This window comes from Rhinoraja longicauda, chromosome 14 (genome assembly GCF_053455715.1).
Source record: "Rhinoraja longicauda isolate Sanriku21f chromosome 14, sRhiLon1.1, whole genome shotgun sequence".
In the NCBI taxonomy this organism is placed as follows: Eukaryota; Metazoa; Chordata; class Chondrichthyes; order Rajiformes; family Arhynchobatidae; genus Rhinoraja; species Rhinoraja longicauda.
In genome coordinates this window covers 45,678,901-45,823,079 of record NC_135966.1, presented here as the reverse complement: position 1 = coordinate 45,823,079, position 144,179 = coordinate 45,678,901, and the positions used below count along the sequence as shown (strand labels likewise).

General features: G+C 42.4%; 2 protein-coding genes across 5 annotated transcripts; one reads left to right on the top strand and one right to left on the bottom strand.

Annotated features, from left to right (window-relative positions):
• The first annotated feature begins 39,721 nt into the window (after positions 1-39,721).
• Positions 39,722-120,407, top strand: LOC144600246 (transcription elongation regulator 1-like). Of its 4 annotated transcripts, none has more exons than XM_078411804.1 (22): positions 39,722-39,842; positions 46,477-46,705; positions 51,479-51,628; positions 59,227-59,467; positions 65,237-65,575; positions 81,965-81,994; positions 82,555-82,617; positions 85,261-85,455; positions 86,910-87,022; positions 88,053-88,141; positions 90,049-90,209; positions 90,780-90,846; positions 91,417-91,552; positions 99,063-99,152; positions 100,883-101,001; positions 105,759-105,909; positions 110,377-110,541; positions 112,862-113,044; positions 114,011-114,190; positions 118,205-118,288; positions 118,376-118,476; positions 119,747-120,407. In XM_078411804.1, the coding sequence occupies exons 1-22, from the start codon at positions 39,727-39,729 to the stop codon at positions 119,946-119,948; spliced, it is 3,204 nt and encodes a 1,067-aa protein (XP_078267930.1). In that variant the 5' UTR covers positions 39,722-39,726; the 3' UTR covers positions 119,949-120,407. The 4 variants fall into 4 exon arrangements, with proteins under 4 accessions (XP_078267930.1, XP_078267928.1, XP_078267929.1 ...); XM_078411802.1 differs by having other exon boundaries at positions 39,722-39,875; XM_078411803.1 differs by lacking the exon at positions 81,965-81,994 and having other exon boundaries at positions 39,722-39,875.
• Positions 120,408-123,482: 3,075 nt separating this feature from the next.
• gpr151 (G protein-coupled receptor 151) lies at positions 123,483-124,901 on the bottom strand. Its single transcript, XM_078411228.1, has one exon. It carries the CDS (start codon positions 124,899-124,901, stop codon positions 123,627-123,629), a length of 1,275 nt encoding a protein of 424 aa, XP_078267354.1. The 3' UTR covers positions 123,483-123,626.
• Between the last annotated feature and the right edge of the window lie 19,278 nt (positions 124,902-144,179).

Genomic DNA, 144,179 nt, shown 5'->3' with positions numbered 1-144,179 from the left:
AATGGGACCATAAATTATGAGGAGGTTGCAAAGGTGATGTGGATGTGGGCAAATAAATGACCATGTGGTATTGTATGAATACGTGAAGTTATCTACTTCAGTATGAAAAAAGAGGGCAGAGTATTATTTAAACAGTGATAAACTGGAAAAGGTTGATGAACAAAGAGATCTGCGTGTCCTTGTGCATAAGTTACTGAAGATAAGATAAACATGCGGTTGTAAAAGTAAATGCCATACTGGACTCCTCTGAAATGTGATTTGACTATTGCAGCAAATACATTTTAGTATAATTATAAAAAGTTGTGGTGTGACCATATTTAGATTATAGCATGCAGTTTTTATCTCCTTGGAAAGGATAGATTTGTGAAAGAGAGTGTGCAATGAATGTTCAGGGCAACAGGTCAGCTAGCATTTGTGGAAAGAGAAACCAAATTAACATTTCAGGTCAAAGGCTGCATTAAAACTTGGACTGAAGGGAAGCAAGTTAGTTTTAAGTTGCAGAGAGGACTGGGAAGGGAAGGAAAGTAATTTAGTGATAGAGTGGAGCAAGTATTATGATGATGATTAACTGTTGATGAATTTATAAAGGGACGTCAGGAAGTTAATGTAGAAGAGAAAATCTGACTGAAGATCCATCTTAGTGGATTCTTTCTTTGCTCTCAACTTTGCCCTTCGTGAGGATATTTGGTCACCACCTAATTTAATGTGGAACCTTTACAGTCTGTCTTATCTCATTTAGTGTTGCAATGTCATTATTGTTCGCAAGCCATATTATGCTGATATCTCAACCTTCGTGCTCCACCTACGTGCACAACATTGTGGATATTCTCTGCTCCCAGGCAGAGCTTTATTTCATTATCCTTTCATGGCCAGTCCCATGGTGCTTTGCAAGCTGCAGTAATCAAAGCAGATACTTGTTTTGGGTCTGACAATATTTAGGAAACTCCTTCATGTGCCCTCCAATGAAAAGAAAAACAACATGGTGGATATATGGAACAAGTTGCCAGAGGAGGTAGTTGAAGCATTAATCCCAGCATTTAGGAAGCATTTAGACAGGCACATGGATAGGACAGGTTTGGAGGGATATGGACCAGATGCTGGCAGGTGGGACTAGTGTAGCTGGGACATGTTGGCCGGGTGGGCAAGTTGGGGTAAAGGGCCTGTTTCCCCACTGTATCACTCTATGACTCTATAACATTATCTAGAAATGGTTGTTCGGTCACCTGGAATACGAACAACCTTCTCTATTGCCCAAGAGATTTAAAAAAAAGATTGATCATTGCCCTAGGATCACTTATGGGTAGGGTTGTGACCATTGCTGCCAGCCTTTACCTCTGCTTGCGAGAGGGCCGGATAACTGACACCTGATGTAAAAAGAAACCTGTGCAGGAAAGTTTCTTTAAAGAGGGAAAGCTATTGAACGTGGGCAGTGACACTCTGAACCATGCCAAGAGACAATAGACAATAGACAATAGGTGCAAGTGTAGGCTATTCATAGAAAACATAGAAAATAGGTGCAGGAGTAGGCCATTCGGCCATTCAATATGATCATGGCTGATCATCCAACTCAGTATCCCATACCTGCCTTCTCTCCATACCCCCTGATCCCTTTAGCCACAAGGGCCACATCTAACTCCCTCTTAAATATAGCCAATGAACTGGCCTCAACTACCTTCTGTGGCAGAGAATTCCACAGATTCACCACTCTCTGTGTGAAAAAAAACTTTCTCATCTCGGTCCTAAAAGACTTCCCCCTTATCCTCAAACTGTGACCCCTTGTTCTGGACTTCCCCAACATCGGGAACAATCTTCCTGTATCTAGCCTGTCCAACCCCTTAAGAATTTTGTAAGTTTCTATAAGATCCCCCCTCAATCTTCTAAATTCCAGCGAGTACAAGCCGAGTCTATCCAGTCTTTCTTCATATGAAAGTCCTGCCATCCCAGGAATCAATCTGGTGAACCTTCTCTGTACTCCCTCTGTGGCAAGAATGTCTTTCCTCAGATTAGGAGACCAAAACTGTACGCAATACTCCAGGTTTGGTCTCACCAATGCCCTGTACAACTGCAGCAGAACCTCCCTGCTCCTATACTCAAATCCCCTCGCTATGAATGCCAACATACCATTCGCTTTCTTCACTGCCTGCTGCACTTCGGCCCTTCGAACCCTAGTTCAAGCAGCGCAAGGAACCATAATAGCAGGAAGTGTAGGAAGGAACTGCAGATGCTGGTTTACGCTGAAAATAGACCCATAATGCTGGAGTAACTCAGCAGGACAGGCAGCATCTCTGGGGAGAAGGAATGGTTGATGTTTCGATCAAGACATTGATTAGCACGGGTGTCAGGGGTTATGAGGAGAAGGCAGGAGAATAGGGTTAGGAGGAAGAGGTATATCAGCCATGATTGAATGGCGGAGTAGACTTGATGGACTGAATGCCCTAATTCTCCTCCTATCACTTATGACTTTCGGACCTCATGAAACCCTTCTTCAGAGAGCAGGAGTTTTCCTTCACTTTACTGGGTGACCATAACTTTTCTGGTGTCTTGTCATGCTCTCTATACATCGTACTACTGAAAGGCCACGAATTAAGTTGATTCTTCTATCCAGTCTGCCTGCACAGTTTCAGTTGCAAGGCAGTTTCCTGACTTCACCCCTTGTAGAACACCTAATTGACAATTCTCAGCTTCCTTAACCTGCTGATCGAATTGGTTTCCTTCCGATGTGGCTCGTGAGGATGTAAATTGCTTCTTGCAGCCACAGATGTCAACTATACACGGAGAACAGTCTGAAGAAAGGTCTCGACCTGAAACATCACCCATTCCTTCTCTCCAGAAATGCTGCCTGTCCCGCTGAGTTACTCCAGCATTTTGTGTCTATCTTCTTTTTGAGAACAAATCATGTGTCATTCCAAGAGTGCATTCTCCCTCAGACGTGCTGCCCTTGATTTCTACTCAAAACACCCAATGCAGTGTGGGAATGATGAATGAATATAAAACTGACATCAGCTATGTTGGTACACATACTCAAGAAACTAAGGAGTGACTTGTTTAACGGGCTCGTAAATGAAGAAAGGTCAAGTTCCAAAGACCAGCTGGTTTCACAGAATCATAACCCAGCATGCCAATGATTTCAGAATAAAAATGAAAATGAAAGAGTCAAAACAACTCGTATATGAGCAGGTCCAAATAATTAAATGAGGACCAATATTGAAATAGGCTCACCTGCTCCTCAAAATAAGTTTACAGTCAGTTAAAACCCCATATAAATTCACAGTGAAACATGCGAATAAAAGGCTTGCAGTTGGATGGCACCTTTTCATGTTCCTTGAAAAAGCTTCACAGCTTCAGGTGAATTAGAATGAAGATTTTTTTTTACTTAAGGTTATCAATAATACTTCTTGAATCGAGCATAATATTGACCTGGTTCAGCAACTCAAATGCCCAGAAGGATGGAGATTACAAAGAATGGTGGACATTACTCGTCCATCACGGGTACTGTCCACCCCACCATCGAAGGGACCTGTTGGAGGCACTGCTTCAAAAAGGCAGCCAGCATCTTCAAGGACCTTCACCACCCTGGCCACACTCTCACTTCATTCCTGCCATCAGCAAGAAGGTATAGAAGATTGAAAACCTTAACCTTTATGTTCAGAAACAGCTTATTCCCAACAACCACCAGGCTATTGAACATTGCAAACACAAACTAAACTTCAAACTACGAACTATCTTGACTGCACTAGGCACTTCGGACTTTTGTTTTGTTTTGCACTAAATTGTTTTTTAAAAATTTATTGGAGTTTTTTGTTGTTTGTTTATTAATGTTATCTATTGAGTACTTTGTTAACAAACCTGTTGCGCTGCTGCAAGTAGAATGTTCTTGCAACATTTTGGTACATATGACAATTGAACACCCTTGACTATCTATCAAAGTTCACAGATGAATCCTAAAGTGACTCTACAATTGATCTTAAGAAACAGTTCCATGCACAGAGTCTGGAGACTTTCCATCTGGCTACCAGTTAGGGTTTCTTTCTATTTCCTTCCTTTATGTTCTCTTTTCTGGTTTGAAGCAAGGCATTTTACTTCAAATCATGCTTCCATTTGTTGGAAGTTTCAGAACCATGCAATCAGTTGGTAGCCAGTTTCTTGGAATGTCTACAGTTTTCTTTTGTCAGTGAACCTCAGCTGTCTTTAGGTCTTTGAGTGCTGTCAGCCTTCAGGATTGCTCCATAAACTGTCAACAAAGCAAAATCTTGAAACCTGAAATCGGGTCACGTAGCACTGTTGATGATTGATTTGTGATGAAATTCCAAGGTTTTTGAAAGTAACTTACAAACCGTAAGCCAATCTGTGAAAATTATAATTGGTGCAGGCAAGTTTGGACGCTGGATGTGATTTAAGTAGCCTCTTTAAGTTACAGTGTAGAAAAATAACTGCAGATGCTGGTACAAATCGAAGGTATCACAAAATGCTGGAGTAACTCAGCAGGTCAGGCAGCATCTAGGAGAGAGGGAATGGGTGACGTTTCGGGTCGAGACCCTTCTTCAGTCACCCAGTCCCTCTCTCCTAGATGCTGCCTGACCTGCTGAGTTACTCCAGCATTTTGTGATACCTTCTTTAAGTTACAGCGTGGAAACAGGCCCTCCGACCTAACTTGTCCACACCAGCCAACATTTCCCAGTTACACTAGTCCCACCTACTTACCTTTGGCCCATATCCCTCCAAACCTGTCCTATCTATGTACCTGTCTAACTGCTCCTTAAATGTTGGGATAATCCCTGCCTCAACTACTTTCTCTGGCAGCTTGTTCCGTACACCCACCACTCCTTGTGTGAAGATGTCCTTTGTGTTAAATATTTTAGATGAGGTGTGCTGCGATTTCCCCAGATTACCATTGATCCTCTGTGATGATTGTTTTGGGTATGCGGGAAAGCTGGAGCATGGACTCTAGAGGCAGGGCATATGAACTCAGACATTCTAATGGAGAGGATGTGGCTGAGAACACATTTATAACCCCTATCCCTCAACTGTGTGCTGGAATAATATAAAGGAGGATAGCAAATGTTTTTTTAGGTACGTGAAGAGGAAAAAAATAGTCAAGGCAAATGTGGGTCCCTTGAAGACAGAAGCAGGGGAATTTATTATGGGGAACAAAGAAATGGCAGACGAGTTAAACCGTTACTTTGGATCTGTCTTCACTGAGGAAGATACACACAATCTCCCAAATGTTCTAGGGGCCGGAGAACCTAGGGTGATGGAGGAACTGAAGGAAATCCACATTAGGCAGGAAATGGTTTTGGGTAGACTGATGGGACTGAAGGCTGATAAATCCCCAGGGCCTGATGGTCTGCATCCCAGAGTACTTAAGGAGGTGGCTCTAGAAATAGTGGAAGCATTGGAGATCATTTTTCAATGTTCTATAGATTCAGGATCAGTTCCTGTGGATTGGAGGATAGCAAATGTTATCCCACTTTTTAAGAAAGGAGGGAGAGAGAAAACGGGTAATTATAGACCAGTTAGTCTGACATCAGTGGTGGGGAAGATGCTGGAGTCAATTATAAAAGACGAAATTGCTGAGCATTTGGATAGCAGTAACGGGATCATTCCGAGTCAGCATGGATTTACGAAGGGGAAATCATGCTTGACAAATCTACTGGAATTTTTTGAGGATGTAACTAGGAAAATTGACAAGGGAGAGTCAGTGGATGTGGTGTACCTCGACTTTCAGAAAGCCTTCGACAAGGTCCCACATAGGAGATTAGTGGGCAAAATTAGGGCACATGGTATTGGGGGTAGGGTACTGACATGGATAGAAAATTGGTTGACAGACAGAAAGCAAAGAGTGGGGATAAATGGGTCCCTTTCGGAATGGCAGGCAGTGACCAGTGGGGTACCGCAAGGTTCGGTGCTTGGACCCCAGCTATTTACGATATACATTAATGACTTAGACGAAGGGATTAAAAGTACCATTAGCAAATTTGCAGATGATACTAAGTTGGGGGGTAGTGTGAATTGTGAGGAAGATGCAATAAGGCTGCAGGGTGACTTGGACAGGTTGTGTGAGTGGGCGGATACATGGCAGATGCAGTTTAATGTAGATAAGTGTGAGGTTATTCACTTTGGAAGCAAGAATAGAAAGGCAGATTATTATCTGAATGGTGTCAAGTTAGGAGGAGGGGGAGTTCAACGAGATCTGGGTGTCCTAGTGCATCAGTCAATGAAAGGAAGCATGCAGGTACAGCAGGCAGTGAAGAAAGCCAATGGAATGTTGGCCTTCGTAACAAGAGGAGTTGAGTATAGGAGCAAAGAGGTCCTTCTACAGTTGTACCGGGCCCTGGTGAGACCGCACCTGGAGTACTGTGTGCAGTTTTGGTCTCCAAATGTGAGGAAGGATATTCTTGCTATGGAGGGCGTGCAGCGTAGGTTAACTAGGTTAATTCCCGGAATGGCGGGACTGTCGTATGTTGAAAGGCTGGAGCGATTGGGCTTGTATACACTGGAATTTAGAAGGATGAGGGGGGATCTTATTGAAACATATAAGATAATTAGGGGATTGGACACATTAGAGGCAGATAACATGTTCCCAATGTTGGGGGAGTCCAGAACAAGGGGCCACAGTTTAAGAATAAGGGGTAGGCCATTTAGAACGGAGATGAGGAAGAACTTTTTCAGTCAGAGGGTGGTGAAAGTGTGGAATTCTCTGCCTCAGAAGGCAGTGGAGGCCAGTTCGTTGGATGCTTTCAAGAGAGAGCTGGATAGAGCTCTTAAGGATAGCGGAGTTAGGGGGTATGGGGAGAAGGCAGGAACGGGGTACTGATTGAGAGTGATCAGCCATGATCGCATTGAATGGCGGTGCTGGCTCGAAGGGCTGAATGGCCTACTCCTGCACCTATTGTCTATTGTCTATTGTCTATAAGACATGCTCTAATCTTCAGCACTCTGAACTGAAAATTATAAGGTTTTTTTAAGTCAATGATGAAATAAATTTCTGCTCTTCTTCAGGAAGAGTTATAGCCATGCGTCTGTGCCTTGACATCTCCAAAAACAGAAGATATTATCACAAGTTGCATGCTTTTGTGAAACAAAGGTAAGTCGGAGAAGAATTTCTGTGAGTGTAATCAGAGCAATATGTTCCACAATCCCCCCCCCCCCTTATTGGTAAAGTTAAAGGCTTTAGTGAGGTTGAAGAAATCCATGTAAAATGGATGATTCTGCTGGCTGCAATTTTAATGTTATCATGAAGTAAAGATCATATCATAGAAACATAGAAAAAAATAGGTGCAGGAGTAGGCCATTCGAGCCAGCACTGCCATTCAATATGATCATGGCTGATGATCCAGAATCAATATCCTGTTCCTGCTTTCTCCCCATATCCCTTGATTCCATGAACCCTAAGAGCTATATCTAACTCTCTCTTGAAAACATCCAGTGAATTGGCCTCCACTGTCTTCTGTGGCAGAGAATTCCACAGATTCACAACTCTCTCGCTGAAAAAGTTTTTCCTCATCTCAGTCCGAAATGGCCTATCCCTTATTCTTAAACTGTGACCCCTGGTTCTGGACTCTCCCAACATAGGGAACAATTTACCTGCATCTAGCCTGTCCAATCCCTTAAAAATATCGACTGTGCTTCTGTATGGACAGAACCTACACCATGGTTCAGGGAGCAGCAACTCTTTGAGGTGAGGTTATTGAGGAAGTCCCTTCTGTAGTTACCACAGTCAAACCTTCTCACAAGGCTATATTATTGTCTCTCACTTCTCTCAAAGTTGCAGAGCAAGTTATTCAGGAATGTGCTCCAAACTTTCTTGAAGAAGTGCAACATCCCCATTGTCTCCTGGGAATCTCAGTTCCATCTTCATGAAAAGTAGGGAAGTGGATTTAACAGGGTATTGGGAACCATGAGTCTGTCTGTAAGCAGCATATTGAAGCCCAGGATAAACAGGTGAAGGAGAACACCCCCATGCAAACCTTCCACACCACTCCATCACCCTACCCTCAATGCCAGCTTCCTTCTGCTCCATCACTGGAAGAATCTGTGGCTTCCATATTGGCCACATTAGCCATTCAGAACTCACAAAGGTAGAGTGGAAGGAGGCCATTCTTTGTCCCGAGCGACTGCCTAAGAGGAAGTAAGGAGACCTCTGTATCATTCCAGGCGACAGCATCTACTCTGTGCCATATTTCTCAGTGTGCTGCCCCCATAATATTCGATTGGTCAGTAGTGTCCTTTGTCAAGGGAAAAGAACAGCATGGGCATGTTTATCTGGTGAGGATTAGCATTGCTCAGTGAATGATAGCCTACATTCATGGTGTTTTAAGCTTCCTTTCCAAACCTAGAGCTCTGTATGAACAGCAAGAGCAATCTCTTCCTAGAATTACAACGCAGCCATGGACCTTGCCAGCCATATTTCTGCTCCACATGGAGGGTTGGACAATAAAGGCCACCCCACCTTCCTTGATTTCTGACTCCTGTCTATGCACCAGCTAGTGTGGTTGACTGCCATTTTTAGAATTCCACTGGATCTACCAAGAACCTTGAAGGGAATGCATCTCACAAAGAATTACCATTGCTTTACCACTTTGGAATCTGCAAGGGGTTTAGAAATGGGGATGAGATGGATCATTCTCACATTACTGGCCTGGGTATTCAATTAGCAATGTCCACACTGATAGCTTACTGTCTAACTTACATTCTGTAATTCCTTTGCAATAGAAGCTTATCTAGTCACTCCTGAAAACCATCACCTTACCGGCAGAGTAACTATCAATAAACTTACAGAAAACTGAAAGTACAAAATGGTATTGGTATTGGTTTTATTCTTGATGCATCTATTGAGATGTCACGAAAAACTTTGTTTTCGTGCTATCCTGTCAAATCAAACTATACATGAGCACTATAAAATTATACACATGTACAACAAGTAGAGCAAAGAGATAAACACTGGAATGCAGAATATAATGTTACAACATTATAGCGTTACAGCTACAGAGAACAAGATTTTTTTTAAATGCAAGGGCCGCAATGAGGTAGGTTGGGAGATTGGAGCTAAACCTTTAGCTTATCAGAGGACCATTCATTGACTAGCCTTTACTTCAGAACACCAATGCATCCCTTGGATTGTCTCAGCAGCAGTGATTGAGTGAGCTGCAGGCAATTAAAAAATCACTGCTTTTAATAGCAAGTCCTTAAGTTTAAGTTATCTTTCTAGTGGCTGACATTAACCAGAGATCATAATTGTTGATGAAATTATCCAAAATAATTCATTCAATCCAATTAACTATTTTCATTAAGGGTCTATACAAATAAATCACCTGATTTATGTCTTTGCACCCAAAATAGAAATTTAGCATTCAAAATTAGTCAGGCCTCCTGTGACTCCCTTGGCAAATTAGTCAAGCCTCCTGTGACTCCCTTGGCAAATTAGTCAAGCCTCCTGTGACTCCCTTGGCAAATATGGCTATGTTGCTATATTATTTGACCAGCTACTCAGTGCAGCACGGAGTCCAGACCAATCTCTTATCTGAGAGATGTGAGTTTTGACATTTTGTGCTAATGATTGACCTTGGAAAATCAATATTGTTACATAGAGCACTATTTAGGAAGGATTGTCCTAGACAGAACAGTTGAGTATAGGAGCAAAGAGGTCCTTCTGCAGTTGTACAGGACCCTAGTGAGACCGCACCTGGAATACTGTGTGCAGTTTTGGTCTCCAAATTTGAGGAAGGATATTCTTGCTATTGAGGGCGTGCAGCGTAGGTTTACTAGGTTAATTCCCGGAATGGCGGGACTTTCATATGTTGAAAGACTGGAGCGACTAGGCTTGTATACACTGGAATTTAGAAGAGGAGATCTTTTCGAAACGTATAAGATTATTAAGGGGTTGGACACGTTAGAGGCAGGAAGCATGCTCCCAATGTTGGGGGAGTCCAGAACCAGGGGCCACAGTTTAAGAATAAGGGTTAGGCCATTTAGAACTGAGATGAGGAAAAACTTTTTCAGTCAGAGAGTTGTGAATCTGTGGAATTCTCTGCCTCAGAAGGCAGTGGAGGCCAATTCTCTGAATGCATTCAAGAGAGAGCTAGATAGAGCTCTTAAGGATAGCGGAGTCAGGGGGTATGGGGAGAAGGCAGGAACGGGGTACTGATTGAGAATGATCAGCCATGAACACATTGAATGGCGGTGCTGGCTCGAAGGGCCGAATGGCCTCCTCCTGCACCTATTGTCTATTATCTATTGTCTCAAGGCTGTGTGCTCAGCCCCCTGCTCCACTCACTCTATACTTACGACTGTAGCCGGACACAGTGCCAACTCTATCTTCACGTTCGCCAACGACACCACCATTGTTGGACGAATTACAGATGATAATGTGTCAGGGTATAGAAGTGAGATTGACCAACTGATCAAATGGTGCCAGCACACCAACCTGGCTCTCAATGTCAGTAAGACCAAGGAACTGATTGTGGATTTTGGAAGAGGAAGGATGAGGACCTTCAAACTTGTCTATATCGACAGGACAATGGTGGAGAGAGTCAAAAGATTCAAATTCTTGGGCGTGCCTATTTCTGAAGATCTTTCCTGGATACAGCACACTGATGCAATTATAAAGAACGCCTCTACTTCCTGAGAAGATTACGGAGGTTTGTTATGTCAGAGAGGATTCTCTTGAATTTCTACAGGTGTACAGTAGAGAGCATATTGACAGGTTGCGTCACGGCCTGGTTCTGCAACTTGAATGCTCTGGAGCGAAGAAGACTGCAAAAAGTGGTGAACACTGCCCAGTCCATCACGGGCTCTGACCTCCCCACCATCAAAGGGATTTACAGGAGTCGCTGCCTCAAAAAGGCAGCCAGCACCATCAGAGAACCTACACCACCCTGGCCACACACTCATTTCACCCCTGCCATCAGGGAGAAGATATAGGAGCCTGAAAACTGTAACGTCCAGGTTCAGGAACAGCTTCTTCCCTGCAGCCATCAGGCTATTAAACACGACAACCTCCAAATAAGCTCTGAGCTACATAGACTTGGGGGCATTGGTCTTGACCTTTTGTACTATTATTGTATATATGTATATTCTGTTGTGCTGCTGCAGGTAAGAATTTCATTGTTCCATTTGGGGCATATGATACTAAAACACTCTTGACTCTTGAGAGAACTGAACACGACATCTGGACCCATTGGCACGAATAATCATAGATTAATTGTGCAACCCAAAGTATAAAACTACCATGATAGACACAAAATGCCAGAGTAACACGACAGGTCAGGCAGAATAGACAATAGACAATAGGCAATAGGTGCGGAAATAGGCCATTCGACCCTTTGAGCCAGCACCGCCATTCGCTGTGATAATGGCTGATCATCCACAATCAATACCCCGTTCCTGACTTCTCCCCATATCCCTTGACTCTGCAGCCTTTAAGAGCACTGTCAACAGTGCATTCAGAAAGTGTTCAGACCCCTTCACCTTTTCCACATTTTGCTACGTTACAGCCTTATTTTAAAATGGATTAAATTCATTTTTTTATCATCAATCAACACACAATACCCCATAATAAAAAAAGCGAAAACAGGTGTTTAGAAACTTTTGCAAAGTAATTGAAAAGAAATAACTGAAATATCACATTTACGTAAGTATTCAGACCCTTTACTCAGTACTTTGTTGAGGCACCTTTGGCAGCGATTACAGCCTCAAGTCTTCTTGGGTATGATGCTACAAGCTTGGCACACCTGTGTTTGGGTAATTTCCTCCCATTCTTCTCTGCAGATCCTCTCAAGCTCTGTCAGGTTGGATGGGGAGCGTCGATGCACAGCTATTTTCAGGTCCCTCCAGAGATGTTCGATCGGGTTGAAGTCCAGGCTCTGGCTGGGCCACTCAAGGACATTCACAGACTTGTCACGAAGCCACTCCTGTGATATCTTGGCTGTGTGCTTAAGGTCATTGTCCTGTTGGAAGGTAAACCTCCGCCCCAGTCTGAGGTCTGGAACAGGTTTTCATCAAGGATCTCTCTGTACTTTGCTCCGTTCATCTTTCCCTCGATCCAGACTAGTCTCCCAGTCCCTGCCACTGAAAATCATCCCCACAGCATGATGCTGCCACCACCATGCTTCACCATAGGTATGGTATTGGCCAGGTGATGAGAGGTGCTGCATGGCATTCAGGCCAAAGATTTCAATCTTGGTTTCATCAGACCAGAGAATCTTGTTTCTCATGGTCTGAGAGTCCTTTAGGTGCCTTTTGGCAAACTCCAAGCGGGCTGTCATGTGCCTTTTACTGAGGAGTGGCTTCCTTCTGGCCACTCTACCATAAAGGCCTGATTGGTGGAGTGCTGCAGATATAGTTGTCCTTCTGGAAGGTTCTCCCATCTTCACAGAGGAACTCTCAAGCTCTGTCAGAGTGACCATTGGGTTCTTGGTCACCTCCCTGACCAAGGCCCTTCTCCCCGATTGCTCAGTTTGGCCGGGCGGTCAGCTCTATGAAGAGTCTTGGTGGTTCCAAAGTTCTTCCATTTAAGAATGACAGAGGCCACTGTGCTCTTCGTGACCTGCAATGCTGCAGAAATTGTTTTATACCCTTCCTCAGATCAGTGTCTCGACACAATCCTGTCTTGGAGGTCTACGGACAATTCCTTCGTCTTCATGGCTTGGTTTTTGCTCTGACATGCACTGTCAACTGTGGGACCTTATATAGACAGGCGTGTGCCTTTTCAAACCATGTCCAATCAATTTAATTTACTACTGGTGGACTCCAATCAAGTTGTAGAAACATCTCAAGGATAATCAATGGAAACAGGATGAATATAAACTCAATTTTGAGTGTCATAGCACAGGGTCTGAATACTCATGTAAATGTGATATTTCAGTTATTTCTTTTTAATTACTTTACAAAAAAATTCTAAACACCTGTTTTTGCTTTTTTATTATGGGGTATTGTGTGTAGATTGATGATTAAATTTTTTTTTTTTAATCCATTTTAAAATAAGGTTGCAAAATGTGGGAAAAATGAAGGGGCCTGAATACTTTCTGAATGCACTGTAACTCTCTCTTGAAAGCATCCAGAGAATCGGCCTCCACTGCCTTCTGAGGCAGAGAATTCCACAGATTCACAAATTCCTGGGTGAAAACGTTTTTCCTCATCTCCTTGCTAAATAGCCTACCCCTTATTCTTAAACTGTGGCCCCTGGTTCTGGACTCCCCCAACATCGGGAACATGTTTCCTGCCTCGTGTCCAATCCCTTAATAATCTTATATGTTTCAATAAGATCCCCTCTCGTTCTTCTAAATTCCAGTGTATACAAGCCCAGTCGCTCCATTCTTTCAACATATGACAGTCCCGCCATCCCGGGAATTAACCTGGTGAACCTACGCTGCACTCCCTCAACAGCAAGAATGTCGTTCCTCAAATTTGGAGACCAAAATTGCACACAATACCTCAGGTGCGGTCTCACCGAAGCCTTGGAGAAAAGGAATAGTTGACGTTTCGGGTCGAGACCCTCCTTCAGACTGAGAATCGGGGGAGAGGGAAACTAGAGGTATGAAAAAGTACAAAGAACAAATGAATGAAAAGTATGAAAAGGACAAATCAAAGCCAGCAGTGATGATCAAGGAAAGGCGGAGCCCTCTATGGCCCATAGTTGACTGTGGAGAAGGTGATAACAAGTGGACACAAACAGTGAAACTAAACAGGGTGACAGTGAAACTAGTACGATGACTAGGGTGGGGAGGGAGAGAAAGGGAATGCAAGCGTACTTGAAGTTGGTGAAATCAATATTCATACCGCTGGGTTGTAAGCTGCCCAAGTGAAATATGAGGTGCTGTTGATGAGCCCATGTATAATCCTCTTTCCATTCAAGTAATTACCAAACCTCCCTCTTTCTCCTTCACTTACTTTAAGTCATTGGCTTATGTAGGGGGTTTGCCCTCGGCTACCATGCCGAAGTGTGCATTCTTTGTAAATGATGCTATATGGAATTAGACAGCAAAGAAGAAGTGCTTCTTTTGGTTCACAGCAAAACTCAAATGGAACTTATCTCTGACAAGTGTGACTTTGATTTGTCAAACCAGGGCAAGATTTATACAGTAAATCATCCAGCCCTAGAGCATGTTGCAGAATGGAGAGATCTGAGAAAATAGATCATGATTTGCAAAGGGTGGTCGTTCAGGTGGACAGGGTGGTGAAGGTGCTTGGCATGTTTGCTTTCATTGGGAATCATATTGAATACAAAAGTTGGCACAACATGACATCGTTGCACAAATCATTGGTAAGACCACATGGAATACTCAAAGGTTTCAAAGGTCTTTTATTGTCAAGTGTGCTAATTAAGGTACAGTAATATGCGAATTACCATACAGCCATACTAAAAAACCAATAAGACACACAACTACATTAAATTTAACATAAACATCCACCACAGCGGATTCCCCACATTCCTCACTGTGATGGTAGGCAATAAAGTCTAATCTTCTTCCCTCATTTTTCTCCCACGGTCGGGGCAGACGAATCATGCGTTGGGGCCATCGAAGCTCCTGCAGCCGGTGATCGAAGCTCCCGCGTCAGAGCGGTCGAAGCTCCTGCGGCTTGGAGTTCCCGAAGTCGGTCACTAACCAGAGATCGCAAGCTCCACGATATTAAAGTCTGCAGGCCCCCGCGGTGAAGCTCAGAGGTCAATCCCTGGCAAAGGGATTGCGGGCTCCGCGATGTTAAGTCCTGCAGGCACCCGCGGTGGAGCTCTCGAAGTTGGTCTCCAGCAAAGGCCGCCAACTCCTTGATGTTGGGCTGCAGTGCGGACGGAGATACGATACAAAAAAAAGCGCATCTCCAACGAGGTAAGAGATTAGAAAAAGTTTCCCCCAACCCCCTCCCCACCCCCCACATAAAACAAGCTAAATAAACTAAAAACATACATTTAACATACTAAAAAAACAACGAAGGAGAAAGGAACTGACTGTTGGCGAGGCAACCATTGCTGGTGCCACCCGGTGGTCAGAATACTGTGTGCAGTTCGGGTTTCTTAGCTACAGGAAAGGTGTCATTATGTTGGAAAAGATGATCATTCACTCAGATATCTGAAGAAGGCTCTCAACCCGAAACGTCTCCCATTCCTTCCCTCCAGAGATGCTGCCTGTTACTCCAGGTTTTTGTGTCTATCTTCACTCGGATGTTACTTGGTTTGAGTTATCGGGAAAGGATGGATAGGGTGGGACTTCTTTCTTTGGAGCATAAGAGACCATATTGGAGCATAAGTAACCATATTACTTACTTACTGCCCATTATGCTTCCTGGCATGTAGGGCAACAACGGAGGTCCTCCACTCCTGGCCCAGTAGTGTTGATTCCTTCAGTTGTTGTTTCCGTAACATGTTCGTTTTACGAGGCGGGGTTGTTAGCCCTGTGCTCAACCCCCAAACCTGGAGGACCAGTGGATCGCTCTTCGTCTCGTCTCTACCCTTCGACCTGTCCAGCATGGGAAACCCTAACAGGAGACGAATCTCCCACTGGCATAGGTATAGGGGTCACTGAGACACACAAGCTCCCCGACCACGACAAAGTTGCAATCCAACGGGGAGAAGTAACCATATTGGACTGTACAAAATCTTGAGGGGCATGGATAAGGTCAACGCTTGAAGTCTTTGTCCCAAGATGGAGGATTTAAAACTTGAGGGCATAGGCTTAAGGTGCAAAGGGAGAGATTCAAGAGGAACATCAGGGGCAACCTTTTCACTCAGAGGGTATTATACATTTGGAAGGAACTGCCAGAGCAGAGACAATTACGACTTTTAAAAGAGAGTTGGAAAGATATATGGATAGGAAGGGTTTAGAACAATATGGGCCAAATCCAGGCAAATGGGACTAGATGAGTATGCCAATTTGGTCAGCGTGGACTGAGGCAGTTTCTTTCCACTTCCATTTCGAGTAAATATCCATACATCCTTTGTTTTGTTTTCACACAGAGGGTGATGGTTTGTGGGAATGAGCTCAGATGAGGTTCTGCCGGCAGGAACAATTGCAAGGTTTCAAAGACATTTGGACAGGTTCTTGGATACGAAAAATGTAGAGTGATCCAAGCTTAATGCAGGCTATTGGGATTAATACAGATGGGCATCATTGTCAGCGTGGATAAGGTGTGCTGAAATGGCCCATATCTAGTCTGAAGAAGGGTCTCGACCCAAAACATCACACATTCCTTCTCTCCTGAGATGCTGCCTGACCCGCTGAGTTACTCCAGCATTTTGTGTCTACCTTCGATTTAAACCAGCATCTACCGTTTTTTCCCCTACACAACTGCCCCATATCTATGCTCTATAAATTCCAAATATGTTTTTACCACCCTTTAAAATAATGCGTTGAAGATTATAATAACGCACTGTGCAAAGATTATTTTCTCATGTCTTCCTGATTTGTTTTTTTGTTGCTAATTGGTTGTATCACGGCCTGGTTTGGCTTGAATGACCAAAAGCAAAGGAGATTACAAAAAAGGTGGACAACTACCCAGTCCATCACAGATACTGACCTCGCCAACATCAAAGGGACTTATTATAGGAGGTACTGCCCAAAAAGGCAGCAAGCATCAACAAGGGCCTAATGACCCTCAACTTTCACTTCTGCCATTGGGAAGAAGGTATAAGGTATAGGAGTCTAAAAAGTGTGATCTCCAGTTTCAGGAACAGTTTCTTCCCAGGCTCTTGAACACGAGAAACACCAATTAAACTTTAAACTATAAACTGTCTTGATTGCACTACGGACTTTTGTTTTGCACTAAGTTGTTTTAAAATATGTATTGAACTTTCTTTTGTTTATTCTGTTAGCTTTGAGTACTGTGTTTACAGACCTGTTCTGCCGCTGCAAGTAAGAATTTCATTGTTCCATTTTCGGTACCTCTGATAATTAAACACTCTTGATTCTCTTGACTCGTCTTCAATTTGAGTATTCTGATTACCAACCATTGGCTAGTTCTAAACTGTTTCACCCTATCTGCATTAAACATTACATACAATTTTCAATATCTCCATATCACCACTTTATTTCTTTTTTTTCTTCTCATATTTCATATTTCATATTTCAGATACAGCACGGAAACAGGCCTTTTCGGCCCACCAAGTCCGCGCCGCCCAGCGATCCCCGCACACTAACACTATCCTACACCCACTAGGCGCAATTTTTACATTTACCCAGTCAATTAACCTACATACCTATCAGTTATTATTTATCTATCAGTTGTTCATTTCATCAACAATCGCAGAATTATATGAGGTATTGCCAGCTTGTTTGATATGAATGAATGAATGAATGAATAAGTTTATTGGCCAAGTATGCATATACAAGGAATGTGCCTTGGTGCTCCGCTCACAAATGACAACACAAACATACAGTTAACAATTAAGAATAAAGCATAAACACATCAAAACAATCAGGATACACCATTACGGTCTAAACATGTGGGTGAAAATAAACCCAGAGCAAAAATGAGACACTACAGACTTTGGTTATTGAGAACTATCACTCATGGAGAAAAGCTGTTTTTATGTCTGGCTGAGGCTGCTTTGACAGTCTGGAGTCGCCTTCTCGAGGGAAGTGCTTCAAAGAGTTTATGGCCAGGGTGAGAGGGATCAGAGATGATCTTGCCCGCTCGCTTCCTGGCCCTTGCAGTGTACAGTTCATCAAGGGGGGGAAGGTTGCAACCAACAACCTTCTCAGCTGTGCGAATGATCCATTGCAGCCTCCGGATGTCGTGCTTGATGGCTGAGCCAAACCAGACCATGATGGAGAAGGAGAGGACGGACTCAATGATAGCAGTATAGAATTGGACCATCATTGCCTGTGGCAGATTGTGTTTCCTCAGTTGCCGCAGGAAGTACATCCTCTATTGGGCCTTTTTGACTGTGGAGTCGATGGTGGCCTCCCATTTAAGGTCCCTGGAGATGATGGTTCCAAGGAACTTAAATGACTCCACAGATGTGACTATGGTGTTGTTGATGGTGAGTGGGGGGAGGGGAGGGGGATCTCTTCGAAAGTCTACAATTAGTTCCACTGTCTTGAGAGCATTGAGCGCCAGGTTGTTGCGATGGCACCAGGACGCCAGCTGTGTCACTTCCCATCTGTAGGCAGATTCCTCCCCATCCTGGATCAGCCCAATCAGGGTTGTGTCATCCGCAAACTTGAGGAGCTTGACAGAGGAGTCTGTGGAGGTGCAGTCATTGGTGTAGAGTAAAGGAGAGGGGAGAGTACACAGCCTCGAGGTGCTCCTATGCTGAGGATCTGCGGGTCCGAGATGCGCTTTCCCGAGATATGCTGTAATATATATTCCTTTATTTGTCCCACACGGGGGAAATTTGCAGTGTTACAGCAGCAAAGTGGATAGCAAGAGACATTCATAATGAATAAATAAAAATTATGGAGAAGATTGAAACTGTACTTCATTAATAATCTGGATAAGACTAACCAAAGAACAATGGAGTGGCAGTAACGTTGAGGTCAAGCGCATGGGGAAATTCTTTAAGATTTTGCAAAATGGTTTCATCTGGTATTGTAATTCACTCAATCAAAATCAAATTGGGGCAGCACAGTTGCTCAGCGGTAGAGTTGCTGCATTACAGCACTAAAGAACCGGGTTCAATCCTGACTTTGGGTGCTGTCTTTATGACGTTCATACATTCTCCCCGTGACCTGCGTGGGTTTTCTCCAGGAACTACCGGTTTCCTCCCACACTCCAAAGACGTACAGATTTGCAGGTTGATTGGCTTCTGTAAAATTGTAAATTGTCCCGAGTGTGTGTATTTTTAGATTTTTTTTAGATTTAGAGATACAGTGCAGAAACAGGCCCTTTGGCCCACCAGGTCCGTGCCGCCCAGCGATCCCCGCACATTAACACTATCCTACACACACTAGGGACAATTTTTACATTTGCCCAGCCAATTAACCTACAAACCTGTACGTCTTTGGAGTGTGGGAGGAAACTGAAGATCTCGGAGAAAACCCACGCATGTCACGGGGAGAACGTACAAACTCCGTACAGATGGTGCCAGTAGTCAGGATCGAACCTGAGTCTCCGGCGCTGCATTCGCTGTAAGGCAGCAACTCTACCGCTGCACCACCGTGTGGTCGTGTTAGTGTGCGGGGATTGCTGGTCGGCACGGACACGGTGGGCGATGGGCCTGTTTCCAGGTTGTATCTCTAAACCAAGCTAAACATGTCCCCGACTGCAAATAGGAAAACAAAATCAGGTCACCATGTATTCTAATCATGCATATAAATTGATGGCATCACACTCAGCTGCTGAAATTCTATTTGATTGATTTTTCGGAAATGTGAAATGAAGCATGGGCTATATTACCAAAGGAACATCTACGTTATTATCAATGAATACCAGGGCCAAAATGGTTACATTTTCGGGATGGCTTTCATAGACTATGAGTGATTTCCCCTAAATGTAGCAGATTAAGGAAATTATGTGATTAAGATTTTTTTTAATAATGAAAGGAGTCGATGGTGTAAACAGAAATAAACTACTTCCTCTTTTGAACACTCAATTGCAAATTCCTTGTCATACAAAAATATGGTTTCTATTCTTTTGAAAGACATGGGAAAGACATGAAAGACATGGCTATCATCACCAATTTTGTTTCTAAATATCATATCTCTCCAAATTGAGCATTTTCCAACAATAATTCTTCACCTGGTGATCAAAATCCTGGTGCTCCTGACTTGAAGATAAAGATATCAGCAGAACAGTCTGAAGAAGGGTCTCGACCCGAAACGTCACCCATTCCCTCTCTCCTAGATGCTGCCTGACCTGCTGAGTTACTCCAGCATTTTGTGATACCTTCAAGATATCAGCAGAATATCATTATTCCACATACTGCAGAGTTTCAAGAAGAAAGAGATCTGCTACTTTCTCACACACAGTTGAGGATACTGAGTAGAATTATATACACAGTAATTTTGGCTGAAGAATCGATTAGGATTTGAATCCTTCCAGCAATACACGTTAACTTTATAATTTATTGGCATCATTAAAACAATGCACAGGAGACCATTAGATAATTTAATGTTCATTGTTATGTGTTTTCTTTTTGAAAATGTTAATTATTGGGTGGAATACCTTTTAATTTCTGGTAACTGGAGAAATCAGTCGTAGCACTTATTCTCAGTTCTAACAATTTTCACCAGCAGATGGAGATCAAGAAGCAGCAGGGTTTGGGTGTATGATTCATCAGTGTCCAATACTGAGGTGTTATTATACCTGCTTGGAAAGCAGAAAGATCGAAGAATGTATTTGCTTTCTAACTAATGTGCATGAAAGATTTTACATAGGGTGTGAACAAATTTTTTATGTGAAAAGGTACGAGCCAGAGCATGAAATTGGAAAATTAACTTTAACAATTTCAATACGGATTTCCATTTTGACATCATTCTCAGTTTCTTCTTTCAGCTCTACCAATTTGCATTTGTGCACCACCTTTAATATTGTGAAAAGAGAGTTATTCAAATGACAGAATATGTTAACCAATTGTGGGAACTGTCAAAGAGATAAAGTTTGGTATCGTCATAAATGAGTGGGGAGATTGACAACATGACTTAGACTAATATCCTTAAGGGACAATTTAAAGTTAAAGAGGAAGTGTTGAGAAGTGGAATCTTAGACGCCTCCACATGAGAAGTATGGAGTTGGAAAGATGAAGTCTTGCATAAGATGGGGCAGGTATGTTTGGAGCCAATGGATTTAAGAGAGAGTTAGATAGAGCTCTAGGGGCTAGTGGAATCAAGGGATATGGGGAGAAGGCAGGCACGGGGTATTGATTGGGGACGTTCAGTCATGATCACAATGAATGGTGGTGCTGGCTCGAAGGGCCGAATGGCCTCCTCCTGCACCTATATTCTATGTTTCTATGTTTCTAATCAAGTACTCCAGAAACGGAGAAATGATGACAGAGGAGAAATGGAGTGTTGAGTTTCATTGTGGTGTCATGGACTAAACAGTAACTAAAATTTAAAAAGGAACAGTTCGGGTGGCATGAACTGATGTGAAATCAGATTTAGGAAACTTGGCGAGGAAAAGAAGATTAAAGATAGCAAGGTATTTCTTGAGAATAAAATATTCAAATGAACAAAAGAGGAATGTAATAATGATGAAATTTTGTAAAAGAAACCTTTCCTTGAAAGCATTTCTCACAATGTTGAAATAAAAATAGGTTCAATTCACCAAAAAACTAAATTGCAACCATATCCTGCATTCTAATATCTGGATTATGTTTGCACTAGAAACATGGTTCTGGGTAAATAATGCCCACAATAGTTCAAAATCCAATTTACATCTCATTGCAAGGCCAGATCTTGTCTGCCCACAGAACAAATGTTTTTTATAAAAACACCTTATTCTGAAACAAAACCTCAGGGCTTAATCTACACACCCACATGCATCTTCAACAGCATTGCTATACTCTAGACTGAAGTCCAATGGTGTCTCGCTTGCTTGGATGGCATGCAAAAGGACCACAGGCAGGAAAGGACTCATCGCCTAACAGCCGATGCACTAAGAATATCACTAAAATGGTTCTACTTGAAATCTGAACCGTCTTGTTACTTCAAATGGTTTCTTTAAGTGCCTGGTTTACTTTGCCAATTGAGGCCAAGGTTAATCCATGGCACTGCTGTGAATCCATACTTCATCCCAATTTAATGCTCACTGGGGCATGAGTGATAGAATTCAAGCTCCACACTCAAAGACACATTTAGGTGACCAAAGCTACCAGAAGAGAATATGGGATTTATTACTATTTCAAAATTCCTCAAAGTCTGGGCATTTGTCGAGTGAACTCGCACTCACATTGTATTGCACAATGAATATACTTCCTCTGGGTAATGTTGTCCATCAGCCAAGTCTCTCTCCATGATGCTGGGAACATTGTCCCTCTCCATTCCTCTTCTCTCCAATCTAATTATATTGTTGTAGCAACTATTCCAGCTATTCTTGAAGCAGCAGAACGTTTCAGAGGTTGGAACTGTGCAGCTTGGATTCTGCTTGTGTCTATTTAAGGGGAGCTCTCAATATTTTAGCCGTGAAGTTAGTTGTCAGCAGCTGTGTGATATTGCAATAGACCAAATCAACCGTGTGCTGCAATTGACACAGTGAATTGTTCAAGTGGGAAATTATCGTCTTTTTGGGGGGAACATTACAATATAAGTTTTTAATGAAACTTTTAAAATCATTGTTAGCTTAACAAGCAAAGCAATTTACCCTCAAGTAAAAACGTCAGTAATAAATTTCTGGAATTTATAACTCTACAGAGGTATAATTGCTCAGCACTGACCTCCTCTGGTAGTTTACAGGTATATCCACCTATTCACTCTTAAAGACTGGAGAGTAGAGTACAGATGTTGGTTTATCAAAAAAGACACAAATACTGAAGTGTGATCCGCTTAGTTACTGCACCACTTTGTGTCACCCATGATGACTGACTGGGATGGTTAAAACACAATTTATTTACTTCCATAGAAGAAAGCCATTCAGTCTTTCACGTCCATACAAGCTCCAAACAGTCACATTTTCCCTTTCCTGTTGCAACCTTTCTTTTGTATGCCCATCAGCTCATCTGTTTAGTTATTTTGCCAGTTAGTCACATCCAGGGATAACTGGTATCCATTTAATCTACTAGCATGTCTTTACAATGTAACAGCCAGGAGGAAACTCACAAAGTCATGGAGAGAATGTATCACCTGCATACATTCAGCATGTGAGGTCAGGATGTGAACCAATGCCCCTGGAGCTGTGAGTCAGCAGCACGAAAAGTTGTGCCACCAAACTTAACTGAAGCCACTAAGTATCACTTTCTGGTCAAAGATCAGAACTACCAAACCCATTCACGTTCATGAATTTAAGACTGGAGTGATTTCAATGTCCTAGATCATGATGGATTACAATTGGAAGTCATGTCTTGAGCTGCCTATACCCTGAACTAAAGAATACTTTTCCTAAACCTCCCTGGATCTCCCTTCCTCTTTCTGCCTTCAAAGTGTTTCCTAAAAACAACTCTTTACCTGACCATATGTTTACACATATTAATATATTATTTTGTGGTTTGATGTTAAACCTTTTTATGATAATACTTCTTTTGACTTTCAACTTTAGAGGTAAAGCGCAAAAACACCCACCGAGTCTGCGCCAACCACCGATCACCGCATCCACAAAAACACTATCCCACACACGAGGGACAAGTTGACAATGTTTATTGAAGCCAATTAACCTACAAATCTGTACGCCTTTGGAATGTGGGAGGAAACCTGAGCACTGAGAGAAAACCCACGAGGTCACGGGGAGAAAGTACAAACTACATGCAGACAGCGCCCATAGTCAGGATCAAACCCAGGTCTCTGGCACTGCAAGGCAGCAACTCTACTGATGCCAACTCTACTGATGCACCTGTGACCTCGTGGGTTTCCACCCTGTGAAATACTTGGGATATTTTACAACATTAAAGTTGCTACATAAATGCAAGTTCTTTTATTTTGCTGCAGACTATGTGACTGAAAGGCACAGCTACAAAATCATTCTTTGATTATGCAGTTATATTGTAATTTTCCTCACATGATTCATGTGAGGGCACATTGACAATTAGTGGCAGAGTGTGGGTTTAGAGTCATAGAGTCTTACAGCGTGAGAACAGGCCCTTCAGCCTAACTTGCCCATACCAGCAAACATGTCCCATCTACACTAGTGCCACCTACCTGCACTTGGCCCATATCCCTCTAAACCTGTCCTATTCATCTACCTTGTAGGAAGGAACTGCAGATGCTGGTTTAAACCAAAGATAGACACAAAATGCTAGAGTAACTCAGCGGGACAGGCAGCATCTCTGGAGAGTAGGAGTGGGTGACATTTCAGACTGAAGAAGGGTTTCGATCCAAAACATCACCCATTCCTTCTCGCCAGAGATACTGCCTGTCCTGCTGAGTTACTCCAGCATTTTGTGTCTATCCCTGCACCTGTCTAAATTTTTCATAAATGTTGCGATAGTCCCTGCCTCAACTATGTCCTCTGGCAGCTTGTTCCATACACCCACCATCCTTAGTGTGAGAAAGTTACCCCTCAGATTCTGATTAAATCTTCCCTTCCTCACCTTAAACATATGTCCTCTGGTTCTCGATTTCCCTACTCTGGGCAAGAGACTCGGTACGTCCACCCAATCTATTCCTCTCATGGTTTTATACACCTGCATATGATCACCCCTCATCCATGGTGTGGAGTTTGGGTTTGCCATAAATGGTGGTGTAATGGGGCTGAAATCCGAGAGAAATCAAGTATGTAATGGTACTTCCTAGTTATGGTTACAAGGACAAAGGAACAACAAAAGGCATTTTCAACGGAGATTCCAATGACACAAAAATGCACATCGTTGTTAACTTGAATCAGCCATTAGAGATTTTCTAAACAACAAAGTAAAGTCATTTTAATTTCTCACAAGGGATATAATGGAATTGGCTGATGTACCCAGTTCCTAATTAGTGAGTTAGACAACCTCAGCTCCAGTATGTTAGCAGATATAATTAAAAGAGGACTTTTTAATAGAGCTATTAGTCCTGTACATTTTGGTCTCATTCCATCTGAAAGTGCTTGCCATGTAAATAGTAATTGGCAACGATGACTTGAAAATGTGTAGGTGAACTGCAGATGCTGGTTTACACCTAAGATAGACACAAAATGCTGGAGTAACTCAGGAGGACAGGCAGCATCTCTGTTTAGAAGGAATGGGTGGCATTTCGGGTGGAGACCCTTCAGACTGAGAGTCGGGGAGAGGGAGACAGAAATATGGTGTGAAAATGAGAGATCAAAGGGGACGAAGTTCAAGGAAAATGGTCCTCTCTTAAGAAAGATGAAGAAGCCATCAGGCACAGCATCATGCATCCACAGTGGAGCTGACCATGGCCCCTATATTCTGTTATTCTATCTGTGACATATGACAATTAAACACTCTTGACCATTTACATTTCCTTGATTATCGCCTGCTTTGATCAGTCGTTTTCACACCTTACCTTTACATATCTCACATCCTCTCCTCTGACTCTCAGTCTGAAGAAGGGTCTTAACTCAAAACTTCACCCATTCCTTCTTTCCAGAGATGCTGCCTGTCCCGCTGAGTTACTCCAGCATTTTGTGCCTATCTCCGATGACTTGATAATGTTATTTATGTCAGGAGCTTGCTGTGAGGTAAATGCAAGACTAAATCTGACCATCAACATTCCTTAGTGCTGGCTGAACAAAAAATTAAACTGTGATCAACAAGCCTACCAACAGATTTGCCTATCTGACAATCCCTTCTTTTATTTCTACATGATCCTTACAACTGAAGGGGGCAGCACATTGACGTAGCAACCCTGGTTCAACCCTAATCTCTGTTTGTTTTCTGAGGATGGGTTGTAGATTCTATGGAAATGTTAACTCAGTTTCTCTTTCCACAGATGCAGCCTGACGTGTTGAGTATTTCCAGCATTTTCTATTTTTATTTTAGGTTTCCAGCAACTGCAATTTTTTTCTGATTTGCCCTTGTGTTGAACAATGACAGTTTTATTCATTCATGTTGTGAAGTTGTGCACTGCAGCCCCTTGTCCCACTTGCCACATTTAGAATGTCCTGCAAAATGGGCACAATACATATTATGAACCTGCATCTATCACCTGCTGAAGATAGACACAAAATGATGGAGTAACTCAGCGGAACAGGCAGCATCTCTGACGACGCCAATTTTCTATCCATTCAGCTATCTCTCCTTGGATCCCTGTAGATTTCTGTGGAGAGAAATGGACAGGCAACAGTTTGGGTCAGGATGCTACTACAGACTGATCATACGTTTCTGGTATTTGCAGTTTATTGCGCCTTTATTATCTCTTAACTTTACTGTTATGACATTCAGTTAGCAAACACCAGGTTCCAAGGCATGCAGAAAGTGGTTTGAATGGTTATTTGATAACACGCAACACAAGTAACTTTTTCTGAAAGGATCACACCATCTCATGTCTAATGACTTTATGCCAAAATTGTATGTAAGAGACACACCACTTATAATTGGTAAAAGATATGCTTAGCTTCATTCAACACCTTAATTGCAAAGACAATATACAAGCACAGTGTGATACTCATCAATATACAAGATGATCAGTTTTGGTCAGATGTATGGCTTTCCTTTTTCCTTGATTCTCAGACTCAGCCACATGGACCTGGAGTTTCTCTGAGGCCTCAGGTATTTATGGTGCCCTAGAAATGTCGACATACCCCGTGACACCATCGAGACCCCAACAGGAACCGGGACCAGGAAGAGAGTGTGGTTTGGGACCAAGCTCCCAAACGTTAGACATGGACTCCCAGAGCCCTCTCCTGGAGGGAGAGTCGATGGAAGAGGAAGTTGGGGGAGATGCTGGTGAAGAGGAAAAAGCCACAGAAGACACCACCAAAAAGTCAAAGAGCTGATAAGAATAATGGCACTGGCAAGTAAAGAATCATGCCACAGTCCATCAGGGGATGAACCCAACTTGAGAAGCCAATGACTTAGGCAGAGAAAGAGTACAAACACAGAGGTTAATAAGGAGAGACACAAAAAGCTGGAGTAACTCAGCGGGACAGGCAGCATCTCCGGAGAGAAGGAATGAGTGATGTTTCGGGCGCAGACCCTTCATCAGACTGGTTAGGGATAAGGGAAATAAGAGATATAGATGATGATGGAGAGAGATAAAGAACAATGAATGAAAGATATGCAAAAAAGTGACGATGATAAAGGAAACAGGCCATTGTTAGCTGTTTGTGGGGTGAAAATGAGAAGCTGGGGCGACTTTGGGTGGGGGAGGGATAGAGAAAGAGGGAATGCCGGGGTTACTTGAAGTTAGAGAAATCGATATTCATATCACTGGGCTGCAAGCTGCCCAAACGGAATATGAGATGCTGTTCCTCCAATTTGCGTTTCACCTCACTGGCAATGGAAGAGACCTAGGACAGAAAGGTCAGCGTGGGAATGGGAAGGAGAATTAAAGTGTTTAGCAACTGGACGATCAGGTAGCTTCAGGCAGGCTGAGCGAAGGTGTTCAGTGAAACGATCCCCCAGTCTATGTTTGGTCTCGCCGATGTATAAGAGTCCACATCTTGAACAATGGATACAGTAGATGAAGTTGGAGGAGGGGCAAGTGAACCTCTGCCTAACCTGAAAGGATTGTCGGGGTCCCTGGACAGAGTCGAGGGAGGAGGTACAGAGACAGGTGTTGCATCTTCTGCGGTTGCAGGGGAAGGTACCTGGGGAGGGGGCAGTTTGGGTGGGAAGGGATGACTTAACCTGGGAGTTGTGGAGGGAATGGTCTCTGCAGAAGGCGGAAAGGGGTGGAGATGGGAAGATGTGACTAGCGTTGGGATCCAGTTGGAGGTGGCGAAAATTTCAGAGGATGTTGTGTTGTGTGCGACGACTGATGGGGTGAAAGTTAAGGACTAGGGGGACTCTTTCTCTGTTGTGACTAGGGGGTGGGGGAGTAAGGGAGAAAGTTGCAGGGTACTGAGGAGATACGAGTGAGGGTCTCATCTTTGATGGAAGAGGGGAACCCCCATTGCCTAAAGAATGAGGACATCTCATACAGGTCCATTAGCAGATTGGCAGCCAACACACAGGCATGTGCGAGGGGACATTTCTGCCTGTCACACCCCAGCTTCGGGAGACCGGGAACTGCGAAGTGCCCAACACACCTCAGATGGAGATGGAGGGTACAGAGCTTTTGAAGGAGAAAGGATCAAGGAGCGATCTTCCCCAACACCACCAGCATTGACAGAAAAGACTCTTCTCCCTGAAGGAGACAACACCCAGTACCTAAGCCTGGAAATGGTACTACAGTTCACCTTTGGGCATGAGGGCTCAAGACAAAAGACTGTGAACACTAAAACAACAATGGAGATATAACTGGCAACATTGAACGTGCACAGTGTAAAAATCATTGAGTGATAGGTTAACACCTTGCAGTACCATGCCAATGTCAAAGCAGATGTGACTCTTACACACCTCCATGACACGAGGGTGGCCCCACAGACTGTCAGTATGGTTGAGGGGCAATCACTCTTGCACATCTGTCCTGGGGATTCAGTGGTTGAGAGTCAACTTCTTAATCGCTGAAGTTGGGGAGGTGGTTGGGGGCCTTCTCCTCGTGGTGGATGTAATGTACCATAAGTCCCTGCCCCAACTAGCCAATGTGTGTGGCTTGCTCATGCATAGCCAGTGGCTGGTTGTTCTAGCCGGTGACTTGAACTGCATCACCAATGTGTCTGGATGATCTGGCCATGCTGACAGCGGACTGGACAGAGACAGCGACTGGACAGCGAACTTGGTCAAGATTAGGCAGCTCAGCCCAGTCCTGGATAAACTTCCTCTACACATCGAAAGCCAACACGGTTAGACAGGGCAATGTCATACCGGTGTTTTTCTCTGAACGCTGCCTCCTTCAGGCTTCCTTGCACCCACAGGAGGACCAGAAGGCAGGCAGGGGATATGAAATTTAAACTTAAAACTGCTGACCCGAGTATGTCAAGGAACTAATGAGGACTACACAGACTGGAGATCCGCAAAGCCCCTCATTGACTCCGTGATATACTGGTGGGAAACAACCAAGGACAACATTGAGAGGTTCTTCATCCTTAAAGGTATTTAAAAAACAAGAGAGCGTTGGAGAGAACAGTGTCATCTCTAGCCTGACTTGCAGCAGCTCCACCTGCAGTCAACGGGGGCGAATGTGAGGAAGGAACTCCGAGAGGTGCAGAACCGGCAAGATCACCTTCCAATCCAGAATCTGCTTCATGGGGCAAGATGAGACATGCTCACACCTCTTCTTCCAAAAGGTTCACAGGAGGAGCTCTGTGATCCACAGCCTCAAGGTGGGGAATGGCTCTATAACATCCTCCCAGATGGACCTATTGAGGATCTGCAGATCCTCCTATTCCAGTTGAAATGACAGAAATGCCCAAAGACAACACAACCTCCCAGTACTTCCTATCCTCCCTATCACAGAGGTCACAGAGGATAGCAAGCGAGAAAGTCTGGACCAACCAATGACCCTGGAGGAACTAACTGGTTCCATCTATGCCTTTGAGTCGAATGAAATTCCTGAAAGTAATGGCATAGTTGTATGAGTTGTATGCGGCTCGGTGGGACGGGGTAGGCCCAGACTTGCTGAAAGTGCACAGCTCTATACCGATGCAAGCTAGCCTTGGGACTGCTGCTACGGAAAGGGGATGTTTGCCCACATCCTTTGCAGATTTGGATTTGCAAAGAGAGTCTGGAGATTGAGGCAAGGCTCCTTGTCGTGCTTCATTGCAAGCAGCTCTGTAACAGAGGACTTTGAGTTATGGACTGTTCCCACGGTGACTTTTGGAGATGGACATCAAGTGGTGCTGGAAGATCATCAACTAGGTGAAAGACACTCTTTAGTTTGCCCGAAACTTATTGGCCTCCCAGCACAGCGAGATGTCCATCAGGGGATTTTGTAGGCTGGTTCCTTCCAGCCTGCAGGAGTGCATGCCGAGGGACTCACTGAAACCATTCTCATAATTTATCATGCCTCCCTACTGGGAGAACTGGCTGCCAAGACACGAAAAGTGTTTCACATTTTCCAATCCCACACACCAATGTAGATCGATTTTGTTGGGTTTGAGGATTGGCCAGGAGTAGGCGAGTGGTGAATTAAAAAAACCCAATAGCTTTGCCAATGACTGGCTGTTTTAGAACTCTTCCTTCACCATAAACCTGTGGTGGGAGCTGCTTTACGTCCTCGTCATCCACCCTGGGTAGTTCTACACAACTGGGAAAATTTGCAGCAAACCTCAGCCACGGTACTCTGAAGCACCAATTGCACTTTTGATTGTTGTAGTTGACATACGAAAGAACCATAAACTTTATAGAAACCAGAATGCACAACATCAATAACAAGTATTGATATTGGTTTATGATTGTCACATGCAGAGATACAGTGAAAAACATAATTTTGCAAACTTTCCAGGCAAATCATATCATTCATGTGTACATCAGGCTGTGCAAAGTGGAAAGCAAACAGAATATATGTTAGGAGCAGATTAAAAAAGTGTAAGGGCTGCAGTGAATTAGACTGGAAAATCGGAAATTCACCCTTAGCACACAAGGTTGACTCAGGAGTGGGGAAAAAGCAGTTCTTGCATCTGGTGGTAGGAGCTTTCAAGCTTTTGTATCTTTGGCCCAATGAATGGGAGAGGGGAGAAGAGAGAATGAGCAGGGTGTGAATAGTCCATGATTATGTTGGCTGTTTTCCCAAGGCAGCAGGAAGTCTAGATTGAATTAATGGTGGGGGAGGATGGTTTGTGTGAGAGAAGAGGCTGTATTTACAATTCTTTGTAATAACTTGCAGTCTCGGACAAAGTAGTTGCCAAAAGGATGCTTTCTACAGTGCATCTGTAGACATTGTAAGTCTTGAGACATGAATAATTTCCTTAGTTTTCTGAGGAAGTAGAGGCATTGATGTACTTTCTTGGCTGTAGCGTCAATGTAGTTGGACCAGGAAATTTTTGGGGGATATTTATGCCCAGGAACCATCTCCTCTAACAACATTGAAGCCGACTGGAGCTTGTACCTACTGTAACTCCGTTTCCTGAAGCTGAGGACTAGCTCCTTTGTCTTGCTCACATTGAGGGAGAGATTGTTGTCTTGACACTATGTTTCTAAGCTCTGTATCTCTTTCCTGTACTCCGTCTCATAATTGTTTATTTGGTGCACCAGGGTGGTGTTTTCTGCAAATAGAGTTAGTACAGAATTTGGTCACGCAGTGGTGAGTGCATAGGGAACATAGTAAGAGGCCGAGTATACATGCGAGTGAGTCAGCCATGTTGAGAATTAAAATGGAGGATGTTTGTCGCCTATCTTTAATGATTGTGCGCTGTGGCTCAGGAAGTTGAAGATCCAATTGAGGAGGAGGTACTGTGTTGTGGTAGATAGTGAATTGCAGCAGATTAAGGATATCTGGGAGGCTGGGGTTAACGTACACCATCACACTCCTCTCGAAGCTCTTCATGATGCTGGAAGTTAGAACCACTGAACAGTTCAGTTTAGTTTATTGTCACGTATACTGAGGTCGTGAAAAGCTTTTGTTGTTGCATGTTAACCAACCAACCAGTAGTCATTTGGTACGCTACCTTGCTTATGTTTGACAATGTGATTATAGGAGTTATCTAAAAGCAGAGGGGAATCTCAGGATGGAGCAGGGAGAGGTTAAAGATGTCCACAAATACTCCTGCGAGCTGGTCCACATAGGTTCTGAAGACATGACCTGGGACTTTCATCAGGGTCAGTTGCATGGGTTCAATCTCAGGAAGGTTGACCTGACATTTGCAACAATGACCGTGGGCGCAGGTGCACCTGAGACTGTCGTGACAGATGACATCATTCCACCGACCTTCTGTTTAACGTGTGCATACAATGCATCGAGCTCTTTGGGGAAAGATGGATTGTTGCTAAAGATATTGCCCAACTTCACACTGTAGCCCATTTTAGCATGCAAGCCTGCCACAATAGATGGGTATCTATGTGGTTATCCTGGAACTCTTGTTCCAGAATTTGTAGATCATATAATAGTTTCTTGTAAAGCTCAGGATCATTTGACTTAAATGCTGGAAATTGGAATTCAACAAGGAGTTGAATTAACTCATGATTCATCCATGGCTTCCAATTGATGAAAGCTCATATTCGAGGAAAGAACTTAAGTGGATGAGTAGCAGGTCATAAGTCACAGGAGCAGAATTAGGCCATTCAGCCCATCTAGTCTACTCCCCCATTCAATCATGGCTGTTCTATCTCTCTCTCTCTCTCCTAACCCCAATCTCCTGCCCTTCTCCCCATAACCCCTGACATTCATACATCAAGAATCTATCTATATCTGCCTTAAAAATATCCATTGACTTGGCCTCCACAGCCTTCTGTGACAAAGAATTCCACAGATTCACCACCCTCCAACTAAAGAATTTCCTCTTCTCCTTCCTAAAGGAACATCCTTTAATTTTGAGTCTTTGACCTCTAGTCCTAGACTCTCCCACTTGTGGAAACATCCTCTCCACATCTAAGAAGGGCTAAAATGGGCCACAAAATGGCTTTGGCAAGTCAGATTAAAGAAAATCCTTACGCTTTTTACACCTAAACAGCCTTCAAAACAGGATAACCAGGGATAAGCTAGGACTGCTCATGAATAAAGGAGGGAATTTGTGCTTAGAATCAGTGTTTGTAGGCGAGCGACTAAACAAGTACTTTGCATCTACACCAGACCACCAGCTCAAAGCAGTCTCAAAAAACATCTCACCTGTTTCCTCAAATCAATACTCTACGAATTTCTTTGCTGGATCCTCTGCTTCAGTTTCTGCTTGTAAGCAGCGAGTAGCAGCACCACCTTGTGATCAGGGTATGGAGCAGTAAACATCTTTGATATTTGTAAAGCAATGATCGAGGGTGTTACGGCCTCTAGTGATACAAGAAACATGCTGATAGTATTGAAAAGGAGACCAATGGACTAGATTATCTGCATTGTTACTGGCTAAGGAACGGGTGGAGGAAGGGGATGTGTTGGATGGAACTGCAGATGCTGGTTCACACCGCAGATAAGACACAGAATGCTGGAGTAACTCGGCGGGACAGGCAGCATCTCTGCATAGAAGGAATGGGTGACTTTTCGGGTCGAGACCCTTCTTCATACTGAGAGTCAGGAGAGAGGGAGACACGGAGATAAGGAAGTGTAAGGTGTTAAAATGAGACATCAAAGGGATCTCCCGGTTGCTAAACACATTAATTTCCCCTCCCATTCACACTCTGACCTGGGCGTCCTCCACTGTCAGTGAGGCCCAGCACAAATTGGAGGAACAGCATCTCAATAGTCAATTTATTTGTCACATACACATAAATGTGCAGTGAAATGAAAAATTACCCGCAGTTCAACAATAAGACCAATAAAAATAAGCAATAAAAATATGCAATACACATACAATCATAAACCAAACAAAAGAAACATCCATCACAGTGAGTCTCCACCAGTCACCTCCTCACTGTGATGGAAGGCCAGAATGTCTTTTCTCTTCCCCTGCCGTCTTCTCCCGCGGTCAGGCTGTTGAAGTTGCTTGGGTAGCTTACACCCTACTGGGACTTATATTGACTTCTCTAACTTCAAGTAACTCTAGCTTTCCCTCTCTCTATCCCTCCCCTTCTTAGTTCTCCGACTAATCTAATGTCCCCAATTTAATTTTTATCTATATATGTTTCGTTGTCACCTTCTCCTAGATAACAATGATCTATTTTACAGTTTCCTTGAACTCATCCCCTTTGATGTTTTGTTTTCACACCTTACACCTCCTTATCTCTGTGTCTCCCTCTCTCCCGGCTCTCAGTCTGAAGGGTTTCAACCCAAAACATCACCCATTCCTTCTCTCCAGAGATGCTGCCTGTCCTGCTGAGTTACTCCAGCATTTTGTTTTGATATTTGGAGGAAGGGGATATCTGGAAGGTTGGGTGCTGGGACCCAGGAATTGTATTCACCTAAATGCTCCAACAGAGTGTGGAAGAGATCAGGATTTCCTTCTGCTTTCTCAGAATGGTGAAGATTTCACGATGATTTGGGAAGTTCCAAAGTTGACAGAATGGGGAGACAATTACAGAAATAACATCATACTGTGCTCATCTGATGTGTACATATTCTCAAAGTACATCTGAGGCATACTGAAATAAGATGGCATTATGTGACTGTCTTTATGCATTTTTGCTTTATTGGTCCACTGAAGAAGATTCAGCCAGTGCAATTTCTGTGAGAGTCCTATGATTGTACATTTACACAAAGACTGCTTTTCTCAGAATGCTTTCACCTACTTATACTGCATGCCAGAAGGCCATATCTTAGCAAAAAGACAGGATTTAGTTCTGATAAGGGAAGAACATGTTGCAAATTTTCATTATGAAGATACAGTATCAGATTTCATTTGCTGTTTAATCCAATTCAGCATGATGATGTGACACAAAGCTTGTGGGTTTTAGTTAACAGTCACCAGGTAACACGTTTTCATTTCCAATCTCTATAACCAGAACATCCAAACTCTATTTATCTCTACTGCTCCTTCTGCTGCAATTCTTCGTTGGGTAATCTGTGATCTTCTGCCTGGCTTTGTATTCTCCTTTCCTGTTGTGTGGGTCCATAACATAACCAACGGTGCTGATTGGACAGGAAATCAGAAGTAAAATGGCAAGGAGTGGGTAGCATTCATAATCCACTCACTGACATGCAGAATCTCCTAATGTGCTGCCACACAATATTTTACCACTGTTTCTTCGCTCCCAAATAATATTTTGTTCTTTTTTAACTGACTGAATGATTCTTGACTGGTCGAATAGCCTTCTGCACCCACAATCTTCAATAATTCAATAATTCTTTTTAAAAATAGCAAATGATGATAGAGTTGTCCAGAAAGGAAACAGGGCCTTTGACCCACTGAATCCACACCTACCATCAACCACCCATTTACACTGACCCTAAATTAATCCCACATTCTCATCAACTCCACCCCCCCACCCCCATATTCTATCCCTCACCTACACACGGGGGACAATTTAGTCAATTAATTTACCACCTTCCATGTCTTTGGGACGCAGGGGAACATTAGATCACCAGGAGGAAACCCATGCAATCAGAGCGAGAACCATCAATTTCTATACTGAGGTATATTATGGTATGGTACTTTGAGGTACAGTGAAATTCATTTTTGTATACAGTGCAGTACAAGTATCACTATGCATAAGCACTTAGATACATCTTAGATAAGCATCTTAGATAGTTAAAATGTATATAGCAGTAGTACACTGAGACAATATGCAGAGTCGCCAGTTTGGCAGCATTTTCAAGTCCCAGTTGGTGCAAGTGCAGGGATCTTGATCTGAACATGAAGGTCTGTTGTCCTGGCAGCATTGCAGGGTTGGCCTGGCCAAACGTAGCCGTGGTGTCTTCCACCACTGCTGCACTGCTGTAGGCCGCGTGCGGTCCACGTGCTCGGCCTCTTGACGTAGTGCCCGGTCCAGCCGAGCCCCAGGCTGTTGCAGGGGCCCCAACCGTCAAGGCCGTGCACTCTCTCCCACAGCCGGTCAGCTTACCGGTACTCTGGGTGGGTTCCCATGGGTCCTCATGGGTCCTCAATCCGAGGTGGGCGAGACGGGCTTTCCGGGTGGGTTCGGGTCTTCGACGCGGATCGCAGTTCCACCATCCACGGTGGGTGAGTCCTCAGTCTCCAGGGGGTGAGATGGACCTTCTGGGTGGGACCCCGGTGTATGGGCTGCGACTGCCCGGGATACGATGCGCCAGCACCCAAGGTCAGGACTGAACCAGGGTCTCTGGCACTGTGAGGCAGCACCACCCTTGTGATAAAACTATTCTAATGGTTATTCTCTAGGGATGCAGTCCCATAAATTCATCTTTCATTGTTAGAGACTCCAGAACAATCATGGAGAGTTGACAACCAAATCACAACCACTACTTATGTATTGTAGTTTGTACAAAAATATCTTGTGATGCATTAAGGCACCAATGCCTGGGACTGTAGATGCGAGTTTGTTAATTTTGTTTTTTTTAAATGAAGTTCATAATAAAATATCTCAGAAGAGAAAATGAATTTTAATTACTCCAAATCCAGCCATGACTATTGCTCCCTCATTAGCCAAATGAAAATACAAAATTAACCAAAGAGTTTAATGGGAATAAATTCTTGCAACTTTGGGTACCCAAATAATTCAGCATGCACTGGTAACAAGAAAGGAATGTCAGGAGATTGCTTGGAGGTCATCATCAACTCATTCAAGGCTTATTAATACATATGAATCAGAATGTGATGCTAGAGCAAAACTGTACATGTTAAATGGATTTCATTCCACCTTATTCAGCAGTCAATTTTGTTAATGTATCATCTAAGACTCAGAATGAAGCACTTTCACCTTTGAATTAGAAGGTTGCAACTTCATGTCACACGTCAGTGACTTCAGCATCATATCTAAATCGATACTTCCAACATTACTTAGAGTTCTGCTTTGCTGGAGATTATACTTTTTGGATATCATGTTAATCTGCTCTCTCAGATGGATATAAAATACCTCTGGCACTCTTGTGTAGTTCTGGCCAATATTTATCCATCAATCAACACCATTGGCAATGGAGATAGACACAAAATGCTGCAATAACTCGGCAGGACAGGCAGCATCTCTGGAGAGAAGGAATGTGTGACGTTTCGGGTCATCCATGCTGCCTGTCCCGCTAACATTTTGTCTATCTTTGGTGTAAACCAGCATCTGCAGTTCCTGCCTACGCCATTGACAATGAACTGTCAGAGCATTAACATATTGGTTGCTGTGGAAGCTTGCTGTTTGAAAATTGTTTTAATATGACTGAATTTAAAAAAACAAAACTTTATAGGCCAAAGAAGCTTTAAGACATTCTGAGGTTGTGAAAGGCACAAAAGAAATGCCAGTATCTCTTTCAACTAGCAACTATTTTTAGGCAGAACAAGTTGGAGATTCTGTTTCTGAATTTTGTGGGTCGGTATTTAACAGCGTCATCATGCTTTAGGACTCTGCTAAGTTGGTTTTCTTTATTGTCATGCCGAGATAGTAAATTTTCTTAGGGTTTTCAGTTGTTAATTTCCATTCCTGTTCTATTTGTTGCCCATTTAGATGCAGCAGGAATTACAATAAAGAAAATAGGAGCAGGAAACCTTGTTGATTTTTCTGTTTGTTATCTGGTGACACTGCAGTGAATTCTCGTTTTGTAACATCTTTCCAGGGAAGAACAGGACAGTGCACATTGCATCATTTGTTTTGCTTCATGTCAAATCAGCTCGTTGGCCTTTATATTCATGCATGTACAAACAGAAAACAGGGGCTGTCAAAAAGCAGTTTTGATAAATCCGCTGCTTTAACAGTAGAGGAACCACCTTCCCCAGAGGCCTCTGGTCTGGGAGACACCGTAAAACCATTATGTAAAGGTGTGCAGATGGAGTTTTGGATTCCTCCATCCAATCTGCCACCAAGAGCTATCTGCTTGGCACAGCGCTGGAATGACTTTAACAGTGTTCAGAAAACCATTACATATTGGCCTGCTGTGGTTTAGTTCTCATGATTATGTCTGAGCAACACTGAGCATGTGCAGAGCTGATGATATTATTGCTGCTGAGTACCATTTCTCTATGTTTTTGCAACCAAGGCCAGGCAGATCCAGTATGTATTGCTCTAATTAATCCGTCTTGAAGCACTGCATTGCAGTGATACAACTGAATGACTTGCAGTCCCACTGAGGTATGCAAACACAAGAGACTAGATTTATATTTGGGTAATGAGAGCAGATTTCTTTCTCCAAAGAGGGCAAGTGAATTAGGTTTAGATACTATTCCAAGACCAGCTTTCTTCTTTCTTTGTAAGACTCAAATTTGCAGAGTGTCAAGATGACCTTTGATCTTTATGTTCTCTTGATTATTTGGTCAAGTACTTGATTTTTTTTGTCCAATAACAGGAAAATTGCATTTCTATATTGTAGTTTGAATGCATCTGTACATTTTTGATTGTAAAGTTCATTAAAAAAAAATGTAACTTAAGAATCTTGGGACCAAAGCTTGTGAGCACATGAAATAAGAATTCCCATCCCATAAGGTCATTAAGGATTAGAATGTCCTTTTTGTCCTCTGGTTAATCTACCTAGAAAAAGCCAAATGTCAAAGACGCCATTACAACAGAGATAATTATCCAAGAGCAGACAAAACTGGAACCCGTTCAGTCATTCATCAAATTCACAATTAATCTACTTCATTATCATTTCCTGCACAATCCTCATATCCACTCTTGCACTGCCACAGCAACCACTTCTTAATCCACTTTGGTGTATTACACCCAACTCCATGTGCATTATCCTGATTGACCAACCATTTCAGCATTTTGGAGGAATGCATAATGATTCCAGCATTACTTATATTAGGCTAAATGTACCAAAGTCGTTTCATCTTGATTTCAGCTACTCAGACCATAATTTCTTAAATTCCAACCCTGATCTCTCTTTCTCTCTCCTTTGTTAAAATACTGAGAAGCTATATTTTTAACAAAACTTTAAGTTATTTGAACAAATATCTTATTTGGCCTGGGAGTAAATTTGTGTCTAACTCTGACTGAAGTAAGTGTAATATAAATTTTACTTAAGTTCCACAAACTGCAGAGGGGGACATTAGTCAATCTTGAGTTGACTTTACAACTCAGGTGGCTTGCTTGCAGTACATCTATTCCAGATTAGCAAGGTAGAAATTCTCACTGGGTTGCTATCACTCAGTATCAATTTGCCCCCTTAGTCATGCAACTTTCAAGACATATAAAAGAATTAAGCACACAAACTATTTTTCGATTCACCTAACCTTGACTGCAAGCAATCTGTAATTTATATTTATATTATACAAGATGAGTGTAAAGAATTATATATATATATATATATATATATATATATACAAAATTCTGGAGTAACTCAGCGGGTCAGGCAGCATCTTGGGAGAAGGAATGGGTGATGTTTCGGGTCAAGACCCTTCTTCAGACTGGGTTTCAACCCGAAACGTCACCCATTCCCTCTCTCCCGAGATGCTACCTGACCCGCTGAGTTACTCCAGCATTTTGTGTCTACATTCGATTTAAACCAGCATCTGTAGTTTTTTTTCCTATATATATATATATATATATATATATAATATATATATATATATATATATATAATATATATACACACACACATAAATATAAACAATAATGGTGCAAAAAGTCAAAACCAATGCCCCCAAGTCTATGTAGTTTAGAGCTTATTTGGAGATTGTAGTGTTTAATAGCATGATGGCTGTAGGGAAAAAGTAGTGTAAGAAAATAACTGCAGATGCTGGTACAAATCGAAGGTATTTATTCACAAAATGCTAGAGTAACTCAGCAGGTCAGGCAGGATCTCTGGAGAGAAGGAATGGGTGACGTTTCGGGTCCCAAAACACCACCCATTCCTTCTCTCCGAGATGCTGCCTGACCTGCTGAGTTACTCCAGCATTTTGCGAATAGATGGCTGTAGGGAAGTAGTTGTCCTGAACCTGGACGCTACCGTTTTCAGGCTCCTGATGGCAGTGGTGAAATGAGTGTGTGACCAGAGACAGGGTGGTGTACGGTCTCTGATGATGGCAGCGACTTTGCAATGGCTTTTTGAGGCAGCAACTCTGTTGAGTCCCACCCTTGCCTTGCTTCGATGGTGGGGAGGTCAGAACCCGTGGTGGTTTTCATCCAGAAGCTGTCTTTGTAGATTGGTCGGAATTGTGTGTGGGGAAATGGAGACGGGCTTGTTGTTGTTGTTGTTTGATGCCTACCTGCGACGGCGCCATCAGACGGGAGTAGTAGGAGCCGGAGCAGCACCGAGCGGCCGCACGACTGGAAGGGGAGGGGTCGTCGAGCGCCTTGGAAGGTGAACGTCGTCACGTCCGGTCCCGCTCTTCACACAAACATGACCGCCGAGCGGCATCCTCTGACGTCATCGGAGCGGCAGGGATCTGAGCCACTGAGCTGCGGGTCCGGCAGCCAGGCAACCAATGGAACGTCGAGGAGTGGGCGGGACGCGGCAGCAGGGTCGGTTGCGCTCGGCGGGCGGCGGAAGTAGTCCCCCTCCCCCCCCCCCATTGCTCTACATGATGGCCGACGTGGGGTTGTTGATGCAGGATGGCCTCTTACACCCCAGCCAGGCGCAGAATGACGGAGCCGGCGAACAGCCTAAACCCAACAGCGACTCCTCCAACCAGGCCCGGTACGTGGATATGAATAGGCTTGGGATCTTGAGGTATAAACAACGCCACCGGTTACAAACCTACCCCTCCCCTCCCCGAGTGAGAGAGAGCGATCCGGCCGGGCCTGGCTTGGGCCGACACCTGCACACTAACCGCACCGCACAGCACCGCACTGGAGTGGGAGATCAGGCGCACCCCAGCCCCGGCAGGAGGCACGGGTCACCTCTTCCCTCGCTCTGATCTCAGTAAACGTTCAAATCCTCCTGAGAGGGAACAATCCGTGGGGAACTCTACTAACTTTGCAATCAGGGCATGACGGGAAACTTCACACGAGCAGAGACAGTCCGAGCAGGCATGCTGCTGCCTCGGTTAATTAACCACACCGCACATCTCAAACTTATTCAAAAAAAAGTTTAGGGTCAATTAATTCACACAGATTCCATCTTGTGTCGTTCTTTGTTGCTTTAAGCTGCTTTTCTTCTCATTTTCTTTCTAAAAGCATAACCTTCTTGAAGCCTGCCCATCTACTAGTTACTAGTAGATGGCAATTTGATTGGAATGCTACCTATCTGCTCCTGTTCCTGTCTTGCTGTATATTTATAATCTCACGGGGTCATTTCCAACATCAGTTGTAGTTTTGTTGTGGATATGAGGCTATCAGGATAAAAACCCTTAAGAGATATTACTGAAGAGATGGCCATTATTATGGTTAGTTAAATTTTATTTGATGTTACGGAATAGCGAGTGTCCTCTGGTGGCAATTGTGTAAAAATCATTGGATAATGATAGATTGGAGATCTTTTTTTGTGTGCAAGTTAAGTTGTTCTGGATGAGTAGTAGAAATATACATTGTAAGCAAGATGGTGTGAATTTTGTACATCTCTCGATGTTGATTCAAGTTACCAAAAAGCAAGGTTAAACAATAACATTAGAGTTTCGGTAAAACATTGTGTTCACAAAAAAAACATCATTAGGACAATGAACACATTTTTAGTGTCAGTTTGGTTGGAAAAATATCATTTGAGCACTTTGGGCGAAGGATGATTTTTTAAAGTAAAAAATACTGTTTGGCAATTCTAGGTTCACCTGCCTTCCATCATATTTAGTTACAAATCTTGGTAAGGAGTTGAAGTGCTGTAACTTCAAAGATGAAAAGGTGAAGAAACAATTTGAGTTGCAAATGAGTAAATCTATATGTGATAGTATATAGCAGGAAAATCTTTCTTTTGCATTATATGACTGGGTTATCGCAATTTGTTTGTGTATCCATTTAATGAGTGCGAAGTGTGCGATTGCCTCGGTTAATTAATCACATAGCTCATCTTCAACTCTAAGAAAACGTTTAGGGCCAATTCTTTCACACAGATTCCATCTTGTGTCTTTCTTTGTTGCTTTAAGCTGCTTTTCTTCTAATTTTCTTCCTAAAAGCATGGATTCTGATACATAACCTTGGAGCCTGCCTATCGACCAAAAACAGATATGACAAATTACTTGGTTGTTTTAATTATAATATTATGGTAAAGTGCAGTTAATTTGCCCTGTTTTATTTCATAGGGTGTCATACAGTCTCTTATATTATCTTTGATAATAACGTATCGGTTGAAGAACATCTGCCTTACAATGAGCGATGCATCGAGTTATGAAGTAACGTTTAGAGGGAAGAAGCATCCATCGAACAAGACTGAGCTTGACCAGTGTGGATGGATATTTCAAATGGTTTGAGATATATGAGGAAATAGTGAAGCAAACAGCGTCAATGAATAATGTACTCCATTCAGCTAGGATATTTTTAAATAATTGACATTTCATTGTGGATATCTCGAAGTCTGCCTACAATATATCCAATTAAAATAGTCATAAAGATTAGCAATTATTTTCCTTTAAGTTCCAGTGAGATTCGTTTCAGATCTGTTCGTAAGGCTTGAGATATGACTTGATCATAGCACTGGAGAAAGAAACGATGATGACAAACTGAATATGTCTCCAGACAACAGGACTTGGGGTGCGCTGTTTCTAGAACCACATTAAACTTATGAATTGACATTTTTTGACTGAGGCGTTACTGACTATGTTTAGCACTCTGTTTAGCCAGGACAAATAAGAACTGTTGCGGTTATCTTGGTTTACATGTTAGCCAGTCTAGATACAGAGAGCCAAATTCTATCCCTTACGGACTTGAGTGAACTCAATGTGATTTGCCCATCATCTTGCAGTTCAAAGTTGGATTTCAGCTAGTTGCATTTAGTTAGTTGAATTTAAATTCAAAGTTGCTGCGGTGGGCTTTCAACACACATCACTGGATTAATATTCGAGCCTTCTGTGAGCATGTCCTGTAGTTAATATCTATGCCACCATCAACTCACCTTGATGTCAGTGGTGGACACAAAATGCTGGAGTAACTCAGCGGGTCAGACAGCATCTCTGGAGAGCAGGAATGGGTGACGTTTCTGGTCGAGACCCTTCCTCAGACTTGATGTCAGTGGGACTGATTTATATTTGAAGTAGTTGCTGTGTTTTCTGATACAGAATGTACAGAATGGTATATTTTCGCAAGGGGTTTTCAAAGTTGTCATGAGTATTTTTGCAGCTCTTTTAACTTTATTATACGTTCTGTCCCCTTTAGAACTTGATATAATCAATAGCTGAAGCATTTGTGTAGCACTAAGTGAGTGCCGCATTGTTGGAGGTGTTGGCTTTCATAGGAGGAGTCGATCCCATTGATGTTTCTGGGATCTTTTAGTTGGAAAATTGGCTGTCATGTTTCCTAGTGACACTGCTTTGTAAAGGCACCAATTGGTTGTAAAATGTTCTTGGACATTTTTAGGACTAATAATGCAGGTTCCTTATCCAGCAACCAGAGTAACACTCCTTTGCAGCACGGTGAAAGTCATGTCACAATAGCAGTTTTCCAGAGGAAAGTTTTAAACAATGCATCTAAAATATGTTTGAAAGATCTATTTTGAAAAAGAGAGTTTATTCATAAAGTCCAGTTCGATAATTATAACCCCATCAACATTACTAAAATCGATTTATCGGATTATTATCACTTTGCTATTTGTTGAACCTTGCCATAATTTGTTTTGGATCCATGTTGCCAGAATTATGAGATTTGTTCCAGTAATTTTTACTTTACCCTTCAGTGGCAGTGCATAATATAATTGTGTAGAGCACTCTGTCCTGCCAGCTAATATGAAGTGAGTATTAAAGTGAAACTGTTAAATTGGAAATTTGAATAACCTGTGACTGCATGGAGTACAATTGTCTTTGTCATGGGACAGTTAGAAGAGAAGGCTGTAAAGTATTCGACACTGGAACCAATATTTACATTGACTCGCATCATGTGTGGAAGTTGTTGCACACTTTTTTGTTCAGTTAAGTTTGATTTATGAAACGATTGGTTGGGCCTTTGTTTTCTTTGCCCACAAACAGGGGTGCATCATGGGAAATAGAATTCCAATAATAATCATCAGAAGGCATCAGATCCATGACTGTCAGTCCCAGATGATTGACACAGACTAGTTGGTTTTGAAGCCTGGGAATTTCCAATGGGAAAAATGTTGCCATCTGCGGCACCTACACTGAACTAAAATAAAATAAAAACTAACCTGCCGTCTCCATTAACATGCTGAGCAGTAAGAACAGTGATGCTGCTGATGCAGACCTGAAATATGTCTCATGGTTGTTGTTCAATCTAAGCCAATTAAACATCGCTTTTGTTTCAGTCCTTTGCTCACTACTGTGGCCACAGTGGGTTTCATCCGAGCCATGGGCAGTCGGGTGGAGTTGTCGAGAAGTTATGGCTTGATTCTCTTTCTGATCCTCTAACTTCAGTGGCAAGTCATTTAATCTTGGCTATGGCAGCAGCACATTTGACCCAGGGTGATTTTTGTAGGGGAATCAGACTTTTTGCTGTTCTTGATCACCATCCAGTGACCTCTGGAGATATTGTCCAAGGTCAGAATCGTGATCATGTGCTGAATACCAAAACACAGTGGCTTATCGAACACTTTTGAAATCGAAATAATGATTCATCTGAAGTTCAATGGTTACACCCTTATTACAAGTTTTAATTGCTGATCTTTTCTCAAAAGACACCGTGCCTGTTCTTGGCTTGAAACGCAGCAGAATCAATATTTGTGGTGAGGGTGCAGGATGAGCAAGCATCCTTGAGTTCAAATGGCAGGCTGTAAAGTTGAATCCAATGACACGGGGCTTTTGAAAGGATGATTGGTACTTGACTGTCACTTAAATATAAAACTCAGCTGGTTCAGTACTGTCTTTAAGACAAATTACACAATAGGTTTTACCTTGCCTGGCCTTCGCCCAACTGTAGTTTCCAACTAAACAAAAACAAAGGATGGAATTGTCAAATAAAAACAGAAAATATTTGTAATATTCAAGGTCAGAATCCATCTATGTAGAGAGAAACGGACTAGTTGAACCTTGATGTCATTAAATTGAATGACATTTGATCGGTGGTGCTGCCGTATATCCATCAAAGACATCCGGAGATAAATTAAAAGTTAAACCCATTAAAGTAAATTGATCTGATTCAGAGAAGATTTGCTACCTGAATTTTGGATATTTTTTACTATTGCCAGTAACGTGTATAGGTCCGCTAATGATTTTCCGGCACCCTTGGTTCCAGAGCTTTGCTATATTATCCGTTTTACCAGATCAACCAAGGTCATTGCCTCGGGAGAGGGGTGGGGGGGGGGGGAGAGAGATACAGGCCCACAAGGTCGGACTCAGATGCCCGCCATGGGAACACAGTGACCGGGCGAGAGTCCTTGCCACATGGGGCAGATTCAATCTTTAGATTAGCCGCAGGTCCCGATACGGTCAGGGTCGGCCAGTGGTGGACCTGTATTGCCTTTTATTGTTTCTGCAAGACCATGCTGCAATAGCCAAATCCATTTTGCTGAAAATTATTTTCAAGAGTGCTATACTAACTTGAAAATGTTTCTGTGCATGAGTATTAAAACTTTGTGTGAATTAGTTGCAGAGCAAAAATTGTGGAAGAGAAACAATTTTTTACGTGAAATTTTGCATGCAGACTTAAATGTACAGCCAAAGGTCAAGAGATTCCTCAAATTGATTAGCCTTCATATTAGTTTGCGGGGTCTTTAGTGTTGGTCCTGTGATGGAAATTGGGTTATCCCTGGTAACCTCTTCTGATTGCTATTCATGAGCTCCACTGGGAAAATTGAAATATTGTGCATCCAAGCAGAGTTTTGATCCGATCATGATCTCTCCCAGTGAAATATTTTGCCAGCAGTTACTGCAGAAGCTCCCAGTGATTGGCTGTAATACCAGAGAGTTGTTGCCACCCATAGAAAATTTAGCAAGCCTATAAATGATGTGCTTGAATGCAGGGGAGCTGGTAGTGCCTTCAGAAATATTCAAATGGCTGTTATATTTGAAATTTAGCTGGGTGAGTGTAGTCTTGCATAAATTTGCGCAAACATCATGTTCAAATCACTTCAGATAGTCCCTGCTTTCCCTCTCTATCCCCTCCCCTTCCCAATTCTCCCACTAGTTTTCCTGTCTCTGACTACATCCTATCTTTGTCCCGCCCCCTCCCCTGACATCAGTCTGAAGAAGGGTCTCGACCAGAAACGTCACCCACTCCTTCTCCCCAGAGATGCTGCCTGACCCGCTGAGTTACTCCAGCATTTTGTGTCTACCTATGTTGAAATCCTGCTTCGATTAACTTGTCTTGTGCATTGTGATGCAGTGGTAGCTTGTGCTTTGGAACTCTTTTTGTTGCTTGTTCTGCAAAATGTGACCTTGGGACCGATACGTAGTTGGAACACAGATAGGCACAAAGTGCTGGAGTAACTCAGCGGGTCAGGCAGCATCTCTGGAGAGAAAGGATAGGTGACATTTTGGGCCGGGACCCTTCTTCAGACTGAAAGTAGGGTGTCAGGGGGAAGAGCTGGAGGCGAAAAAAGACCAGGACAAATGGGGGCGAGCAACAAATGACCAAGCCACAATTGCTGGCCCTGATTTGTATTCATCTTTTGTCGCCTCCAGCTCTCTTCCCACCCACTACTTTCAGTCTGAAGAAGGGTCCCAACCCGAAAAGTCACCTATTCTTTTTCTCCAGAGATGCTGCCTGACCTGCTGAGTTGCTCCAGTACTATGTGTGTCTCTTTGGTATACACCTGCATCTGCAGTTCTTTGTTTCTACGTAGTTGGAGCAGTTATGCTTTCAAGACTGAGCTTAATTATGAGTGTGTCATCTTGAGGCTGAGTGGATGTATGTGCTGAAAGGGTTTTATACACTCAAGAATTGTTAACGTTTGCTACATAGTTCCAAGATTCCAGTTTTGATCAATTTTACTCGGTTAGTTATGAGAGATATGTTACTGCTGGCTTTCATGTCGAATATTGAAGATGTTATTATCCATGATCTGTCCACTGGATGATGTGATCATTGAATAAAAAACAGGTCAGAGGACAATTATCACAACCGAGACATGGAAATGACTAACAGCCATTTGATGTCAGGCTATTGGAGGTTGGCTGATGAATATGGAAGAGATGCAGAGAAAAGAACAAATAATAAGAACATGTCATTAATATATACTTAATTTAAAGACTAACACTGCGGTTGTTGTACATCTATTCATATTTTATCTCTTCTGATAGAATGGCACATCAGCAAGCTTTACGATTTCGTGGTCCTGCTCCTCCAACGAATGCAATGTTGCGGGGACCACCACCTCTTCACGTGCGTCCACCACCTCCGCCATTTGCCATGATGAGAGGACCACCACCACGTCCTCCGTTTGGACGGCCACCATTTGATCCCAATATGCCTCCAATTCCACCTCTGCCAGGAGGAATGCCACCGCCCATGGCTCCACCACATTTACAGGTGGGTACGAAAGGTAGGAGTAACAGGAAGCATTTTCTTTGCTTTGTGTTCGGTGGCTCACTTATCTTTTCACTTTGTCATAATTTTACTTGGACATTTGATCTTTCAAATCATGTGTAATCACTCCCCAAAGACCTTTTTGTTATTTCAGAGCCTTCACAACCCTCTTTTCGCATGCATCCCAAAAATGTATTGTTAAAACTTTGTTGGTCTCCACTTTTTCAGAAACAATCCATTTAGTTTCTTCTGCCCTTGTCCCCACATCACTCCCTTCAGTGCAATTGAATCTTATTTTTCTCTTTATATTTTCTTTGTTGTCATGAAAGGTAATTGACCTGAGATGTTTTGTTTCTTTTCAAAATGCTTCTCATCTGCCAAGTATGTCCTGAATTTTTAGTTTTAGTTTCAGTCATTAGCTTATGTAATGTTTTATTTTTTAAGTTTCTTTTTTTAATATATCTTCATGATGTCACAAACCATTGAGTGACTTTTAGAATTATTCAAACATATATGCCAACTAAAGGTTTCCAGAAACTTAAGTGGAGACAAATCATCCACTGGCTTGGTTGCAGTTAAATGATAATGTGGCACAATATAATGATCAGAGAGCTGTTCCTGTGCTGAGTTACCCTTGAGCAAAACCGATGATTTGTTCATTCATTTCTGCAAATAAAGAATAGAATTTTATTTTCAAGATGAAACATTTTGCCTTTAATCTCCCGGCAGTGTGCGCACGAATGACAATTGTACACGTTACTTACTGTGCACAGAACTCAATGGAGATTGACTTTATTTAGCACAGGCCATATATCTGGCTTTGTCCCATATTTCTTTTTCCAGACAGGTAACATAAATGTACCAATGGAAGATATGACATGAACACTTGACATTTCAATTATATCAGTTCAACCACCAACCTCCAGCCAACCCTTAAATTCTCTTGGAAATCTCTGACACCTCTCTCTCCTCTTTCTTGATATGTCTCCAGTTCAGGAGGCAGACCATCCACCGACATGAACAAACCCACAGACTCCTACAGCTACCTTGATTAGTCTTCCTCCCACTCTAGCTCACCTTTCTTCAGAAAACGTGCTCCCATCCACAAAGCCCCCCCCCCTCCCTCTGGGCCGCTTTGCCGAACATTTAGGCTCTGCCTTCTAGGGACAGCTGGAGCTCCTGGATGCTCGCCATTACCTACTGATCTCCACTGCCAAAGCGAGGCCAATTGCAAACTGGAAGAACAGCACCTCGTATTCCGATTGGGTAGTCTTTAACCCAATGGCATGATTATTGAATTCATTCAATTGCTCCTCAAGTTCCCCTCCCAACTCTTGCCTCTCCTTCACATCAATCAAACTCCTCCCCTCCTTATCCCCTCTCACACATTCTCTTCCACTCCCCCTGCCCCTGTTTCCAAGTTCCTTTCCCCTCCTGAACCTTCATCTCCATCTATTCATCAGCCACTCCTCCCTACCCCAGATCTCCCATTATCCTTCCCTTTCCCCACCCCACCCCTTTCTGTTTCTTTCTCCCCACCATTTCTCCCTCTCGTTCTATATATCACTCCCCATTTTGGTTTCTTATTAGATTCCACCATTTCCACTCGAATCATCTCTACTTATCTTCAGCTTCGGTTGGTAATTCCACCCTTCTCATCTCCACCTGACTCACCTGCTCATCAATCCCTTCTTACCCAAATACAACTATCACCAACTCCCTAAGCACCCCTTGCCCTCACCACTTTTGATCAGTTTATTTCCCATCCATCTGTCTGAAGAAGGATCTCGAACCAAAACTGTCTGTCCATTTCCCTCCACAGATGCTGCTCACCAGCTGGGTACCCAAGTGGTTTCTTTTCTGCTTGACAATAAATTACCATTTGTGGATTCTGATTCTCTTGTGAAGAAGGGTTTCGACCTGAAACGTCACATATTCTCTTCAGAAATGCTGTCCTGTTGAGTTACTCCAGCATTTTGTGCATCTTTGGTGTAAACTAGCATCTGCAGTTCCTTCCTGCACATCTGATTTTTGTTATTCCCCATTTCACTCTTGCTTGATTAAAGGTCTACCTCTTTTTTTTAGATTAAAGCTTGAGATCAAGATTACTCAACCATTGAAAATAGTCACTTTATACTGATCTATTCTTCCCTCTAAAATGTTAAACTCTTGTCAAATCACACCAGCTGAAATTCTGGGGAAAATATCTGAGTCTGTAAGTTGTACTGGTTTCAAAGTTGTCTTGTTAAGTCTCATTGTCTATATTAATTCTCACCTAACAAATAGCTAACCATGGCCTGTTTCCTGTATCGTTACTTTTTTGCATACCGTTCATTCATTTGTACTATATCTCTCCACATCACCGTCAACATCTCTTGTTTCCCTTTCCCCTGACTCAGTCTGAAGAAGGGTCTTGACCTGAAATGTCACGTTTTCAGTTTCTCCAGAGATACTGTCTGACTTGCTGAGTTACTCCAGCTTTTTGTGTCTATCTTCGGTTTAAATCAGCATCTGCAGTCCTTCCAACGCATTTGGTTTCTGTGAATATGTTTCCTCACATTTTAACTCCTAACAACATATTTCATGCAACCATAGGACCATGATATTGTAAACAAAGTAGTTTTCACAGTAAAAGTAAAGGAAGTTAATTAATCACAATGTCACTATAATGAAACCGTTGCATGTGATTCATTAACAAATCAAAGTTTTTGAAGAGCTTGGAGAGAGCAATGGCCCATTGTAACATTTGCTGAAATATCTTTTTAATAAGATTTTCCACACTTAAATGTTGGACACCAAAAATCAACTTTCGCCGAAATTATCTTGGGTAAAGAATGTTTCCTCGCACAAACTGAGTAAACCAAGCAAGCTGTTACCCTAAACCTTGGTTATAGGGCTGTTATAACTTGAAGTGCAATAAGTTCCTGAGTAAATCCAATAAGGCACAAAAGATATCGAAGTTAAATTTCCTCGTCTGCAATGGTGATTTGATAACGGATCTTTCCCAGCTTGCAACCACTCAACTTATGTACATCCCGTGCATACGAATAAGTGTTTGGTAAACTGTTGGAATGGACTTATTGCCTGCTGTGGGGCTGCAGGCACCTTCTGCCATGCTCGTGCTCAGTTTGCAACTACATTTCTGCCTTGTGAACTTTAGACGAGATATAGTGTGGAAGTGAGCCCATCGGCCCACCTAGTCTGTGCTGACCAGTGATCCCCGTGTACACTAGCATTGTCCTACACACTAGAGACAATTTACCGTTTCCAGAGGCTAATTAACCTACAAACCTGTAAGTCTTTGAAGTATGGGAGGAAACTAGAGCATCTGGAGAAAACCGATGCGGTTTCAGGGAGAACATACAAACACCCCACAGACAGCACATGTCGTCAAAATCAAACCCAGCTTTCAGGCACTATAAGGCAGCAACTGTGCCACCTGTGGGATTCGTGAACAGTTCTCAGGAACACAACCCAGTCATAGCTTACAGAGGGCCAGTAACTGGTATTTTGCTAAGCAGGCGTGTACCGGGTAACGGTGTTTACAGTACTTAATTATATTTTTGTATATGCTTTATGATATGGTAATGACATTCAACTAAATAAATGGTCCGGCCCAAATGATTTGCAGTGATGTCTTCCAGAGTTCATGTGTATTGATACAGTGATTGTGTAAAGGGACAATGTTTGTCCAGTGTTTGCAAGGAGTTGACTTGTTTCCAACCCATCTTGTACGCAAACTTTTTTGATTTCCTTAAGGTATTTTTGATTGATAGATATAGTGACTTGGCTATATATTTTTTAATTTCCTTTTTCTGGTAGAACTTCAATGGATTTTTAAAATACACCATAGTTTGTTAGAAGATAATTTGTTTTTCAGTTCCTTTCCCAAGTGGGTTAACAGTTCACTTCTGTGCCAAGCTAAGGTGGGATCTTGTTTCACCTCTTTTACAGAGATACATCGACAATAGGTGCAGGAGTAGGCCTTTCGGCCCTTCGAGCCAGCACCGCTATTCAATGTGATCATGGCTGATCATCCACAATCAGTACCCTGTTCCTGTCTTCTCCCCATACCCCTTGATTCTGCTAGCCCTCGGAGCTCTATCTAACTCTCTTTTGAATGCATCCAGTGAATCGGCCTCCTCTGCCTTGTGAGGCAGAGATTTCCACAAATTCACAACTCTGTGTGAAAAAGTTTTTCCTCGTGTCAGTTCCAAATGGCCTAACCCTTATTCTTAAACTGTGGCCCCTGGTTCTGGACTCCCCCAACATCGGGAACATGTATCCTGCATCTAGCGTGTCCAATCCCTTAGCAGTTTTATATGTATTTATAAGATCCCCTCTCATCCGTCTAAATTCCAGTGAATACAAGCCCAGTCGCTCCATTCTTTCATCATATGACAGTCCCGCCATCCTGGGAATTAACCTCGTGAACCGACACTGCACTCCCGCAATAGCAAGAATTTCCTTCCTCAAATTAGGTTAATTCCTGATGTTTGGAAGGAAATGTAAAGTCTACGTATTCTCTTTATATTTGTTACTTGGCTTCTCTGTTTGGTACTAATATTCTCTGTGCAGCCTAAGCATCCATCCATTGCTGCTTGTTTTATTACATTCCATGTTCATAAGGACACGTTATGTTGGCATGTCCCCGGGGTTATAAATTATTTCATAGACACTTTGGTTTGCTGAGACTCGGCTTTGTTAGTGATACACTAAGCACATAGTTCCAGAACTTACGCTGCTTCTGCTTTAATGTCATTTTTTAAATTCCAGAGACCACATTTCATACCTCCTCCTATGGCCAGCATGCCCCCACCACCAGGAATGATGTTTCCACCAGGGATGCCCCCAGTTTCTGCTCCAACTCCTGGGTTGCCAAACAATGAAGAAATTTGGGTGGAAAACAAAACTCCAGAAGGAAAGGTAAGCTCGGATAATTCTGGCTTCATTAGATGTAATTACATCCATAAAGGATGAATTCAATATGCAGAGGAAAGAACTGCAGATGCTGGTTTAAATCGAAGGTAGACACAAAGTGCTGGAGTAACTCAGCGGGACAGGCAGCATCTCTGGAGAGAAGGAATGGGTGATGTTTCTGGTCGAGACCCTTCTTCAGACTGATGTCGGGAGTGGGCGGGACAGAGATAGAATGTAGTCGGAGACAGTAAGACTGGTGGGAGAACTGGGAAGGGGAGGGGATAGAGAGAGAGGGAAAGCAAGGGCTATTAGAGAAGTCAATGTTCATACTGCTGGGGTATAAGCTACCCAAGTGAAATATGAGGTGCAGTTCCTCCAATTTGTGCTGGGCCTCACTCTGACAACGGTCGAGGTCCAGGACAGAAAGGTCAGATTGGGAATGGGAGGGGAGTTAAAGTGCTGAGCAACCAGGAGATCAGTAGGTTAAGGAGGCTGAGCAGAGGTGTTCAGCGAAACGATCGCCGAACCTGCACTTGGTCTTGCCGATGTGCAGAGGTTGACATCTGGAACACCGGATACATTAGATGAGGTTGGAGGAGGTGCAAGTGAACCTCTGCCTCAACTGAAAAGACTGTTGGTGTCCTTGGATGGAGTTGAGGGGGGAGGTAAAGGGACAGGTGTTGCATCTCCTGCAGTTGCAGGGAAAGCACCTGGGGAGGGGGTGGGAAGGGACGAGTTGACCAGAGAGTTGCAGAGGGAACGGTTTCTGCACAAAGCAGAAAGGGGTGGAGATGGGAAGATGTGGCCAGTAGTGGGATCCCGTTGGAGGTGGCGAAAGTGTTGGAGGATTATCGGTACAAATCGAAGGTATTTATTCACAAAGTGCTGGAGTAACTCAGCAGGTCGGGCAGCATCTCGGGAGAGAAGGAATGGGTGACGTTTCGGGTCGAGACCCTTCTTCAGACTGATGTCAGGGGGGGCGGGACAAAGGAAGGATGTAGGTGGAGACAGGAAGATAGAGGGAGATCTTGGAAGGAGGAGGGGAAGAGAGTGACAGAGGAACTATCTAAAGTTGGAGAAGTCGATGTTCATACCAAGGGGCTGCAAACTGCCCAGGCGAAATATGAGGTGCTGTTCCTCCAATTTCCGGTGGGCCTCACTATGGCACTGGAGGAGGCCCATGACAGAAAGGTCAGACTGGGAATGGGAGGAGTTGGAGGATTATATGCTGTATGCGACGACTGATGGGATGGAAGGTGAGAGCAAGGGAGACTATGTCCTTGTTGTGAATGGTGGGGAGGGGGAGCAAGAGCAGAGCTGCGGGATATCGAGGAGACTCTAGTGAGAGCCTCATCTATAATGTAAGAGGGGAACTCCCGTTTCCAAAGAATGAGAACATCTCCAATGATCTAGAATGGAAAACCTCATCCTGCGCAGATGTAGCATAGACGGAGGAATTGGGAGCGGGGATAGAGTCTTTACAGGAAGCAGGGTGGAAAGAAGTGTAGTCCAGATAGCTATGGAAGTCAGTAGGTTTGTGGTAGATGTCGGTCAATAGTCTGTCTCCTGTTATGGATGCAATATGCATGATAGTTATGTTATCATTTTGAAGTCTGTTCCTCGGAGATAAGGGAGAATAAAACAGATTTCACTGCTGATGCCTGTTTCTCTAACTGCATGTTCTGTTGTATTAACTGGTGTGCGAAACAGTAATTGTACTAGACTAGACTGCACAATACATCCATGTCCACAACATGCAAAGACTTGTTCTGATCTAATGTAATCAGTTTGATAAAACAAGCTCTTGAATGTGATTATTTTTTTATATAAGCAGTGGTTTAATTGCCAGAGGATTTGAGTTTAGGATCAAGGAGGTCCTATCGCAGTTGTACAGGGCCCTGATGAGACCGCACCTGGAGAATTGTGTGCAATTTTGGTCTCCTAATTTGAGGAAGGACATTCTTGCTATTGAGGGAGTGCAGTGTAGGTTCACCAGGTTAATTCCCAGGATGGAGGGACTGACATATGATGAAAGAATGGGTCGACTGGGTTTGTATTCACTGGAATTTAGAAGGATGAGATGGGATCTAATGGAATTGGACAGGCTAGTTGCAGGAAAAATATTCCCGATGTTGGAGGAGTCCAGAACCGGGGTCACAGTTTAAGAATAAGGGGTAGGCCATTTAGAACTGTTATGAGGAAAAACATTTTCACCCAGAGAGTTGTGAATCTGTGGAATTCTCTGCCACAGAAGACAGTGGAGGCCAGTTCACTAAATGTTTTCAAGAGAGAGTTAGATTTAGCTCTTTGGGCTAAAGGAATCAAGGGATATGGGGAAAAAGCAGGAACGAGGTACTGATTTTAGATGATCAGCGATGATCATATTGAATGGTGGTGCTGGCTCGAAGGGTCGAATGGCCTACTCCTGCACCTATTATTCTGTTCCATGTTTCTGAGTATGTCATTGAGCCTTTTCAATTGGTTTGGAAATGGCATAGAAGATGTTTTAAATGAATTTTTTGCATCTGTTTTTACGAGGGAGGAGGGCGATGCTGACTTAGAAATGGAGCAGGAGGGTTGTGATGTTCTTGAGCATATTGCTATTGACAGGGAGGCAGTGCTGGAGGCTCTGGCAGGCTTAAAAGTGGATAAGTCTCCGGGCCCTGACGAGATGTATCCCAGGATGCTGAGAGAGGCAAGGGAGGAGATTGCGGGGGCTCTGGCTCAAATTTTCAGAGCCTCTCTTGCAACAGGGGATGTACCGGAGGACTGGAGGATAGCTAATCATATCATATCATATCATATATATACAGCGCGGAAACAGGCCTTTTCGGCCCACCAAGTCCGCGCCGCCCAGCGATCCCCGTACATTAACACTATCCTACACCCACTAGGGACAATTTTTACATTTGCCCAGCCAATTAACCTACATACCTGTACGTCTTTGGAGTGTGGGAGGAAACCGAAGATCTCGGAGAAAACCCACGCAGGTCACGGGGAGAACGTACAAACTCCTTACAGTGCAGCACCCGTAGTCAGGATCGAACCTGAGTCTCCGGCGCTGCATTCGCTGTAAAGCAGCAACTCTACCGCTGCGCTACCGTGCCATTATTTAAAAAGGGCAGTAGGGATAAACCTGGGAACTACAGGCCGGTGAGTCTGACATCGGTGGTGGGGAAGCTGCTAGAAAAGATTCTGAGGGACAGAATCAGTCTTCACTTGGAGGATCGAGGGTTAATTAAGGATAGTCAACATGCCTTTGTTAATGGAAGGTCGTGTCTGACTAACTTGATTGAATTTTTTGAAGGGGTGACCAAGGAGGTAGATGGGGGTAATGCAGTGGATGTGGTATACATGGATTTCAGTAAGGCTTTTGACAAGGTCCCACACAGGAGACTAGTCAAGCAGGTAAGAGCCCATGGGATCCAGGGCACCTTGGCAAAATGGATAAAAAACTGGCTTAGTGACAGAAGGCAGAGGGTGATGGTAGAAGGTTGCTTCTGTGACTGGAGGTCGGTGTCCAGTGGGGTGCCGCAGGGATCGGTGTTGGGTCCCTTACTGTTTGTAATCTACATTAATGATCTGGATGTCAACGTACAGGGCATGATCAGCAAGTTTGCAGATAACACAAAGTTAGGGGGGGGGTGGTGAATAGCGAGGAAGGGATCTGCAAGCTGCAGGAAGATATAGATGAGATGGGCGGAGCAGTGGCAGATGGAATTTAATCCTGAAAAGTGCGAGGTGATGCACTTTGGCAGGAATAACTTGGAGAGGGAGTACACCATGAATGGAAGGACCCTAGGGAAGACAGGGGTACAGAGGGACCTTTGAGTACAGGTACACAAGTCCTTGAAGGCAACAGGACAGGTGGACAGGGTGGTCAAAAAGGCATATGGGTTACTGGCCTTCATTAGCCGGGGCATCGAATATAAAAGTAGGGGGGTAATGATGGAATTGTACAGAACACTGGTGAGGCCACAGCTGGAGTATTGTGTACAGTTCTGGTCACCACATTATAGAAAGGATGTGATAGCTTTGGAGAGGGTGCAGAGGAGATTCACCAGGATGCTGCCAGGGATGAAGGGCCTCGGCTATGAGGAGAGACTGAGCAGACTGGGGTTGTTTTCCCTGGAGCAGAGAAGGCTGAGAGGGGACATGATCGAGGTGTACAAGATCATGAGGGGCATAGATAAGGTAGATGGCGGGGAACTTCTTCCACTGGTGAAAGGTTCAACAACGAGGGGACATAGATACAGGGTAAGGGGAGGGAGGTTTCCGGGGGATGTGAGAAATAACTTTTTCACCCAGAGGGTGGTTGGAGTCTGGAACTCACTGCCTGGGGTGGTGGTGGAGGCGGGAACACTCACAACGTTTAAGAGGCATTTGGATGGGCACTTGAAATGCTACAACATTCAGGGCTACGGTCCAAATGTGGGAAAATGGGATTAAAATTAGACGGGTGGCACGGACACGATGGGCCGAAGGGCCTCTTTCTGTGCTGTAGGACTCTATGACTCTAAGAAGAAAATGCTGGAAATACTCGGCAGGTTCTGCCAGCATTCATGGAAAGGGAAACTGAGTTCATGTTTCAGTTTAAGGACCTTTTATTGGGACTGGGAGAAAGTAAACAAACTCATTTTAAGAGGCTGGGGTTGGATGGGCTGAAGGAATGTCTATGTTGGGGTGATTCCTGGATTGCAGTAGAAATTAGCTGTTGATTATGCCATTTGGGTGATGTGTTAATGAGAGGCAATTTAAATGCCAACAAAGCAAATGCAGAAACTATGAAATGCCCTGGATGTCAGGATATGCTGGTCAAGAGAGGGAAGGTAAGTAAGTTAATTTTAACAGATCAATGACATACAGCAGAACCAATGCTATTTGGTTGACCACCTGGCAGAGCATCACAGCGGTGATCCTGAACTTCCAATTGCCCAACATGGTATTTCTTCAGCCAGTTTCACTCTTTTCATTAGTATTTCTATCTAGTATTTGAATTTTGTCAATACAAGTTTGAAACAAAAACTTTGATTTTAAAGTTGATTCACCAAGAAGAAATTTGAAGTCTTATACTAGGCATGTTTTGGAAATGAGATAAATGCAAATTAACTGAAATGTAATTCACTTTTATACAGAGCTCCCTCTGGCCCACAAGGACCAAAAGCTCTTAGTACTGAGGGAAATGTTGCAAATCTCACCCCTAGAGGGAATGGTGTTTCATTAGTTTACATTTTCAAGTGAGAACTCTTATTTTCCATAGCTGTGGTAATCATAATGAGCATAAACAAGAAACATAATATGTGATTAACTCTTGTTTAATAAAATATTCCACTGCAAGAATAGTAATTGCATATGCGATAATATTTTTTCAAAAAGGTAATTTTATTAATTAAATATGTGTGTGCAGCTGATGTAAAAAAATACATGCATTACAGATGAAGAGTGTGCTTCAGGATCAGCCTGCATATTATTTGGCTGGCCTGGTCAACTCATGCAAAACTCATGGACTTCATCAACTTCACCACCAATTTTCATCCTTTCACCCCATGAACCGTCGCATATAACACACAATCCTCTGAAATGTCCAATGGGATCCCAACACGAATCACATCTTCCCATCTCCACTCCTTTCTGCCTTCCGCAAAGACCATTCCCTTCGCAACTCCCTGGTTAACTCATTCCTTCCCACCCAAACCACCCGCTCCCCAGGTATCTTCCCCTGCAACTGCAGAAGATGCCACACCTGTCGCTATACCTCCTCCCTCGACCATGTCCAGGGACCCCGACAGTCCTTTCAGGTTAGGCAGAGGTTCACTTGCATCTCCTCCAACCTCATCTCCTGTATCTGTTGTTCAAGATGTGGACTCTTGTACATCGGCGAGACCAAACGTAGATTGGGTGATCATTTTGCTGATCACCTTCACTCAGTCCGCCTGAACCTACCTGATCTCCCGGTTGCTGAATACTTTAATTCTCCTTCCCATTCCCACACTGACCTTTCCGTCCTAGGTCTCCTCCATTGTCAGAGTGAGGCTAAATGCAAATTGGAGGAACAGCATCTCATTTTGCTTGGGCAGCTTACAGCTCAGTGGTATGAATATTGAATTGTCTAACTTCAGGTAGCATCAGCATTCCCTCTCTCTCTCTCTCTATCCCTCCCCCATCCAAGACGCGTTAGCTTCTCATTTTCGCCCAACAAATAGCTAACAATGGCCTGTTTTCTTTATCATCGTTACTTTTTTTGCATATTTTTCATTCGTTGGTCTTTATCTCTACATCATCGTCTATGTCTCTCATTTCCCTTATCCCTAACCAGTCTGATGAAGGGTCTCGACCTGAAATGTCACCCATTCCTTCTCCAGAGATGCTGCCTGTTTCGCTGAGTTACACCAGCTTTTTGTGCCTTCAAAGAAAATCATATGTTTGTGTCAAAGAAGGTTACAGGCAAATAAGTGTGGAGATATGTTTAACAGATAACTATGAGCTCTGGCAGGGACTCTTTGGACTGAAAGGACCCATGTCATAGGTAAATTGAAACGCTAAGGCAGTATGCTTGGAACTTTAATCTAATTTTATACACCTCTGCCATTGGAGATTTTTTTAAATCTATCCAATCGCTGCCTATTTTAATTTGCCTACTTAGCCTCTCCTGTTCCAAGGACTTTGAAGACCCATCACACTTGAAATTGACCTTACTTTGTTAGACGGTACAACAATAAAGAGTGTAACCACGTACATTTAAATGGAATGTTGGAACTGTAGTTTATGTGAGTGGGATAGGTGTGCAGGGACTGTAGCACTTATGTACAGGATGGGATCAAGGCAAGCATTACCTGGTGAACTGGATGTTGCATCAGGATTTCTAAATTATTGGATAGCGGTCTAGGGTCTGGTAAGAGTTGGATCGATCTGTGTAAAGGAACAGTTGTTACATTTTTCTTTTGGCGATAGTTATAAATTAGCACCTGTGCTTACAAGTGTTTGGTATCACAGAAGGAAAGATGTGGATTACATCCAAATTAGTAGTACATGTAATGGGCATCACGTGCTACAAACCACATCTTTCCTACTGTGGGTTGGCATTGACTTTTTTAATGTCCTGTATTTTGCGAATCAGCTGAACATGGGAATAGTCACTGTTGACTCCACTGCTGGATTTGCATGGAGTGTAAGGTTATTGATGGAGCAGTTGAAAGTGAATGGGATGAAGGTGCACCAATGAAGATTTCCTGTGTTGACATCCAAGGCACAATGAACATAAAAGCAGCCTATGACATAAAAAGCTAAATCATCCCACTACCTTGTGTACAAGGAAAATACTGTAGGTCTATCGCATCTAATTGTTGTTGGTGAGTAATCGGACAACTAATGGGAATCATTCTTGAATATTTTCCATCCGTACATAAATCGTGATCAACCACACCACTGTCCTCGATGTACTGGTTACAATTATCAAGAGGCACATTCAATTGAGCCTAGATAATAATAATTAATCCCAAATTCATTTGTGAGGAAAAACTTCCTTTTATGATTGCTGTATATTTATTATACATTTGTTTATCCTGTTTGCATTTAGTAACGAAGAGGTTTTCTTTCTTGCTTAGGTATACTATTACAATGCTCGGACACGAGAATCTGCCTGGTCAAAGCCAGAGGGGGTAAAGATAATTCAACAATCAGAACTGACACCAGTCATGGCCTCACAAATGATTACTACAACATCAACACCTATTGGTAGTACGGCAGCCCCGTCTGTCTCAACACCCACATCATCTGTTCAGTCTACAGCACCAGCCTCTTCCAGTGCACCCACATCAGTTGCAACGGTCTCGGCAGCTGGTCCAGGTAAGTAATGCAGAAATATGAACGCTTGTTTTGGTTCACCAGATGAACTGCATTTATTAAATTTATTGGTACTTGGGATTTGATTGTCTGCAGTCTGCATAAGTGGCATGGCCAACTTTTGCAATTTCATTGGTGCCTATTCCAGGAAGAATATTCACTTAATATTCATCAGCAGTTTGGAATATTATTTGGGGAAAATTAATATTTGATTACAAAGGTAAATCTTAAATGTGAAAGGAAAAAATGAGGGATGCTTAATGTTTTCTGCATGGTGTTGATCTCATGAATCACAATTCTAATGTGATACAACACAAACTAGCTGTTATGTATCCCCTTTTTCTATGTCCACTTACCTGCATGTAGTCCGGCTGCCTTTCCTTTGGTAATTCAAATGGGTGTGTAAATAGTTCTTGAATGTTGTGGAAGTACCTGTCTTCACGACACATTCAGACAGTATGATCTGCATTGCAAGCACACTCTGGATAAAAAATATTCCTTTCCCTGATCCTCTTTGAACCTCATGTCTTACCCTAAAGCTATGTCCTCTAGTTTTGGACATCCCAACCACTGGGAAAAGTTTCTTAATATCTGTCCAATCTGCACTTTTCATAATTTTGTCTATTTCTACCAGATTCCCTGTCGGCCTCTTCTACTTCAGGAAAAAAAAATCAGTCTATCTAATCTTTCCTCAGCTTTCCAACTGCAATCCCTTTCTGCTTGGTGAATACAGATGAAAAATGTAAATACATAGTAATGAAAAATTCCCGACAGACTCCACAGACTTATCTACGATACCCGTATCAGTTTGGATTGTCTCATCAATATCTAGATTAAAATCGTTCTTGACTATTGCAGTTCCTTTCAGACGTGTCCTAGATATTTCCCCATTTTTGTTTTGTCCCATAGATGCGTTCCATTTTGTGCAATTCCTTTGAATTTCCCTTAATCTTAATCTGCCAATAATATTTTGTGGCCCTTTGATGCTCCCAATTTCTCCTATAAGATATCTCCTACATTCACTATATTGCTGAAGGGTTTCCTCCCATTTCTGTTCTCTATACCTATTGTATGAATCCTTTTATTTTTATCAAACCCTCCATCTTAGGACTTGCTCCCAGCATGTGTTGGAAAGTAAAGCTTTCTGTCCTGTGCTTCTGGAGTAAGGTCATGCTAACTGGAAGAACAGCACCATAATCTTACAACCCAACAGTATAAACATTGAATTCTGCAATTTTAGGTACATAACCTACAAACAGCCCCCCTTTCCCTACCACACCTATTTTCCCCCTTACTTTCCTTTACCCCACCTAAACGTGCACCCGTTTTTCCCTTTTGCTTTCCTTCCCCCTGTCCCCTTCCACCTATATTCCTACTTCTGGATTACATTTCAAGCCTCTTCTATCCTTACTAAATTTTCTGTCTTTTCATCTCTGGACTTTGTCCAATCATCTGCCAATCAAAATTCCCCTTGCCTGCATTCACCTATCCCTTGCCTGACTTTGTCCAGCCCTGCTGCTCTTCCCCCCCCCCCCCCCCCCCCCCCCCCCGCAGTCAGTCTGAAGAAAAATCACAACTCGAAACATTGTCTGCCCATGTTCTCCAGAAATGCTGCCTGATCTGCTGAATCACTCTTGCACTTGGTGTCCTTTTTTTAAAAGGAAAACGGAGTACCCGCTTAAGGTGTGTACCCCACACAATCATCACCTAATGTTAGAATTGAACCCTGCCACTGAGTCAACAATCACTGAGGCACTGATCCTGGGGCAATTCGGGAAATCCTGATCTTGGCAATGATACTGAATTTGATAAAAAGAAAAACTGCCTCTTATTATAGTTAACCATGTTGTTAGCAGTTCACAGGTGTTGGATCATTGAGGGGTTGTGCAAGATATTTTATAAATGCAAACAATTCTTTTCACCTAACTTATTCACCGTAAAGCACGAACTATAAATGAGATGAGTGGAACTTCCATTGTTGACTACATTGATATTAGCAGTTGATGTCTGCTGGTGTGGGTCAACTATTGATTGATCAATGGTGTTGCACATTGAAAAGCCAAGATTCAGTGCATATTTAAAGCAAGATGGCTATGCTTTTGTAAGTTCTGTAAATCTGAAATAATGTGTTCACGTCCTCCCTCTAGTGTTAATACTGCAGAACTGTAGACAGCATTTTTCATTGTGAATGTGAGCCTAGACATTCATATTGATACTAGTTAACCAGAAGAGCAGATAGACATAGTTCTTTACAAGTTGAACTGATTTTCAAAGGAAGCATACATTTTAAATGTTGAAATAAGTTACGAGACAAAGGCTGTGAGGCTAATGTATGTGTAGGAATATAATGCTGCACAGAATAAGTACAGTTATGGGATATTTTTATATATCCGTATAATAGACCAAAGTTTCCATCTAGAATAATTTCCAGGTGTAATGTCCAATTGCACGCAAAACAAACAGCGAATAGTGCACCAATTTGCTAGTTGGAAGGAAAGGATGTCAGCATCATTATAAACTGGGCGCAGTTTAAACTGATGTTTTTTTTCCTGTATTGCTAGTAATGTGAATTGACATAATATATATGCAGTAGTGAAGGACTAGTTTATTTTGATCAGTCCTCTATTGTGGATCTATTTCTTGGTTTTAAAATGGCATCATCCATGAATATTTCAGCAAGTAAATATGTTGAAATTTTAATTATTGTTAATGTGGAAATAAAATGAAAAATTATCTTTCTTTCATCACACATTGCTAGCCAAATGACATTAGGCCCAATTCTATAAACCCACCAACATCACTGGGAGGCATGGACTCATTTATCTCGATTAAATATGAATCCTTCCTATTAGACTTCATGTAAGTCACCTGGTTTCCAGAAACTATAATTGATTACGTGCTAATGTAAAAATATAATAATTTTTTTTTGAACATGATTCCCACCAATTTACCTTGTATGGTAATTGTGTCATACATTTTAAGGCATTTTCACTTTTTTTTTTAAAAGGTGGATTTTTTGATTTTCAGTCAATTACATGTTTGAACTCTGTGTATTGTGAAATTATTGTGGACATGTTTTTTGGTGGTAATTAATGTGTGAGATGAATAGCTTCATTCTATAAACTACTTCATTCTATAAATGCGGTGCTGGCTCGAAGGGCTGAATGGCCTACTCCTGCACCTATTGTCTATTGTCTACTTGTAAGAATATCAGAGTATAGGACACACACTTCATTGAATCTGTAGCGCAGTTATAAGAGCTGCTGCACCAGAGACCTGGGTTCGACCCTGCCCTTGGATGGTGTCTGTGTGGAGTTTGCACATTCTCCCTGTGATTGTCTTTGTTTGCTCCTGGTGCTCTGGTTTCTTCACCCACCCCAAAGACATGTGGGTCTGTAGGTTAATTGGCCTCTAAAATTGCCTCTAATGTGTTGGAAGTGGATGTTAAAATGGCTTAACATAGAACGTATGTGAATGGGTGATCAATGCTCGGCGTGGACCTGGTGGAGCGAAGAGCCTGTTTTCATGTTTAGCTAAACTAAACCATTCAGTGAGATTGTAGCTGGTCTGATCTGGCTCTGTATTGTTTTCTTTCACTTTTAGATCAGATGGATCAGCATGCAAAATACTGGTGTAACCAGCCCGCAAAACATTGGCTAGACTACACTTGCAGTATTGTATGTAGATCTGGTTGGCATGCTATAGGAAGGATGTTGTGCTAGGGAGAGAGCAGAGGACATTGACAGGATATTGCCTGGATTGGAGGACTTCAGTTATGGAGAGAGATAGGATAGGCTGGGCTTGTTTTCCCTGGAACGAACAAGCCTGAAGGGTGATGGGCTATCAAAAATAAGGAAATGTAGGTTTAAGATGAGGATTTTTTTAAAAAAGTGAATTTGAGGGGAAGCTTTTTTTGCACAGAGAGGTGAATCAAATAAAGTTATTACATTTAAACAGACACTTAAATCGGCAAATCATAGAAGGATTGCCCAAATGCTGGCAAATGCGATTGCTGTAGTTGGGCATAGGAATAGCAAGGATATCGTGTGCTGTGCGACTATGACTGTGTAGGCACTGAGAAATCTTTATTACCTGTCCCTAATTGCCTTTCAGAATGTGACAGTCAGCAGCTCTGTTCTTTGACCCCTTAGGATACTGTTGGATGAAGTTTTAGCATTTATTGCCAGTAACAATCAAGGAGCGGCAATATATTCCCAAGAAATAATGGTGTGTGAATGTAGAGAACCTGCAGGCACCATTGCTAAAGACCTGCTGGCCATGACCTTGGTTGTAGGTGTTGCAGGTACAGAAAATGCAATCATTGTGATCTGGGCATGTAACCAGAGTAGTATTTTTACAGGTGGTATGCACTGCAGCCACACTATGCCAGTGGTGTGTTGAGCGATGGTTTAGGGTGGTAGCTGCTATTGGCCCAATATTGTTGATGTATAGGGGGCACAGTGGCGCAGCTGGTAGATCTGCTGCTTCACAGCACCTGAGACCCGGATTCAATCCTGACTTTTGAGTGCTGTCTGTGTGGAGTTTGCACGTTTGCCCTTGACTGTGTGGGTTTCCTCCAGGTGCTCTGGTTTTCTCTTGCATCTCAAAGATGGTTTTGCAGGTTATCATATCATATCATATATATACAGCCGGAAACAGGTCTTTTCGGCCCACCAAGTCCGTGCCGCCCAGTGATCCCCATACATTAACACTATCCTACACCCACTAGGGACAATTTTTACATTTACCCAGCCAATTAACCTACATACCTGTACGTCTTTGGAGTGTGGGAGGAAACCGAAGATCTCGGAGAAAACCCACGCTGGTCACGGGGAGAACGTACAAACTCCTTACAGTGCAGCACCCGTAGTCAGGATCGAACCTGAGTCTCCGGCGCTGCATTCGCTGTAAAGCAGCAACTCTACCGCTGCACTACCGTGCCGCGGTCTATGCAAAATTTCCCCTTGTGTGTAGAGCGTAGGTGATAAAGAGAGATCGTGTAGACCGAGCAGGTGATCGATGGTCGGCGTAGATAGACTTGGTGGGCAGAAGGGCCTGTTCTCGTGCTTTCTCTCTAAACTAATCCTCTCAATATTGTTGGCTTGCAGAAATCTCTTAACTCTCAGATCTGAAGATTTAAATTCTTAATAGTTTAATAGATTCAGAGCCGTACACTAACATTGAGCTTTCAATTGAATGATCAGGTATTGATGATTTACTGGAAGAAGGCAAAGTTTCAGCTTTTTTAACAGTCCCTCTAACCAGCCATCTTAAGTTTTATTCCTTGGGATTGATACTGCATTCAGATACATTCCAGAAACGGAGTATCCACGCCGTGTATCCACGGAGTATCCATGGCGTGTATCCACGGAGTATCCGTGCCGTGTATCCACGGAGTATCCATGCCGTGTATCCACAGAGTATCCACGCTGTGTATCCACGCTGTGTATCCACGGAGTATCCACAGAGTATCCACGCCGCGTATCCACGGAGTATCCACGCCGCGTATCCACAGAGTATCCACGCCGTGTATCCACAGAGTATCCACGCCGTGTATCCACGGAGTATCCATGCCGTGGTCACTGCAGCACAATCTTGGTGGTTTTATGAAATAAAATCTGAAAGCTCATATCTGCAGTAATCATATGTTCAAAGATGATTGCCGTTCTTAGAAAATACTTTGCTTGTATAATAGATGTTTAGGCTTTCATAATTTGTTTAGTGTGATATATTTTTTCAACTGCCTCTTTTGTTTCATTTGCAATGGTACAGATCATATGCGATTAAGCACACCAACATATTCAGCATTAAAAGGGTTTGGAAAAAGTATGAGGAGTGTGTCAAGTGACGGTGCCAGCTTTACTTTTCCACTGGTATCTGCAGCTCCCGATCAGCCTCCACCTGCTTCAGTGGCTACCCCAACGCCGTCCGTCTCTGTGTCCGTGACTACCAGTGCGACACAGCAGTCTGTACCTCAATCCATGCAACAGGCTATGCCCCCGCCTGTACCGCATTCAGTGCCTCAACCAGCTACAGCAATCCCAGCCTTTCCTCCAGTGATGGTGCCGCCATTTCGTGTGCCATTACCCAGCATGCCAATTCCACTGCCAGGTAAGATACTATTTCTCTAACACTCATGTTATTCATGTCCATTTGATCATTTCCCTTGGTGGGCACTCTTAAAAAAATATCTGTTCCTTAAATACTTGAGTGCTCTATTTTGGTTGTAATCCTTGTGTCTGTCCTGGCTTTCTGCAGTAACAGGTCAGTAAAGCTAACCGTTTGGCATTTAAAATCATTAATCTTGCAGTGAGGTTTATGATGGTGCATACATATAAATGAAGGAGCTTTTCTATGTCTCTATCCAGAAAGAGGCGAGGGGCTTAGTAAACATACATAACAATTTGTTTTCAGTCTGATAGAGAATTGCAATGTGCTGCTGTGCTGAAAAGGGAGAGTGATGCCTAGTTGTTAAGGTTGGATTAAAGGCTATTGGACATCACACAAACATAAGTAGCTTCACATTGAATACGCCAACACCTTCCCATGATAGTCCTAACAGAATTCAGGGAAAGAAAGATTGCAGCTGAAATTCTTTATTTTATACCACCCACCCCGGCTGCACATTGGAATTTCATGATGCAAAGTAGGCAATAAATCTATAAATTTTTAGTACATATTTTGTTGAATTCAAAATAATAGATGGTTAATAAATCGTATGTCAAATTTGCTCCCTGCAATATAGCTACATTGAGCCACGAGAAAATGGCAGGCCTTATTTCAGTGGTTTCAGGGACAGCTATTCAGCTGGAGTGTTTGCATTCTCTAATTTTGAAATAGAAAATCGTATTGATGTTGATAGTCAATTGATTAGTCAGGCTTCATATTTTTCACCCTTTAAAGCTGCATTTATTTAAAAAAAACAATCATGTTGGGTTTAACAATTAAGTTTTCAACTTGGTTGGGAATTGCCTGTGCAAATAATTTAAATGTTTAATGCTGCTTTAATATTTGGAATTTGAAATTTTATGTTGTTATAATGAATTGTGCGCATTAAACTGCATGAAGAATATGAGTTGTCTGTGAAAATTGTATGGAAAGTGATTTGTCCCTACTGGAGACACGTAAACTTGAGATGGTGGTCCAGATTTGGCCAAGGGCATCTATTAGCTTGACCGATTAAAAAGAAGGCCCTGAGAAATTTAAGGATACAACGGGCTCTTTTCCTGCAATCTTTTACTGACATAGAAAATTAAGTTTGGGAAAAGGAGAAAACGATTATTTGGGGGATGACGTTTGAGGTGAAAATGGCAGTGAAGCATCATGGTGAGGACTAGTGCTAAGCTTTCTGGCCTTCATGGGGTCAACGCATTGTCAAATTTTGTACAGATGGTGCTGTTTGTCATCCTTGATTTCGATGTATCTTTGGTTATTTAGAGAATGGAAGTATACTTCCTTAGTTCTTATCGGTAACATATAATGACAGATAAGGTGAAATCTAACTGCCTTATTCAGAAAGGGAGACAGAAATCTGTTTGAGTTTACATCTGTCATTGAGAAAGTGCTCGCTTTTAACATTTTTCAGATAGTCAAGGTACCCAGGATGGTTTTGAGAGATAGAAATCATGTCAATGATACCAATTTATTGGAGTTCTTTGAAGAAGCAAACTGCCGTGGTTAGAGAGTGCATGAACGATATTTGAATTTCCAGAAGGCTCTTGATAAGGTGCAACTTTAGTGGTTTAGTTTAGAGATACAGTGCCCGTCGGCCCACAGAGTCCATGCCGACCAACGATCCCCACACATTAACACCACCCTAAGGACAATTTACATTTATACCAAGCCAATTAACCTACAAGCTTGTACGTCTTTGGTGTGTGGGAGGAAACCGAAGATCTTAGAGAAAACCCATGCAGGTCACGGGGAGAACATAGAAACTGTACAGACAAGCACCTTTAGTCAGGATCGAACCTGGGTCTCTGCCGCTGTAGGGCAGTATCCCTACTCGTACATCAGGTTCTCAGCCACACATTCCGAGCACCATACATTATCCTGGAGTCTCATTTTCTGCTGCAGAATATCCTGTCTGACTCCCTAATTAATGAGTCTCCTTTCATTATAGCCCTGGTGACTTCACCCTACCCCTCTATGCCTCATAGCCTGACCTGGTGCTACAGACCTCTCCTCTGAGCGGTCACCCACTCACCACCACAACAGTATCCAAATGTTCAATAATATGGGGTTTGCCCATTCAGGACTTAACGAGGCCAAACTTTTCCTCTCAGATGGATGAGTCTTTCAAGCGCAAAGAGCAGTGGAAACTGTCTGATTAGATTATAATGTGGGTGTAAATTCACAACAGGTAGATGGTAATTCCGAGTTGGAGTCAGATAAGCCATGACCTCATTAAATGGCAGTAGTCTTAAAAGGCCATGTGGCCCATTCCTGTTCCTAATTCATATGCTTGAATGAAAGATTGAAGAGTGGCACAAATGGTGGTGGAAGGATCACATTATTTGTTTTCTTAAAAAAATGTCTAAGGTTATTAAAAAAATTGGCAGTGTTTGTGCAATGAAGTTGAGAGACCAGGTGGAGGGAAACTTTCTGACAACTGTCAATTGCATACATATTAAATGATGGTAATGCAGTCAGTCAAAGATCAACTGAATAAGGAAAATCCTCTAAAGAGAGAATCAATTGGATTAAATAATTAAGCTAATTTATTAAAAGTTAATTTTGAAAGAGAGAGTGATGAATCTGGAATTCTCCTTTTTGTGGATTTGTTGTGGGTGTTTTTTCTCCTTTTGCTTGCTGTTTTGACGGCTCCAGTTTGCTCAAGCAAAGTCTTGCGGATGGGTGGATTCAGTGGCCATATAATAGCTTTATGTACGTGTGCAAGAATCTGTGGAGTGTAAATGGGCTTGTGGAATTAGTGCGGGATTGTTATGAATAGGTACTTGTTGATCAGTGAGCTTGAGGACCTTTGTCATATCCTGTCACGTCGTAGTCTCTTCTCAATGGTTTTGAGTTCCTGGTATTTTTCCGAACCTGATTTTTTTCTCTTCCTCTTCCTCTTCCTTCTCTCTCAGACATTTTCTCATAACCATATCTGGTATTTCCATCCCCAGCCTTCGCTCCAGTGCTTGTCCGCCCCAAAACAGCTGCTGTTTTTTTATTCACCCAAAACTGAGTTGCTTCTCTGTTCTAGCAAAAAATATAATTTAGTAGCCCTGAAAATAGAACTAGAAGTTTAAACTGTGTTGCTTTGTACCTCATTTGGTATATTTTCCCCATAGAAGACAACTCCAGCCATTTCTTATTATCTTTATGCAGTGGTGGTGAGAGTAGTTTATAATTGTGACTGTGCAGAGCAATTGTACCAATTCAAGCACCAGGCGCTATTCTATTATGTTTTAAATGCTATGTTCTTGCAGGTTCCTCAGTTTCAGTTTATGCCTGGCACTTGCAGTTTATAAAATAAGATTAGTTGCACAGGGAAGATTCACAGAGTCTGAAAAACAAGGCGCATCTTTTAAAAATTTAAAAATTCCAAATTAATGTTAAACTCTAACATGTATATGGCGGGATTGTCGTATGTTGAAAGACTGGAGCGACTAGGCTTGTATACACTGGAATTTAGAAGGATGAGAGGGGATCTTATTGAAACATAAGATTATTAAGGGGTTGGACACGTTAGCGGCAGGAAACATGTTCCCAATGTTGGGGGAGTCCAGAACCAGGGGCCACAGAATAAGGGGTAGGCCATTTAGAACGGAGATGAGGAAAAACCTTTTCACTCAGAGTTGTGAATCTGTGGAATTCTCTGCCTCGGAAGGCAGTGGAGGCCAATTCTCTGAATGCATTCAAGAGAGAGCTAGATAGATCTCTTAAGGATAGCGGAGTCAGGGGGTACGGGGAGAAGGCAGGAACGGGGTACTGATTGAGAATGATTAGCCATGATCACATTGAATGACGGTGCTGGCTCGAAGGGCCGAATGGCCTACTCCTGCACCTATTGTCTATTGTATAATTAACTGTATTGTCCATTAAGCAATATGCTATTGTATCTTTCAACTGCCAATTTTTTTTCTATTTCCTGCTATTTTCCCCTTCTGCACTTTGCTCTAAAGCTAGCTTTTGTCAGCAATTCTGTGGGGTACGGGTTGGTGAAGGTAAGGAATAATCCTTCCCAGGCCTAGAACAAAATAATGTGATCTTTGTTGATGAGCCCAAACAAGAGTGAAATAACAACCGAGAAATAAGTAAACCCTTTGCTTTCTATTTATTATGTGATCAATAGTCTGTGGTCGACATGAAATTATCCAGCTCTCAATGAATCTCCCTTGAGATAAAGGTAAATGATACACAATAGTTTAAGTCTCATTGAACAGCATGTTTAAGACACTGCTACAGAATGTAACATTCTGGATTTTAAAATAATACAATGGACCAGGCAGAAGATTATGTATTGTGCATCTGCCGACCACCCAATGACTCATAGTGCTACTTTCTTGCACCCTGCAGCAATTTTTTGTTTTCAAATTACATTTTGACATTTGAATCTGATGATCCCACCATTTTGCCAACTCTTAAAAATTGAAGCTGGATGCTTGGGAAATAGTCTGGTACTACTTCAGTGAGATTTATTATAAACCTGTTTTTATTATAAATTTGCCTAGACTGGGATGTAAAAAAATAAAAGCAGGGAGATGGTGTCATGCACATCAATATTCCTCAAAACCACTATTAATTACATGCATTTTCGTTTTTATAATCAAGATATTTTTACCAAAGCATGTGTTTGCACAACCCAAATTGGATACATCGTGTTGAAGCATTAGTGAACATTATTAGTATCAGGCGGGCAGAATTGATCATAATGTGATTGAGAACTAGACAATCACTCAAAAGTTACTTTGGGAATTGACATGCAGAAAAAGGTGGTCTTGCAAACAAAAAGTCTAGGATAAAAATGCATCCATGTAATCTTCCCGCAGTAATGGGGCACCATCTATCTATATTATCACATTACTAAAACTCTCATCTTGTACTTTTGTTTGTTTTCGAAATACAGCCAAAACGGTACACGATAGGGCAACAATTTTAGGCCCACCGTACTCACCATTGGCCTGCGGTTCAAATGATTCCTATATTTGGCAAGTAATGTAAAAGTAAACCCCAAGGGGTTCTACAGATATGTCAATAGCAAAAGGATAGTGAGGGATAAAATTGGTCCATTAGAGAGTCAGAGTGGACAGCTATGTGCTGAGCCGGAAGAAATGGGGGAGATATTAAACAATTTCTTTTCTTCGGTATTTACCGAGGAGAAGGATATTGAATTATGTGAGGTAAGCGAAACAAGTAGAGTAGTGATGGAAATTAGGAGGATTAAAGAAGAGGAGGTACGGACACTTTTGAAGAATATAAAAGTGGATAAGTCTCCAGGTCCTGATAGGATATTCCCTAGGACATTGAGGGAAGTTAGTGCAGAAATAGCAGGGGCTATGACGGAAATATTTCAAACGTCATTAGAAACAGGGATGGTGCCGGAAGATTGGCGCATTGCGCATGTTGTGCCGTTGTTTAAAAAAGGTTCTAAAAGTAAACCTAGCAATTATAGACCTATTAGTTTGACGTCTGTGGTGGGAAAATTAATGGAAAAGATACTTAGGGACAATATATATAATTATTTGGATAATCAAGGCCTGATTAGAAACAGTCAACATGGATTTGTGCCTGGAAGGTCATGTTTGACTAATCTTCTTGAATTTTTTGAAGAGGTTACCAGGGAAATTGATAAGGGCAAGGCTGTGGATGTTGTCTATATGGACTTCAGTAAGGCATTTGACAAGGTTCCACATGGAAGGTTGATTAAGAAGGTTAAATCGTTGGGTATTAATAGTGAGGTTGCAAGATGGATTCAACAATGGCTGAATGGGAGATACCAGAGGGTAACGGTTGACAATTGTATGTCAGGTTGGAGGCCAGTGTCTAGTGGAGTGCCCCCAAGGATCTGTGTTGGGTCCACTGTTGTTTGTCATTTACATTAATGATCTGGATGATGGTGTGGCAAATTGGATTAGTAAATATGCAGATGATACTAAGATAGGTGGAGTAGTTGATAGTGAGGTAGATTTTCAAAGTCTACAGAGAGACTTGGGCCTTTTGGAAGGGTGGGCTGAAAGATGGCAGATGGAGTTTAATGCTGATAAGTGTGAGGTGCTGCATTTTGGTAGGACAAATCAAAATAGGACGTACAGGGTAAATGGTAGGGAATTGAGGAATGCAGTGGAACAGAGGGATCTGGGAATAACTGTGCATTGTTCCCTGAAGGTGGAATCTCATGTGGATAGGGTGGTGAAGAAGGCGTTTGGTATGCTTGCCTTTATAAATCAGAGCATCGAGTATAGAAGTTGGGATGTAATGTTGAAATTGTACAGGGCATTGGTGAGGCCGAATCTGGAGTATGGTGTGCAGTTCTGGTCGCCAAATTATAGGAAGGATGTCGACAAAATGGAGAGGGTACAGCGGAGATTTACTAGAATGTTGCCTGGGTTTCAGCACTTAGGCTACAGAGAGAGGTTGAACAGGTTGGGTCTTTATTCTTTGGAGCGTAGAAGGTTGAGGGGGGACTTGATAGAGGTTTTTAAAATTTTGAGAGGGACGGACAGAGTTGACGTGGGTAGGCTTTTCCCTTTGAGAGTGGGGAAGATTCCAACAAGGGGACATAGCTTCAGAATTGAGGGACAAAGGTTTAGGGGTAACATGAGGGGGAATTTCTTTACTCAGAGGGTTGTGGCTGTATGGAATGGACTTCCGGTGGAAGTGGTGGAGGCTGGCTCGATTTTATTATTTAAGAGTAAATTGGATAGGTATATGGATAGGAGGGGATTGGAGGGTTATGGTCTGAGTGCAGGTAGATGAGACTAGGTCAGGGAGAATGGTCGGCGTGGACTGGTAGGGCCGGACAGGCCTGTTTCCATGCTGTAGTTGTTATATGTTATATATGTTATATGTTATATTTTAAAAGTTATTCACCTTTAAAAATAAAAAAATAACTTTTTAAACTTAAATAAACCCCATTTCCACTTACCCTGCCCGTCAGCCGCGCCTGCGCAGTAATACTTCCGTGTTCGATGTCACAATGGGAACCCAACGGGTCCGCGTCTGTGCAGTTGTGGCCCGTTGACCTAATTCTTACGTAAGATGGCTGCCGGATCTGCGAGTGCGCATTTGGGGGAGGGTTACAATAGACAATAGGTGCAGGAGGCAGCCATTCGGTCCTTCGAGCCAGCACCACCATTCAATGTGATCATGGCTGATCATTCTCAATCAGTATCCCGTTCCTGCCTTTTCCCCGTACCCCCTCACTCTGCTATCCTTAAGAGCTCTATCTAGTTCTCTTGAATGCATTCAGAGAATTGGCCTCCACTGCCTTCCGAGGCAGAGAATTCCACAGATTTACAACTCTGACTGAAAAAGTTTTTCCTCATCTCCGTTCTAAATGGCCTACCCCTTATTCTTAAACTGGGGTAGGCCATTTAGAATAAGGCCTACTGGTTCTGGACTCCCCCAACATTGGGAACATGTTTCCTGCCTCTAACGTGTCCAACCCCTTAATGATCTTATGTTTCGTTAAGATCCCCTCTCATCCTTCGAAATTCCAGTGTATACAAGCCTAGCCGCTCCACTTTCAACATATGACAGTCCCACCATTCCGGGAATTAACCTAGTAAACCTACGCTGCACGCCCTCAATAGCAAGAATATCCTTCTTCAAATTTGGAGACCAAAACTGCACACAGTACTCCAGGTGCGGTCTCACTAGGGCCCTGTACAACTGCAGAAGGACCTCTGCTCCTATACTCAACTCTTGTTATGAAGGCCAACATTCCATTGGCTTTCTTCACTGCCTGCTGTACCTGCATGCTTCCTTTCAGTGACTAATGCACTAGGACACCCAGATCTCGTTGTACGTCCCCTTTTCCTAACTTGACACAATTCAGATAATACTCTGCCTTCCTATTCTTACCACCAAAGTGGATAACCTCACACTTATCCACATTAAACTGCATCTGCCATGCATCCGCCCACTCACACAATCTGTCCAAGTCACCCTGCAACCTCATAGCATCTTCCTCACAGTTCACACTGCCACCCAGCTTTGTATCATCTGCAACTTTTAATCCCTTCATCCAAGTCATTAATGTATATTGTAAATAGCTGCGGTCCCAGCACCGAGCCTTGTTGTACCCTACTAGTCACTGCCTGCCTTTCTGAAAGGAACCCATTTATCCCCACTCTTTGCTTTCTGTCTGCCAACCAATTTTCTATCCATATCAGTACCCTACCCCCAATACCATGTGCTCTAATTTTGCGCACTAATCTCCTATGTGGGACCTTGTCGAAGGCTTTCTGAAAGTCAAGGTACACCACATCCACCGGCTCTCCCCTGTCAATTTTCCTGGTTACATCCTCAAAAAATTCCAGAAGATTAGTCAAACATGATTTCTCCTTCGTAAATCCATGCTGACTTGGAACGATCCTGTTACTGCTATCCAAATGCTCCGCAATTTCGTCTTTTATAATTGACTCCAGCATCTTCCCCACCACTGATGTCAGACTAACTGGTCTATAATTTCCCGTTTTCTCTCTCCCTCTTTTCTTAAAGAGTGGGATAACATTACCTACCAACAATCCACAGGAACTGATCCTGAATCTATAGAACATTGGAAAATGATCACCAATGCGTCCACGATTTCCAGAGCCACCTCCTTAAGTACTCTGGGATGCAAGACCAGGCCCTGGGGATTTATCAGCCTTCAGTCCCATCAGTCTACCCAACACCATTTCCTGCCTAATGTGTATTTCCTTCAGTTCCTCCGTCACCCTAGGATCTCTGGCCACTAGAACATCTGGGAGATTGTTTGTATCTTCCTTAGTGAAGACAGATCCAAAGTACCGGTTCAACTCGTCTGCCATTTCCTTGTTCCCCATAATAAATTCCCCTGCTTCTGTCTTCAAGAGACCCACATTTGCCTTGACTATTTTTTTCCTCTTCACATACCTAAAAAAAGCTTTTACTATCCTCCTTTATATTATTGGCTAGCTTACCCTCGTACCTCATCTTTTCTCCCCGTATTACCTTTTTAGTTATCTTCTGTTGCTCTTTAAAAGAGTCCCAATCCTCTTCCCCCTCTTCTTTGCTATGTTATACTTCTATTTTATTTTTATGCTGTCCTTGACTTCCCTTGTCAGCCACGGATGCTCCTTAGAATCTTTTCTCCTCTTTGGGATAAATTGATCCTACAACTTCTGCATTATTCCCAGGAATACCTGCCATTGCTGTTCCACCATCTTCCCTGCTAGGGCCTCCTTCCAGTCAAATCTGGCCAGCTCCTGCCTCATGCCTCTGTAATCCCCTTTGCTATACTGTAATGCTGACACTTCCGATTTTCCCACAACTCAATTTGTAGAGTAGAACTTATCATATTATGATCACTGCCTCCTAATGGCTCTTTTACCTTGAGTTCCCTTATCATTACTCAACACTAAATCCAGAATTGCCTTCTCCCTGGTAGGCTCCAGTACAAGCTGTTCTAAGAATCCATCTCGGAGGAACTCCACAAACTCCTGGGATCCAGTACCAACCTGATTTTCCCAGTCTACCTGCATGTTGAAATCTCCCATAACCACCGTAGCATTACATTTGCGACATTCCAATTTTAGCTCTTGATTCAACTTGCACCCTATGTCGAGGCTACTGTTTGGGGGCCTGTAGATAACTCCCATTAGGTGAGTTTTACCCTTACAATTCCTCATTTCTATCCATACTGATTCTACATCTCCTGATTCTATGTCACCCCTTGCAAGGGAGTGAATATCATTCCTTACCAACAAAGCGACCCCACCCCCTCTGCCCACCTGTCTGTCTTTTCTATATGTTGTGTACCCCTGAATATTCAGTTCCCAGCCCTGGTCCTCTTGGAGCCATGTCTCTGTAATTCCCACAACATCATACTTGCCAATGTCTAACCGAGCCTCAAGCTCATCCACTTTATTTTTTATACTTTGCGCATTTAAATACAACACTTTAACCGGTATTCACCTCCCCTCTCACACCGATCACCATTGGCCCTGACCTTACTTTCTTATCCCATCTAGAACTTTCCTTCCCATTTATTCGAGAGTCCTTTGCAATTTCTCCTGTATTCGCTTCCCCTTTAACTCCATCTTCATATTCCCAATTTGTCACCCCTCCTCCCCACTACTTAGTTTAAACCCACATGTGTAGCACTAGCAAACCTGCCTGCCAGAATTTTGGTCCCCCTGCTGTTAAGGTGTAACCCGTCCCTTTTGTACAGGTCACCCCTACCCCAGAAGAGATCCCAGTGGTCTAGAAATCTAAATCCCTGCTCCCTGCACCAGCCCCTCAGCCATACATTCATAACCCCGATCTCTCTGTTCCTGACCTCACTAGCACGAGGTACAGGTAGCAATCCTGAGATAAACACCCTCGACGTCCTACTTCTCAGTCTTCTTCCTAACTCTCTAAACTCGCGTTGCAGTACCTCCTTCGTCTTCCTCCCGACATCGTTCGTGCCCACATGCACAACTACTTCCGGTTGATCGCCTTCCCTCGCTGGGATGTTCTGAACCCGGTCCGTGATGTCCTGAACCCTGGCACCAGGGAGGCAACAGACCATCCTCGAGTCCCGCCTGCCGCCACCGAATCTACTGTCGGTTCCTCGGACAATGGAGTCACCCACTACTATGGCTTTTCCTGACTTCGGTCTCCCCAGTCGAGTCTCCTTGCCTGGATTAGAGCCACCAACCTGTCCGCCGCTCGGACTGGAAGCGTCTTCTGCCCCGACAGCTACAAGAGGGTGTACCTGTTTGCAATAGGCACAGCCACGTTCACTCCCCTTTGAAATGGTCTCCCACCTTCGCTCGACCTGGACCCTTGGTGTGACAGCCTCACAGTAGGTCCTGTCCAGGAAACTCTCACATTCCCGGATGGCCCTGAGGTCATCCAGCTGCTTTTCCAACTCCGCCACACGTCCATTCAGGAGCTGCACCTGGACACAGTTCTTGCAGGTGTAGCTCCCAGAAGCTTCAGCTGAGTCCCTACCTTCCCACATCGTGCAGGAAACACACTGCACCAACTTGCCCGCCATTACTATAATGTCAAAAAACAAATCAGGCTCAAAAACAAGCGTATCCACCTCCCCTCAGCCTTCTCGCCGAAGACTCGCACTTTTCTCACAGGGCACTTCCCTCCACAGGGCCGCACCCCTTGTGCAAACCTTGTTTATATCAGTCACTAAATTGACCAATTTACCAGACTTTTAATTTAATTGATCAGCCAATCCCCACACTATCCTGTCTTCCTCTGACTAGCTGGGAGGTATGTGCTTCACTGAATGACTGCTAGCGTCCCTTTGGCGCTTTTTTTTAAACGGACTTTTACCTGCAATTCACACTTACTTACTTTCAGCCAACAGTCGTCCCTGCTGCTACTGCTGCTCTCCCGACCTTTACCGCTCGGAGGGGGGCGGGACCTGCCCGAGTGACAGGAGTGGCGGCCAATGAGGGGAGGATGAGGAGAGCTCTCCTGCTGCTGGCTGTCGCGATGGCCGCCCGGGGCCGGAGTGAGTGGCTTCCTCTCCCCCCTTGGCCGCCCCGGGGGAGGTTTAAGTGGGGCTGAGGGCGGATAGAGTGGGTGAATGTCGTCAGTTGGGGGAGAGTTCCATGGAGGGTTGCTGGGCCCGCAGGAGACATTTGGACCCAACGGGTCCACGCCCGTCTAGTTGTCGCTTAAAAACTCAATGTCATTTTCACCATAGGTGGCCTTTGAAATTGACAAGTAGTCGCTTGTGTGAAATGATGCTCTTTTAAACATTGCACAAACAGCCTTGTATTTTCAAGTCCTTTTTTAAAAGGAGAAAAAAAACACCTATTTCCCCATTGACACAATTGTTTTTAGAACCCGGTTTTCTATAATGCCAGGTTTCTCCGAGAAATAACTACAGTGTTGTAGCAGAAGTATTGTACTATGGTCAGCCATTTCTGCGCTTAATTCTGTATATGTGAATGCTGGAATTTGCTTTGCAACTTAATAGTGTGTACTGATTGCATTGCTGTTATCAGAGAATCACTATTTTTGGTAGACGCATGGGTAATAGTGCAGAAATCCAGGGGAATATGGAGTGTTTGAGTTGCTGTGCTGTAGATCCCTCTCCCAAGGGTTATGTCGGGTACCCACTGCAGAAGATTTGTTTTGAAATGTAGGCACAACAGCAGTAAATTCTATGAATTTGGATCGTTGGCTTCTTTGAATAAATTACTAAATAAGTATAGCATATTGCAATAAGATCCCATATGGGAGGTTGGTCAACAAGGTGAGAACACACAGTATGGAGATAATGTACTGACATAAATTGAGATGGGTAGGAATACTTTGAGGAGATTTTGCAGTGGAGCAGACAAAATGTGTAGGAAATTCATTCCTTCTATCCAGAGATAGTGCCTATCCCACTGAGTTACTCCAGCATTTTGTGTCTATCTTCGACATGGATGGAGAGATACAAGTGGGAATAAATCTTTCTTGACTTGGCAGACTATGGCTAGCAGGGTATCACAGAGATTGGTTCGTGAACACCACCTGTTAATAAGCTACAGTGCCCTCCATAATGTTTGGGACAAAGACCCATCATTTATTTATTTGCTTCTCTACTCCACAATTTGAGATTTGTAATTTAAAAAAATCACATGTACTTAAAGTGCACATTGTCAGATTTTAATAAAGGCCATTTTTATACATTTTGGCTTCACCATGTAGAAATTACAGCAGTGTTTATACATAGTCACCCCATTTCAGGGCACCATAATGTTTGGGACACAGCAATGTCATGTAAATGAAAGTAGTCATGTTTAGTATTTTGTTGCACATCCTTTGCATTGCAATGACTGCTTGAAGTCTGCGATTCATGGACATCACCAGTTGCTGGGTGTCTTCTCTGGTGATGCTCTGCCAGACTTGTATTGCGGCCATCTTTAGCTTATGCCTGTTTTGCTAGTCCCCTTCAGTTTTCTCTTCAGCATATAAAAGTCATGCTCAATTGTGTTTAGATTGGGTGATTGACTTGGCCACTCAAGAATTGACCATTTTTTAGCTTTGAAAAACTCCTTTGTTGCTTTAGCAGTATGTTTGGGATCATTGTCTTGCTGTAGAATGAACTGCCGGTCAATGAGTTTTGAGGCATTTGTTTGAACTTGAGCAGATAGGATGTGTCTATACACTTCAGAATTCATTATGCTGCTACCATCAGCAGTTCTATCATCAATGAAGATAAGTGAGCCAGTGCCTTCAGCAGCCATACATGCCAGACCGTAACATCCCCATCACCGTGTTTCACAGATGAGGTGGTATGCTTTGGATCTTGGGCAGTTCCTTCTCTCCTCCATACTTTGCTCTTGCCATCACTTTGATATAAGTTAATCTTCGTCTTATCTGTCCACAAGACCTTTTTCCAGAAAGGTGGTTGCTCTTTTAAGTACTTCTTGGCAAACTAACCCGGAATTCCTATTTTTGCAGCTAACCAGTGGTTTGCACCTTGCAGTGTAGCCTCTGTATTTCTGTTCATTAAGTTTTCTGCGGACAGTGGTCATTGACAAATCCACACCTCACTCCTGAAGAGTGTTTCTGATCTGTAAGACAGGTGTTTGGGGATTTTTCTTTATTACAGAGAGAATTCTTCTGTCATCGGCTGTGGAGGTCTTCCTTGGCCTGCCAGCCCCTTTGCGATTCGTAAGCTCACCAGTGCTCTCGTTATTCGTAATGGTGTTCCAAACAGTTGATTTTGGTAAGCCGAAGGTTTGGCTGATGTCTCTAACACTTTTATTCGTGTTTCTCAGTCTCATAATGGCTTCTTTGACTTTCATTGGCACAACGTTCGTCCTCATGTTGATAAACAGCAATAAAAGTTTCCAAAGGTGATAGAAAGACTGGAGGAAAGACTAGCTGCTGAGAGCTCTCTTATACCTGCATTAAGGAGGCATTTAAACACGCCCAACCAATTAAAAACACCTGTGAAGCCATGTGTCCCAAGCATTATGGTGCCCTGAAATGGGGGGGACTATGTGTAAACACAGCTGTAATTTCTACATGGTGAAACCAAAATGTATAAAAACAGTCTTTAATAAAATCTGACAATGCACTTTAACCACATGTGATTTTTTTTCTATTACAAATCTCATTGTGGAGTACAGAGGCAAATAAATAAATGATGAGTCTTTGTCCCAAACATTATGGAGGGCATTGGATAGCAACCCTTTAGCTGAGGGGACCAAATGTCATATTTTCAGCTTTGCTGGTGAAACTGTATTAATGTTGATTGTGAGTATGGAGGAGGATGCAAAGAGGTTTCTGGTGGGCATGAACAAGCTAAGTGAATTTATAAGAATATGGCATTGTGTGGAAATGTAAAGTCTTCCATTTAATAGTTGAAATGGAAAGTGAAGTATTTTTTAAATGATGAGAGATTGGGTAATGTTGGTATTCATCAAAGGGATCTAAATCTTGTTAAAAGCCATGCAAATGAAGCAAGCGATGAAGAGGGCAAATGGTGTGTTTTTCCTTTTTGAAAAATAATTTGATTACAAATGACCCAGCAGGTGGCAAACAAGAGTAATTTATGTCTTAAATATATTCGTTCCAAATGCTGATGTAATGGAAAGCTCCAGTGCCTGCTTTAGCCCTACCTGCGGTTGCAGCTCCTAGACTGTGGAACAGCATCCCTCTCCCCATCAGAACTGCCCCCTCCATCGACTCCTTTAAGTCCAGGCTCAAAACCTATTTCTACTCCCTAGCGTTTGAGGCTCATTGAGGAGGCGCTGTGAACTGTTTGCGTGCTACTGTATGTTTCATTTTTTTCCTTAGTACCTAATCAGATGTACAGCACTTTGGTCAACGTGGGTTGTTTTTAAATGTGCTATACAAATAAAATTGACTTGACTTGACTACCTTTGTTCTGATTCTAACAGAATTAGGAGAAAGCAAATGAGCTGTATAGATCTCATGCACTTCAGCAAAGGGAGGTTTTAACATCTGTTTCATTTCAGAGCAAAGGAGTTAAATGATCAATTTTTGCACCTAGTTTACTTGCTTTATAATTTGAACTACGACAACTAATGCCTGTTGTGAGGACATAAGACTCAAGTCCAGAATTTGAAGGAGCTAGATATATTTCATTTTACAGGCTTGTGAAAGAAATTGAAGGAATAGTTTTCACAATGGACATATTTCTTCTTTAAATATACAAACTTCCTCATAAGGCAATAGACTGAGCTCAAGGAATTGAAAGTAATCTAACGAACTAGTTATGAGATTAGTTGAGCATCAAGAGACGATGCAGAAAGCTCAGGATTAGCAGAATGTAGTCACTGGGATTGTACAAGAATATTTGTTTATAAATGGCATACGATGGGAAAAAAGTTATTTACTCACAACATAATTTGCTTTGTAAAAGAGTAAACGGAAGCTTTAAATTGCAATGGTATTAAAAGAGCTTATGGCATGGTAAACCTAAATGAAGGGTTACTTACTTTAGACCCAAAAGGGTTTAGTGTAATACTCTGAATGTTAACAAAAAGGCTCTACAAATCTGAAGAGATGTGGGGGTTCCTGAGCTGACTGGCAAAAATCCACTTCCTCCAATTGTTAAAATTCCAAGGAGTGCTTCCATTTAGAAATGGCAAGTTGTGCAGTCTAATCACATTTAAACTTTTGTAGTTGACTCTCGACTGGCTTTGCTAATTCAGCCATGTATTCAAGGAAGAGCCCATCCCATGTCAGCTAATGCCATCCTTGAGATGGGGAAAATGTTCTCTTCCTTGATCTAATTGAACTTGGAACTTGGGTTTAATCTGAGATTATGCCAAATTTTAACGCCGATTGGTCGAATGAAATGAAACGCAAGCTGTTATAGAAACTTGGATGACATATCCAAAACAACTGGCACCCATTAAATTTAAGTCCAGGAGAGTGTTTTAACAGAGGTAGACAACGTGAAAAATTGAGTAAAAAATGGACAGTTTAAAATTATTCAGCATGAATAATTAAAAAATAAATGATCTCAGCAGCATCTGATAGCAGGATTAATTTGACTGAATTCCCCATTTTTGGAGAAAAATATATTTCATTTAAATGAGCATATTTGGTTAAAGACCAATTTTGAAGTAATTAACATTTCTATTTGGCAAGATTTCAATCTGAAGAATTGGTTTCAGTGGGGATAAATTCATTCCAGCTTAGTTTAAAGCTGCATTATACTTTAATTTCAATTTATTTTTCATTGTTTCCTTTTGAAAATGTGCATATTCTTCCAGAATTAGGTTTGCTATGTGCACTACTTGATGTTCAGTAATTTGTACTTTCTGTACATTATCTGAATGATTCAGTTATTAGATCCTGAGGATGTACCTATGTCAATTCTTGCAGGTTTACAAGTACAGTCTACTCCACTTACCTGTAAGTGCACACCTCAGTTAAGTGTCTCTTTTTTGTTTTGTTTTTAAACAAGCCAAAGTTTCCCTTGTTTCATCTGTGGTATTAATGTTTGAATAGTCACAACAATTTTCATATAAATGCATCTTCCCTTTGAGTTGCATTAAATTATCCTAGTTTTCACTGATCTGTTACTCTGTATAGTTCAGGAAATGCAAATGTCTTGATGCTTTCCGAATGTAACTGTCTGACATGGTATTTATTTTTTTAATAAAGTATCATGATGTACGCAAGTTTTTTCCTTTTAAATGTTTACCCAGGATAAGTGTATACGTATCATGGGGATGCACAATACCATTAAATTCATCAGAATGCCAATTTACATTTACACTTCAAACAAATGGCATTAAAATAATAATTTGATGTACACATGTTTTCTCTGCAATGTTGTACTGTATTTTTCCCCAAGTAGTAACCTTAGTGAGGAATTGGAACATGTTTTTACTATAATGCAGCTTTAAAGTCATTACAGCACAGCTGACGCCTATCTTTTCTCCAACATGCTTGCTTATCCATTCCTACAGGTGTAGCAATGATGCAAATAGTCAGCTGCCCGTATGTAAAGACAGTCACTACCGGCAAGAATGGTAATACTTTAACTTAGTCCTTTCTGTCTTATTAGTGGCATGATATTTGAATGTTATGACTATTTTAACTGTCCAACTAAATACTCATCTCAAACCTCAGGCTTTATTTTAAGTGACATAGCATTATACAAATGTTCCATCAATAAAATCAATTAATTTTGCATCACCCCATCCCCACCTTGCACAACCCAAAGCAACACTTTGCAGAGCATAGCATTGTCCAAGCTGATGCTAATAAAGAGCCCCAAAGTGATATAAACTCTGGGGCTCTTTATTAGCATCAGCTTGGACAATGCTCTGCTCTGCAAAGTATTGCTTTGGGTTGTGCAAGGTGGGGATGGGGTGATGCAAAATTAATACTACACCAATATTTCTGCTTATATTGATTTGTTCATTTGTTCCTGCTTCAGTAAAGCCTCCCTTCATCCACTTTATTGTACTACTTCTGTTAACGAGTGCTTGTGTGCACAAATCCATTTCTTCATATATGGTAAATAGTTTGGTTGCATGTTAAATTGTTGCCATAAAACCTGTCTTTGTAACTTTGTTCTTCAATTTCTTTTAAATCTATCTATTTTTCCTTAATTAGTTTTGTTAATATAGTTTAAACATTACAAAATAATTCTACTTGGAAAGAAAGGAGAACTCTGCCATTATAATAATTGTGGTTGCAAGGAATAAGGGACTTATTTCCAACGTTGTCCAATTGTGAGTAGGCTTTTGGTGCTAGAAGTTAAAAGCATCTCTTACTCCACCATCACATTATATAGTCCCTTGCATTTATGATTAGCAATCATTCTGTTGTACTAATCATTTGTGGTTGGTAAAAATCCTCGCCTGCAAGTAAATTTCTCTTGACAAATGATTTGAGTTGTCAGACCTGGTGTCTTTGTGGCTCATCTATTGGATGTTTCCAAGCACACTTCTGTGGAGAAACAGTGCTGCATGCCACAAGTGTTTTCATAATGTAGTGTTGAGGAATAGGAAAGTTGTTTCACCTATCCCCAAGCCTATCATATTGTGTTGGACATCTTCGTACTTACTGGCTTTGAAAGAACTTCAAAGCAGCAGATCTTGTTCCTTGAGTATTCAGAATGTGGTTTGTTAGGATATCATTCATGAGCATAAAAGTCTAGAGTGTTTTCAGTGAGAGTTATAGATGGTGTGCAGCAAGACTGAGATGAGAGAATGTTTGATTTTCACTGCGTAGAAGAGTGACACCTTGTGCATAGGCCATTGAGGTACTTTATGTTTATTGTCACCTTTCTTCAGTTCTATGGTTTCAAAAAACTTGGGGATTATTTTAAAAAATGGGAGAGATTTCAGTAGGATTTGAAATTGACCTTTGAGTTCCCTAAAGGGATGCATTTGAATTTATTTGTGTAGTTATGTCCTATCCAGCTTCTCAATTATTCTGCAATCAATGTATCTTTTAGAATGTGCAATGTTCTCTTAATTTCTGCACTTATGTGCTTATTGCATTCAGGGATCAAATGTACCGCTGACTTTCAAAATTTTCAATTTGAAAATCCACATGTGCCAAATGGTCATCTGGACAAAACTGAAAATTATAAATATCAGATAATGAAACACAATTATCTCCTTCTTTCAACAGTTAGCTTAAATGCTATAAAGAAAATAAATACTAGTGAAATTATTATTTGAAGCATCATGTAATACCTTTTGAATTCAGAAATTCATCTGCTTTTCTCTGACGAATTGAACAAAACCCTAAACTAAACCACAAATTAAAATGAAGGCAGAGGTCTCATTTTAATAGACTTTTCTGTGCATTCTGCTTAAACCATTCATTTAGAATTCTCTCTATACAAAATACATTTTGTTGAATTTGTTATGTTTATTGTTGGTAGTAGGTGGGTATTCCTTCGAACCAAATGGAATCTTTTTAAGTTGTGCTCCATGAATGTTTAATTAAGTATAGGTTGGTCCACAAGCCTGTTTAAAATTTGCAGGAAACTGCTGTGAAGAAGTTGTTTCTATTTGTATGACTGCTTGCTCCCAAGTTGTATACAAAAATTGTAATTTATTATATCACTGCATGTTTCATCTTGTAAGATGCAGAATTAATTTAAAGGTGATGTTAGCATTTTTGCATATTACTGCAACTTGGGATGTAAAAATGAATGGACTTTTAAAAAAGAAAGTAAAGGTAGCAATGGAAATTATATGAAGTTTGTCAAATATATAATTTCATTATTACAGAAGTTTTAACTCAAATTTTCTTTGGCCAAAATAGATTTTATATTGAACTAATCATTTTTATAGCCGTATTGTCAGTAGGAACAGCAACTTAGAAATGACGAATCCACTCAAACCATTGAAGATAATGGTTATATTGATGTGTGCTTATTAAATAAGAAAGGGTTCAAAATTCTATCTGACAGACAAAAATATTAGTAAGAGGTAAAACTATGGAAACAGAAAATACATTTTGAAAGCTAGAAACATTGTTTCTTTGACTGAGAGAATGCATTTTTTTTCAGATAGAATAGTCAAAACAGGTTCTGATGCAATCTATGTTTTGTTCATGTTAGTAAGAATGAATATTGTTATCTTGCATTTTGTTCAGAATAAGATTGTAGCCTTCCTGGTGTAACTTCAACGTGCTCTTCTCCTTTTCAGGTATGTTGCCAGGAATGGCTCCACCTCTGGTGCCGATGTTGCCTCCACAGGTTACAATAGCTTCATCTGGCCATCCCTTAGGTATTCCAGGATCCGAATGGACAGAATATAAAACTGGTGATGGAAAAATATATTATTATAACAACAGAACCTTAGAATCTACATGGGAGAAACCACATGAACTCAGAGATAAAGGTAACTATTCACTAATTTGCAAGAGGAAGGCTAATTCATTTCTCTATTATAAAGCTTGAGTCCCAACTGAAGTAGAGTTCTGTGATTACTGGTTTCCAATGGCATCTACACAGGGTGGTTATTATGTTAAAGATGTTAATGAGATTTGACAAGCTACTTGCTCACTGTGGATATTGTAGATATGCCTGAATCTGACCTACATCCATACCAATTCCAGCCAATTAATAATAATGTACACAAGTGATGTGAATGAGCAAATTTGAAATGAAACAAGTAAATATAGTTTGACTTTATCTTAATCAGCTAGATTAAGTTGTCAGAGTTCAGTTTTAAAAGGGTTCTACTTAATGGCAATAAATCTTTGTATTTTGGAAGAAATTGCTTCAGTTCCTCATTCAGTTTCGAGCGCTGCACTTGAAATGAAGTTTGTTATAGGGCAAGCAACAGTGCTGATGGAGTCAGGATATGTTGATTTGTACACGTCCAAAATATACATCTGTAGAAATTACAAAATGAACTTGTATAGGTACAATAATATATTCTGCATTCTTTCATTTTATTTATTTTATTCTTGAGTATAAATGACTGTTTCTACTAACATTATAATCAAGCATTGGCTTGAAGTTAATTGCCGCACCCAAATTTATTATGGCCAAATGTAAAATTGGCATGTCGCAATGTGCATTAGCAACTGATGTGCATCAGTTGGAACATTATTTTAATTGGAAGTTAATAATTAGTACTGTAATTGCTGCTCAAGAAATTGCCGCTCACGGAGGTAAATAGAGATGTGCCTTTCACTTTGAGTCAGGAGAACCAATAGAACGTGAGCCAATGGAAATGAAAAAGGAAGAGTCAACAGAATACTTCCTCCTTTCCTGAAGGCAACATTTTCCTGCTAAGATCCATGAGTTCCAGCCTGAGTCCATGACATGGGCTTATTCTGTGAGAGCTGGAATATTCAAACACAACCAAGGCTGTTTCTGTTTGTGTCTGGCACTTTTGTATGTACACACTTGACTAACAGCGTGCTAAGTTTGCAGAACTTAAGTCATTATTTTTCCTCACTAGGGCAACTGAACTCTTGGATTATTGTTAACACTTAACTGGCTCAGTAAGAACTTACTGTTTCAATGAAAGCCTTTAAATTGAGTAGCGCAACACAAAGTTTGGATTCTGATATTTTGACTTTAGCTTCAGCTGCTAGGCTTTGGAGTCATTATTGGAACATGCTGATCATTAAACATACAAATAACTATTGCAGTGTCTCCGCTGTTGCTCTCTCCATCACACTGAATGTAGTCTTCAGTGTTTTTTCTAGAGTCGGATGTATTTTCATTCTCAGCTTTGTACTTGAAGGGACATGGTTTCATGTTTCATGTTTTAATGGCTAACAGTTGCATGATCAAGGGTCATCTGCAAAAAGCTGAATGCCTAAATTATTTTCTATGTAGTGGAGAAAGAAGTGGAGAAGCCGAAAGAGCTGAACAAAGGGCCAGCAGAAACAGAGCCAATGGAAATGGAGGTGGAAGAGGCTAAAGTTGAGCCTCCGAAAGAGAAGAAAGAGGTTTGTGGAAAGTGTGCAGATAGACTGCTTGGCTCCATTCAAGAGAAAACAAGATCTGTCTATTTTAAATGTAATTCTTCTTGTTCACATTCTATTTCTCCATCCATTGGCATGGGAGGACAGTTGCAACACAATTTCTTGGGTTGGGATATGCTTGCTCAGATTAGAGTTGAATTCTGGGCAGCTCTACTCTTGATTAAAATTATGCAAACAATGGGTTCTGTCTTCATTTTTATTAATTGTGCCATATGTGTAAAATAGTATTATTCCTATGCTTGTGGACTTGTAATCCAGAGTTCCAATCTCATATGACAAATGATAATCTGGGAATTTGAAGTTTTATTTAGGCTATGTGGAAATTAATAGCAGTTTTTAGTAAAAATTAATATGGGGCAGCCAGATTGTAATTTGACTTTTAACATTAAGCAAACTTCTCTCTTTTGAGAATGGATTGTAAATACTGAATTGCTGGAGATGCCCAAATCCAAGAAATTCCTTGAAGGAAAAATTATTTCTGAATTTCCAGAAGGCATAATTTGCAAGCCATTGTCGTATTGCTATTTTTTTCATGTTTAAGATATTGCTTTGATCGGTTACATTATGTGATGTCACAAATTGTGTTTCCCCCTATAGATTGTTTGTTACGAGGGAGATCTGTATTGTTTATTATATTTTAGTATGGGCATGGTTCAAGAATGGCATTCATCAATGTCCATTTAACTCCTACATGCATTTAAAATTTTAGTGCACAGCTTTGTCCTTGCTGAATTATGTTCTGCTAGAGATTTGGAGGAATTGCATTCAGTGCTTCAACCACGTTGAGAAAATTTGAGGTTTGGAGTATGCTGGTGATATTTTCAGCTTGCAAGGGATCTGTTAGTAAGTATACTCATTTTATTGTTGCAACCTGCAAACAAGACTCCATGATACATACTTGACCTGCACAGTAAGATAAAGAGCTTAGACGAGTCCTGCAGCATTGATCAATAAATCTTTATAACTCAGCGGTCTGTTGTTCTAATTTCTTTAGGAGCCAAAGGAGGAGATATTGACTGAAGAAGAAAAGGCTGCACAAAAAGCTAAACCTGTGGCTACCACCCCTGTTCCTGGCACCCCATGGTATGTGGTGCAGATATGTTTATTAAACTATTAATCTTTCAACAAATTAAGTTAAAACTATCCATTATGGTAAATGAATTTCTGAATTGATTGATGTTCCAGAGACAAGATTCAAGGTCAAATGCTGTCCTTGCCAGCGACAAAATAAATAAATAAATGAATCTGTCTCTGCTTTCCATCTGTTTATTATTTCATGGACAGGGGATGACTTGACCCTATGAATCAATTTTGAAATTAATTTATTATTGCATAGTTTTGAAACTTGGCAACTGAGTTGTTGATTGGTAATTTGCACATGAAAGTTAACCATCAAGAGCAAGACATTTTCACAGCAGCTGTTTTTTACTAACTTTGATTGGTGGTTGCATCTGGCTGGTGCCGGGTAATTTATGAAATGGAATGGTATGTGATCAAGTATGCTAAATTCACACAAAAAAATCTCAAAATGCTAAATAAAAGAACAGGAGCACTTCAGGAAAGTGATATCCTCAAATGTATCAACATTATGAAAGAGCAGTTATTAGTGATCGTGAGACACACAAAGGTGGCTATATCCCTGAGACCTGACCGAGGCCGTTGTGGGAAGCAAGGAATGAAATTGCTGGGACCCTGGCAGACAATTTTCTATCTTACTTGGCAATGGATAAAGTACCAGAAGATTTGGGGATGACTAATGTTCAGCCATTATTTAAGAAGGGCTGCAAGGACAGGCTACAAGACTACAAACTGATGAGTCTAACATCAGTGGTGAGAAAGTTACTGGAGGGTATTCTGAGGGTCAGGATCGACTTGCATTTGGAAGGACAAGGACTGATTAGGGATAGGTAGCATGGTCTTGTGCATGGGAAAATCCTGTATCATAAATGGAATTGAATCTTTTGGAGAGATGAGTAAGAGAATAGTTGAGAGCAGTGCAGTGTCCGTAGTCTATATGGTCTTTAGCAAGGGATTTGACAAGACCCTGCTTGGTAGAATGGTCCATACGGTTAGATCAGTTAGGATCCGGGGTGAACGAGCCAATTTGGAGGTGCACATTAATCGACGGGGCCCTGGGAATTGTACAACAGAGTTATCCCAGGGTACAGGTGCATAAGTACCTTCTCGTCCAAATTGTTATAATATGACAAACAATAAAGAACCCACAGCTAATTCCTGAGACACTAAGTAATGAAAAAAAACAAAATGGCATGCTTACCTTCATCAGATGGGGCACAAGCACAAAAGTTGGGATGTCATGTTACATCTGTATCGGATATTGGTGAGACCACACATGGGATATTCTGTGCAGTTCTACTCACAATAGCATGGGAAAGAAGTGATTAACCTAGATTCTCTCTCTTACCTATTAAATCGGGTCGTGTTTCATCCTTATTGGTTCTGCTCCAAGTGGGTTGGTTGGCATTACCGAAGATTAAGGATTTTAGTTCAACCTGCCCTAAATCCACTTCAAGGAGGTACTTTGAACTTGGCCTTGCTGAAGTGATGTCCTTTTCTCACCTTCAGGTTTTGGTTTTTCCCTACTGCATTGTACCTTGTCTTGCTTCAGTTTATTCATGTCACTCCGAATCCTCAACCTTAGATTCACCAATTGACCGAGACCATTCTTTGCTGCTTAACTGTATTGCTGTAGGTTTTGCTATGTCTTGGATTCCAATTTTGTTTTCAAGGACTTCAAAACTTTGGAACTATTTACCCAAGTCATTTGTCCAGCATATAATTGTCTTGTTTATAAACCACAATATTTTTGTCTGCTCGTGGTTCCTTGAATTACTTCACTTTCTTGGCTTTTGATTTCTTGGCATTTTGATCTTCATCTTTGTCTTTGTTTGTCAGTTTAAAAAAAAGAGTTGATCCACCCAAAGGCAGACAAAAGTAATACTCAATGAAACATTTGATTTTTATTTTAGGTGTGTTGTATGGACTGGCGATGAGCGTGTATTTTATTACAACCCAACAACCCGTCTGTCAATGTGGGATAGGCCAGATGAACTGGTGGGAAGAGCAGACGTTGACAAAATTATCCAGGAACCTCCTCACAAAAAGTCTTTTGACAGTGAGAAGAAACTTGGTGAGAAATCCTAGTTATTATTGTAAGCATAACTGCAGCATTATATCTGATGATAAAACAGTTGTTATTTCCAATCTTTGATGCTTGGACGAACAGTGGATGAGTGTTCCCCAAAGCTGCAGTGTGCTTGAAGATGTATTGGAGTGAATGTGCTCTCTCAAGTATGTGATTTTTGCATGTGTGAATTTGGTGAACTGGATTTTGCTGATGGGTCACTGGGGATCATTCTAAAAAGAAAACAGCCTTGCATGATTGGTCCAAGTGTTGATTTGAATTGATTATTTTAAAAGTTTAAATATTTAAATAAAGCAGCATTTTTCACAACAGTGGTAAGTTGATTCTTTTCTAGGTCTCCCATTGGTGGTTGTTTTATTTTTGCTTTTAACATGCAAGTTCATGCATCTGTGTCTGAAGACATGTGAATTTAATGGTGTTGAATTTACTTCAAGTTTAAAATGAATCAATTTGCCCAAGAAAATATTTGAAATTAACCGTTGAACAAATAAAATTGAGTTGTATAAATGAAAAAAATGAATTTTGTTCAAGCTGAAACATTGCCTTTTTATATAGTGAGAGATGAATCAGAACCCCTGGAGGATGAATATGATGATGAACCAATTAAAGCTAAGAAGCGAAAGTAAGTAAAGCTTGAAAAACACGTTGCACTCTTTGTGAAGTTCTAAAAGGTGAAGTTGTGAAATCAGCTGTTACTCAATTTATTTTTAGAGCACAGTTTATTTTGGTTATTGTTTCAATGTGTCTGCATATAATTTTAAACATCTATTCATATGCATATAAATTGGAGCAGGGGTAGGCCATTTTGATCAATAAGCCATTGATTCCTCTTATATCCTCACCTATCTTTGTTTTGAGTGAAAATTGATAATTAATCTTTCACAGCCCTCTGAAATAGAATGCCAAAGACTCACCACTGCCAAGTAATCAAATCTCAGGTCATTTCAGTCCTAAGTGGCTTATCTTCCTTTTGAGACTTTAACCCCCGCCCCTTGATCTGGATTCCTCAGCCAGGGAAATTTTGCAAAACCAGCCCATTGCTTCTTCATATCACTGATTCAAGCTAGAGTGTAGATATATTAACATCAATCTCTTCTCCAGCACCTCATCAAAATGAGCACTATTTTATCACGTACAAAAAATGTTCTGTTTTATTAAGTGTTAAAGTGGGGATATTTTTGTTTAAATACAGGAAGGATGATCTCAAAGATCCAGAGTCTGAGAAGGAGGCAGCAATGGAAGCTGAGATCAAGGCAGCCCGGGAGAGGGCAATAGTTCCACTGGAGTCTCGCATGAAACAGTTCAGGGATATGCTGCTTGAGAGAGGGGTAAGCACCAATGTGGATTCTCTATTTTTGTGCAACTAAAGAATTTTTAACTTTAGATTAACGTGCCTTTGTGTTGCCGTGATTGCTGATTAGATTTGTCTTTTAATTAGTGGTGAAATTTGTTTTTCTTCCGTGTTTGATGTTGATTATTTATCAAATGCCAAGTGACATTTGGGCTGATTGTTTCATGAGCCTATTTTTGTGGTACAATAATGTCTTGGGAATTTTAAGTATTTTTGCCCAAAATCTGGTGTCAAAATTATCCCAAAATACTCATGTTGTAAAGTTAGACATTTCCCTCCCAATGACCCATTCTGCCAGTCGTGAAATCTCGCATACTCCAAAATAAGTCTCGTTGAACATTTTTGTTTTGATACATTCATTTATGGAACGTGGATATTGGAAGGAATGCTGATGTTTTGTACCCGAGTGTCGAGCTCAGCTCGGCTTTTTCAGAGGACATTTACTATTCAACCTCTTGATTTGCAGTTATATTTAGTTCAGATCATGTAAAGATGCAGGATTTCCTTCCTCAAAAATGTTTTATTTCGGCAAATGAAGTAGTTTTGTGAAGACAAAGACACATGATATTCTGTTTCTGGAATCTTAAGCAAAAAAACAAATTGCTGGAGGAACTCGGTGGGCCAGGCAGCATGTGTGGAAGGAAATGGACAACGTTTCAGGAGGGGAATCTTCAGGCTGCTGTCTTTTTGCATAATACTAGTACCAGCAGTTTATTCCAAATGTATTTATTAAACACTCTGGTTGTTTGAATCTTTTCTGCTCTTTTTTTTTAGTTAAGAATAACTGTATACCATTTTATACAAATTGTTCATGATATGTGAATTTTTGAACCTTCAAACCATTTTATATTTATCCACATTAATTGCTATCTATGATTTTATGATTGAGTTTACTCCTGCACAAAAAATGCCTTTCTCCTTGGTGCTGATGAGGTGTCAGCTCCGATTGCAAATTAACTGTTTGATTTGGTTTTCTTACAAGGCATTCCTTAGGAATCACCCAGAATTTTTATCCAAGGTCGCTTTCCAGTTCCAAACAGGTCAGGATGTAATCCTGCAGTATATGCACTGCCATGCAAATTAGAGCTAGAACATTGCAAGCATCCAAATGGTGGAAACAGAGTTTGAAGGTATTGTGTGGCTATTGAAACAATTCTGACAGTCATTTAGTTCTTGTGCTGGAATGACATAAGGTGGATGGGTATCAAAGCCTAGCTAAACCTAAATCTTGCAGGCAAGGTGCTCGACAATTGGATTAAAAATTGTTTAATGTCTTTTCAAAGCCACTGCTTGTGTATCTCAATGTGGTCCATTTTAGAAGAACATGCAGCTGCTGTTGGGAGCAGTCTTCTCACATTTGCCGACCATTATTTGAATGTCATTGACGCTTGTGCTTTTTTTGGCACGTTGGGTTGAGAACATTTTTGTAATGATCCATTCGCAGTTGCACCACATCACTTGATACTAGTTTTGATTTTACTTGATCTGATAAATATAAAACCAATAAACTGCATACTAGATTCTGGAAATCTGAAATAAAATCAGAAAATGCCCAGCAGATCAGACAGCAACTTGTAGACATAAAAAATGTTATTACTTTAGCTCATTGACCTTTCATCAGTACAGGTCCACGCTAGGATACAACGCCGGATTTATGTAAAGCCAGTACATATGATCATTTGGGGGACTGGTGGCATGCATTTGCTAGATGCTGAGGGGCTGCAGGCATCTTATGTTGTATGGGAGCTCCATTTGAGGTAATATCCCATTAGTTGAGTTGCACAGCCTGATTTAAGTGTACATTGTCCTGAATTGACGTCTTGTTTTTATTTAATTAAATTGCCAGGCAGCCATTTCCGACTTGTGAACTGTTGGGTTACAAACGGTTCTCCGAGATGGAACCCTGTTGTAATCTGAGCAAGGAAACCGTAGAAAGCAAACGTGTTTTACCTTTCAGAGAAAGATGAGGATAGACAATAGACAATAGACAATAGGTGCAGGAGTAGGCCATTCAGCCCTTCGAGCCAGCACCGCCATTCAATGCGATCATGGCTGATCACTCTCAATCAGTACCCCGTTCCTGCCTTCTCCCCATACCCCCTCACTCCGCTATCCTTAAGAGCTCTATCCAGCTCTCTCTTGAAAGCATCCAACGAACTGGCCTCCACTGCCTTCTGAGGCAGAGAATTCCACACCTTCACCACTCTCTGACTGAAAAAGTTCTTCCTCATCTCCGTTCTAAATGGCCTACCCCTTATTCTTAAACTGTGGCCCCTTGTTCTGGACTCCCCCAACATTGGGAACATGTTTCCTGCCTCTAATGTGTCCAATCCCCTAATTATCTTATATGTTTCAATAAGATCCCCCCTCATCCTTCTAAATTCCAGTGTATACAAGCCCAATCGCTCCAGCCTTTCAACATACGACAGTCCCGCCATTCCGGGAATTAACCTAGTGAACCTACGCTGCACGCCCTCCATAGCAAGAATATCCTTCCTCAAATTTGGAGACCAAAACTGCACACAGTACTCCAGGTGCGGTCTCACCAGGGCCCGGTACAACTGTAGAAGGACCTCTTTGCTCCTGTACTCAACTCCTCTTGTTACGAAGGCCAACATTCCATTGGCTTTCTTCACTGCCTGCTGTACCTGCATGCTTCCTTTCATTGACTGATGCACTAGGACACCCAGATCTCGTTGAACTCCCCCTCCTCCTAACTTGACACCATTCAGATAATAATCTGCCTTTCTATTCTTACTTCCAAAGTGAATAACCTCACACTTATCTACATTAAACTGCATCTGCCATGTATCCGCCCACTCACACAACCTGTCCAAGTCACCCTGCAGCCTTATTGCATCTTCCTCACAATTCACACTACCCCCCCCAGCTTAGTATCATCTGCAAATTTGCTAATGGTACTTTTAATCCCTTCGTCTAAGTCATTAATGTATATCGTAAATAGCTGGGGTCCCAGCACCGAACCTTGCGGTACCCCACTGGTCACTGCCTGCCATTCCGAAAGGGACCCATTTATCCCCACTCTTTGCTTTCTGTCTGTCAACCAATTTGCTATCCATGTCAGTACCCTACCCCCAATACCATGTGCCCTAATTTTGCCCACTAATCTCCTATGTGGGACCTTGTCGAAGGCTTTCTGAAAGTCGAGGTACACCACATCCACTGACTCCCCTGTCAATTTTCCTAGTTACATCAGGATTAAAGAGAATATTGAAAATAATAGAGATGGAGTGGTGACCAAGGGAAACTAAATGTTATAAATGTTCGTGCTAGTTAGAGGCATTTTAATCTCCCTGAGGAAAACAAAAGTTGGAGATAAATAAAAAGAGGAAAATAAAAATGAACAGTGCTGGAACTGAGATATAAACTGGAGAAGTGAAACTTAGTTGATGGCAGAAATAGACAATAGACAATAGGTGCAGGAGGAGACCATTCGGCCCTTCGAGCCAGCACTGCCATTCAATGTGATCATGGCTGATCATTCTCAATCAGTACCCCATTCCTGCCTTCTCCCCATACCCCCTGACTCCTCTATCTTTAAGAGCTCTATCTAGCTCTCTCTTGAATGCATTCAGAGAATTGGCCTCCACTGAAGTAACAGCAGAGAATGTTGGAAGCATCTCCAAGAGACAAAGTTAACTTTTCAAGTCCATGAGTTGTCATCAGAAGTATTCAGTTCTCTCAGTAGCTGGAAAGCCTGGTTGTCTATATTTCTTGAATTCGTCATGTAGACCCGAGGTCTGTAATGTGTTTAGTTGGAAGATGAAATGCTGCTGAAGTTCAAAACAGAATACTGGAGATACTTAGCAGGTCAGGTTGCATCTGTGGGAAGAGAAAAGGAATGGTGACAAGTGAAGAGTTAAAATGGTGGGTATTGCATGTCCTGGAAAGTGGCATCAGAAAGGGGAATGGTTTGAAGGCAAAGACTTTTATAAACTTCATAGGGAAGGTTTGGGGCCAAAAATGATAGTCAGAGTGGGATAGAGAATTCAAATTGACATTGGAAAGTTCAGGATACCCTTGCTGATGGAATGTAGATGTTCCACCCAATTTGCATTTGGTTAGAGGAGATCAGATCAGAAGCACCTACAGCATTTGTCTAAATTGCAAGAGCTGCAAATGAATTTCTATTTCGCTATTTCAAAAGAGTGCTTGAGTTGACGGGTGGTGAGAAGTGAAGAGTTAAAAGGGCCGGTATTGCAAGTCCTGTAGTTACATTGGAAGGGATCAAGAGAAGGGGAATGGATGCAGTAAAGATGGGTAAGTGAATCAGTGTTACGGAGATAGCAGTTCCTTTAGAATACTATCAAGGTTTAGACTCCTGGGGGAGGGTAGTGATGATGTTTGTTGTGGAATCACATTAACTACAGCAGTAAATTGTGGACCATGGACAATTGAATGTGGAGGCTGAATGGGTTGGAAAGTGAGGACAATGGGAACATTTTCCATGGTTTGGGAGTACAGTTAGAACCTTTGTTAACCAGGTGATTGGTTACTAACATTGTCTGTGAACTGGGTAGAAAGGGTGAGAAAAAGAGGAATTGCCCCTTGTGAAAGTGAGAGCACAGTGGAAGTTGACATCAAAGCTGATGAAACTTGCACGTTCGAAGTGAGACCAGGAAGCAGTGCAGATATGGCCATTGAAGTAATGGGGGGGGGAAACGGGTGAGAAAGAGGGCCCGAGTAGAACAAAACAATGACCGTGTTTCACGTTCCACAAAGGGTTAAATCTTTTGGCTCCACGTGGAATCTCCTTCCGCAGAGACATTTTAATGCTCTCCCTTTTTTCTAGCCTTGCACCTTGAGATTTTACGTATATTAAAGACTTTATAGGTGTGTCTATTTATAATCTTGGTGAATAGAGGACGCATTTGGCATCATGTAGACCTTGTTTTGCTAATGAGCATTGGATTGAACAACAGTGTGTCTCCCACCCATTCTCACAGATCAAGGAAATCCATAGGTTTGAAGGAGATAGTAGTAGATAATCAGCTTCAAATCAAAATAAGGATGAAATGCCATTGGTCTTTGCATTTGTAGAAGTGAGACTAAACAGGTCTGTAATGCCATGGTGTGTAAGAAGGAACTGCAGATGCTGGTTTAAACCGAAGATAGACACAAACAGCTGGAGAAACTCAGCGGGACATGCAGCATCTCTGGAGAGAAGGAATGGGTGACGTTTTGGGTTGATACCCTTCTTCAGATGCCGTGGTGATGTTTACATGCCCATACTCAGCATGTGATTTGCCTAATGAGATGAGCTCATTTCCTGCTCTACAGAGAGTGTATGCCATTTGAAAAAATATGTTGATCCTGGGAGGGTAATTTAAATAAATTACCCACCCTGCTGCTTTCTTTCCTCCTCCCCCACCCACATGAATACAATCATCAATGGGAATACCTTTTAGAAAAGTTGATTAATATGAGCGACTGGAGACTTCATTGTTTAGAACTCTGCAATTTAATCCTCTGGTCTAGCATGGTTGCTTAACTGTAGGAACATTGCCTAACAATGGTGCAGCTAAGTGCTCTTCATGTAACCATTATTTAGCCTTTGGTTTAAGCCAATTTAACACTTCAGTCTGAAGAAGGGTCTCGACCCGAAACGTCACCCATTCCTTCTCTCCCGAGATGCTGCCTGACCTGCTGAGTTACTCCAGCATTTTGTGAATAAATACCTTCGATTTGTACCAGCATCTGCAGTTATCTTCTTATACTTCAAGTATTATCCCCATCTGAGATTGCAACCGGCATGTGACTGAATCGGGGATCAGTACAATGGTATTCCATGTGATCAAACATAAATCTGAATACTGGAAGGTTGACCTACCAAGGTATACAGGCGGAGTCATAATCATGCTTAATAATTTTTGTTTTACCTTCCGTAAATCTAATGACCTTGCTAGTGTTTTTAACAACAAAGTCTGTTGGTGTCAGGAAAGATAATGCATGCTATTATTAAAACAATAATTATAAACAATTAAATAAAGCATTATTTGGCAACAACGTTAATTGGGATTAAGTCTCAAAGTTGTATCCTAGCCAGACCATGGCTTGTCCCCTCCCAATAGGATTGAAAAGAGAGATTAGACTCGAGTTAACATTTCAACTTTCTTAATTAAAATTTCATCCACTAATCAATTTAGTACGAGGAAAATAATCTGACCGATGCTTTTGTCTTAATGACATTTTGTGCCTTTTAGTCTGTGAGGACAAGCATTTACTGCAGTTGTGCCAGTAATCAGTATAAAGGCTTCCTTATCATCTGAGGTTAACTAACAGTACAGAAGTAGTCTGTATTTCAAGTCTCTCAGTATTTTAAAGTTTAGCCTCGTCTTCTCTCCCAGTTATCCTGCTCAGCTGTCATGCATACATGCATACTCTTAAAATAACTTTTAACCAAACAAGATTTTACTTTATAAAGTTACAACATAAGTCTAATAATCCCTTTTCAGAAGTTATACATGCCACATTGCTACTTTTGCCTAATGCCACATTTTCAAGTTAATTCCTGTCCAATATCATTTTTTTCTAACATTTTCCATTTAATGTGTTCCACAGTAAAACTTGAACTTCAGATACTTCTGCGTCTGAAAAAAAAACTTGATTTTATTATGACATGGAATCTAAATTAATAGTTGTTGCAATCAAAGGAAAAAAAGTTCAAGGCTTTGGTTTTGTAGGAACTCCTGCTGCAGTCATTTTAAATGTCACCCGGTGGTGGATCTTTTAATGAGAATCTAGTTGTCAGATATCTTAATTGTTTAGTGGTATTGAAGGCTAATTAGTGGAAGAATTGTCAGCATCCCACTGTTTTTTGTCATTTTGAATAGAGATGTGTTATGCAGTAATTTCATGTGGAATGGTAGGGATGGATCTTCATATAGATTTGCTTGTTTGATCACCAGAAGGAAAAGGAAACAAAGCCAATATTCACCCCTTGTTCGTTTTCCCTGACTTTTGTGGAATATTATTGCACAGGCACAAGCAATACTCTGGTGTTTCATTTATCTAAGCCTTGAAGGTGAGCATTGGTAGGTTATTTGACCATAGAGATCATCGTTGACACTCTTGACACTGGACCTGAGTTGACTTGACCATAATTTTCAGCAGTGGTACAGGGAAAGAGACCAGAAGCCATCGCTGTTTCCTTTTTGAAAATTCACTCTGACAATACCATGCGTAATAAAAGACTCCCAGTTGCTATATTGAGTAAAATCAATTAATGTAAAACAAAATTAAAGTTGGAGAATGGTGTTTGGTATGTGCTTTGTTACTTGCTCCACTTGGACTTTCAGTGGAGCATGACAATGTCATGGTTAGTAATGTATTTGTGTGGCAGTAGAAAGTTCACACTTTTATTAGCATTGAGGTCTTGTTCATAAATGGTGACTTTGCTAATCTCCAGCACTTCAGTGGATTTGGATGGATTCAGCTTAGTTGTTATTTGATTTCTCTCTTTTTAGGTCTCAGCATTTTCTACATGGGAGAAGGAACTTCACAAGATTGTATTTGATCCGAGATATCTCCTCCTCAATCCAAAGGAGAGAAAACAGGTAAACAAAATTACTTTGTTGGGTTAGAGGAAATTATCAGCACACAGCTCCTATTAAAATGCTGAAGCAGAAAAATATCAGTGAATTGTAGGAAGTCTTTGTAAATACATTCTTCCCCTGCATTCTGCCCCATTTCCTTAAAAGGCATGGCTAGATTTTGCAGTGATTCAATTTGACAGGTATTGGTAATTCTCTAAAACCTTGATGGGTTGCATTTGATGTGCAGCAGGTGTGGTAAACACCATCCAAATGTCAGACACCATTTCCTCAGACTTCCATCCCTATCTCCCCGATAATCTGTGACAGTTCGAAGGTTTGTCATTTAAAAAGGCTTTCATTAAAAAAAAACTGTCAATAAAAACTAAAATGACTGTAATTAAAGCATTTGCAAATAAATTAAAAAACCGTTAAAGTAAAGCACTTGCCTGTTCCCATCATGTCAGTAACCCAATTCAAAAGACTGAATCTGTCGCTCATACCAAGTTCTGTGGCATTCATTGGACCTCCGAACTAAATACCTCACTTGCAGAGTTGGATCCTGCTCTACCAGGAATTTATGATGGTCTTCGATCGAGGCCTGAGATTGAAAGAAACTGCAGGAAGGATTACAATGGAATGTGGTTGTACTTTTAGTGAAATTTCCCATGTTCACTTTATAACTTTACATATAATAATTAAAGAAATTTAAGAGGTCAATTGATAGTTGTTCAACGTCATGAAGTGCTTGTGCAGAAGAGAAGTGAAAGATACTGCGGTAGAGTCAAGAAACAGAAAAACCAGATATACCATATTTGGCAAAAAAATACATAAAAGGAAAGGTGGAAACAAAGATCTGATGATGATGATACTTTATTGTCACATGTGCTTGGAGCAGTGAAATTCTTTGTTTTGCATACAATTCACAAAGTGCATAGAGTCGCTATGTATAAGGTGTCGACAAAGTTATGAAAGTACTCAATGTAGTCCCGATGGTGCCTCCTCATTCACTCTCCCCCTCCTCCCCACGCGGGTGAAATGAAGGAATCTCTCTTTTCGGATCTTGGTTTCAAATTCTTAACAGATGAACATCTATGGTCTTTGTTGAAGGCTTTATTTTATAAGAACATGACTGCTCCCACATCAGTTCTTGCTGATGGTCTGCTTGCATCAAATTACTATGGTCATTTACATCGGTCACCCCTTCAGCTGTTAAATTGTGTACCTAAACTTTGCCACTCAACTTTATCTTTATTTTTCCAGAGGATGTTTTATTATGTTAAGCAATCACATAAATACAACTTGTAGGTTTTATCTTATGGCAACAACTGGTGGTGCTATTTTTGACTTTGGTACCTTGAGATAGAGAACTTCATTATCCGTGGTCCTTGATCCTCTCTGCCATCCAATGAAGTATTTTCAGCTGTTTTACTGCTGCAATGATATCTTTAGAATGCAAGCTGTATTTGAAGCTACTAAAAATTAAAATGCTCAATTTCAAACTGCAGATATTACTTGAGTTTAACAATTATCTGACGAGGGTGGTCTAGTTTCATAATCCAGGTTTAGTTGTATTTTATTCTTAAAATCTGCTCATCATTGGCCAGCAAATTTGATGAAATGTGAAGATACTGACTCTCTACCTATCAATAACACGAGTAAGGGAATAGAGGTGTATCTCCTGATTGGCACTAGTATTTAATGGGCATTTCTTCAAATTCTGTTTTAAAATGCATTCTTCTGTGATGCAACAGGTTTTTGATCAGTATGTGAAAACTAGAGCTGAAGAAGAGCGAAAAGAAAAGAAAAACAAGCTGCAGCAATCAAAGGAGGATTTCAAGAAATTATTGGAAGATGCAAAGTTAACTTCCAGGTAAGTGTCTGGATCATTCACAAGATGTGTATGTTGCTGGCACTGCAGACAATAAAGGTTCATTTGTAATTGCTTTTGGCAGATCTGTGAATTGGTCACATTGGTGTAAGTCTCGAATTTTATATAGATCAGGTAAGGACAGCAGGTTTTCTAGAATTAGAAAATTCTCAGTACTTTCAGTTTCCTTCATGAGGTAGACTTGCATGGGCCAATTAATTCACTTGCTACAGACAGGGCACTTCACCTCTCCAAAAACGGTTTGGTGATGTTCACAATGGCTGAATGTTCACATTCATGCGCTGAATGATTTGATTCATAATTTTAAAATGTTGCTGGTAAATGCCTTCAAATTTGAGGCTTGGCCACAGGTGCATCAAAATATAGAAGTCCCAAATTTAAGGTCGCATTCCTGCTGCCAGTTATAAAGTCACACCGCATGGAAACTGGTCTTTCGCCCAACTCGTCATGCCGACCAAGGTGCCCCATCAAAGCTGGTTCCACCTGTTTGCATTTGCCCTTGAGCACCAACCACCCTTCACCATCAACCACCCATTTTTACACTAATCATACTTTAATCCCATTTTATACTCCATTTCATCAACTCTCCCTAGAATCTACCACTCGCTTACACACGAGATGCAGTTTGTAATGGCCTTTTAACCAACTAAACCACGCATCTTTAGAACGTTAGAGGAAACCGGAGCACCTGGGGGAAATCCACAGTCATAGGGAGGACTTGCAAACTCCAGACAGACGGCATCTGAGATAAGGATTGCCCCCGGGTCTTTGAAGCTGTTAGGCAGAGACTCCACATCTGCATTTCTGTGCCGTCCTTTCTTTGTACCTTGATGTACGTGACAATAATAAAAACCTATACCTAGATTTACTTTCTTCAAATAGTGTTTAATATTTTTAATGTTGATTTTATTTTCAAAACTGTTTGAATGTTCCTAATTGTTGGGGGTATTCTGAAGCATTCCCTGTGTTTGACAGATAAGGCATGATTTAGTCATCTCTGACCTGATTTTGATGATAATCTGGATTGGTCAATAATTTGACCTCTATGACCTGACTACAATGTGTATGACCTAGCACTGTGTAGGGTCATCGATTGGAAGCTCTCAGTGAGCATGTTTGATCCTCTGGATCTGACGAGACCTGGGTAGTAAAAGCATGCTGCTGCAAAATCCTAATTCTCAATTAGCAGCCCTATTTTGGAGAGGGCCAATAGCTCGCTGATAGATATATCCTTTAGGCTGGATACTGTTGTCCTCCTCAAGGAGCCAGCTGGTGATTTACATCCAGTCTGGTTTTATGGTGGTCAGTAAAGTCCATGTGGACTCTTCTGTGGCTGGGGCAAATGTCGGTGGGTGGTTGGTACATTTACGCTGCTGATGCACGGTCTCGTCATTCTTCATATCGTCCTAAATGTTCTTTTTCCACTTCAACATCATGGGCAATGATTGCTAGCAGTAACGGGGAATGTTGCATTTCTGATTGGTGATTCATGGCCTGGTTCAGTAACTCGAATGCTCAAGAATGAAGCTTGCTGCAGAAAGTGGTGGACATTGCCTGGTTCATCATGGATATTGACCTCCCCACTATCAAAGGGATCTACAGGAAGCGATACCTCAAAGGGAGCTGTTATCATCAAAGACCCACAGCGCCCTGGCCACACTCTCATCTCACTGCTACCATTGGAAAGAAGGAACAGGAGCTTGGGAACCGCTGTCTCCAGGTTCACGAACAGCCATTTGAACTTTCAGAGCTTGATCTTTTACCACACTGTGCGACCTTAAACACTACCTTACCTCAACAAACTACTATGAACATCAGATAGGTTGCACATTGTTCTTCAGCTTGTACTATTATGTTCTGGCTGCCGAGTGTTACTGATCATTTATTGTATTTATTTGTTGTGTTGTGTTATTGTGTCTGTGAAGCTGCAGAAACTAAAAATGTCATTACATTCCTGGAGCATATGACAATTAAACACACTTGACTCTTCTTGGAGGTTTTGAGTACATCCTTCAATCTTATCTACTGTCTGGTAATCCCTTCCTCTGACAGCTCAAAATAGCTGCCTATTCACAGGGGAAAGAATTTTTCTAAGGTCAGAGGGCTTTGTATCAGCCCCCGTGTGGAGTTTTGCCTGCTACTGAATAAATTGTTTTTCATAAAATGCCAACAATCTGTCATTGAAGCCAGCAGTGCAGCTCTAGGTGCAAATGGTACAAATGCTTATCAGAACTACTCGACACCCTACATAATATTTTCAGAGGAGAAAGTGTACATTGAGCAAAATATTCTTCTGAACTTGCCATTTCCCCCTTGCCTGTTCAGTTGTTGAGTGGCACCATAAAATGCACTGAAATGTGCTTTCATGTGCACGTATCTGACTTTGGTTGATCACTGAACCTTTTGGTAAATAGCAACAATTTTTCTTGGAGACTTGAGCTTGCATCATATTGCAGGACCATGTAAAATTCCAAAAAAAAATTGAATTATTAACTGTGAATAACCTTTTCAACATTACGATAGAAAGTTATTAGAATTTTGTAACTGGCTTGATTTTAAAAGATCAAAGCATCAGAACGATGTTACCTTGTGAACTATATTTAAGTTGTATGATATGTGTAGTTATGGTAAGAAGCTGTGGGTTTTTCTATAAGATGTGATTTACCAAGAGCTGTTGTAACTCCGTGGTGCATTGTGAAACGGTCAGCCTTGGTCATGGAGACCGAGGGTTACACAGCATGGAAACAGTCCCTTTGGCCCCAAAATGTCCATACCAAGCAAGTTGCCTTCCTCAGCTCGTCCCATTTGCCTGCATTCAGCCAATAAACCTTTCATTAAACCTTTCCTATTCATGAATCTGTCTGAATGTCTTTTAAATGTTGTAATTGTATTCGCCTCTATCACTTCTTCTTGCAGCTTGTTCCATATACCTACCATCCTTTGGAAAAACGTGCTCCTTAGCCTCTCCTTTAATTTCTTCCCCTCGTGTCCTAATCCTGTGCTTTCCAATTTTTAAACTGCCTGACCCTGGAGGAAAAAGACTGAACGGTTGTTTCGACCAAAGGAAAACCCTTTCCACCTAATTCAGAAAAAAATTGAGTAAATGGAGGCCTGCAGCATTATTTATTAAATGCTGTGCAGGTGTCCTGCACTTAACCTTTCATGTACATGTTAGTAACCAGCAATCCAATCGTTGTTGAGAGGGAAACTGGTGGCACAATAGGTTCAATTACTTTTTTTAACTACTTCAAAGGCCGAATCGCAAAACTATGCAATAACAAATAGAAACATAGAAAAATAGGTGCAGGCGTAGGCCATTCGGCCCTTCGAGCCAGCACCGCCATTCAATATGATCATGGCTGATCATTTAAAATCAGTACCCCGTTCCTGCTTTTTCCCCCATATCCCTAAGAGCTAAATCTAACACTCTTTTGAAAACATCCAGTGAATTGGCATCCACTGCCTTCTATGGCTGAGAATTTCACAGATTCACAACTCTCTGGGTGAAAATGTTTTTCCTCATCTCAGTCCTAAATGGCCTACCCCTTATTCTTAAACTGTGACCCTTGGTTCTGGACTCTCCCAACACCTGAAACATTTTTCCTGTATCTAGCCTGTCTAATCCTTTAAGAATTTTATATGTTTCTTATAAGATCCCCTCTCATCCTTCTAAATTCCAGTGAATACAAGCCCAGTCGACCCATTCTTTCATCAGATGTCAGTCCCGCCATCCCGGTAATTAACCTGATGAACCTACGCTGCACTCCCTCAATAGCAATAATGTCCTTCCTCAAATTTGGAGACATTTCAAGTTTGATTAAAGGGGTGAAAACAGCTCCTAGCCATGAAATTACTCACAGACTGAAAGCACAAACACGATTGTTGTGCTGAGTAATGTAGATCACGGTCTTAATTCAATTTCCTAGTTTATCACGATGTGAACATTCCCACTAGGGAAGCATCTTTGCTTCTGCACTTGGTCTTCGTACTCTGGCCAAAGTTCTTGTCCCTTGATATTTGATTGCAAAATGTCTTGTATATGTAAATCCAACTGAGAATATTATGCAAGTGTAATAAATAAACTTTATTGTGGGATTATCACAATTTCCTTCACCTCTATGATAGTTTTATCAAAAAGATACATGCAAGAGCTTTATGAAATATGAACTGAAATTTTGAATATAAGCTTAAACAGTTTAAAAGGAAAACGACATGCCTGAACGCTGTCCCAGAATGTTTGACTTGCAAAAGTGTTTGTTATGGAAATAGATATTCAAAGCAATTTAAACAAAAGTTTCAAATATGTTGTAGGAAGGAACAGCAGATGCTGGTTTAAACCAAAGATAGACACAAAAAGCTAGAGTAACTGAGCAGGTCAGACAGCATCTCTGGAGAAAAGAAATTGGTCATATTTCAGGTCGAGACCCTTCTTCAGCAGTCTGAATGCTTTCCTAGTGGGAATGCTCACATCGTGATAAACTAGGAAATGGAACACAGATTACAGGACTTCAGCAATCTGAAGAAAGGTCTTGACCTGAAACGTCACCTATTCCTTTTCTCCAGAGATGCTGTCTGACCCGCTGAATTACTTCAGCTTTTTGTGTCTATCAAAAGTTTCAAATAGTTAACATGAGGTTGCAATTATTTTCTCATTTGTAAATATAACCTTTTACTTGATACTGTAATATGCTTATGCTAAGCTCATGGTAGTTTGAATTCTTGGAAATTTTTGTTCCTAGATCCACATTCAGTGACTTTGCTTCCAAATTTGGCAAAGATTCCCGATTCAAGGCCATTGAAAAGATGAAGGATCGGGAAAGCATGTTTATCGAGTTTATTGCCAGCATGAGGAAGCGCGAGAAAGAAGACTCAAAGAGTCGTACAGAGAAGGTAAGGTGGTTGTAGTTCCAGTGGTGTGAGTGGTGAGAGTGTGATTGTCAGGGATGCCAGACCCCTCCCAGCAGAAACCAAAGAAACTGAAACCTTCACTTTTAATGAGTGCTTGCATATTTCAGAGTGCACTTTCATGTTTGAGAAAAAATATCTAGTGTGTAAATGAGCATGCATCAAAAATAAAGGTCATGTGTTAAAAAATAATGAGATTTGAATGTCATGTGGCTGTGGTGTCGAGACCCCTGGGGATGTAGCTTCCACTGTGAGGCAGCTTGGCAGGGAGGTGGCATCAATAACATCACGATAGCAACACATTGTACCTTCCCGGAAGTCCCTGTGTGTTGTGCGAATGAGATTTTTTTCCGCCTCTGAAGCCTAATCATTTATGACATTTGCAAATAGGTGTATTTTAATGTAACTGCTGTTTATGTAAATTTTCTCCATAAATTGCATAAGAAACTAAAAAACGAACATTAACATTTCATTACATTTGCTTTAAAGCCTTGACTGAAGTTGCTTATAATGGTTATGCTGTTCAGAGGGTAATTTGTTAACTGGTTTTGAACATAGTAAATAAACTTGGCTAATTTAAATTTGATTACTGAATTGTAATTTTTACATGTAAATATTTTTATTTGAAAATTGCATGTTTATTTTCAAAATTTGCCTTAAAAATTGTAACATTGATTTTTTGCATTTTGATGTTTTCTAAAGCCCTTTGTAACCATTTTATGTATTCTGTTTTATAACGAGAATAGTCTTTACAGTTTTGTGCTGTGCGGCCTATCATTCAGTTCAGTCTGACAGCAGTCAATCACTGACAAAGTATTATGGGAATCCCTAGTGAGGAAAGAATTGGTGTTTCTCTGTGTGGTGACTTTAGCCTTCCGCAGCTCTGGTACTTTACATTTTTTTAGTTATTTTCCTTGTGAAGTGCAAGTTGTGCCCAAAAATGTATTAAGACAAACGATCAAAAAATGATCTGGATAGACCCAGATCGTGTTCATTCTTTTACTTTTTTGTTTTATTGTTAACTCGTGTAAAGTAAATATATTTCAAGTTGTGTTTTTATTTGAAGTATTCCTAATAAAGTTTAACAAGTTACAATATTAATGGTATAGGAAGATGTGAAGCTTTCTGAGTCCTCTTTATATCTTATTGCATAGCAATAGAATAAGGGCATGCCACTTGGATTACCAAAACAAGGCTTTGTTTCAAAAATATGCTCCATTTTTCTCCATTTAAAAAAATATTTAAAAATAATTGAATAGCTGATCTGTTTTGGATAAACTCAGTCCTGGTCCTCTACTGCCCTTTTAGCAAAGCATTCCAAAGATTCTGTACCCTCCAGATTTCCTCCCCTCTTAGTCCTGAATAGCTGACTGTTTAACGTGTGACTCTGACCAAAGGCTGTAAACATTCCAACCATGGGCAAATTTGATCCTGTATCCATCCTTTCTTCATTGAAAATCAGTATATTCCAATGATTTAACCATCTAATTCAGAGAATGTAGGCCCAAAGGAAAATAAAGAAATTACTATGGATGCTTTAATTCGGAGATAAAAACAGAAAATGCTATAAACTCAGCAGTTTGAGCAACAGAGAGAAACTGAGTTAATGTTTCAGGTCAAAGAAGACCTGAGAGGAAACCCAGTCTACTTTATTGCCTCAAAGGACGATCCTGCTATATTCCACAAATCTATCCCACAAATTAATTCAGTGCCTTACCTCAATCAGCAGTATCTCTTTTCTTGGCTCGACCTGTAACATAATACATGTAACATAATTTCTGGAGTTCGATATAATTCCAATGTGATAACTATACACTCACATTCAGCTCATTTTACAATAAGCTGCTTGACGCTTTATTTGTTTGCTTATACATGTACATCAGTTTCTAATGATTACAGGGCACCTAAACCCCTCTGAACACAAAAACACCTATCAATATCTCGCCATTTAAAAAATACTGTGCTTTTCGATTTTTACCAGCAGATGACCACATTTTTCAGCTTTATATTCCATCCATCTCTTGCCTGCTTATTCACTTAACCAGTCTATAGAAACTTTAAACTTCTCTACATCTTCCTCAAAACTCTCATTGCCACCCATCTTAGTGTCTTCAACAAACCTGGATATAGACCTTGCCACTGATCCCTGTGGCATGCCTTGAGTCTTACAAACGAACAACCAGTTTATTGCCACTATGTTCTGCCCATTAATTTTCCCCAGTCCCATGTCTTCTCAGTTTTTCTTTACTTATGTTTGTCGTATTGAAGGTCTCTTGAAACTCCAAATACACCACATCTATCAATTGCCTTATTACAACCTCAGTAAAGCTCTTAACAAAATTGTCAGTTATGATTTATTTTTCACGAACACATGTTGACTTCCCAGTGCTGTTATTTAAGTGTCCTGTTTCCACTTTCTCATTCATAGATTGTAATATTTCCCTTTGATGTCATGCCCGTGCCTTAGATTGAGATACAGCTGCAGAAATCCGTTCCTATTCGTACAACTCATTACTAGTCTATTTTTCTTTAAAATGGTGGATATTAAGTTAGATTGGGACAGGGTCGAATGTGCGATCTTTGGGTTCCAGTTCACGTTATAGGAGTAGAATTAGGCCCATCGAGTCTACTCTGCCATTCAATCATGGCTGATCTCTGCCTCCTAATCCCATTTTCCTGCTTCTCACCACAACCCTTGACACCCATTCTAATCAAGAACTTGTCTCTCTCTGCCTTAAAAATATCCACTGACTTGGCCTCCACAGCCCTCTGTGGCAATGAGTTCCACAGATTAACTACCCTCTGACTAAAGAAGTTCATCCTCACCTCCTTTCTAAAAGAGGGCCCTTTAATTCTAACCCAATCATTCCTGGAATCATTCTTGTCAACCTCCTCTGGATTCTCTCGCCAGTACCTCCTTCCTCAGATATGGGGCCCAGTTGAATACGTGGCCATTTGGATAAGACAAACAGTGACAAATGTACTGCATCCAAAATATCAGTTTGCCCCTTTATGGTAGAAGGCAGAAAATTAAGGTGGTAATATATTATCTAAAGTATGCAGTAAGTGTATATATACTTTCATGTTTTTTGTTCTTAATGGAAGAAATACTAAATGAAAATGGGAAATTGATTTTAATTTGTAATTTTATTAGCCTTGTCTATGAAACATTAATCCTACTATAGACTCAGCAAGCTTCACAAAACTATGCAAATTACACACTTAAGTTAAGACACAAATATTTTCTTTGCTTGTTCACTTTATATAACCAAAGCCATGTAATCTGCATTATCTGCTTTAAAGTCTGTGTGTTGATTTAATTTTGCATTGAAAGCCCTTTAAAATTATCTGTAGTGTTCAAACTATTTAAAGCATCGGTTGATTTCCAATAATTATTTGACATAGCTTTTGAGGGTAAAATCCATCTGTTATGGATTTGTATAAAAGAGTAGTCTAGATATTTGCTTCTAATTTGTGATTACCATCAGGCATATTGTACATAAAGTTGCCATTGCACAACTTTAAAATTGATTACTTGGCCCATTTTTATGGACGTAGATTGTATGTAAATGAGGTCCAGAGAGAACACTGGTTTTGGATTAAGCACAGAATTCATGATTTAATTTGCAATAGGTTAAATTTAATTTAAAACTTAGTCTGGGTCTTTTTGCTCCACCTTTTAAAGCCTGGTGCTCACTGGAGCGGTGGCTTCTTGATGCTCTAGTCTGCCTGGTATTAACCTTGTGTGAGCTGTTGCCATTAGCTGCCACCTGAAGCACCACCTTGAGCTGCAGAACAGTTGGCTCAGCATGGATCTCAGCAACTCTACCTTCTAGTGTTGCATGCACTAGCATTGCTCAAACTGAAGTGAGCTGCACATAATAATAATAATAATAATACATTTTATTTATATAGCGCTTTTCATATACTCAAAGACGCTTTACAGAGATTTTGAGAACATAGGGAAATGAATAAATAGATAAATAAGTAAATAAATAAATGAACAGAGAAAGGAGACAGAAGGTGTTGGTGACTCCATTTAACCTGAGATGTTTAACTATTAAAACAAAGATATCCGAGATATTTTTAAAAAGTCCGAAGTTAATGCACCTGTATAAATGCAATTCCATAGAAAATTATAAAACCAAAATTTAAATTGCTCAGACCATTACCTGAATCAACCTTAGTAATTTTGTCAAATTCCAATGTCCATGCAGTTCTCCTCCCCAAATAAAGAAAAATGAATAGATGCCATTCTATAAAATATATCTTAGTATTTATGCTTGAGGGCTTCTTTTGTTAGTTTCAGCATAGAATGTATATTCACTTCAGTGTGAGGTAAGTCAGTGAGGTAGTGCTAACTAAAATTTCAAGATCACAAAACTGCTTCCTGACTACATATTCTTCATTTCTGCCCATCCACTTTATAACCTACCAATCAAAACTGAGCAGATAAAAGGCAACTTTTTTGACATGCTGTCTGAGCATCATCTGGACAGTCAATTACGCTGGAGTAAAGTAAAGGAGAAATTTGAGAGCGACTCACGGTACAAAGCTGTGGATAGTTCTGGACTACGGGAGGATTTCTTTAAACAGTACATGGATAAACTGGCCAAGGTAAGCCTTTGTTTATTGAAGTGTCCAAGCATTGCTTCTGAGAGACTTGGTGAGTAGTTCATTTAGAGAGAGCAGCTACTTTGGGACTAGCAGTCTAAGCTGCAGTCAGATGAAGGTGCTGAAATTGGCTACAATTAATGACAGCAAGGTATCCTGGCTTTGCAGCAATTCTTGTCCAAAGTATAGGCGTGTGACTATGGACGCGGTTGGGCTTTGCAGTTAAAACCATAAAACTCTGAAGAACGATCACCTGGTGGAGGTCGGAATATCACAAAGACATAAAAGTGGCAAGATGTGTAAAAACTGTTTCTAAAAGTAAAGTATAGAATCAAGGGGGCCTGGAAACAGGCCATTCGCCCCAACTTGCCTATGCCAACCAACATGCCCAACTTGCCTACGCCAACCAACATGCCCTATCAACTTTGTTATGTCATCCCCCTCGACAGCACCCAAAAGGGTGTGCCTGTTTCGATGGCCACAGGGGTCACTTGCATTCCATCTCTATTTCCCTTCCTTGTGGACACCCACCTGTTCTTTTCCTGGACCATGGGTGTGACAACCTCGCTATACATCCTATCCATGAAGCTCTCATTCTCCCAAACGGTCCCAAGGTCATCCAGCTGCAGCTCCAGTTCCCTAACACAGTCTTTAAGGAGCTGCACCTGGACACAATTCCTACAGATGTAGTCATCAGGGACACCAGCAGTTTCCCTGACTTCCCACATCCTGCAGGAGGAGCATTGTATTAACTTACCTGTATCAACGTATCAACTGAACCAAGACAGGGGGAACTTTTTTTAAACGAGACTCTTACACAAGAGGAACCTGTACCATATCCTACTATCCACCTCTGTAAGCCTCCTTGCCAGAGCCATCTCGCCACAGATCTTGGGCTGAAGACTCACACTTGACGTCAACGCAGCACTTCCCCTCCACACAACCTCTGACCCAACACAGCTGCTCCACTACTCCTCGCCTTGTTTTTTATTAGCCAATTTGGATGTTCTTGCCAATCGACGGGATTGCTGCTCAAAGCTGCAGCTCCTGCTTCGACCTGAAATCAACTTGCCCAAACCGGTTCACTAACTTGTTTTTTTAAAGTGGTCCTGTACCTGCACTGACCTGAAATTCACTTGCTGCAACTAACCAAGTAGACAAAACATTTTAAAATTATCATTGCATTTATTCTTTGCTTGTTTAGTTTAGAGATACGGCGTGGAAACTGGCCCTGCGACCCACCGGGTCCGCACTGACCAGCGATCCCCGCACATTAACACTACCCTACACACACTTGGGACAATGTTACATTTGTACCAAGCCAATGAACCTACAAACCTGTTCGTCTTTGGAGTGTGGGAGGAAACCGAAGTTCTCGGAGAAAACCTACGCAGGTCACAGGGAGAACGTACAAACTCTGTATGGACAGCACCCGTAGTCAGGATTGAACCCAGGTCTCTGGCACTGTAAGGCAGCAGCTCTACCGCTGCACCACCGTGCCTCCCTGTATTATAAGTATATATAACGCCACCCATTCCTTCTCTCCAGAGATGCTGCCTGTCCCGCTGAGTTACTCCAGCATTTTGTGCCCATCTCTGGTGAACTGCATCTGCAGTTCCTTCGAGCTTTCAGAGTTACAGGTGTACCATACAAGTGCCTTCTCTGATGAGCAGGTGCTGATGCCATAGTTTTGTCACATGGCATGAGCTTCACAGCATGCCTCTCGGTTTGCTCATCCTGTACCTGTCAAAACAGCAGGGAGTCAAAAGAAAAGGTGATAAGGGAGTGAAGAAGTGTGTTTTTGGACTAATAATGGAGAGGAAGAGAATTTAAAGGCCAACAAAGCAATTTGAGAGAGTAATTTTTTTAAAGTTTGATAAATTGAAATGTGGGGAAGTGACTGAAGCAATTGTATTGCCATAAAACTAGCTCATTAATAACTCTATCCTCCATGGCCTCTTGCCTCTGATGGCAATACAACAACAGAAATGTAACTGCTGGGGAGAGCTAACAGGCCTCTCACTGCTGGTGATAGCTGAGCAAATGAGCAATGGTGCAAACATCAGTCAGAAAGATTTGAGCATGTAATCCCCTTTGGTGACCATATTTTAACCTGTGTTGATTTGCCTCCAATTTTAACTGCTGACAGCATTGTCATGCCGTAGTTACTCTTTTCCAGCTTAAATGTGTCCTACGCAATAAATCTTGCCATTCAATAACATTTCTTTATTAAATGTGCAGCTCTACCTGTCAGTGCCTTTTACAAAAACGGAAATACTATGTAACCCCTCTGGAACTCCACTGTCTTGTTATTGCCTTGCAGCACATAGATTCCGATAAGGAAAAGGAACTGGAGCGTCAGGCAAGAATAGAAACAAGTTTGCGAGAGCGAGAGAGAGAGGTTCTCAAAGCTCGCTCGGAACAGACCAAGGAAATTGACAGAGAACGTGAACAACATAAGCGAGAGGAAGCCATTCAGAATTTCAAGGCTCTGTTGTCTGATATGGTAAAAACCCTGTGTGTTCAGAACATAAAGCACAAGCTCATTTTTTGTGTTGAACTTATTTTCTCAGTACTCCTAAATTAATTTATTGGATGATGATTATTACTTGGCATAATTTAGTACTTTTCCTTGGTGTTAAATGGAGTCGATATTGAGCAGTCTCACATGGTGCTAATGTAGTATCTTAAATTTCTATCAGTGATTAATCCATAGTTAAAATGTAATGAACTCTGTGTTGAGGCTTGTATTGTTTTGAATTTAATTATTTCCTCTCTCACCTTATGGTAAATTGAATTTTCTTTTTAACATTTTCATATTTGGTAATGATGCGTTAAATGCGACAAAATCTATTTGAAAGTTTGTGGGAGCCAGATACCAGGCAAGCTTCAATTCCATCACTCTGGAAACCATTTGTCCATTAGCTGATTGATATAGTGTGTAGGAAGGAACTGAAGATGCTGGTGTAAATCGAAGATAGACACAAAATGTTGGAGTAACTCAGCAGGACAGGCAGCATCTCTGGAGAAAAAGAATAGGTGACGTTTCGGTTTGAGACCTTTCTTCAAACTGAAGAAGGGTCTCGACCCGAAACGTCACCCATTCCATCTCTCCAGAGATGCTGCCTGTCCCGTTATTACTCCAGTATTTGTGTCTACAGCTGATTTATATAGTCTGACTTAAAATTGCTCATGGGCAATAAGTCTATAATCTTTAGTGAAACGTTTAGATTTATTTTCCTTTCTGCTGAATTTCTGATCTTTATTTGATGAAGAATGCTTCTAAAAATAGATTCCATTAGCATTGTGATTCCATGTAAATACTTCCACCAGTCACCTCTTTGTATCGTCTTGATTTTGTTTTTCCTCATGCACCAGGTTTTATCCCAATTTTTAAAGAGTACAACTCAGTTATTTATCTCATAACACCTTTCCTGCTTTTTAAAAATTCTTATCTTTTCATGTTCTACAGGTCCGTTCTTCAGATGTTACATGGTCGGATACCAGGAGGTCCCTAAGGAAGGACCACCGCTGGGAATCTGCTTCATTACTGGAAAGAGAAGAAAAGGAGAAAATATTCAGTGAACATATTGAGGCTCTTACAAAAAAGAAGAGAGAGCATTTTAGGCAACTTCTGGATGAGACTTCAGCGGTGAGTACAACTGGTGTGCAGTTACTTATCGACAAGAAACTGAGAGGAACACGATAGGAGTACAAAATTGAGAGGCAAATATAGGATAGATCGCAAGAAGTTCTCCCAATGGTAGATTATATCTAATGCCAGAGGGCACAGGCATAAAGTGAGGAATAAGAGTTTAGAGTGTATTTTAGGACTTTTTGTCTCACAGAAGTTGGTTGAAATCCCCATTCCCATTCACTGGTCAGGACAGGTACTCCCAACATTTAAAAAGCATCCGGTCAAGTACTTGAATCACCAAGGTCTGGTAGGATACAGAGCTGTCTGGGATTACAGATGGACAATTGATAGGGGCTGTAGATATGGTGGGCCAAAGGGCCTGTTTCTTTGCTGTCTAACTCCATGAGCTTGGCAAAACAAACATGCCACAAAGTATGGAGTAGCCCAGCAGGTCAGGCAGCATCTGTGGAGAACATGGATAGGTGATGTTTCACAGAGTGCTGGAGTAGCCCAGCGGGTCAGGCAGCATCTCTGGAGAACATGGACAGGTGATCCTTTGGGTTACGCCCCTTCTTCAGGCGAGATCAGTCTGAAGAAGGGTCCCAACCCTGAAGGTTACCTATCCATGTTCTCCAGAGATGCTGCCTGACCTGCTGAGTTACTCTTGCATTTTGTGTCTGTTTGGTAAAACAGAATCTGCAGTTCCTTGTTTCTGAAAGAAGAAACACGCCTAGACTTTGTAGTTCAAAATGTTATTTGTGGGGAAATGCATGAGGGCATACTTTAAAAACATGCAAAAAGCTTAAGTTTATTAAAGGATACTTTTACACATCTAATATAAATTTATTTGGAGCTTTATCACAAAACCTAGTTACTATACACACAACCTTTCTTCACAGTTGCAATGACTGTTGTGATATGAAGAAGTTACAATACATATTTTGGGACAATTTCACAATCCATGTTATTGGGGAGAAAAGGAGCAGGTTACAAAGTAAGCTTGCCTGCCTACTGTTATCTCCTACTTTAAACAAGATTTTAGCTTGTTTTTCTCATGAGTTGTTGGCATTCCAGGCAAGGCTCACATTTATTAAGAATTCCAAATTGCCATTGAAAAGACAGTTGCGAGTTATTGTCATGAACCATTCCAGGTATTGGCCAAGGTGACGATGCTTTCAAAGAAACCTTAATTGGCTGCTGCTGTACATTCCTTTCCTGGTGGCCGTCATAGACAACGATAGCATGTGACATGTTCCTGACCAGAGGAGCTGCCCCTCCCTGAGCACTCCCACACATCATGTGAGCACTCCCACACACTCCTGCTGCACACATGACCTGAGCACTCCCACACTCTTGTATAGCTGCTGTGCAAGGTAGTTAAGGTAGATACTGTCACAACGTTTGAGAAACATTTAGACGGGTACGTGGATAGGATAGAATTAGAGGGATATGGGCCAAACGCAGGCAGGTGGGACTAGTGTAGATGGGGCATGTTGGTCAGCAAGGGCAAATTGGACCGAGGGGGCTGATTACACATTGTATGACTCTATGACTAGGTCGTGAATGGAGCTGAAGTTGAGCAATCATCAAAGAATGTCCCCACCTCTGATAGTCAGCTGAAGATTATTAATGAACAGCCAGAGACAGACCAATAACACTTTATTCTAGAACTGCAGCAGTGATGTCCTGGGTTGAGATTAAACCACCATTTGACATGCATATATAAATTTTATTTTTCACCACATTTTATGCCATAGCTATTCATCTCATTCCATCTGAACAAGCTCTGAAGGAACTATTCACTTAACCACATTATTCTTCAATAAACAGCAACTGAGGCGACATGGGCCCCAGATATAGCCCCACGTGTCATTTCTGTGGTCTTAGTTTATTGGAACTGAGATTCCTGACTTCAACAACTGTGATCATAGTAATAGCCCTGTAAGAAAATAACTGCAGATGCTGGTACAAATCGAAGGTATTTATTTCACAAAATGCTGGAGTAACTCAGCAGGTCAGGCAGCATCTCAGGAGAGAAGGAAAGATATTGGTGGAGACAGGAAGATAGAGGGAGAACTGGGAAGGGGGAGGGGAAGAGAGGGACAGAGGAACTATCTAAAGTTGGAGAAGTCAATGTTCATACCGCTGGGCTGCAAGCTGCCCAAGTGAAATATGAGGTGCTGTTCCTCCAATTTACGGTGGGCCTCACTATGGCAATGGAGGAGGCCCATGACAGAAAGGTCGGAATGGGAGGGGGGAGTTGAAGTGCTCAGCCACCGGGAGATCAGGTTGGTTAAGGTGGACTGAGCAAAGGTGTTGAGCGAAACGATTGCCGAGCCTGCGTTTGGTTTCGCCGATGTTAAGAAGGTGACATTTCTGGCCAGTAGTGGGGTCCCGTTGTAGGTGACGGAAATGTTGGATTTGTTGGATACGCTGGCTGGTGGGGTGGAAGGTGAGAACGAGGGGGATTCTTTCCTTGTTACGAGTGGGGGAGGGGGAGCAAGAGCGGAGCTGCGGGATGTAGAAGAGACCCTAGTGAGAGCCTCATCTATAATGGAAGTGGGGAAGCCCCGTTTCCTGAAGAATGAGGACATCTCTGATGCCCTAGTGTGAAACACCTCATCCCGGGCACAGATGTCATGACAAAGCTACCTGCTGTGAATTCTGACACAATACATTGCAGAATGGAAACAAGCTTGTTATTGACCTCAATGCAGAGCCAAAATGTCAGCAATGTGTAACAAAAATGGAAAAACTATTTTGGTGTCATGGCTTAAAATTGATACGGGTAGCCTTTACTCTAGTACATCGTTTAGTGCTTAAGAAGCATTCCCAGGAAGGAGAGCACTGGAGAAAGTGACACAAAAAGGAGTGATTCTAGAGATGTTTTACTGACCGTGCTACTACACTGGGAACCAGGTGGAGGGCCCGGATCTCTGCTGATAGTGATTGAAGTATTCTCATTGCCTCACAGTTAAAGTGATCTCATTGCCTCATGGCTCAATGTGGATTGAGCCACATGTGCAGGAGCTATCTGTGAGGGCTGATCTTGGGCAGGTCTGGGGCAAGTGGTGTGGCAGCTCAGTGCTGAGATGTGGGGCTCCATGGTGAGTCTGGGCCCACTGCTGGGATCTCTGTGTTGGCTTGCACAATGCTATAGTCTCTCTCATCACTTCCTGTTGGAAGTGATGGAGCTGCTCTCTCCCCTTCCTTGTTACGCAGCTCTCCCTAGCCCAGGTGTGTTTCTGTGGTAACAAGTTCAATGACCAGCAATAACAAAGTCTCCAGCCAAGCAAAGAGAGGGAGGTGGCAGTTTGATGGGAGAGTGTTGCATCTGGGTAATCAGTCCTCCCAGCCATTGCCAACGCTTTGCAGCAGCCTGCACTAAATGTGTTGGACAGGGAGCGGCCCTGATTGCTGTATTTAGGCACTGAGCAGCTTCACTGCCTGCTCCAGCCCTCTACACGTTGTTTCTGTGGTTCACTTGCATCGGCGTATGTGGTCATAAGATCACTATGTCATCACTGTGTGAGCAGCAGCAGCAGTGATTCAAAACACGTTCCTGGTAGAGCAGCGTGCAACCCAATTGGAGAGTTTTATTAGTAGAGCGCACGAACGTCAATGTTCAGACTGCAGAACCAAGAGCATTAAAGCAAAGAACAATTCTGTGGGGTAGCACAAAGTGTGGTATCCATGGATTTAGCAGATGTATGGGGCTTCAGGAAGCTTAATTTGAAGGAAAACATTGCATTTCCAAGTGTTCTGTGCAGCACCGCCAAAGGTTTCTGAAACCAAACGGCATAATGCTGAGACGGTGCAAATCTGAAATACAACCCACATATGCTTTGGCAGATAGACACAAAGTGCTGGAGTAACTCAGCGGGTCAGGCAGCATCCCTGGAGTAAGCAGGATGGGTGATGCAGCAGTTGTGATGGTGAAGTTAAGATTTCAGATCAATTACAATTCTGTGAGCTTTCTGGTGAGAGTTTCTTGTAAATTTATTAACACTTGATAATTTTGCATTATAGATTACTCTCACCTCTACTTGGAAAGAAGTAAAAAAGGTCATCAAAGAGGATCCTCGCTGCATCAAGTTCTCCTCAAGTGATCGGGTAATTGATATGTCTACCAAACTTTCAAATGGTTCACTCTGTCACCCATGGACAGACTTGTTATTACTTGATTATGGTCTCTTTCAGAAAAAGCAGAGGGAATTTGAAGAGTATATTCGGGATAAATACATCACAGCCAAAGCAGACTTTAGAACACTGTTGAAAGAGACCAAATTTATTACTTACCGGTGAGTAACAACGTCTGACCCCTGGTCGAAAAGGAAACTTGCACATTGGAGAGTTTGTGGGAGGAAAATACAGAACTTTGTGGAATTATTGAACTAATGATGGAATGAGGAGTATGGGAGATAAATCTGAGATGGAGAATTACAGTGCTGAAAAAAATAAATAGTGTGAGGGGATGCTGGAGAGAGATTGGAATTGGTATAAATGTTTTAAGTTAATTAACCAATGTACAGCAAGTCAAAGGATGAGTCAGGTGTGGTACAATTGAGAAGCATGCAGGTAAGTACTTGCATTATCAAAGCATAGAAGGCTGCAGGCCTAATGAGGATGAATAGGGTTGGTGTACAATAGGTGGCATTTACATTATGTGCTGTATGACTTGACTGATAGGGGCAGCGTTCTATTCGTGTAAGGTTGAGGGGCTGACTGTGGGCATGTTAAACAGGTTTGTTTGATAGCGATTGCACAGTGAGCATCTCTGCATAGCAGGGGTGAGACAGTGAGATAGGGTTACTGTTAAATGTGAAAGCGGTCAGTCATTGCAATGTGGAAGGCATGGAATTTGAAGCTCTATTCCAAGTTAAATTAAATGCTGATGTTGCAAAACTTATCAGCGTTGGCCAAGGGAACAGATGAATTGTTTTTACCTTCGTGGCATCAGGGAAGCTGGCTTAGTTTTTAGTTGAATTAAAGCGATTTACAGCCTTTCTGGGGCCAGATAAGATGAAAAACAGTCTGTTTGCACTGAGGGTTGAGAGAGGTTATTGTGAAGCAGGTTGTGGACACAGTGTTTGTGAAACCTGTTTTCCGATGGTGCCTGAAAGGATGGCATTGATGAGACTATCAGTAGTAATGAGGTTGGAGATTGAAATTGGCAAAGGGATACATGATTGGACCTTGTCTCGCTGCATTGGATAGATCAGAGTTTGTCTGAGAATATTGGCATTGAGATTGATGGCTTCTGGGGTAGGGTGGTCTGATTAGCCATCACTAATGCTGCAGACACATTGAGAAACGTATCAGGGTTTGGGAGTGCAAAACAGGAGGTAGTGTTCAGGATACACAGGTTGGAAATAAACTACAACAGAGGGGCATCCAGCTTGAGAAGGTCTTCATAGTCTGTTATAAATAACCACAATGGGATGAGTTAGTGTCAATTTAGTAACCACTGTCTTTTCACTGTTTTAAACGTGTAGAATTGGTTGACATAAACCACTGAATAGCTGTCTGCCAGGAATAAAAATTGTCAAGGGCTTTATTTTTCTCCCCAAGATCGAAGAAATTATTGCACGAGTCAGATCAGCATTTGAAAGATATTGAACGGATCCTTCAAAACGATAAGAGGTACTTAGTATTAGAGTGTGTGCCGGAGGAGAGACGCAAGCTCATTATGGCTTACATTGATGACCTTGATCGACGAGGACCTCCCCCACCACCCACTGCATCAGAACCAACCAGACGGTCAGCCAAGTAACACCAAAAACAATTCTCCTGAGCATGAGTGGGCTCCCCATCAACTGAGACTTGTGCATGAGTCATCTGCCAGACCTATCAACGTGTGTGCAGTATTAATGTGTCTGCTTTGTCCAGTTTTGTATATAGTATGGACACATTTGTACCAGCTTGTCATCATGTTGAAGTGGAAGCTTTGACTCATCATTCGGTTGTGTAAAATAAAGAACTTTTTTAAAAAGAAAATGCAGCTGATGTAGTACTTGCAGCATGGTCATTAGTCCAACCAAATGGCTGTGCAAAAACAACTCTGTAAAAACTAGCATTTAGTTACTAGTAATTTTCAAAGTCAGTCACTGATCTCAAAGGGGGTTTAGTTTGTGACATTTAAGCTTTTACTTGTGTTTAAATGTAAGTTTCCAAAGTGACTTTATTAACTAAGGTGTTGGAAATGTTGCCTAGTTGAAATGTTTACTGCAATAAACCATCTTTTTTTCTAAGTTTTGGAATGCATTTTGCTTTGTGTTAATTTAAGTTCTTTTTAAAAAAAGGTTAGAGGTATTGAAAATCATAAATTTGAATGATTTTAATTTTGTAGTTAATTAACAAAGGCAACGTTAGTCGAACCACTGCTGTGGCTCCAGTACCTCGGATTCAATCCCGATCTCCACTGTCTATGTGGAATTTGCATTCCTCCTGTGACCACACAGGATTTCTCTGGTTGTCCAGTTTCTTTCCACATTCCGGAGGTCTGCAGATTGATGGGTTAATTGGCTGCTGCAAATTGCATCTGTAGGTGGACTGAAATTAATGGGAAAGTGGAGAGAAGAGGTTAAAGGGAAAAGTGGTGTGGAAATGAGACTGCTCTTGAACCAGCATAGTAGGTGGCTATTTGGTCTATGGTGAATATGGTAAGTGTATTCAGTTTATCAAGCATCCATCTCTGGGTTATCATGTAATCAGAATTATGGGGCATGCTCAACCTAAAGAATTAAGTAACCATTGACTTCACCTGAGTGCCTATTTGTCATTGTGTGTTGACAATTGCAGCACCTGAAGTCCCCAGGACCCGTCTTGCTCATATAACCAGCAATGTTTTTTGACAGTGCTGTTAATTGGACTTCAGAAGCTGCAGCAGAGATTCTTCTGCCAAGGAATTTTAGTTTGTTCACTGGCTAATGAAAAATCCTAACTTGGGAATTGGATAAGAATTACTTAATAGTTGGTGTGGAAAAGGTGGTTGAAGAGCCTTCTTCTGTGTTGTATGGCTGCTCTTATAGTAGCTTGGCCCTGTGGACAGTGACATATTGAAATAAATCCACACTGTAGATGCCATTGGGGTCCTTGTATGCTTCCCAAAGCTGACCTCAGTATATTTTATATTTAGTTGCATCTGTGTTTTATCTGGAAACCAGCTTAAAGTTCCCACCTGCTTAAATATCTTTGATTTTTTTGTTTTTGGATTGAATGGGTGTTCAAAGTGATCCTTGATGGTGCAGAGTGAAAGCCATGGAAGCAGCACACAACATAACGCTTGCACTGTGAACATTACCTCTAAGACAAACCTGAAGGAATACTTTAAAGGAGTAAAGTTGCTGATAACTGCTACAAAGTGATAAGACTAAACCGTATGCACCCGCATTGTGCACAGCTAACTAGAACTGGGTTATTAATTCTTAGAAATATTATGATCTTTTTGCAAGATTTAACCTGATTTTTAAAAATAAATTTTTAGATTTTTTTTTAGGTTTAGAGATACAGCGCGGAAACAGGCCCTTCAGCCCATCGAGAGCGTCGCCCAGCGATCCCCGCACATTAACACTATCCTACACACACTAGGGACAATTTTACATTTTACCCAGCCAATTAACCTACATACCTGTACGTCTTTGGAGTGTGGGAGGAAACCGAAGATCTCGGAGAATGTTGCTGCCTGCCCTTTCACAAGTGAAATTGTCAACATTTTGTATTGCTTTTCCTATTCCCGCATCGTTAGTATCAGACATTCTCTGCTTTTTAAAAAAATGCCTTAATTGGCATCAGTTGGTTTCTTGATTGAAACGAAGATTTATTTCATGAAATGTATAGAAAGGTTTGGCGTTTATTGATTATTAATCTGTTTGGGGAAGGGGAGGGTCGGCCAACACTCCCTCTTAACATTTCTCACAATCAGTGGCTCCTACTGTATGTTTACATCCTACTGGTGCTTTTCCCTGTTGGAAAATACCGCCACTTAAGCGACTGTTTTGCAAGTTATCTTTTCACCTCTCCAAATGGATTGGGATGCTTGTGAAATGTGAAACCAGACTTCAGAGTTCATTTCACACACACACAGTGATACATATTACCCGAGTTGTCGTGGATCAAAGAATATTCATCATGTCACTGTTTAAAAATGTGAAATATTCGGAAAGGCCGAGAATCAGATCTGCAGCTCACATCTCGTATTTCAATCGCGCTTCTGTCAGCATTTTTGGTATCGACGGCCTGTGCACAATTCTGGGTCTTTAGGGCAATAGATCTTAAGACGTTTGAGCAGTGCGAAAGTATGGATTTTTCAGCAAGCAATTTATTCATACACGAAACTGGATGGAACTATTTATTCTGCGCCCACTTAGCAACAAGTAATGTCTGACACTACATTACTTTAAACACACGGCGAGGCAAAGCAGCTACAATTTAAACATTGAACGCTTCATATTCAACAATATTACGTTTTAACAAACCATCATCCGTTACAATATTCGTGAGGAAAAAGAATACGCGGCCAAACGGAATTTAAGTTGGGATTATGTTATTGGCGTTGGGTCAACAGACGCCTTCAATGCACAAGGTCTATGAAGATGACGACGTTGCAGCAAAGTTCCAAAGTCAATACGTTCCAGGCACTGCTAAGATACAAACTGATGTTATATTTATCATAGAGAGCTCCAATAGAAAAAAGGCAGGTCTCTAAAAACAGAACACACCGAGTTATACCCACCACGTTAGCCTTTTGCTCACTCTTTACACATGGACCGCAGCTAGACATTTAACAGTCACGCAGTAAGTATCTCGTGTAGCGGGTAACTTCGTAACCTTAAAGCGTCCAAATCCAGCCGCAAAAAGACCATGAGGCGATGATCCAGTTGAAGATTAAGATGGGTAAAATAATTATGAAGGTGTACAGCATAGACGATACAGGTGGTCACGATCAACACAAGACCCTTACGTAAATCCTATTTTCTTATGTCAACTATACAGAGATGGGTACTCGGACTCTGGAGGACGTTTCGCCATTCAATATTACTTAGCCGATCCGCTTGAAATGCTTCACTCGGAGATATGGTTATATGCTGCGATTTATTCACAAAGTGCTGGAGTAACTCAGCAGGTCAGGCAGCATCTCGGGAGAGAAGGAATGGGTGACGTTTCGGGTCGAGACCCTTCTTCAGACTGATCAGATGCTGCATTTGGAATAACCCCTGCATCCGAGAACAGCTTCACCCGCAGAACAAGTGTTTGTGTTTTGTTTTCTTGAAATAAATTCAACAATCAGCAGCAATCTGACCGGCTAAACCCATTCCCCCAATTAATTTCGAAACTAGTTTTAGATTGCCATTGGGGGGTATTTCTGCAGGAGGACTTGGACTCCTGGTGGAAAAGGCATAACTTTAATTCAACCCCACCTGCCCAAACTGCTGTTGGCCATCCTGCTTCTTCACATCTCGTTGGCGGTGTCGGGGTGATGTGCGTCTGATCCACTCTGATGTTCCCAGGGAATCGGGTCTTCTTCGACAGTGGCGACCGGCTTGTGTCTCTCCTCCCAAAACTGTTCCATGTCGGACAGGACGATGTCGGCGGTTTTATTTGTGGGGCTCTCCGCTCTTTCTTGAGCGAGATCGCTGTCTGGGACTTGCACCGCTTTCTCGTGCTGATGCTGGTCGGTCGGGAAACTCTCTGATCTGGACTGCTGGGGCTGTGCACCTGAGAGGCTGGGAGACGTTCGCGGCTTACTGGAGATCAGCCTTTTCCAAACACCCATGAACCCTTCTTTAAACTCTTCAGACTTCACCACGAAGATGAGCGGGTTGACCGAAGAGATGCCGAACACTAGGACTTGAGAGAGCACGACGAAAGCTGCAGGTGGCGAAGGGTCATCCTTGTGGACGTGGCGAATCCACAGCCAGACCACCCATTCTGGAGCGCACATGGTGGCGAAAGCCAGGCTGACTCCGAAAAGCATAGCGTTCAATCGCTTCCCTCGAATCTGATTCCGCAGGTTCTGGTTTTTAGCTCCTCTGCGCTTGCATCTCCAGAAAGCCTTCCAGTGATAAGTGAAAGTACAGATCACAGGAAGGCAGTAAACCAACGCGGGGTACAACTTTGCAAACACCGCCAGAAATTTGGATGCGCGTTCCGGCCAGTCTAGAACGCACATCGTCGTCTTCGCTTCACGGTGGACACTCGCGGTGAGCCAGTGAGGGCCGGAGAGGATTATCGCCAGCGCCCAGATACACACGATGAGTACGGCCACTTTCTGGTGCCTGATTTGGACTTGCTTGGACGGGTGTGTCACGTACATGAAACAAGCTTTGGCCAGCACGGCTAAGGTGAAACCCTTGGCGGCCATGCAGCTCTGCAAGAACCAATCCACTGTTTTGCAAGTAAACCAGCCGAGAGCCCAGACGGGTCTGGAGTAAGCCACTGCCCTAAAGGGGACACAGATCGCCACGATCAGGAGGTCAGCCGCGCTCAGGTTGAGTATCAACGAATTTATCATCGAAGTTCGACCCTTTCTTGCATTGTTGATCAAAACTGCAATAACCAGAACATTTCCAGCAAAACCGACCAAACAGATCAAGGCTAAAATCAACGGGGTCGCGATGTTCAGCTGTTTGGGCTCGGTATTTTGATATCCTCCGTCCAAGTGGGCGACATCATTGCTAACATTGGGAGCGTTGAGATTGATCATTTGAACTGGAAATTTCTCCATTGGGATTACACTGGAACACGTTTTTGTTTTCTTCTTTTGATACGTATGACTTCTCTCCAGGGTTCCTCGGTAATGCTGCGTGAAAACGGAGCTCAGCAAACCAGACTGGCAAACGGCTGCATGAGAGATATTGGGGAAAGATGCGCAGGAGCTGGTTTCAGCACCTTGGCCAGCGCCGATTTGCAAGTCTAATAAATACACAACAGCCATGGGGGGAGGGAGGGGGGGGGGGGGATAAAAACGTATTTACCGACCCACCTACTTCATAAATCATGCATATCGTTTAACATTAAGGCATGAAAACATTGTTAACACTTGAATCATATTTTTTTACGGAATGCTGCAAATTAATATTAAATTAATATTAAATTTTACGTTTGCTTTATTTTCTGTATGTCAGCCGCAGATCCTTTTGATCAGGATTAACAAGTGTCTAAATGACCTCGATATCAAGCGATTTCCTTCGTATTCACAGTCTATACTACAGTACTGTTTCGGACATTGAAAAGCGTTTTGAAGTTATTTTATTAACATTTAGCATTGTGGAAAATTGCAACATTTAAATCGCTTTGCTGCCTTCTACTTTTGCAAATTGGGCGTGTAGGTCGGCTAATATCACGACATGATATAGACGGCATGTCAGTTTGGAAGATATACTTAGTCTATTTCAAGTAGTATATTTCAAGTCTATTTCAAGTAGTATATTAACATACCAATGCTTTGCAACAGCCGGAACGTGTTTTAAATAGTGTACTTAAAGGGGCAAATGCTCCGAGCATTTCGATAACAATATCGACGATGGGCTAAAAACGGAAAAGTAAGCGAAAGCTTGATCGAAGGAATATGTTTTTTGGTTTGGTGGGGGGGGGGGGGGGGGGGGGGCTCCATAAAGGGGGGTGAGAAGAGCGATTTAGAAAATTATTTCTTCATCAGCATGACGGCCGATGGTGGAGATATCAAAATTCAAAGCGTGACGAAGGTACAGAGACTGCACCGCAGAATTTGCCAAATATAAATGAGGGATATAGTACAAATAAACGCCACTTCGCCCTGTATGTCCTGCTAGTTCATTGGAAGATCCATCTAATCAATTTCTCCCTCCACATCTAGTGATGCTTTCGTTTTCAAGTTTTGAATTCAATCTTTTTAGAAAATTATTGTTGAATTTGCTTCTATATTCAGTTCATATAATGCAGATAAATGTATATTATTATTGTCTTTTCGTCATTGTCCTTTCCCCCACTAGCAATAGTTTACCCATTTTTAACTTAATCCGAATAAACTCGATTTTTAACCCTAACTCACGGGAAAGGGAAGTGGGTGATCACATTTAAAGTCTGCTTGCCCTCGCCAGGGATGATCGAAGACCCACGTAGGATGAAGGCAACTAGGTTTTTCATAGAACCAGAGGATCGCAGTGAAATTCCCTGTGCCGACGTGTTCCAAGAGAAGCCCCAAATTATGACCAGCTGACCACGTTTATTGCAGGTATTCATTTTTTTAGTTTAGTTTAGTTTAGAGATACAGCGCAGAAACAGGGCCCACCGAGTCCGAGCCGAACAGCGACCCCGCACACGAACACTTTACACACACTGGGGCCAACTTACATTCATACCAAGCCAATAAACCCGTGGAGTGTGGGAAGAAACCGAAGATCTCGGGGTCGCAGGACATGGGGAGAACGTACACGCTCCGTACAGACAGTATCAGATTGATTCCTGGGATGGCAGGACTTTCATATGAAGAAAGACTGGATAGACTCGGTTTGTACTCGCTGGAATTTAGAAGATTGAGGGGGGATCTTATAGAAACTTACAAAATTCTTAAGGGGTTGGACAGGCTAGATGCAGGAAGATTGTTCCCGATGTTGGGGAAGTCCATAACAAGGGGTCACAGTTTAAGGATAAGGGGGAAGTCTTTTAGGACCGAGATGAGAAAGTTTTTTTTCACACAGAGAGTGGTGAATCTGTGGAATTCTCTACCACAGAAGGTAGTTGAGGCCAGTTCATTTGCTATATTTAAGAGGGAGTTAGATGTGGCCCTTGTGGCTAAAGGGATCAGGGGGTATGGAGAGAAGGCAGGTACGGGATACTGAGTTGGATGATCAGCCATGGTCATATTTGAATGGCGGTGTAGGCTCGAAGGGCCGAATGGCCTACTCCTGCACCTATTTTCTATGTTTCTACCCGCAGTCAGGATCGAACCCGGGTCTCTGGCCCTGTAAGGCGGCAACTCTACCTCTGCGTTGTGTTCCTGCTTCGTGTGTATATTGGCTGCCATTTTATTAATATTGAACCTACTGCCACCAGCATTGGAAATGGTGCCGTTTGACATGTTGCGATTATTTACTCGTTTAAAAAAAAAAAAATCTTTGTCACCTCCCCACCCTCAAACAAACGTTTTTGTCAATTATGTTTCTCCTATTGTCACTGACACAAATATCGATGGAAATATTTTCTCACTATCTACTCTGTCAAAACCCTTCCTTCATTATCTTGAAAAATTAAACCCCTCCTAAACACTCAGCAAGCGAAGCAACACCTGCGAGGAGAGAGAAATAAAGTTAACGTTTAAGATCAATATTTGGTTTGACAAATCAAAACAAACCCCGAAACAGAACTCTCCAGTTTCATCAGTCTGTACATCAAAATAAATCTACTTTTTCATGTTTATCAGTAAAATGAATCTTAGAACCTGAATCTTTAGAAGAAAGGCCACCACTTCCACCTCCAGTTCAACATGACTCCATGCGGATCTGAGGCACCTGTAACATTTGCAATACCTGGAGCAATTCCAATAGAAGAATGAAAGTGGAGCCTTTCATGCTTTTGGCTTCTTGCAACTTGGATTCTAAGAGATTTCGGTAATTTAAGAGCATGTTACTTCGGAGCAAAGCCGTTGAATGGTCAATATTAAATACACAGAAAGAGGTCATACAGTTTATTATACCCACGTTAGTCAAAATCTGAATTACTTAGGCAATCCCCACTTTCCAGCTCGCAGCCCATTATATTGTAGCCATAGCTCTTCGCGGTGGCGCAGCGGTAGAGTTGCTGCCTTGCAGTGCCAGAGACCCGGGTTCGATCCCGACTACGGGTGTTGTTTGTACGAGGTTTATACGTTCTCCCTGTGACCTGCGTGGGTTTTCTCCGAGATCTTCGGTTTCTTCCCACATTCCAATGACCTGTAGGTTAATTGGTTTCGTACATAAATATAAAATTGTCCCTATTGAGTATAGGGTTGTGTATATATGCGGTCTCGGTGGGCCGAAGAGCTTGTTTCGCGCTGTATCTCTAAACTAAACTCCTCATGGCGACACTATGCACGATATGACTACGACTCTAAGTGCCCACCCTCGTACCTGTTAATTGACTACCTAATATATTTCTCTATATCAATACTATTAACCGCCAATTTGCATCTATAAAAACTAAAATTACAACAGGTGTGTAATTTTACAACACCAAAAATTACAACAAGTGTGTAATCCAGGTACCATTCTATATTCAAATAAAGGCTCCCGACCGAAACGTCGCGTATCCATGTTCTCCGGAGATGCTGCTTGACCTGCTGAGCTCCTCCAGCACTTTGTGTCTTTTTTCATTCCGAAGCCATGGTGTAAAGAGTGGCGCTCTAATCGGAGCTTTGCATTCCGATCGCATCTCACTCAGTCCGCTAGTATAAAGGCCGGCATTACATTCCCGCCCTTGAGATTTTGATGATCAATTAAGATATCTCTGTTTGTTCTGACCCTGGTTCTCACGTTTTCACCATTTAATTCAAAATTTGATGTCTGTAATGGAATTTAATTGCCGTCGTTTCGTCTATTCACTTAACCTTTTCATATCCCTATGTAACTTTATGCTTGCATCTTACTTTTCCAAGTTCTGCGTTCTGAGTAGAACAACCCCTGTTTTTCTCCACACGGTCGATGCTTGGCCACCTCACTGGTAAATCCCGACTGTTGGACATCACGGTTCAGGCCAGTTGTTGAATCAAGGGTGACAATACAACCGAGGATGCCGAACCGTCATGAGTTTCAACATTGCACAGGGCAATCTGGCGCAGCGGTAGAGTTGCTGCCTCACAGCGCCAGAGACCCGGGTTAAATCCTGACCACGGGTGCTGTCTGTACGGAGTTTGTACGTTCTCCCTGTGATCGCGTGGGTTTTCTCCGAGATCTTCGGTTTCCTCCCACACTCGTACAAGGCGTACAGGTTTGTAGGTTAATTGGCTTGGTATAAATGTAAATTGTTCCTAGCGTGTGTGTGTGTGTGTGTGTGTGTGTGTGCGTGTGCGGGATAGTGTTCGTGTCCGGGGATCGCTGGTCGGTGCGGATTCTGTGGGTCGAAGGGCCTGTTATCTCTAAACTAAACTAAACTAAATTGCAGCCTCTGTCCCTTCCTTCATAGGCAGAAAATAACCCTCTATCTGTTAAAGTTGAACAATTGCTAAACAATGCAGATGAAGTAACTATTCCATAATAGATGGAATAAACTACTTTTTTCCCCCCGAAAATATCTGGAAAAAAACCCAAAAGGAGTATGTATGGTGGCGAACTATACTGCATCGACTTACCGGTTTGAATCAATGATATGTTAAACGGAGTTATCCGTAGTGCGCGGGTCTCAACCAGCGTTGAATTGGCACGGTAGTAGAGAATGCGTCTGGGTGTGTAGAAGTGTGCCGGTTTCTGATACAAAGTCCAACAGAATTGCTTTCTGGACTTTAGGGACAGAGACATTCAGTGAAGAGCAGACATTTTAAAAATAAAAGTTTTCCCGATAAACTGCGAACCAGAGATTCTGGTAAGATTTTGGGTGAACATTGATTGGTTGATTCTATATTCTGATAAGTAGCTGGTACTCTGTACGCGTCTCTCCCAAGTGTATGCACATTAGTGTGAGATTGCTGAGATCTGATTGCTTCTTTCGGGAGTACTCTGTGAATTGAGGACTGTGTAATCGCGGAATATTACCTATTCAGCTCCTGGTTGAAAAGATTGCTTCTAATTGAACTTATTCTATGCTGACACTCTTTCAAACACCTCATTTCTTGTTCCATTAATGCGTAATTACAGAGAGACATCGGGGACAACATTTTGTTTAAAATAGTTAGTCTTGCTTTAACATGGAGCATAGATTCCTAATTGCGTTTTCAAAACTTAGAAATGAACTTGTTCAAAATTCTAAATGCCAAGAGGTGTAATAAGCTGTAATGGTCCTTTTGACTACTGCCTCCTCGCCAAACTCTCACCTTCTCCTTACTTTAAACTTAAATTCACCTAAAATTCTGAAGGTACCACGTCCTCACCCCCGTTTACTAAACTGCATTTGCCCCCTCCCACCTTGACAACGCTACTCATGTCATCATTTAAAAACGACATTTCTTCCTAATTTCTTCCACGGTAGCGCAGCGGCAGAGTTGCTGCTTTACAGCGAATGCAGCGCCGGAGACTCAGGTTCGATCCTGACTACGGGTGCTGCACTGTAAGGAGTTTGTACGTTCTCCCCGTGACCTGCGTGGGTTTTCTCCGAGATCTTCGGTTTCCTCCCACACTCCAAAGACGTACAGGTATGTAGGTTAATTGGCTGGGTAAATGTAAAAATTGTCCCTAGTGGGTGTAGGATAGTGTTAATGTGCGGGGATCGCTGGGCGGCACGGACTTGGAGGGCGGAAAAGGCCTGTTTCCGGCTGTATATATATGATGATGATGATGATGATGATGAAACTTTGTAAAACAATGACTAGTTACCGGCTTGAGTTTTGTATCCAGTTTTTCACACCACAATCACCAAGCATTGACCCCCCTCCACCACAAAGAACAGATGCTTGATAGCATGAAATACGTGCCAGTTGGTGAGTTTCAAAAAATCTAGTTCAAAGCTTAATAAACTATTTGGTTGTAAGCACCATTTCCTTCCCTCACCAAATCGGACCAGATACTGTTTGGAAGAATTTGGATTTATTGCAGGGGTGAAAAGAACAGCTAACAGTGGCCTATTTCCTTTATCATCCTTACTTTTTTGCATGTCCTTCATTCGTTTGTTCTATATCTCTCTACATCACCATCTATATCTCTCATTTCCCTTTTCCCTAACTCTCAGTCCGAAGAAGGTTCTCTACCCAAAATGTCACCTACTGCTTTTCTCCGGAGATCCTGTCTGACCCGCTGAGTTACTCCCGTTTTTTGTGTCTGTCAAAGAACTTTATCTACGGGAAGTCTCTTCTCTGACTTGAGACATTAACTCTGTTTCTCACTCCACAGATGCTGCTCGATCTGCTAAGTATCTCTAGCACTTTCTGTTTTTATATTTTCATGTATTAGCTTGATGAGGTGTTGGTTCTCAAACCATCTCATCAGTTGTTTAATTGATCTCTTCAAATCACTGAGTGGGTAAATAGCACTCGTTGTCCCTCATGTCAAAACTGATTGTCAACATCAGCCAAACTCCGACGAACCTTTAAGTGCAAATTTAGAAGTTGCCCTCAGAGTGGTGAAATAAATAGCATTAAACTCCTGCATTATAAGCCATGTAATTGAAGTAATATAAAATGGTTTAAGTTAAACTGCTCTCAAAAATTCCAGGGGACTTGAAATGGAAAGTATTGGCCTCCTAGCCATTCGTTCAAGAAAATGCACCTTGTGTGAGTCACTTTGATACCTTTCATGATTACTCTCTTCAGATTCCCTATAGTCTACTGCTCGATGGTAGTTATCTCTTTATGTCTCAAAAAATCAGAACGCTCCTCTGTTTTGACCTCCATTTCACTTATTCTCACAATCACATGAATTAATTGGCATCCCTTTCCTCGGTCATACCTATCATAGATAAGCTAACTTATTTTCCATACTCCTGTTAAAAAGCTGTAAAAATTGTGAACCGCTTGGATTGGAAACAACTCTGTCCAAGACTACAAGAAATCGTAGAAAGTAGTGGCATATCAGTTCATCACACATACAAGCCCTCCCTCCCCCTCCCCTCCCCCCTACACTTCCCCTCCCCCCTCCCCTCCCCCCTCCCCTCCCCCTCCCCCTCCCCTCCCCTACACTTCTCCCCCCCTCCCCCTACACTTCCCCTCCCCTCCCCTCCCCTCCCCCCAACACTTCCCCTCCCCTCCCCCTCCCCTCCCCCTCCCCTTCCCCTCCCCCCTCCCCTACACTCCCCCCCCTACACTTCCCCCTCCCCTCCCCTCCCCCCTACACTCCCCCTCCCCCCCTCCCCTCCCCCCCTACACTTCCCCTCCCTCCCCTCCCCCCCTACACTTCCCCTCCCCCCCTCCCCATTGACTCCATCTATACTTCATGTTGTCTCTGAAAAGCAGCCAATATAATCAAGGACCATTTACATCATGACGATTCCTTCTTCACCATCTCCCATCACGCAGAAGATACAAAAGCTTGAAAGCACATACCATCAGATTCTGGAGGAGCTCATTCCACTGTGTCCTCAGATGACTGAATGGACTTCCCATAAACTAGGGGTATCGTCCTAATCTCACACTCACCTCATTGCATACCTTGCACTTTTTTAAAATCAGTAACTGTAATGCTGGAAGGTTGTAACACTAAATTCTGCGCTCTGGTATTTTCCTCCTTGCAGTACGTGTTGTATTTGTGTGTTGCTTGATTATATTTGCGTACAGTATGATTTGACTGGATCGTATGCAAAGCTTTTCACTGTGTCTCAGTACACGTGATACAAATAAACAAACACAATAGGTTACTGTGTGGAGACGTTCATGCCAAATGTCTGAAGAAGGGTCTTGACCCGAAATGTCACCTATTCCTTTTCTCCAGTGATGCTGGCTGACCGACTGAGTTACTCCAGCTTTCTCTGTCTATCTTCACGTCAAATTATATCCACTCTGTTCACTCAAGAGCAATGCACGGGTGCCCCAGTGGCACATCTAGTTAAGCTGCTGCCTCACAGCTCCAGTGACCCGGAACCTGACCTGAAGTGTTGTTTATGTGGAGTGCTAGTTTTCTAATAATTCAAAGGGGATTAATGGACAAGAGAGAGAGAGAGAGCGAATAATGTCTACAGGGAACAAGGAGAACAGATTAGGGTTGCTCTGATTGGCGTTCGTTTGGAGTTTCTGGCACTCATGGGACGTGTGCCATTAGTGGGCCAGGGGTGTATTGTTGTTTTATATAAGATTATTAGGGGGTTGGACACATTAGAGGCAGGAAACATGTTCCCAATGTTGGGGGAGTCCAGAACAAGGGGCCACAGTTTAAGAATAAGGGGTAGGCCATTTAGAACTGAGATGAAGAAAAACTTTTTCAGTCAGAGAGTTGTGAATCTGTGGAATTCTCTGCCTCAGAAGGCAGTGGAGGCCAATTCTCTGAATGCATTCAAGAGAGAGCTAGATAGAGCTCTTAAGGATAGCGGAGTCAGGGGGTATGGGGAGAAGGCAGGAACGGGGTACTGATTGAGAATGATCAGCCATGATCACATTGAATGGCGGTGCTGGCTCAAAGGGCCGAATGGCCTCCTCCTGCACCTATTGTCTATTATCTATTGTCTATTATCACGTGACCTCTGTTGGTCCAGAAAAACGGATAATCCAGAATGGTCTCTGGAACCAAGGGTGTCAGAAAATCAGTGTTCAACCTGTACCAATATAGTGCTTGTTCTTTCTGGTCCTTTAATCCTTAGATGGTGGAATTATAACAGTTATATTCACCAAAGTCACAACAGCAACCCAACCCCAATCCCAATCAATATTAAGAGGTCAAGGAGCAGGGGCTTTATGTAACATGTGCGATGGGACAGAAGCATTATTGGTTCCTTTGAGTCATTTTGCAGATACAATTTATTTCACAGCTAGCTGGATCATCCTCTTGCAGGTGGGAAGCCTGCAGCCCTTTTCAGGGCAAGATACCTGTCACATGCAACACATTGTACCAAATCAAGATAAAGCACCACGGAGTGCCACTGTATGAGACAATAATAAGGTTTTTTTAAAGCATTCTTCCCACCTTCTTGTTCTGTGTTTTTGTTACCTGTGTTCGCTCTACAGAGGGATCTTTGGGTACAAGCCCATAACTCCCCGAAAGTGGCAATGCAAGTAAATAGAGTGGTAAAGAAGGCATACGGTATGTTTAGAAATATAGAACCATAGAAACATAGAAAATAGGTGCAGGAGGAGGCCATTTGGCCCTTCGAGCCAGCACCGCCATTCATTGTGATCATGGCTGATCATCCAATCAGTAACCTTTGCCTGCCTTCTCCCCATATCCCTTGATTCCACTGGCCCCTAGAGCTCTATCTAACTCTCTTTTAAATTCACCCAGTGAATTGGCCTCCCACTGCCTTCTGTGGCAGAGAATTCAACAAATTCACAACACTTTGGGTGAAAAAGTTTCTTCTCACCTCAGTTTTAAATGGCCTCCCCTTTATTCTTAGACTGTGTCCCCTGGTTCTGGACTCCCCCAACATTGGGAACATTTTTCCTGCATCTAGCTTGTCTAGTCCTTTTATAATTTTATACGTTTCTATAAGATCCCCTCTCATCCTTCTAAACTCCAGTGAATACAAGCCCCAGTCTTTCCAATCTTTCCTCATATGACAGTCCCTCCATCCGGGGGATTAACCTCGTGAACCTACGCTGCACTGCCTCAATAGCAAGGACGTCCTTCCTCAAATTAGGAGACCAAAACTGCACACAATACTCCAGGTGTGGTCTCACCAGAGCCCTATACAACTGCAGAAGGACTTCTTTGCTCCTGTACTCAAATCCTCTCGTTATGAAGGCCAACATGCTGTTAGCTTTCTTCACTGCCCGCTGTACCTGCACGCTTTACTTCCATAGGTTGGGGCATTGGGTATAAGAGTCGGGAAGTCATGATGCAGCTTTATAGGACTTCTGCTAGACCGTATTTGGAGTGTTATGTGAGGTTCCGATCGCCCCATTACAGGAAGGATGTGGAGACTTTGGAAAGTGTGCAGAGGAGGTTTACCAGAATGATGCCTGGATTAAAAGAGAGTTAGATCGAGCTCAGGGCTAGCGGAATCAAGGGATATGGGGAGAAGGCAGGAACGTGGTACTGATTGTAGATGATCAGCCATGGCAGTGCTGGCTCGAATGGCCTACTCTTGCACCTATTGTCTATGTATCTATGTATCTGTATTAGGGGGTATTAGTTACATGGACACTTCACTAAATGCAGCAACCCAGGCCTACACAGACTACAAGAAGCAGACTATGGGCAATAAACGTCAGTGACGTTGGTACCATATAATTATCAGGCAATGACCAACACTAGCAAGAGAGAGGCTAAGCACAACCACGATAAACTCAACGACATCTTTAGCAGAAATACAATGGCTACAAAAGCAGTCAGAAGCTGTGTATTTCATGGTGAGGGACTTACTGTCTGATACCCCAAAGACTGCCACAGTCCATAATATAAGCCTGGAATGTTCATGTTTAGTTCTAGGAGCAAAATCAGGCCATTCAACCCATCAAGTCTACTCCGCCATTCAATCATGGCTGATCTATCTTTCCCTCTCAACCCCATTCTCCTGCCTTCTCCCCAATACCCCAGACACCCATACTAATCAAGAATCTGTCAATCTCCACCTTAGAAATATCGATTGACTTGGCCTCCAGTGCCTCTGGCAATAAATCCCACAGTTTCACCACCCTCTGACTAAAGACATTTATTTACATCCCCTTTCTAAAGGAACATCCTTTTATTCTGAGGCTATGGCCCCTCGTCCTAGACTCTCGCACTAGTGGAAACATCCTCTCCACATTCACTCTATCCAGGCCTTTCACTATTCAGTAAGTTTCAATGAGGTCCCCCCCTCATCCTTCTAAACTCCAGCGAGTACAGGCCCAGTGCCTTCAAACGCTCATCGTAGGTTAACCCAATCATTCAAGGGATCATTCTCGTAAACCTCCTCTGGACCTTCACCAGCGTCAGCACATCCTCAGATGTGGGGCCCAAAACTGCTCCCAATACTCCAAATGTGGTCTGACCAGCGCCCCTCCTGCACCAGCACTCCCAAGTCCCTTTGCACCTCAGTGTGATCGGAGACATTGTACTCGCCTGGGTGGATTAAGCTGCAACAACACTCAGGAGGCTCAATATCGTCCATGGTAAAGCAGCCTAAGTTATTTGCACCTCATCCACCAACCTCTGTTTTTTTCCCCATCCAGCAGAAATAGTCCCTCTTCATCTATTCTGCCCTCAACATCAGGAAAACTCCAACCAAATCATTTTTTTAATCTTCAAATTGACTCGGATACAACCTTAGTTTGTGTAATTACTCTTCAAAACATCTGGAGCCTAGGTGTCAATACCAATCAATGACTCAACGTTGACATACATTAGGTGGCTAGTTGACTGGAATTGCACTTGAGTACGAGAGGAAAGGTCACCAGTGCGGCCTTCGCTGCACAGTGTCGACCAAGTTGGACAAATCTCCATCACTTATTGCTGACTCAGGATCCTAGTTTGCTGGCAGAGTAACCACAGCCTCTGAGCCAAGGGGATGAGACCACTGAGAAACCCCCAACTGGCTGTTCCTGGTTGCTGGCACCATTTTCAAAGGAATATGCCATTGAATCAGCAAATCACAGGCAGGAGAGAACAGCAAGTGAATGCAACATTTCAAAGACACTTCCATGAAGAAGCTGCAATTCTTGACTGGGCCAGCACATACGATAGACCATAGTAACTCAGTAGCTGCCTGCCCTGCTCTTGCACTCTGGCCTGCAGCTTGTAAAGGGCCAAGGAGAGAGGCCTACTGTTGAGCTGCAGATAGACACAAAATACTGGCGTAAATCAACGGGCCAGACAGCATCTCTGGAGAAAAGGAATAGGTGACGTTTCGGGTTCAGACCCTTCTTCAGACTGTGGCAGAGGCCAAAAAGAGGTTTTTCTCTGAGATCTTTTGCAGAAGGGAAACGGGTTTGAATATAAATGTAGTGTTGTGAATACCGATCAAACTTCCAAGGAGAGTTGACGCAGTGCTTCCCTTTCTATTATGCTCTGATTTTAGGTATTGTAATCCAATCAATTCTGCTGTGTTGAACCCTGGTTGTTACTTCATTATTTCATTTAATAAACCTGATTCCTACGTTTAGTCTGAGACACAGGGGGGTCTGATGGTGATTCTTCTTTCATTATCTCAGGGCATGAACAGACTTGTCTCTTCTCAGCAAATAAATTACTGTGAGTTGGAAGGGATGGTGCGCGGAAGGCGAGTGATGTCGACCACGCAGGTTCACAACAAGGAACTGGTGCCGATGGAGTAACCAGCTTTCAAGATGATAAAGTAGGCACATGGCTTTTCAAAACAGAGGTCATCGCCCAGTCACTTTCAAGGATGAAAATTCTGTGGGTGCCCAGGCAGTCGTTCTCGCTCCCCCTGGAGTCATTCAGCAAAGTGCTGGGTTGGCCCTGTCCATACATTCATGGGTGTCCCAGCACCATAATATTTCCCCACAGTCAGTAAATGAGGTGGTCATCCTAGACTCTTCTCTAACATTTTAGTCCCTTAATTCCCTCAGTAGAGGCTTGCTGAGTGCAATTACAATTTCCCCCACCCTTGTATTCCCACATTGACTCCTCACTCTCTTAAATCATTCCCTCCCAATCTTCAGACCCTCGACCTGAAACGTCACCCATTCCTTCTCTCCTGAGATGCTGCCTGACCTGCTGAGTTACTCCAGCATTTTGTGAAATAAATACCTTCGATTTGTACCAGCATCTGCAGTTATTTTCTTACACCTCCCAATCTTCACTACCCTGCACCTTCATATCTCACCCAATTAGTTCTCAGTATCTTCTTCAGTATTGATGAAGATGTTGCCAGGACTTGAGGGCACTCGGGAGAGGTTGGGCAGGCGAGGACTTTATTTCTTGAAGCGCAGGAGGATGAGGGATGATCTGATAGAAGTTATAAAATCGTGAGGGGAATAGGTAGGGCGAATGCAGAGTCTTAAACCCAGCGTAGGGGGAATCTAGAACCAGCGGACATAGGTTCAAGTTGAGATAGGAAATATTTAATAGGAGCCTGAGGTGCAACTTTTTTACCCAGAGGGCAATGAGTATATGGAGCGAGCTACCAGAAAAGTTATTTCACAAAATGCTGGAGTAACTCAGCAGGTCAGGCAGCATCTCAGGAGAGAAGGACGTTTCGGGTCGAGACCCTTCTTCAGACTGCCTGACCTGCTGAGTTACTCCAGCATTTTGTGAAATAAATACCTTCGATTTGTACCAGCATCTGCAGTTATTTTCTTACACTACCAGAAAAGCTAGTTGAAGTAGGTACTATAACAACATTTAAGACATTTGGACAGGTACATGGATGTACAGGAAAGGTTTATTGAGATATGAGCAAACTTGGGCAGGTGGGATTTGTGTAGATGTGGCATATTGGTTGCATTGGACAAGTCAGGCCAAAGGCTATATGATACAATCTCAGTGTAATTTATCTTTTTCTCTTATTCCTGAGATCTTTAATATCCCTTCAATCCAAACTCACAACTTCATTATCCATGTAAGTCTTCATAAATCTTTATTTGTAGACACAGTTTAAATTTCAGTTTCCTCTCCTTCCTAGATCCTTTAACTTCCCGCCGGTTTAATCTCAGTCCCATCTCAACCTTCAATTTCTCAACGAACATAATCTAATTTTCTTTCACACTCCTTGAACTTTATTATCCCATCCAGGTTCACCCCAGTGTCCCACAGTTTGAATCCCAGTCCCCTCTACAGTACTTCCTCCAACTTTTAACATCCCACCCATGCTAATCCCATCACTTCCTCAAACTTAAAATTGTAGACTCCCCTTTTAATATCCCAGCGCCTGGGATATCCTGCACTTTTTAATATCCCAGCTGTTCAGCCTTACCCCCCCCCCCCCCCCCTCACTCCCTCCAGTGCAAAACGATAGGAGATGGTCTCTTGTTGCTGCTCAGGAGCCAAGTCTTGCTTTGGCAGAACTGTAGTTTAAATGCTTGCACCACAGGGCCCTGACAGGAAAGGAGCCAAGACAACAAGAAAAACAAAGCAATCAGGTTTCTGGGTAGTGGGAATCCTGAACAGCATGCTGGGACGTTTCCCTCACCTGTCAGCCAATGATAGACACAAAATGCTGGAGTAACTCAGTGGGACGGGCAGCATCTCTGGAGAGAAGGAATGGGTGACGTTTTGGGTCGAAACCCTTCTTCGGACTGAGAAACAGGGGAGAGGGAGACAGAGATATGGAAGGGTAAGGTGTGAAAACGACAGATCAAAGGGGACGATGCTAAGGAAATGTGGAATGGTTCATTGTTAGCTGAGGGGAAGGTGACAAGGAGGCATACAATCAGTAAAATGGAATCAGGAGGTCAGTGAAACTAGTCGTAGAACTAGGATGGGGGAGGGACTGGGAGAGAGGGAAAGCCAGGGTTATTTGAAGTTAGAGAAATCAATATTGATACCGTTGGGTTGCAAAGTGGAGATAGAATTTGGGGAAACGGCCTGTGTACGCCTGGAATAGGAATTGTTCGACGAACTATTGTGGACTGATTTAGCGACTAGGAAAAGTCTGCTTGCAATGCCTTGTCTTAGCCACAAGGTGCCAGTATAATGCTGGTTTGAAAATATTTCCTTTTGGAATATGGCAAATTCATTCAAACCTCCGAATAAAAGTTCCCTCAGTAAATCTAAAGGGCATCTCATAACTTTAATTAAAAAGCAACCTTGTTCTCTGAACTCTGGGTATACTTGAAGTGTGGAAGAGCGATTTTTATTAGTGATAGGTTATGATGATATAATTTTCACGTTATAGGAGTAGATTTAGGCCATTCGGCCCATCGAGTCTACTCCGCCATTCAATCATGGCTGATCTCTGCCTCCTAATCCCATTTTCCTGCTTTCTCCCCATAACCCTTGACACCCGTTCTAATCAAGAATTTGTCTATCACTGCCTTAAAAATATCCACTGACTTGGCCTCCACAGCCCTCTGTGGCAATGAGTTCCACAGATTAACTACCCTCTGACTAAAGAAGTTCCTCCTCACCTCCTTTCCAAGAGAGCACCCTTTAATTCTGAGGCTATGACCTCTGGTCCTAGACTCTCCCACCAGTGGAAACATCCTTTCCTCATCCACTCTATCTAACCTTTCATTATTCTGTAAGTTTCAATGAGGTCCCCCCTCAACCTTCTAAACTCCAGCGAGTACAGGCCCAGTGCTGTCAAACGCTCCTCATATGCTAACCCACTCATTCCTGGAATCATTCTTGTAAACCTCCTCTGGACCCTCTACAGAGCCAGCACATCCTTCCTTAGATATGGGGCCCAAATTTGCTCACAGTGGTCCAAATGTCCAGAGGTCTGACCAGTGCATTACATCTCTGTTTTTGTAATCCAGTCCTCTTGACATAAATGCTAGCATTGAAATCGCCTACCTAATTTTAAATTGCACCCCACTGTACAAAGTTCAAAAAACGTTCAAGACGTTTAAGAAATGTGATGCGTCCCTTCATTCGCTGGTTCTCTTAATCTTTTTTTTCTTTTTTCACTCTCAGCTGCAACAGGGGTTTTCTGCATCTGTTCTGTTTTTGTGTGCTGCGGGAATCATTCTTAAAACTGGACCCAGATCACTTGGGAAGGAAATTATGACCTCTGCAAAAGAGAACAGCAATCTAGAACTCCATAAGGTTCAGGATTCAAGCACCACTCAAACTTAATGGTCAGACTTTATCACATTTTGATAGGTAAAGACGTGAATAAATGAACGAATGAATGAATGAATAGGTTTATTGGCCAAGTATGCATATACAAGGAATGTGCCTTGATGCTCCGCTCACAAATGACAGCACAAACATACAGTTGACAATTAAGAATAAAACATAAACACATTAAAACAATAAGGATACACCATTACGGTCTAAACATGTGGGTGAAAATAAACCAGAGCAAAAAAGAGACCACAGACTTTGGTTATTGAGTGGACAAAGGTTGCAAGGTTTCCTAAAAACACAGGCCATTCCACCCTACCCCGAACCACCGATTTTCACTGCAAGCCCCTGCAACTGCAGAAGATGTAACAGATGTCCCTACACCTCCTTATTCACTTCCATCCAGGGGCCCAAGCAGCCCTCTCAGGCGCTGAGAGACAGAAGTTGACATGCACCTATTCAAACCTTATCTCCTGTGATGTGGCCTCCTTCACATTGGCAAGACCAAGTGCGGACTAGCCAACCATTCTGTCCACCAAGACCTGCTGGTTCTCTTAGCTGCTAACCATTTTAACTCCTCTTCCCACTCACATTGTGACCTTTCTGTCCTTGGCCTCCTGCACTGTCAGAGTGAGGACATACTAAAACTGAAAGGACAGCGTCTCATTTTCCACTTGGGTAACTTACAACCCAATGTGTAAATTGATTTTTCCCAATTTTAAGTAAATCTCCCCCTAACCCCTCTCTCTTTCATGTCACCCACTCACCCTGGTGCGCACCTATTTCTCCCGCTCCAGTTAACCTGCTTCTTTCCCCTCCTTTGTAAACTCTTCTCCCATTCTTGAGCCGCTGATTTCCCCTTCATTCCCCCCTCTTTCCCTCCCCCTGCATCTGCCCCCAAGATGAGGTGTCCCACACCAGGACGTCTGAGATGTCCTCATTCTTTAGGGAACGGGGTTCCCCTCTTCCATCGTAGATGAGGCCCTCACACATGTCCCCTCGGAACCCCGCAACTCTGCTCTTGCTCCCCCTCCCCCCAGTTGCAACAGGGACAGAGACCCCCTAGTCCTCACCTATCAGCTATCAACCATTGCATACAACACATAAGCCTCCGACATTTTCGCCACCTCCAACGGGATCCCACCACTAATCACATCTTCCCACCTCCACCCCATTCCGCTTTCTGCAGAGAATGTTCCTTCCGCAACTCCCTGGTTAACTCATCCCTTCCCACCCAAACCACCCCCTCCCCAGGTACCTGCAGGAGATGCAACACCTGTTGCTATACCTCCTCCCTTGACCCTGTCCAGGGACCCCCAACAGTCCTTTCAGGTGAGGCAGAGGTTCACTTGCACCTCCTCCAACCTCATCTACTGTATCCACTGTTCCAGGTGTGGACTTGTAGGGGCATACGGATTGGCCAGGTAGTCTAGAACCCTCGGATTGGTTTACGGGTCACGGGTTGCGGAAGCGAGGTATTTAAATGTCTGCCGCCAAACTCGTGTTGGAGATTAGATTAGCGAGCGAAGTTAGTGTTAGTCCAAGAGTAAGTACGTTGCGTTTGTTACGGGTTTTATCGACAATAAAGTCTTTGGATAATATCGCTCGTTTGGACTCACTACATTGGTGACCTCGAACGTAAGAATCGAAGCAGCAGCATGTTGCAGGCGGGAGCGAGCGCGGGCGAGATTCATCTACCGCCGTTCTGGGCCCATCAGCCACACCTGTGGTTTGTGCAGGCGGAATCACAGTTCCATATTAAGAGGATGGAGTGCGACCAGGAGAAGTTCCACCACCTGGTGAGCTGTCTGCAGGCGGAGGTGGCTGCGCGGGTCAGTCGATACCTGACCAGTCCACCCCAAACGGAGCAGTACGTGGGGCTCAAGAGGCTCCTACTGAGGACTTTCGGCTGGGCCCAGAACCAGCGGGCTCTGAAGCTCCTCCATTTACCAGAGCTGGGGCAGTGGCTACCGTCGGAGTTGATGACCGAGATGCTGACCTTGGTGGGCGACCATCAGCCGTGCATGGTTTTTGAAGCGGCATTTCGGGAGAAACTACCCCGGGATGTCAGGCTGGTGTTGGCCGACGTCTCGTTTGAAGATCCGGTAGTGTTCGCCGAGAAAGCCGACGCGCTCGTCAGGGAGCGGCACACCCGAGACGACTCGGTTAATCGGGTCTCGAGGCCCAGCGGTAGTCGGGAGAGCGGCACGTCGGCCGCTATTTCGCAGTCGGCCCGCCAAGAAAGGGCTGCGGCGCCTGTTCATTGGCAGCGGGCTCGAACAACAGGGCCGAATAGGCGTGGCTGGTGCTTTTTCCATCAACAGTGGGGCAGTGAGGCCCGAAGCTGCAGAGACGGCTTTTGTCGCGGTCAAACAGGCCCTCGCCAATGCCACCATGCTAGTACACCCGCGCTCCTCCGCCCCCACGGCTCTGACGGTGAACGCCTCAGACGTGGCGGTGGGTGGGGTTCTGGAACAGCAGGTCGACGGTCGCTGGAAGCCCCTGGCGTTTTTCAGCCGGCAGCTCTCTCGAGCGAAGCTCAAGTATAGTGCGTTTGATAGGTAGCTCCTGGCCCTTTATTTAGCAGTCCGCCACTTTCGTTATTTTTTGGAAGGCCGCTCTTTTGTGGCCTACACAGATCACAAACCTCTGACATTCGCTTTTGCTAAGGTTTCTGATCCGTGGTCGGCTCGCCAGCAGCGGCACCTCACCCTGATTTCGGAGTTTACCACCGATGTCCGTTATATTGCGGGTAGGCTTAATGCCGTTGCTGATGCACTGTCCCGGCCGGCCATTCCCTCCGTAGCCGTGGTGGGTAAACAGGTGGATTTCCAGGAGCTAGCGGAGGCTCAGCGCCTGGAAGGGACTGCCGCGGTGTACGCCTCCACAGCCTCGGGACTGCGTTTGGAGCAGGTGGCGTGTGGCCCCACAGGTACCAAGTTGTGGTGTGATGTTTCCCTAACACGCCCTCGCCCGGTGGTGCCGGCCGCCATGCGGCGTAAGGTTTTTGAGGCCATTCATGGCCTGGCACATCCGTCCATCAGGGCGACTTCAGCCATGGTAGCTGCCCGGTTTGTCTGGCACGGCCTGCGGAAGCAGGTTGCAGCCTGGGCACGCGCCTGCATTCCGTGCCAGACCTCCAAAGTTCATCGCCATGTCCAGCCCCCATACCAGAGATTCGAGGTTCCCCCCGTCCGTTTTTTCCACATCCATGTGGATTTGGTGGGTCCATTGCCCTATTCTGGGGGTTATACGCATTTGCTGATGGTGGTGGATCGGTTCACATGTTGGCCGGAGGCGCTCTTATTGTCGGATACCTCGGCGGCCTCCTGTGCACGGGCCCTGGCGTTGCATTGTGTGGCCCGTTTCGGCGTCCCGGCTATCATCACCACAGATCGGGGGGCCCAGTTCACCTCGTCCCTCTGGGCCGCGCTGGCACAGCTGTATGGTGCTCGCTTACAGCAGACCACCGCCTATCATCCCCAAGCCAACGGGATGGTTGAGCGCTTCCATCGGCAGCTGAAGGCGTCCCTCTGTGTTGGAGATTAGATTAGCGAGCGAAGTTAGTGTTAGTCCAAGAGTCAGTGCGT

Coding starts and splice junctions, on each gene's coding strand:
- LOC144600246 (XM_078411802.1), top strand. CDS start 39,727: ATGATGGCCGACGTGGGGTTGTTGATGCAGGATGGCCTCTTACACCCC. Junction 82,618..85,260: donor AGTCACTACCGGCAAGAATG/GTAATACTTTAA, acceptor TCTCCTTTTCAG/GTATGTTGCCAGGAATGGCT. Junction 90,847..91,416: donor ATTAAAGCTAAGAAGCGAAA/GTAAGTAAAGCT, acceptor GTTTAAATACAG/GAAGGATGATCTCAAAGATC.
- gpr151 (XM_078411228.1), bottom strand. CDS start 124,901: ATGGAGAAATTTCCAGTTCAAATGATCAATCTCAACGCTCCCAATGTT.